The 144,179-nt window shown below is 42.4% G+C and overlaps 1 protein-coding gene and 1 pseudogene across 1 annotated transcript; both read right to left on the reverse strand.

The window, feature by feature from the left end:
• Window positions 1–25,466: 25,466 nt before the first annotated feature.
• On the reverse strand, window positions 25,467–26,395 carry LOC147890361 (putative oxidoreductase At4g09670). Its single transcript, XM_087390269.1, has one exon. The coding sequence runs from the start codon at window positions 26,393–26,395 to the stop codon at window positions 25,592–25,594; it is 804 nt and encodes a 267-aa protein (XP_087246395.1). The 3' UTR covers window positions 25,467–25,591.
• A 2,811-nt stretch (window positions 26,396–29,206) lies between these two features.
• On the reverse strand, window positions 29,207–64,526 carry LOC147890362 (putative oxidoreductase At4g09670; annotated as a pseudogene).
• Window positions 64,527–144,179: the final 79,653 nt, after the last annotated feature.

Raw genomic sequence — 144,179 nt, forward strand, 5'->3', positions numbered from 1 at the left:
CAAGGTGAAGGACTAGTGATACACTCGAAGGACTTTGATTTCAATTCTACTCATTGTGCGGTGATTGAGCTACTTGCTGCATCAGAGGTAATTAAAAGGGTGACATTCTTTGAAGGGTGGGATGTTCCCCAAGCTTGGGGGGAGATTTGGCGCATTTGCTTATTAATTCTTGTGGATAAGCTCGTCTTGAATGATTTCTTCTCGATCTCACTACAAAGGTTTCTAGTGGTAATGTTTCAACCAAGGAATCCCTTTGTACCTAATCAACCCTTTGTGCCTCATTTTGAGCTTCAAGTTGTAATTCTTTTTTGTCTAAAGATAAACTATTAACAAAGGATTGCAAGTTTATTTGGTGCTGAACGTCTTGCTCAAGTATTGAATTCTCCCCACCCTCTCCTTCTACCTATCTTGGACTACGGAAAAACTTGGGATATCCCAATTTTAGTCTTGGTGTGATGACATATTGGCTCCTTCAATTTGACGGAGCATACAAACCTTCGACCAAGGCTATTGGTGTGGGTGTGAAGCTCACTTCACCAGGGGGTGAGGTGTATTGTTATAGCAAGTCTCCACCAGTAAGTACTTGCAACCAAGCTAAGTACTTGGCACTCATTTTTGGGCTACAAAAGGTGCAAGAACATCCCATCAAGCAACTTAAGGTGCAAGGAGATTCTCAACTCGTGTGTGAACAAGTTAGTGGAAGGTGGAAGGTGCGGAGCGAAGGCTTGGTTCCATGACATCAACAAGCATTGGAACTTTGCCAACAATTTGAAGATGTAAAAATTCAGCATATCCCTTGAGCTCAAAATTTAGTTGCTGATTTCTTGGCACAAGAAGCTTGTACTTCAATCATGCATGAAGCGAGTAGAAGCATCGCCCCAACAAAGCCGCAAGCCACAAATGAGGGTGATCGTTTGTAAGGAATGCAAAGGTTGTGGTCATCATGAAACTAAGTGTTGTGCATATTTGATACGAGTTTACCGACTTTGGAACATCATCAGAAAGGTCCTTAAGGACATTGCTCAAAAGAAGGATGCCAGACCGCACACCTCTTGAAGAAATAGCATGACAACTACAAGAACTGAAAGAAGAAGCTGAAGGTGATGTGCAAGCTCTCTAACTATTGACATTTGTCATGGCATTCTTGTTTGCCTTGATGAACAACCTCATGCAGCGCCGTGTCTCTAACCCTCGCTTGTAAAGATGGATGCAATATCATGCCTCGACCAATAAGGGTTGGTCCTTTTAAGGTTGTCTATGAGCTATTCTATGTTGAAGATTCTTCCCGTGTAGTATTTCACAATACACCAGTCACACCCTACCCTGCCTATGTGTGCTTTGTGGATGTATCTTTACCTGATTTTCAATTCAAGCTACCTCTTTCCATTGTTTGCCAATAGATAAGCCTCATTTTGTCTCTCTCTTTTCCATTTTCCAAGCATTGCTGACATTCCCGTGTTTTGTGGTCGGGTTGAAGAAAATCCAAATGAGTATCTTGTGGCCTTCAAGCGTCGTTGTGTTTCTCTCAACTTTCTTACTGAAGATAGATGGTTGTTGGTTCTTCCCACATTTCTAGAGGGTTTGGCTCAAGTGTGGTATGAGAAGCAGGCCAAAGACGTTTGCCAAAGTTGGCCAAGGTTGACAGCACCCATGATTGAGTATTTTGGCAAAGAAGAGGAGCCAGAGAAGCAATCAAAAGGGGAGACAGTGTGTCAATATGTGGATCGAGCGACCGTGCTCCTAGACCGTTTAATTGCCACACAAGAGGACAATGACGGATCTTGAGCCGAAATGACTCAGCATGTGTTGGGCTACCTTGTAGCAGGAGCAAGTGATGAATTTCACCTCAAGCTTAAATGGGAGAATCCAGAAACCATGGTGCTAGCACAAGAGATGGCAACCATGGTGCTAGCACAAGAGATGGCTTAGAAGTTTGATAAAGTTTAGTCCAACCCCGATTCCTATACCCCGATTCAAAGAAGACGAGTGTCTCTCCACAACCGCCTCAACTCTGACAACAACAACCTAGGGGATCCAACTCAGGGGCATAGCCCCACCCCCCATCAAGGATGTATCCACCACCTCCACCTTAAATTTATGGTCCTCCCTCATATGCTTACACTCAACAAGGTGTATATCTGCACCCTCTGCCTGGAAGATTTTCCCAACCTCACCCATGAGCCCCCCTCCTTCCTACTCCCTCGGCCCCTCTTGCTAAAGAGGTCCCTCCTGCTAAAGAACCCGGAGTCGATGACCTAGCCAAGGCCTCGAATGATCTTTGGCTTGAGATGGTGGGCATCAAAAATCAAGCCAATCGCCCTCCAAGAGAACGTGCCAATGTTGTATGCTACGAGTGCCACCAAAAGGGTCATTATCGCACCGAATGTCCCAATATTCCAAGGGTGAATCTTCTAAGTGAATCAGGCTTCAAGGATTATGATGTAGAGGTCCTTGACCTAGGGAAGAGAAGTTGTACCACCTCAGACCCCTCTCAAACCATGGATCAGGCCACCCCAATAAGAAGGTCTCCTTCTTAGAGCCCTCAGATGCTAAGATGGCAGACCCACCAACAGAAAAGGCTAAAAGATCTCGCAGGAGTAAGTGGTCACCCTCAGATTTCCCTATAGGCTCAGGGCAAGAAGACTATTCGGTCACTCAAGACCTTGCTCATCGTTCTTTGAGCATCACGCTTCCTCAACTAATAGCATTAATCCCTAAGGTGAGACGTGACGCAGTAAGGGCTCTCAAGAAGGAAGAGCAAGAAAAAGGGAAAGGTACAAGAGATTTCTTCTATCTCTGAAGAAGTTGATTGGCACTGTCGCCCAATTGAGAGGGCCACCTGTAAGTGTAATGGAGCTGGATAAAGGGCTATAGCAGCAGCTCGAGATGAAAAGGTAGCAGGAGCAGGGATGAAAATGCCTCAAATCAACCTTGAACTCAGTGTAGAGCTGCAAGAGGCACCCTTGGAACAACCTCTAGACAAGTCGCGACTGGTAGGCACCTAGCGTAGAATCAGTTCGAAGTAATTTCTAGCAATGAAAGGCCTTGAACTAACCACGAAGAGCTGATATGGTCCACAAAAAACTGGAGCAAGGTCCTATCATAAAGAAGTTGAATTTGAAATGCACAAGGCATTCCTCGACTCGAATCAAGGTAGCCGATGGTCGATGACTCGCCACCCCAGGAGTCATTGAGGATTTGCCCATCACTGTTAATGGATTGACCACCACCATCGATTTCTATGTAGTGGACATTGAAGATATAGGCAGCGATACTCTAGAGACCGTGGTTGAGAAAGAGTGATGTAGTCAGCTATTGGAAGACACGACACATGTCTTTTGGTGCTTCAAAGGAGAAGATCCCAGTGCAACCTAGTGCCGCTGAACCAAAAAAAGAAGAGGACTAAGACAATGATACTCTCTCATCCTCAGTGTCTGAGTCAATGGAAGATTCAGATGGAGGGGAGGAGTTCTCAGAGGAAGAAGTTTACATGATGGAGGTGTCTCTGACACTACGAAAAAGGTAACAGCTAGTCCTCAACAGCTTGAATCTATGCTTTCCTCGGACCTCACTCCGAGTGAGAAAGATGAGTTCCTAGAAATGTTCAAAGATTTCCCTGACCTCTTTGCAACTAGCTACCACCACCTTCGCCATGTGACTGCCATAGAACACAAGATAGAGTTGAAGCCTAGTGGCTCAGAAGTATCAGAGATTAGGTGACAAAATATGAAGAGGGGAGAGGAGAAGAGTGGAGATGAGGAGAGAGGGAACAGCTAGAGAGCACACCACAAATGACTAATTGTACACTAGGCTTAGTTGAAAAAATAGAATATATACAAACCCATTTAGGGTTAGGGTTATGGGATCTAGCTGCCTGTAGTATCTATCATTGATTGTAGGCTTTTCTGAATCTTTAGTAAGTTTCAAACTCTATTCCATGGGAGTGATTGCAACCTTGCAATCTACCATATGAAACTTCTTCATGAGACTGTTAACATACTTGAGTTGACTCATGAATGTGCTATCTGAATCTCTCCAGAACTCAATGCCAAGACAATAGTGCATAAGTCCAAGATCTTTCATGTCAAACTCTACAGATAAGTCTTGTTTTAGTTTTCTGATGAAGCTATCCTTGCTTCCTATCACAATCAGATCATCTACGTACAAAAGTGCAATAGTAATGTCTTCCCCTTGAACTTTGTAGTAGAGAGTATGATTTGCATTGGACTTCATGTATCCCAAATCAGCAAAATACTTGTTGATTCTGCTGTACCAATTTCTAGGTGCTTGCTTTAAGCTGTAGAGGCTTTTCTTGAGATGGCAGACCTTATTCTCCTTTCCTGGTTCAACATAACCTGCTAGTTGTTGCATGTAGACTTCCTTGTCTAGATAACCATTGAGAAATGCATTCTTGACATCGAGCTGATACACATTCCATTTGCCGAGTGTCGCTAGTGGTATCAAAAATCGTATGGAAGCCATCTTCACTACTGCAACATAAGTCTCATCATAGTCCTGACCATATTGTTGTGCCAATCCTTTTGCAACTAGTCTGACTTTGTATCTCTGAATACTACCATCTGGATTGTACTTCACTTTGTATACCCATTTGTTTACTATGGCCTTCTTTCCTGGTGGAAGGTCGCATAATTCCCAAGTATTATTCTTATACAAAGCATCCATTTCTTCATTCATAGCAGTTTTCCATTCTGGCTTGTCTACTGTGTCTTTGAAATACACTGGCTCTTCTGTAGCCATGATGGTAGTCATAAGAGCATAGTTGGTGGTTTCCACCTGAATTGCTTTGCCTTTCTAAGCATATGTCAATCTGGCTGGTGGTCTGCTTTCCCTAGTAGACCGTCTAAGCTATTGTGGCTTTGCTTGGGGTGTTGCTGGCAATTCTTGCTCTTCTTCATCAACTTGTCTTGTAGATGACTGTGAAGTTGATGCTTCTATCTCCTGTGTAGGTGAGGCTTTCCATTCTGATTCCTCATCAAATATTACATCTCTGGAGATAATGACCTTGTAGTTGATGGGATCATACAATTTTATGCTTTGCTTTCTTCACTGTAGCTAACCATGATGCATTTGCATGACTTCGCATCCAACTTCCTGCAATGATCATCATGTATGTGGGCATATGCTATGCAACCAAATATGCAGAGATGCCCAATGTGTGGCTTGTGTCTAGTGAATGCTTCATAAGGAGTCATACCTTGTATCGGTTCGATAGGAAGCCGATTAAGCAAATAGTTTGCAATGGCTATTGCTTCTGCCCAATACTGATTCACAAGATGCTTTTCACTAAGCATTGCTCTAGCACTGTCTGCTAAAGTCCCATTCTTCCTTTCAGGTCTTGCAGCCTGCGGAGGAGTATCTGCACATGTGAATTGTCTTCATATGCCATAACTTCTGCAAAAGTTCATGAATGCTGAAGACATGTATTCACCTCCTCTATCTGATCTCATAACCTTGATCTTTCTGCCTGTTAGGTTTTCTACCATGGCTTTGAATTCTTGAAATCTGGGAAACACTTTAGATTTCTCTTTCAGAAAGTAGACCCAACAATATCTACTGTAGTCATCGATCAAGGTCAAGTAGTAAAGTGAACCATTGATGCTGCGAGTCTATCTAGGCATAACCCCATGCATCTGTATGTGTCAAATCAAGAATACCTCGTGCACAAGAGATACTTCTAACAAAGTTGGTTCGCTTTTGTTTGCCGAAGCAGCATGCTTCGTAAACTTTTCCAAGAAACTATAGCTTCGGAATCCCAATTGCCATATTCTGATTCCTGAGATCTAATAGGTACTTGAAGTTGGCATGACCATATCTCTTGTGCCATTTTACAGATAGTGGCATCTATTGCGGTTGAGCTGACATGGAATGCTTATCTGGTACTGTAGCTAGCATTCTGTATAAGCGTCCTTCCTTGACACCTTTTGCTACTAGCTGACATCTTTTGGATTTGCCTCTGATAGTGCATTCATCACCGTCGAAGATGACTTTGTAATTGTGTTGTGTCATTTGACCTACTAATAAAAGGTTCTTGCTTAGCTTCGGAACATAAAGCACATCTTTCACCAATCCTTTCGTACCAGTGAAATTGTTCATAGGGATAACACATGTCCCTTAAACCAGATTCGGTGTATTGTGTCTACTGTGTAGATGACATTTTTTTGCCCTTCTAATGGCTTCATTTCTGTGAACCATTCCTAATGATTTGTCATGTGAGATGATGCACCGCTGTTGATGTACCAAGGATCTTGTTCCACTTGGTTGACTTGATAGCTGAAGTCCTCTTTGGGATTGAAATCAGTGTCTGAGTACATTGTATCAGTTTGATGCATTTCCTCGCTTGCAAGAAACATATTACCATGTTCATTTGAATAACTGTGACTAGAATGTCCACCACGATGATTTCCTCTGTCTCAAAAATTCCCTCGGGATTGACCACCTTGTCTTACTGCTTCTTGTGGCAATCTCTTTCATAGTGTCCAAACTTATGACAGTAGTTGCACTGAATGTTTGATACATTGGTGGATGCATTCCCTCGTCCTCTTTGATTTTGTTGCTGATGATGACCACTTTTCTGATATGATCTACCTCTGCCTTTGCCTCTGTTTTTGCTTCTGTCTGAAGCTGTGAATGCCTGATCATTAGAATGACCTTTATGTGATTAAATTGCCTGAGTTTTGAGTTCTTTACCAAGTAGAACTGACTGAAGTTCTTCCAATGTCAGAATTTGTCGTTGGATGGCAATACTCTAGACTAGACTCTCGTATCCCTCTCCTAGTCCATTCAAAATGACTTGAACCATTTCTGGGGGGTTCATAGTCTCTCATGCTACTGCAAGTTGATTATTGTAGTCTTTTATCTAGAGTACATAAGCATGACCAGTTTCACTGCTGTTGCAGAAACTCTGGTTGATTTGGTTTCTCAGGGTGAGAATCTTGGATGTGTTCTTGGACTCGTAGAGAGGTGCGAACATATCCCATGCTTCTTTTGATGTCTTGATTGTGTTGAGCTGTCCTAGAATCACATTTGCACATTCTGCTTGATCAGATGATAGGTGTACTTGTCTTTCTTATCCCATTCTACCTAAGCTTAGGTGATGATAGGATTTGCTACTACTACGAAAATTGTTTGTGTAGCTATAGATGCCATTGTAGATCCCATTGCTGGTGCTATGACAATAGATGGAGTAGAGCTACTTGTGGCTGGATCATCCAATGGTCTAGGTGTAGACCCATCGACATACTCCCATTTGTCCTAAAATACAAGAATGGTCTCCATTTGGTATTTCCATGTACCGTAATTGGAGTTGTCTAACTTAGCAGATGCCTCTAGATTGAGGTTACTAGTTGTAGACATGGTGCAAGAGATGTACTCTCAAGTGTCGTGAAAATCTCAGTATGAATCAACTGCAAATACACTGACTATGCCAAGTGAAATCTCTGAACCGTCGGTGAAGATAGAATTGCAATATATAAAATTTAATCTGTATTACAAGGCTTGTGGCAATGATGCTGGGAATAGCCAAGAGGCTTTACAAGGCTGAAATGATGTGCACGATGCCATGAGATAGCCGAATAGGCTTTACAATGGTGGCATGTCTGTGTAAAATCAAATGCTATCTACCCATTGAAACAATTGGCAATGCCTCTGTACTCTCTAAAGTCTGCTCACTAAACTGATGAATGTAAGGTTTCAGGTAATGTAATGATGTGAAACCGTATGTGAGCGTATGGACTAACTCCATGTAGGTACTAGTCAGGAATTTCGAGCATGGCTTAGATTGGCAACTTGGGGAAATTCAAACCATCCCCTCTATGGCGATCTAGTCTACTCTGATCTAGATCTATACCAACAATCGATCGATGAAAGAACAGCAAATAATTCCTTTTCTTTTGTTCTTTTTAAGTGCTGGGTCAGATGCATCGATGTAGAGGCGAATGTGCATGAAAGAAGTGGTTTTATCAGCGAGGCTCAAATGTGAGTGTAACTTGTGCCAAAATGTGTGCGTGATGTAATGAGCACGTAGAGCACAAAAAAATGAGCGACTTTCCTTTTTGGACTGCCCTCAAATTCTTCTTGGACCAAGAGATACGACTTGATCTAGGTGGAGGGGCAAAAGGAGTGCAAATGGTGCTCAATGATGATGTGTCATTGTGGGTCACATGTAGTGATGATGTGGAGCTGTACCTAGTAAGAGGTGTGCCAATGGAGCCTGTGCTGAGGTGGTAGGAGTGGTCACATGAAGTGACTGTGTAGCACTGTGTGTGCCTGCAAAGGTCAGTGCTGACTAGACAGCTGAGGTGGTAGTGCTGAGGTGGCACAAATGATGATGTTAGTAGATGATGTGGCAATGATGATGTGGTAGATGATGTGGCACTGATGATGTGGTAGATGATGTGGTAGTGATGATGTGGTAATGACGTGGTAGAGGTGATGTGGTAGTGATGTGGTAGAGGTGACATTGTAGATGACGTGTCACTGGTGATGTGGTAGATGACGTGGACTGTTGACATGTCACTGATGATGTGGTAGTTGAGTTGGTAGGGTGAGGTGGTAGTGATGATGTGGCTACCACCGTGGTGGATGATGTGGCACTTGGAGATAAGGGTGCCACATGGTAGAGGATAAGATAGGTACACGTGGCACATCCGGGGTGCCTGATGACATGGCAATTGGATAAGATGTTCCACATGGCTAAACTCTGACCACCAACTAAGCTCAGGATTAGTTGTCAGCTAACCAAGGTAAGTGCTTATCTGCCACCTGGTAGATAAGATGATGTGGCACTCGAGCCACATGTCTCTAGGAGACACACTAGAATCTTTATGATTTCGACGAAATCTAAAAGGATTTCATTCTTGTGGATTTTCATCGATGGCTGATCCTCAGAAGAGCTCGTGGGAGCCATTGCGTGGAGACGTTGCTTTGGTAGCTTGGCGTTGAGGCGAGGCTAGGAGGTCGTAGATGCTGTGTGTAAGATGGGCTTAAAGTTGGAGCTGGTCGACCGGCAGGCTACATTGCCTGCGTGTTGGAGATGGCGCAACAGTGTGCGCTATTGCAGAAGGGACCTCGCAAGTCATTTGGATGGCTGGTCGCATATGGAGCTTGTCGTAGCTGGCAGGAGCTGGAGGTGCATTGGGGCCTTAGGCACTTGCTTGTTGGAGGAGGCGATGCTTGTAGCGAGAGCCAGTGGAGGAGTCGGGCTGGCTGTGAAGACTGGCTTAAGAGCCCGTAGCGTTGATGGAAGGAGTCGCATTGACCTCACTTGCAGATCTATGCTAGTCATCATAGGAAGCTGCAACCACCATGGGCTCATTGTGATGGCTGAAGCTTTGGGCTTTGTGGAGGTGCCAAGTTGGAGGCTGTCACCATTTGTGGAGAAGGCAACAAAGCATGATGGTCGTTGAAGCTTTGGATGGCAAGAGTTATGAGCTTGTGGTCATGGGTGGCACTGGCTGTGTGTTAAGGGAGCTTGTGAGCTCCTTCCTCAATAGAGACTCGGCCTCAACAGAGTCCTTCTAGATTACATGGAGCTCACTATTGCTATGGATGTTGTAGGAGCCGCCTCTCGCTCTGGTAGATGAGAGTTGCGAGCTCTATTGAAAACTACTCACCTTGTTGATGCAACATTAGGTCCTTCGGTTGAAGCTTTGACTTAGAGGGGACTTAGAGTTGAGGCTTTAGAATAGGATAGGAATTTGAAGATAGTCTGCCTCTGTCTTTATGCTAGTAGATGTCTCTCTTTCCCTCAAAAAGAAGAAATCTCTCTATCAATGAACTCTCACTGACGGAATAAACACAAGAAATCTCTCTCACACACAATGAAATCATGCACTAAGAAGAAGAATCTCTCTCTCTCTCTCAATGGACGGAAATTCCTCTCAAATGGATGGAAATTTCTCTATCACTCAATGGAAGTGAAAGAACACTCAATCTCTCGCTCCCTCAATCAATCACAGTCTCTCATATAGATCGCAATGCCTCAGCAGAAGGCAAGGGAGCTCTGATACCATGACAAAATATGAAGAGGGGAGAGGAGAAGAGTGGAGATGAGGAGAGAGGGCATAGCTAGAGAGCACACCACAAATGACTAACTATACACTAGATTTAGTTGAAAAAATAGAATATATACAAACCCATTAGCATTAGGGTTAGGGGATCTAACCCTTTCCTTTATAGCACTCTATAAGGTTAGTGCTATGCACATATGATCACATGATGGTGCTATGCACACATGATCACATGATGTTAAGCGTGAACTCTCAACATTAGGGCCCTTACAAATCGACGCTTTGCACTCAGAGTTGTAGAAGCTTGTAGAAGCTGGGTTTATTGTTCCGATTCACAATACTGAATGGGTTTCACCAGTGGTAGTCATCCCAAAGAAAAACAATAAGTGGTGGGTCAACATCGACTATAAGAAACTCAATGTGGCCACCAAGAGGGACCATCACCCTCTGCCCTTTCAAGACCTCATTCTTGAGAAGGTAAGTGGTTATGAGATGTATACTTTCTATGATGGTTACTCCGGGTTTTGTCAAATCAGAATTGCTGAAGAAGATGTGCTTAAAACCACATTTGCCACACCCTGGGGGACATTTGCATTCAAAGTAATGCCATTTGGCCTCACCAATGCTCCTGCTACCTTTCAAAGATTTATGCAGATGGTGTTTGCTCCATATTTGGGGGATTTCTTGGAGGTGTTTTTAGATGATTTCTGCATATTCTCAGCACATAAGGAGCACGTCACGAAGGTTAGGTTGGCCTTCCAAAGGGTCAACGATGTGAATGGTAGTCTCAACCCTGAGAAATGCACCATTGGAGCCACTCAAGGGAGGTTACTTGGACATATTGTCTCATCCGAGGGCTTCAAGCCTGACCCTGAGAAGGTAGAAGCTATCCTCAAGCTCTCCCCAGCAACAAGCAAATGTCAGGTACGCTCATTTGTCAATCTAGCAAGACACTATCGCCGCTTCATTGATCAATATGTTGCTTCGATGCAACCCATGACTATGCTATTAAAAGATGGGGTTGATTTCTCTTGGGATGAGGATTATGATCATGGGTTTGCACAAATCAAGAATGATCTGGCTTCAGAACCCATTCTACGCAATCCTGATTGGTCAAAGACTTTCTATATCAATCCTTGGTTTGGTGAGTACACTCGGGCGGGTATTCTTCTCCAGCAAGGGGAGGATCGGTTCATGTATCCTGTTCGATTTGCTTCTTGACAATTGCTCGAAACTGAACGACGCTACTCTGAAGCTGACAAGCTTGGTGTTCTGCATTGAGAAATTTAAGCATTATGTGGCTGGAAAGTCCTTCATTATACTCTCTAGCAATGGTCTTGTAAAGTGGGTTCTTCAATCACCAAATCCCATGGGTTGGTTGGCCAAATGGTTGGCAGTTCTACAAGAATATGAATTTTCTTTCAAAATTGTAAAAGGGGGTTGTTCCAACTTGAAGAATGCTTTGATTGATTTAGAGGAGTGCCTCGATGTAACCCTTGTAGCGGCCATAGAAGTTGGGGGATCCATGGTATGGTGGTATCTATAGGTTTCTGACCGCTTTCTCCTTTCCTCCAAAAAGTACTAGCTATGAGAGAAAGAAGATCCGTAGAGATAGTAGGTGCTACACTCTCTTTGATGGGGTGTTGTACCGTTAAGGCATAGATGGGGTGCTAAGACAGGCCATTGATGCAGATGAAGTACCTAAGGTATTGAAGCATTATCATGATGGTTTTTGTGGAGGCCACTATGCCGAATGACTATACATCTAAGAAGATTTTACATGCTGGGTACTATTGGCCGACCTTGTTCAAGGATGTCACTATGTATCGCAAAACTTGTGAGCCATGCCAATTCTTTGGTAGGAAGGATTTGTGTTCTGGGCAACATCACCTAGTGATGTCCATCCATCTGTTTTAGAAGTGGGGAATAGATTTTGTCGGGCCCCTACCCATGATTGCCTGCAAAAAGAAGTATCTTTTGGTAGCCACTCAGTATGTCACTAAGTGGGCTGAAGCTATCGCCCTCCCCGCTGCAAATGGTAAGGCAGTTTCAAATTTCATATTTGAACATATTTGCACAAGGTTTGGGACACCCTTGGAAATAGTATCTGCTGACAATGGGAGTCCATTCTTAAATGAAGCAATGGAGTTGCTCATGGATCACACGGGTATTGATCATCGCACTTCTAGCATCTATTATCCAGCATCCATGGGTCAAATGGAGCGAACCAATGGCCTCCTTTGTAAAACCATGGGAAAAATGGCCACAGGGAAGAGGAGCCAGTGGGATCAGGTCACTGAAGCCATGTGGGCTTACAACATCACTCATAAAACGTCTACAAGTCACACTCCTTTTGAGTTGATGTATGGTACGGAGGCAATTTTACCACTAGAGATAGAGATTCCGGCGTTGAGATTGGCACAAGAACAGAGGATGACAGAAGATGAACATGTAGAGGCCAGGTTGGTAGAACTTGAGAAGTTAGATGAAACCCGATGCCTTGCACTACACCAAACAGAGATCCAAAAAAATCGACAAAAGGCCCGCTTGGATGCTAAGATTCACAAGGGATGGGAAAGACACTTTGCTAAGGGGGATGTTGCGCTATGCTTTGATAATAGATTGGACCACCAAATGGATAAAAAGTTTGTTCCACTGTGGATTGGTTCATACAAAGTCATCAAGGAATGTAGCAATGGGTCTGTACAAGTTCAGGAGCTGCATGAACCATATGGCAAGAGGTGATCAACAAGCATTATCTCAAGCCCTTCTTTGTGCGTGATGGTCCCAGGCATGGAAATGGTGTGCATTCCCTGCCTAGGGGGGGGGGGCTGTTATGGATAAATGTGACCAAGGAAAAAGGCATAAATATGTGTGTGTGCTTGTATGTGTGGCAATAGTATAATAAAATATGGTGCGCATAGGACCTAGGGTTGAGGTGGCAGGGCATGACCATGTGCCACCCTTTCACGTAAGAGGACCCATAAGGTGTGTTGTACATAATCCATGGTAGTAATAATATAAAATGATAAGGTGGCATGGGTCCTCCATGTGCCACCTCTCCACCTAGGTAGTCCCATGCTGCTTTAGTGAGATATGGCCCAAGGACCATGGGAGAAGTAATATAAAATAGGTGGAGATGGATATTATATTGGATTATTCCCTCCATGTAGGATAGGCCCATGTGGTGGGGGTGTAGATAGTCCAAGAATGCAAGTTAAATAATGGGGAAAGTAGGATGAGGTGGCAAGATTCCTTGTGCCAACCCTCCACTTGTCCTCCTAGATGTTTGAACGTATTATAAAATTGGGAAGAGACCAAGGGAGTATCTTAGACTTGGGATATGGGGGTTGATATATGTGAAAAAATGAGGCCAAGTGTTGTCGCACACAATTGAGAGTGCATAACCACCTAGCCCACATGGGAGACTCGTCCACACGCACCATGCATGTGGGAGGATGCATTTATTGGGAGAGACCCCCTCACTTGGCTATAAAAAGAGGGGGCTATTCCTTGATGGGACACGCTCATTCTTGTAAAGCCACCTAGCTAGTACTTTGATAATTCCCCCCATCCTTCCTTTCAAATAAATCATGACCCTCTTCTCTTGATGTCTCCATCTCGACATTCCTCCCCCCATCATGTACATGCTCCTCTTTCCCTCTCCCTCTCCCCTTGTGCCATAGTCTCTCTCTTCATTCCTACCCCTCTTCATCCCTTTTCCCCACCCTTGTTAACGCTTCTCCCCTCACGTTCCCTTTTCCTCTATGGCCCTCGAGCATCGCCATGCCTAGCATCTAGCCTCTTGTCCTGATTTCTTTTCTAATTAATAGTGGTTGGAACAACATGTTGTTATAGTGTAATGAGAGTATAATAAATAGTTTAAAATAAGTGGTTAAAATCTTAAACCAAGCAATACACACACACACACACGTATATGTATACGTATCTCTCTCTCTCTCTCTCTCTATATATATATATATATATATATATATATATATAGAGAGAGAGAGAGAGAGAGAGAGAGATATTAGTGTTTCTTGCAATTAATCCTAAAACCAAGAAAAATTTATTTCGTTGTGCACCAATTTCTTGTGCACAGGGAACTATTTTAGTGTTGCTTGCAGTCAATCCTAAAACCAAGGAAAACATATTTCCTTATGCATGAATTTCTTGTGCAATGACTGCAACCAACAACAAGTGTGATAATAGTATTATTTATATCAAAGTTCAAACTCGAAAGAGATTGCACCCAACGAGTATAACAAGTTAGCCATTGCTGAGAGCAGAAGTTGAACAAAAGAGATTACATCCAAAGATAGTTTATAACAACTCAGCACTTGCTGAGAGCCTCATCAAGCTAAAATTGAACAAAAGAGATTAAATCTACATCCAAAGCCAGTTTATAACACCTAACAACTCAACAATTGTTGAGAGCCTCATCGAGAAAAACTTGAACTAAAGAGATTGCTTCTACATCCAAAGACAGTTTATAACAACTCAACAATTGTTAAGAGCATTCATCGAGCAAAAATTGAAAAAAGGAGATTAAATCTACATCCAAATACAATTAATAACAACTCAGCAATTGCTAAGAACCTCATTGAGCAAAATTCTCAACAAAAGAGATGATATCCGACACAAGTGTTTCCATAATAGTATTATATTAAAGTTGAAACAAAAGATTATATCCAATGAGGATAACCACTGAGCCATTGGCAAGAGAAATTTCATGTCACAGAAGTTGCTAGAGGACTAGATGCATTTTCGATACCAGCTAGCCTAAAAGATTACATTTGGCGAGGATAATCACTCAGCCATTGATAAGCGGTTATGAACCTCATTGAGCAAAAGTTGCAAAGAGGATTTTTGTACAACTTAGTATTGCCAAGAGCCACGATACATTATCGTTGAGCAAAAGTTGCAAAGAGGATTTTTGTACAACTTAGTATTGCCAAGAGCCACTATACATTATCTTATTCACAGGGGCTAGCTTGTTGCGTCCAAAGTTTTGGGGAGCCAATGACTATGCACAATTGCAGGAGTCAAAATCCAAGGATGAGATCTACAACAACATGAGAACAGTCTACCTTGAAAATCCTTAGCCCTTGTTAATGTCTCCAGGGAATCCGTAGAACACAACCACAAAGAGGCCAGTGGCATACATGCCATGCAAGGTGACAACCTGGAGATGTTGGGGGAATCGATTGAGACTACGAAGAATATGCACAAGAGCAAGAATTTCAATTTGTATCGAGTGTAACACAATGATCTTATATAAGATTGGGATCACATTGAATTGAGGGGGGTTAATATTGTTGGCTTCGGTTATTGCCATGGGAGGTGAAAAGAGTGGGTGAGCAGTGGAGCAGATGAGCAAGGGAGGGGATGAGTAGATGAGAAGTGGAGGAGGGAGCGTGGACCAAAGTAGTATAGTAGGGGTGGATGAGAGCAAAGTACCCAAATGGCATTCTAGATTTTTGGGGCCATAGTTAAATAGTAATAGAGGCACTCTACTTAATCATCGGCTCCATTGGAGAACCATCATAAGGCCTAAAAGAAGTCAAAGGCGAGCTACTTGAGGCATGCATCATCTTAGGACTAATGTGCTAAGGCTAAGAACCTATCAAATATAATGTGAGCCTTCATAATTGACACAAGATGAATAAATAAAACCAAATATGATTCGAGTACGAGACACAAGTATGCAAATTGGGACAATACACTAGTTGGATCAAACCATGTATGAAATAAGCCGGCAGTGATCGATCCGTTAAGGGGTACATCGAAGAAGTGCCAACATTTGGTACATGTGGGAGTACCATAACCGATACAATATCCCAAATATCATCCACGGAGCATGGATGCATGGTAAAACAAATTAGCACCATCCTCCTAATGCATCAAAAAGCATTAGGAGGGCCACCAAGAGAGGTGGCTCGAATGTCAATGATGAATGTGTAGAGCCAAAATCAGAGATAGCCGATGCGCCAAGAGCACACAATCAACCATGCACATATTTGATTCTAGATAATGATCATGCTCATATTTGAGCATCCCAAAACCATGGCAAAAACGTCATAATGCATGAAACATAGAGGTGGGTAGGGTGGAGGAAAGGGAGCACCATGGAGGGAGAGAGCCAAGATATTGTCATCTGAATCATCGGAAATACAAGGAACATTCACCCAAACCAAGGGACAGTGTGATGTGAGGCTAGGGGCATCCCAAATGTCTGAAAAAATATTGGCCAGATTGACTGCAGTGAGGTGCTTATCCTTTGGATCATAGTAGAGGTTGTCATCAATAGTAGAATAGGCAAGTGATGGATATGCAAGGTCAGGGGCACCTGAGGACATATCTTGGCTCTATTGGCCGATATGATCCCTCCATGAAATCTTGACCTTGATTGCGCCAGACCAATCCTCATGGAAAATATGACATATCTCTGAGCATACACCACCCTCTCTGACCTGAGGCTGCAGCTCCTCTTCCTTGGTCATGTTTTGTGTGTGCAACATCTCAAAATGTGTGGTAATGTGGCATCTAGCTGGCAAAGTGACTAAATAGAGCATCCTTGATCCACAAAAAGATATGCCTCACACTTGCATTTGTACCACTCAATTGTGTGTGCAACTGCCATGTTCAATTAACTCCATGGACTAACTAATACATCTCTCTCTCTCTCTCTCTCTCTCTCTCTCACACACACACACACACACACACACACACACACACACACACACACACACATACATTAGAACAATTCTCTCATGAACTTTGTAGAGACCTTGACATGAAGTAGGGTTTGATACACTAAAAGTTTCATAAGTATCCGACATCACTTGTATGATGGGACATACACATTTTCTCATTTTCAAGAATATGCATGGTGCATAATTGCTAAAAGATTGTGCACTAGTATTCTTATAGCATATATATGTGTGTCCGATGGTCATAAAACTTTGTAGAGACATCAAAATGAGTAATTGACTTATATTTTCAAAGTTTATAAGGATCGTACACATAATTACGGTGGAACATGCACATTTCCTCGATTTTTACCATGCATCGTGCATTATTCCCAAAAAAGTGTGCATCGGTATGCATGTATCATATCATACCAAATAGGTCCTTATACTTTAGAAATATCATAAGTATCAAACATGGCTTGTATGGTGGGACATGCATATTTCATGCATGATGCATAATTGCTTATACCATACCTCTATGTGTCCAATGGTCATGAAACGTTGCAAATACCTTCACATGAAATAGGACCACATAACCACAACGTTTCATAAACATTGGACATCATTTATATGGTAATACATGCACATTTCCTCATTTTCAACCATGCATGGTACATAATAACTGTAAAAAAATTGTGCATCTATATGCTTACACAATATCTCTTTGTGTCTAATGGTCATGAAACTTTGAAGAGAACTTAAAATTGGTAAGAAAATATAATCCCAAACTTTGAAACATACTCAAAATTCGTAACAACCTATAACCACAAAGTTTAATAAGGATTTGACATCACTCATATGATGGGACATGCATATTTTCTCCTTTTGACCATACACATTGCATAATTGCCAAAACGTCATGCATTGATATGCTTATACCGTAACTCTATATGTGTCCAATTGTTCATGAAAGTTTTCAAATCAATTATTAATACTCAAATTTTCAAAATATTGAACATCACTTGTATTCTAGGACAGTAGATTTTCTCATTTTCAACCATGGATGGTGCATAATTTCAAAAAATCATGAATTGGTGTACTTATACCATACATCTATGTGTCACATGGTCATAAAAGTTCTTAGAGGCATTCAAAGAATCATTACCTTACACTTTCAAATTCTCTCAAGGTTTAGACATCCCTTGTATTGTGTGGCATCCACATTTTCTCATTTTCGACCATGCCTGGTGAAAGGCTAACAAAAAATTGTGCATCGATATAATTATACTATATCTTATGTGTCTGATGATCATGAAACTTTGTAAAGACCTTAAATTTAAATGGTAAATTATGGGCAAAAAATTTTGTAAGCATCAATGTATGATGGCACAGGCACATTTTCTCATTTTCAACCATGCATGGTGCATAACTACCAAAAAATTGTGCATCATTATCTCTATGTGTATGATGGTCTTGAAACTTAAAATTTTTAAATACCTTTATATGAAATATTATTTTATACTTATAAGGATATAACATCATGGGACATGTATATCTTCTCATTTTTGACCATGTATGTTTTGTAAAGACACCTATACTCACACAAAATTTCATAAGGATCGACTATCACTTGATTATGGGAAATGAACATTTTATTATTTTCAAATATTCATGGTGCATAATAATCATATATCCCTATACTTCCAAGTTTCATAAGGACCAAAAACTCCTTCTATGGTGGGACATGTACATTTTTATTTTTCAACCATTCATGGTGCATAACTGAAAAATGTGCAAAAGTATGCTTATACCATATGTGTCTTATGCTCATGAAACTTTATAGAGACCTCCAAATGAAATATTCTTTTATTTTCGCAAAGTCTATATGCATATTTTCTCAATTTCTACCATTTATTATCCATAATTGCCAAATAATTATGCATCCATATGTTATACCATACCTCTGTGTGTCTGATGGTAGTGAAAGTCTATATAGACCTTATATTAGATAGTTGCATATAAATGCAAAGTTTCATGATCATTGGACATCACTTGTATTGTGGGACATGAACATTTCCATTTTAGGCCATACATGATACTACCAAAAAATTGTGCATTAGTACACTTATACATATGTCTATGTGTCTAATGGTCATGAAACTTTGCAAAGACCTTAGAACTAAATAATAACTAATACTCACAATGTTTCATAAGGACTGGACATCACTTGTATGGTGAAACATGCATATTTTCTCATTTTCATCAATGCATGGTGCATAATTCCATTTGGTATGCTCATATGTCACTATATCCAAACGATGCAATCCTATTTGCAAAGGATGAACATGGACTACAAAAGACACTTGAGTGCTTACACAAACCCCCTTATTTATATTCATAAATTTTCATGACGATCAAACATCAATTGTATGGTGGGACATGCACGTTTTCTCATTTCTGACCATCATCGTGTATAATTTCAAAAATTATGTTTTCGCTTATATTATATCTCTATGGGACTTATGATCATGAAATTTTGAATCAACCTTCGAATCAAATAATCCCTTATACTTTCAAAGTTTCATAAGAATCGTACATCCTTTTTTCTCATTTTCACCATGCATGTTGCTTAATTGCCAAAAAGTTGTGCATTTGTATTCTTATACTATACCTCTATGTGTCCAATCATTAAGCTTTGTAACGACTTCAAAATGAATAGGACCTTGTAATTGCAAAGATTCATAAGCAATCAAACATGAATGATATGATGCAATATCCACATTTCCTCATTTTTTACCATGAAAAATACATATTTGCCACAAAACTTGTGCATCAGTACTCTTATACCATATGTCTATGTGTCCAATGGTCAAGAGACATGCAAAGACCTTAAAATAAAATAGGTTATTATACTTGCAAAATTTCAAGAGCATCAAACATCATATAAAGACCTTCAAATGAAGTTTTTCCCCATAATCTTAGAGTCTCATAAGAATTGGACATGACTTGTACATTGGTACATGCACATTACCTCATTTTTTACTAGGAGTGGTGCATAATTATCGTCGATAATATGCTTATACCATACCTCTATGTGTCCAATGGTCATATTCAAATAGGCCCATATACTCATCACAAAGAGTCATAAAATTCAAACATCGATTGCATGGCAGGTCATGCACATTTTCTCACTTTTGACCATGCATGGTACATAATTGCCAAAATTATGCATCGATATGCTTATCCCATATCTCTATGTATCATACGGTTATGAAACTTTTCAAAGACATCAAAGTGGATAAGATCCCTTTAGTGAAAAAATTACATAAGGATCAGGCATCACTCAAATGATGACTAGCTCACTTGTTTTAGTCTTTGATGCTTTTCCCATAGGAAAGGGTATTTATCCTTTAGCTCATGCATGTGCTTTCACTCATGTCTTTACCTATCCATTTGATTATGTACTTTATGTAGCTGATTAGTATAGAATAAAGTTTGGATCTTGATCCTCTTCAATGCCAATTGTTGGCGGTGCATGTCCCTAAGTGTTGTAAAATAATAAGGTATGACAATCGGTGAATAGACATATGCATGCATGTTTCGTGAGACTATCTAGGATAAAAGAAGACAAGCACAACGTGCAAGCTCAAGTATGCTTTAACCTAGGTGCCATAGAACAACATAAAAGTGGATGCTTATGAAACTTTGTGACCACATGGAAATATTTCATATTAAAATCTTTGGAAAGTTTGATGACCATTGGACACATAAAGGCATGGTATAAGCGTACCATATTGTGAGTATATACAAATTACTCAACAAGGGTATGGGAGAAGTTTAATGACATCAAACACATTCCTCTATAGTATAAGCATGCGAATGCAAAGTTTCTTGACCAATGTACCATGACAAAAATGAGAAAATGTGCATGTCCCACCATACAAATGATGTTTAAATAGTATGAAACTTTTTTATTATTAGGGCCTATCGAATTTATTTTTTTTGAAAAGTTATCATGGGGATCAAACACATATTATATAAGCATATAGATGCAAATTTTAGCAATTGTGCACCATGCATAGTCAAAAAAACTTAGAAAATGTCCATGTTCCACCATCATACAAGTGAAGCCGATCCTTATGAAACTCTGCCAATATAAGTGGATATTTCATCTTGAGGTATTTTTAAAGAATCATGACCATACAGATGCACACTTTTTTTGGCATTTTTATAGACATAGGTATTTTTATAGACATAGGTATTTTTATAGACATAGGTATGGTGTAAGCATACAGATGCACACTTTTTTTGGGCAATCATGCACATTGATGGTTAAAAATTAAAAAAATTGCTAGTGAGGAGATTTAAATCTTTCAAACATGGTGTTGCTTAGTTGATTAATGAAGCAACTAAAATGGCATTCACAGTTATTCCAAATTGATTCGAGAGCCTCTCCTTTAAGAGAGACAAATTGTCTGACATTTCATTAAAGTTAGATTGCCCTGCTGATTCGGCTGTTGTCTGACATTCAGGCGATCAGCCACAATTTGCATCGCCGCTGACTTGAAGTTTGTACCTTGGTATAAGATGCTGAATTAGGAAATTAGCTACCTCATCTGCTAAAGCGGTCTTCAAGGGGTGTGCGATTGCCCTGTAACCATTTGTGGAAGACGGAAAAGGACCCATGAGATCATAAGCCACAAGCTCGAAGGGCCTGCTGACTGTTATGGACTGCATATCTCCAGAGGGTTTTGTTGTGGGACTCTTGAAAGCTTGGCACGAGAGACATGAGCGGAGATAGAGGTGAAGAGAATGCCTCATTTTAGGCCAGAAATTTTTTGTCTAGAGCTTATGGAGTACCTTCTGAAACCCAAGATGACCGCCAAACATGCCATCGTGAAAAGCATGGAAATATCTATCTCTGAATATTTCTGGAATGTAGAGACGAGGTTGGAAGGGCGCTTTGTGATAATAGATGAGATCATTTATAAGGCGGAAATGTAGAGGCGGAGTCGAGGAATTGAGCTTTAGAAACAGTGGGGAGATCCCTGGATCATCAGCCTGAGCCAGCTTGATATCATTCAGAGATGGAAGCATTGTATTCCTGGTTGGTACGGGCAGGGGCGTGCGTCTAGCCACTGGAGGATTCGCCTACTGAGCGGCTACGACTATCGAACGTGATAAGGCATCGGCTATTTGATTTTGTTCTTCTTTTCCAGAGAGCTACTTGATTTTGTTTCCCAGGCCTGTAGGAGATATTGAAAGAACAGTCTTGGAGAAATAGGATCCATCGAGCGAGTCGGCCCTATGCATGCTTCTTCTTGAGCAGACGCGTCAGTCTGTACTTCAAAAGTTGTACCATGTACATATGGGTGCAACTTAGAAATCGCCCACACAACTGCTAAGCACTCCAAATTAGTTGCTGTATACCGTTGCTGAGCATTCGACAAGGAGCGGCTAAGATAAATTAAGGGCCGCAATTCACCCTGAGTGTCGTATTGAAGGAGTACTGCCCCTAAACCATTGGTTGAAGCATCCGTGCGAATGATAAACGGTTTATGCAGATCCATCAGTGATGTGATTGATCGTTGACCAAAACTAACAAGCACAGTATTCAAAGAAGCACGGTGGTCAAACCAGCATAGTTTTTTGAACAAGCAAATGGTTAATCAAGCAATTTCAGGTCCAAAAGGAGAATGGGGCTTTTGTGAGGGACAATGTGGACAATGATGTTCTTGAGTGACTTTCATGGAGGAAGTCTTCAAGAGAATCACCGATGATATTCGAGGAGGAACTCTTAGAGAGAATCATGTCATTTGACTACTGTGGACCATACAGAATACACATCTCTCATATGTAATTGACAAAGTCACAGATGCTCCTATCTAGGATGGTTGGCTGTGACTACTTTTGCATGTATGATCTTTTTAAAGAGGTACAACAGAATCTTGAGGAGAAAAATCTCAAGCATCAAAAGCATGCTGATAAAAGAAAAAGTGGGGCAAACAATTTGAGCAAGGTGATCTCATACGGGTGTATATCAGCAAGGAAAAGTATCTCGATGGGGAGTACAACAAGTGAAAACTACACCATGTAGAGTATTGAAAATGATATGCACAAATGCGAGTAAGCTGGAAAATTCATCCCATATTGACGTGTTTCACTACCATGGGGAGAAAGAACTTACTAATGACCTGCAAGTTGGTCAAGCACATGAAGAAGAGAACCAACATGGCAGTCCTTCAACGAGCAAAGATAAATAGCCCTCAACATCAATGAATGTGCTTGAAGAGGATGAAGAAGATGAGGAGAAAAGATTACACACATGCACGCACGTGCTTGCACATGCATGAATAGGCACACACACGTAATTACATAAAGTACTTAATCAAAAGGATGGATAAAGACATCAATGAAGGCACTGGGATGTTCAAAGAGGAGTTGAAGGATAAAAAATAGCCTTTCCAATGGATAAAGCATCAAAGGAGAAAGAACGGAGCTAGGTTGAGAAAAACCAGATAGCTTGTTTGCAACAATCCATCTCCAATCAGGAGATTGGAATCTTTCAAACAAGGAGAGTTTGATGCAAGAGCATATATGCTCAAGGCAAGCACACTGGTGCTTGGTGGTAAACTAGAGATTAATGAAGCCACTAACCTCATGAAGAGGAAGAACATGTGGCATGCCCAGTTGTATCGTAGAAAAAAAGGACAGAGTTTATGTCTAGCATTTATCTATGGCGACAAGTGGCCCATCTGGAACTTCTTAGTCCTCTCTATATGTTTACCCTATAGAAAACTTGTTGATTTAACGTCGGAAATGTTACATGCAACCATAGGATAATAATTCAAAAATAGTCTTGATGGTGATGGAGCCTTGCATATACTTTTCAATGTAGAAACTAATAAAGAATGGCCCAACTCGATTTGTTCACCCACCCCTAACTTCCAGGAAATCGTAGGTACATGGGGTGCAAACCACACTAACAATACATAGTAACGATTATAAACTATCAAACAAAGGTGATTAAAGGACCCATGTAACACAGCACATGTGTATTATAAAAAGACAAAAGTTTTAAATTGATCTTGTGGAAACTTGAAGGGGGGTTGTGATGAGACTAAGTAGGTGGGATATAGAAGAGTTTGGGCAAGAAAAGGCCAGATATTATCATGTTACAGGAGATCAAATTGTGGGTAGGAGACACTTTTTATTTTAGAACGGATTCTCGAAATTACTAGGTCTTTTTGAACGCTATGAGGTTCATGTTGGGTTGCCCTTAAGGATGAACAGAACATGGAGCAGCAATGAACTTTATAGATATTAGGAAGGCATATGTTTTTCATTAGAGGTGGTTGTGAAGGATTGGAAAGGCATTTGTATTTCTATATATGCACCGAATGCTTCTAGGGAAAGGGCCTTGCAATTTTTTCTGTAAGGATGCCTTCAAGGATTGCGCTGCCGTATTGGGGGTGACTGGAATGAGGACAAATTCGATAGAAGAAAGGACCGACTGTAAGTACGGCAAGATGCTTGGTTGAATTGTTGATTGAATGTATAGGCTTTGAGGAAGAAGCTAGGTTAAAGAAGTTTGCATGCAACAACAGATAGACATGAGCATTTTCATTTATCCAGAATTGACAGATTTCAGGTTAAGGGTGGTTGATGGATAGTGGATGAGGGCATTGTTCAAGGATGAGACAACCATGAACACTTCTGTTTCTAATCACTTTCATAGTGTGCGTTTGTTCAGTTGTTTGTCATGTTTGAGATGGTTAATCACAAGACCTCCATTAAACTTAATGCTAGCCTACCAAAGAATGACAAATTCTGTGTGGGATTCATAAAACGTGGAAAGATGGGCAGAGTGGTCTTTCATTGTGAGAGAATTGTAGCATACACTACAGCCCAGGTGGCCTGTTAGATGAATTTTATAAACACTCTGGGTTACTCAAGGACGATTCATGTGATATGGTCAAAGTAGGCATGTTATTAAGGTCAGATGGTGGATGAGGCAAATGCTAGTCGGGGTAAAATTGGTTCCAAAGAAGCCAAATAGGCTTAAGACGAGTGATTGGTATTTACGAGGTGTTACATAAATCTATGGCCTCAAATCGAGAGTCGATTATGGTAGGGATTGACCTGGATACATGGACTGAATTATATGAGATTACATTCTCAAGGTATTATATGACATTTGGCTTGGGGAAGTCTTTGGGAATAGTGAGAGCTTCATTTTGTCACTGCATCTTCCATAGCTATGTGGAAGGAGATTTTTGCTAAGGTCAACTAGGTACTGGTATCCGTTGGGTTGCAGCCCAGTTATTGAGGTGATTAGGAGGATTTGAAAGACACATGAATGTTATAGAGCAGAAAATAATTTAGGGTAATGTTTTGTCCTTTTGTAACTTTAGTTTAACTTATTGTACCAAAGGCTGGTAAACAAGCTAATCAATTAGAGAAGCAAATTCTTTCCTAGAATCCTGTTAACTACTGATTGACTTTTTTGGCACTCACATATGATTATTTTTAGTCTATATATGTGTGTATACATGTATGCATGTATGTAGATACAATGTTTATGCTTCAGGAAATCCATGATAGTCTCTCTCTCTCTCTCTCTCTCTCTCTCTCTCTCTCTCTCTCTCTTTGACTGAATAATGTCCACTTCTTTTGGGATCAACTTGGGTAGGAGGGCACTCATGCATGTACACATCTATAAATAAGTACAAGTGAAGCTCTTGATAATGTACAGAAGTGACGAAGTGTCCATACTTAAATGCAACACCAGATGCGTATGCATTTATTGCTCATTGTTTGCTTGTTAAAGTCATTAAATGATCCAATACACACTGCAGTGTTGACCATTTCTTACCCTTCCAGTTTGACAGCTGTATATCCTGTCTCGATGGATAATTTAACAGCGTTGAGCAACTGCTGTGTTTTCTTGGCAATCATGGAGTATGAAGAATCTATGGTTTTAGTGCCATCCTTGATTCCCTTCACAAGGAAGGAAAAGTTTTGAATCATTAGGCATTCTTGAGGTAGGCTTGTGTGGGCTTGATGAGTAATAATGTTAACATTCCAGCTCGTGTCTAAAGGTCCAAACAGTGCATTCATACAAATCTTGAACTGTGCTACATCTTCTTCAAAGGGTACAACAAAGTCTTCCACCTCAAGGGTGCCTTTAGTCCCTTGTATTACTGATGACATTGCCATATTTTCCAAGAACGAGCAATGAAAAGTTGCTGTACGTCGATCGTTCCACAAGAAACAAGCACCACAGGCCATTATTACTCCTCCATTAAACCTTGCCCCAGGAAGGGCAGTGACACTCACTGGAAGCTCATAAGCAGTTGCCCAGAGAAAAGCTCGAGCACAATACCAACCCAGATCACCAAGCACTCCAAGCACATCGCGCTCAGGTTGCACACGTATGTCCTCCATGAAAATCGCCCACACAACTGCTAAGAACTCCAAATTAGTTGCTTTATACCGTTGCTGAGCATTCGACAAGGAGCAGCTAAGATAAATTATGGGCCGCAATTCATCCTGAGTGCCGTATTGAAGGAGTACTGCCCCTAAACCATTGGTTGAAGCATCCGTGCAAATGATAAACCGTTTATGCAGATCCATCAGTGATGTGATTGATCGTTGACCAAAACTAACAAGCATGGTATTCAAAGAAGCACCGTGGTCAAACCAGCATAGTTGTTTGAACAAGCACAATGGTTAATCAAGCAATTTCAGGTCCACAATGCAAAAGGAGAATGGGGCTTTTGTGAGGGACAATGGGGACAATGATGTTCTTGAGTGACTTTCATGGAGGAAGTCTTCAAGAGAATCACCGATGATATTCGAGGAGGAACTCTTAGAGAGAATCATGTCATTTGAGTACTGTGGACAATACAGAATACATATCTCTCAGATATAATTGACAAAGTCACGGATGGTCCTATCTAGGATGGTTGGCTGTGACTACTTTTGCATGTATGATCTTTTTAAAGAGGTACAACAGAATCTTGAGGAGAAAAATCTCAAGCATCAAAAGCATGCTGATAAAAGAAAAAGTGGGGCAAACAATTTGAGCAAGGTGATCTCATATGGGTGTACATCAGCAAGGAAAAGTATCTCGATGGGGAGTACAAGTGAAAACTACACCATGTAGAGTATTGAGAATGATATGCCCAAATGTGAGTAAGCTGGAAAATTCGTCCCATATTCAATGTAGCAGACGTGTTTCACTACCATGGGGAGAAAGAACTTAGTAATGACCTGCAAGTTGGTCAAGCACATGAAGAAGAGAACCAACATGGCAGTCCTTCAACAAGCAAAGATAAATAGCCCTCAACATCAATGAATGTGCTTGAAGAGGACGAAGAAGATGAGGAGAAAAGATTACATACATGCACGCATGTGCTTGCACATGCATGAATAGGCACACACACGTAATTACATAAAGTAATTAATCAATGAAGGCACTTGCATGTTAGTTTAAGGATTAAAAATAGCCTTTCCTATGGATAAAGCATCAAAGGAGAAAGAACGGAGCTAGGTTGAGAAAAACCAGATAGCTTGTTTGCAACAATCCATGTCCAATCAAGATATTGGAATCTTTCAAACAAGGAGAGTTTGTTGCAAGAGCATATATGCTCAAGGCAAGCACACTGGTGCTTGGTGGTAAACTAGAGATTAATGAAGCCACTAACCTCATGAAGAGGAAGGACATGTGGCATGCCCAGTTGTATCGTAGAAAAAAAGATGGACAGAGTTTATGTCTGGCATTTATCTTGATCTTGTGAAAACTTGAAGTGGGGTTGTGATGAGACTAAGTAGGTGGGATATAGAAGAGTTTGGGCGAGAAAAGGCCAGATATTATCGTGTTACAGGAGATCAAATTGTGGGTACGAGTTTAGATTAGATTCTCGAAATTACTAGGTCTTTCTGAACTCTACGAGGTTCATGTTGGGTTGCCCTTAAGGATGAACAGAACATGGAGCAGCAATGAACTTTATAGAGATTAGGAAGGCATATGTTTTTCATTAGAGGTGGTTGTGAGGGATTGGAAATGCATTTGTATTTCTATATATGCACCGAATGCTTCTAGGGAAAGGGCCACATTGCAATTTTTTCTGTAAGGATGCCTTCAAGGATTGCGCTGCCATATTGGGGGTGACTGGAATGAGGACAAATTCAATAGAAGAAAGGACCGACTGTAAGTCCGGCAAGATGCTTGGTTAAATTGTTGATGGAATGTATAGGCTTTGAGGAAGAAGCTAGGTTGAAGAAGTTGCATGCAACAACAGATAGACATGAGCATTTTTATTTTTCCAGAATTGACAGATTTCAGGTTAAGGGTGGTGGGTGGATTGTGGATGAGGGCATTGTTCAAGGATGAGACAATCATGATCACTTCTGTTTCTAATCACTTTCATAGTGTGCAGTTGTTCGCTTGTTTGTCTTGTTTGAGATGGTTAATCACAAGACCTCCATTAAACTTAATGCTAGCCTACCAAAGAATGACAAATTCTGTGTGGGAATCATAAAACGTGGAAAGATGGGCAGAGTGATCTTTCATTGTGAGAGAATTGTAGCATGCACTACAGCCCAGGTGGCCTGTTAGATGAATTTTATAAACACTTTGGTTACTCAAGGACGATTCATGTGATATGGTCAAAGTAGGCATGCTATTAAGGTGAGATGGCGGATGAGGCAAATGCTAGTCGGGGTAAAATTGGTTCCAAAGAAGCCAAATAGGCTTAAGACGAGTGATTGGTATTTACGAGGTGTTACATAAATCTATGGCCTCAAATCGAGAGTCGATTATGGTAGGGATTGCCCTGGATGCATGGACTGAATTATATGAGATTACATTCTCAAGGTATTATATGACATTTGGCTTGGGGAAGTCTTTGGGAATAGTGAGAGCTTCATTTTGTCACTGCGTCTTCCATAGCTATGTGGAAGGAGATTTTTGCTAAGGTCAACTAGGTACTGGTATCCGTTGGGTTGCAGCCCAGTTATTGAGGTGATTAGGAGGATTTGAAAGACACGTGAATGTTATAGAGCAGAAAATAATTTAGGGTAATGTTTTGTCCTTTTTGAACTTATTGTACCAAAGGCTGGTAAACAAGCTAATCAATTAGAGAAGCAAATTCTTTTTTAGAATCCTGTAACTACTGATTGACTTTTTTGGCACTCACATATGATTATTTTAAGTCTATATATGTGTGTATACATGTATGCATGTATGTAGATACAATGTTTATGCTTCAGGAAATCCATGATAGTCTCTCTCTCTCTCTCTCTCTCTCTTTGACTGAATAATTTCCACTTCTGTTGGGATCAACTTGGGTAGAAGGGCACTCATGCATGTACACATCTATAAATAAGTACAAGTGAAGCTCTTGATAATGTACAGAAGTGACGAAGTGTCCATACTTAAATGCAACACCAGATGCGTATGCATTTATTGCTCATTGTTTGCTTGTGAAAGTCATTAACTGATCCAATACACACTGCAGTGTTGACCATTTCTTACCCTTCCAGTTTGACAGCTGTATATCCTGTCTCGATGGATAATTTAACAGCGTTGAGCAACTGCTGTGTTTTCTTGGCAATCATGGAGTATGAAGAATCTGTGATTTTAGTGCCATCCTTGATTCCCTTCACAAGGAAGGAAAAGTTTTGAATCATTAGGCATTCTTGAGGTAGGCTTGTGTGGGCTTGATGAGTAATAATGTTAACATTCCAGCTTGTGTCTAAAGGTCCAAAATGTGCATTCGTACGAATCTTGAACTGTGCTACATCTTCTTCAAAGGGTACAACAAAGTCTTCCACCTCAAGGGTACCTTTAGTCCCCTGTAATACTAATGACATTTCCATATTTTCCAAGAATGAGCCAGGAAGGGCAGTGACACTCACTGGAAGCTCATAAGCAGTTGTCCAGAGAAAAGCTCGACCACAATACCAACCCAGATCACCAAGCACTTCAAGCGCATCGAGCTCAGGTTGCACACTTATGCCCTCTATGAAAAAGGATGGAGGCATTGAAATTTTAAAGGTGGAATGAATCTGAAACCATAGAAGCAGGAAAGCATTATAGACTTACACCAGTACCATTTCTACCAATCACCCCCCCCCCCCCCCGCCCCGCACCACCCACACACCCCTTCCTAGTCCACCCCAGAAACAGGTACGTCAGTGCAAATCGTTCTCCATGAATCATTCTGTTTAGGTATGTTATGTCAGACAATCCGCTTGACCTACAAGCAATTTCTGCTAAGGCCTGGAAGTACCCAGCTAGCCTAACTTTGGAGAAAGAAAACCCCAGGTTGATATGAACAGTGGTTAACATCAATATCAGCAATTAAATTTGTTTGTGGTATGGGTAGCCATTTACATTGTATGAGAAGCCATCGTAAAGGTATGAGCAGTCAAACATTAGCATGCATTAACAGTAAGTACTAGGCAAATTTAATGGTTCTCGTGGCAAAAAATCAACATTGACGATGTCCACCTACAGGGACCTTATCTTCTATATGCATTGCAGTTTAGACAAAAAACACATGAAATATTGAGGAAAAAGAGATTAACTCTTCTTGTGTGGATAGTTTGTACTACTGTATGGAAAGTTATCTTGTTTATTGCAGTCCAGCAAGTCAAGGACTTGGATAATTCCAAACAATCCCAAAGAAAGGACGACAGGTAGCAAGGATGATGTAGCTATAGCAGATATGGGCTGAGATGTAGACACTTGAGAACTAGATCACCTGTCTGTTAATAAGCACTCAAGCAAAAGAAAGAAGGCAATCAACCCTTATAAATGAAAAACATGTGTGGATTGTTAAGTCTTGGGTTCCATGCATGTTACACCTCAGATTCATCTCAAGTTCATACAGCCTAGAACCTTGATTTTCTCGTTTCAGTCAATGACCCTGCATCTCAGAGCTTCATCATCACGATTCTTCCTATGTAATTTCGGCACATTGTGTTGGACATGGAAGTGAGACAAGGCAAGAGAATGGAGCCGAAGCAAGCTGGAATCAAATTGCAGCAACACAAAAGAACTACAATTGTAACAAGCGAAGACTTGCTGTGCAAAAAGATAGATGAATATAAAAGGCAAACTCAAGCATGAGAGACACGAGACATTTGCCTAATAGTACACTGCTTTATTTGTACATGGTTGCCAAATCGGCATAGAAAACTGTGCTGAGGCCACTCCCCTAACTATGACATGCAGGAGATGGAACCATGCTGCGGAAATAGGACGCCCAAAGCTTGCACCGATGCTGGCTGGAAGCGTTGTTGGAGGCTGGGAGCTGAGTCCTGAACTGAGGAAGCTGAGTGAGTGAAAACGGGGCCAGAAGACCCCTTATATAGGGCTGGGAACCAGCCAACCTTGGGTCAGCACAACCGACTGGCTGGTTGGTTTTGGCCAACCAGGCTGCTGGCCCTTGCCTATAAAACCAGGCCCTTTTGGGCCAATTCAAGCAGGCTAGACAGCCAGTTGTCACTGCCACCTCCTATGCTGGCTGGAAGCGCTGCTAGAGGCTGGGAGCTGAGTCCTGAACTGAGGAAGCTGAGTGAGTAAAAAGGGGTGGCAGAAGGTCCCTTATATAGGCCGGGAACCAGCCAACCTTGGGCCAGCACAACCGACTGGCTGGTCGGTTTTGGCCGACCAGGCTGCTGGCCCTTGCCTATAAAACCAGGCCCTTTTGGGCCATTTCAAGCAGGCTAGAGAGCCAGTTGTCACTGCCACTTGGGCTTGACCTTGGTGCATGTGACAACAAGGCTAGGGTAGTCATACAGACAAAACCCTAGGACGGACCCTAACTGGAGTCAAAAGATGTGTGGTGACTAACTCACCCACAAACTCAATCTCTAACTGAGGTTACGGTTAAAAAACCTTAATAAAATGAAGTGTCCCTAGCCCTTATTACATAGCATTGGCGACTGCCTTCGGAAACATAAATATTTCTAACACCCCCCCGCAGTGATAGTGTCACAATGTAAAAGGTAAACATCAATCACCAAATGGATATAAGTTTAAAGCTTTGTGAAAAGCCTCAAACTTTGGACAAGTAATGCTTTGGTGTGGTGCCACATTTTGCTATGTAGGGCAAGAGACCAAGCTGATGTCCCGTGCATGTAGCTGCTCCCTGACATAATGATTATGAATTTCAATGTGTTTTGTATAAGCATGAAATACAAGATTCTGCACAATGCAATGGCACTATGGCCGTCAGCGAGAATTGTAGTAATTGCAAGCCTCTTGGGGCATTCAATGATGTGATGACCAGGATTTTTGCAATAATGGCACTTCCCTTTCTTGAAAGGCATTGTGGCATCCTTTTTATCTTTCCCACTCGCATGTCCAAAACCACTGCTAGAGGCATGCCTTGGCTGAACTTTCCTTTTGCCCTTATTTTTGGCTGAACAAGCATGCTCCCCACTACGAGAACATGAAGCCATATTCTTTCGCCTCTGCTCCTCCTACAAACAAGAGTGCTACCAACTCTTCAGAAGTGAGACACTTTTGATTCCCTCGCGTCGAAAGGTTGAGAGATGTCTGAAAAAAAAAGTTAAGACTCCAGCAAGAATTCAAAGTAGTGGTAACAAGCTGTGAGTCTAGAATGACCTTATCAATATTCAAGAGTTGCTTGCGCAAGTCTTGATCCTGGTGACATGGTCTTGCATAGAGTCACTCTCATGCATGCACACGATATCAAGCTCTCTGCTCAAATATGAGACTCCCGCCTCAGTACGAGCTTAATACATGTTTTCCAAAATATCCTTGGCAGCTTTAGAAGTCCAGCAGGACCTAACATGAGGGATAATAAACCTCTCCACATTTATGAAATCAAAGATAATGCTTGGGCATCATGTGTATTTCACCTCTTTTGCTCAAGAGTAAGACTTCCAGGTGCTTGCACTTGACCAACTAGAGCAAGGTGTTGTTGCCCTTGCTCTCCCCCCCCCCCCCCCCCGGCACCACCACTGCAACCCTGAACCCACTCTAGAGGTTTGGCTAACACAAACTGATCCGGCGAGATGGTAACGACAAGCTTCTTAGCCAAGTGAAAATCCCTCTGAATGGGCTTCATCACCCGTGACATAAACCCATAATTTTTTTGCAACCAAGAGATTCCGCATCATAAAACCCTAGAGAGAATAGTTGGTGCCATCCAAACTATTCTCTTGTGCAAGCATCTAAAAGACATCATTCAAATTCTACTATATGCCATTTCAGCAAAGTTCACGTGTTGTGAACGCTCTGCTCAAGCAATAGACATCACTTCCAAAGCCAATGCTTGGCAAAGGATGCACCTCAAACCTGCAAGAGAAGTCCCATGCTGGGATATGTACTGCAATCTCGGAATTCTCTCTCAAAAATCATGCAATGCTTGGCTCAACAAGGTATAAACCCTCTGACAGACAACCCTGTTCCGAACCAAACAACAAATCACAAAGCCCAATGTCCTCTCAAGGATGTAAACACGTGATGGGTGAAGATGGGAGCCGACCCGATGCGCAATGAAGGGTGGGAGTGGATTTTGGCTGTATGGTTCAACCAATATAGGCCAGGATTCGAGCCTGAAAATAGACCAGCAAGTGCCACAAACAAATAGAGTATAATGCACCCACCCAGTAATAGCCAGTCTAGGCCATGTATAGGACCAAAATAGGTCAGGCCTGGCACAGTATTAGGGATCCGCAATAGCCTCTTACTGGTTCAAATCCAGTAAATTAATAGACCAATCTGTGAAAGTGACTGAAAAAGACCAATCTCTATGAATGGAAGTTATAGATCAGTCTATGAATGGCAGTTACAGACTGGTCTGTGAGATGGCAATTACAAGAGCCTTCATGTCTATGAAAGGAGGCCTTTCCCCTCATTCAAATCCATCAGCTCCAGAAGTAGCAGCAACCTCCCTAGCAGCCAATGCGACAATACCATCAGCCTCAATGACATCAGTAGCAGAAACGCCTAGTGAAGCCTACAGCCCAGCAGTAGCAACAGGATCAGCCCTCTACAACAGCCCTAACAGTCCCTATAGCCCCTTTATGTCCCATCCTATCATGGGGTAAGTTTCCCTCTAGCCTCTCCAAACAGCCTGAATCATGTGCAGTCTTCTATAACCTCTGCAGGCCTAACCTTAGTAATACAGATAGTAGTTAGCATAACTATCCGTGCAACGATGATGTGACGCTTTGCATCAAGTGCTCTCTCTCTCTCTCTCTCTCTCTCTCACACACACACACACACACACACACACACACACACACACACACACGTCTCACTAATGCCTAGGCTTAACATAAACCTAGACCCAAACAATGGAGCCCTCAAGTAACCGCAAGTGTTGTCAAAGCCCTTTGATTCCCCGCTTCACCATAACAGAGCCTCTGGCTTCCATGATTATGCTTGACGTAACATTCCCTTCCCCTTAAGAATGGTTTATGTCCTCGAAAAAAAAATTGGGGACCTCCTCTGGAGATTGCTTACTCTTTCCCATGTTGAACTCTTTTCAGGTCTATCTTTCCACTTAACCAGACATTCTCTCCCTCTCTCTCTCTCTCTCTCTCTCTCACACACACACACACACACACTTTTTTTTTTTAGTGAAATCTTTTATTTCTATGTGGGAAACCCCAAAAAGAGGTAAAAACCCTCCAGTAAGTACAAAGAAAAAAATTTACAAGTAAAGCCTCAAAGGAAAACTCATGGGGCAGCCAAGTAAAAAGTTACAATATCAAACTGAAAGAGGATCAAACACAACATCCTCCAGTTGCAGATTGTTGCTTTGTAAAAATTGATGTAGTGAAGAAACTGCACCGTCAATAAAAACCACCTAGTTTTTGCCCTTGTGATTCTTCTTAATATAAGCTGGGAGCCTGAATTTTTGAATCACAGGGTCAAAAACCTGTTGCAACATAGGATGAAAAGACTCCAGAGAAAAAGAAACAGTTGCATCCTAAACAGAAAGAGACTCTGGCACAGTCTTCACAGGCATATGAACTGGATCAACATCTGTACTCTTTGAAGAAGAAGCGTCTGACAAAAGAGCTGCATCGGATAAATCATGACTCATCATGTTAGCTTCAGTCAGGGTATCACCCTGAGAGATAGCATGAACAACATCTTGTATAATCCCTGCTCTAAGAGGCACATACATATCCTGAGGAGAAAGAGGCTGATGGTGCTCAATAGGAGAGGGATCCTGAACTGCTTCAGGAACAAAAAGATCATCCTTGGATTTATCTACCTTCCTCCAATAGTGCTTCGGAGCAGTAAAAGAAGGCTTATCTAGTGAAGCCATAGCAGAGACCGGAGGAGAAGGTAGAGGAATCTTGATAGCTGAGGAAGGAGTGAGGAGTGGTCCTGGAAGCAAAAGGGCAAGCCCGTGCAAAATGACCAACCTGACGGCACCGATAACAAGCTGTAGAAAAAGATGTAAACTACAGCCGGATGCGCAAAGGATGAACAAATCCCAAATCAAGATCCAGAGAAGAAGGTACCAGCTGCATCATATCCCATAAAATACAGATGCGAACATCTCGAGTGGCCTGCAGAAACTCCTGTCTCGGAACATGTAGAGGCCTCCTTAAAAGCGCTGCAAGGGTAGGAAGATGCGGAAGAAGACGAATAGGCAGCGCTTTTAGAGTAATCCAAACTGGATAGTGAGTGAGAAGAGAAGCAGCCAGATCAAAAAGTGGATCCCAAGGCATCACATAAGCAAAGAAACCAGCCCTAGGAGCACCGGCACAGTTGACAAGGCTCTCCACCACCTTAGTCCAAGAACACATAGCATAATAAAAACCTTTGCCCAAAATAAGAAAGGAAGAAACAAGATCTGGGCCTACTGCAACTTCAGCCCAACGATGGAGCTGAGCTGCAGAAAGAATCCTGCCCATAAAATAGAGACAGATCCCAAACTGCTGAGCCTATCGAAGATGAGAGACTAAGAGGGCAGAATCCAAAGAGCAAACCATAGGAGAACCCAAGGAGAACCCAAGGAGGGAACATCTGTGACAGAGGCAGCACACAATTGTCGAAGAAGATTCAACTGGACGGAGGAAGAAGGACCATCCACCACATCGAGTTTTGCAGATTTGAATAAACGCCAAGCAAGCAGACCACCACGCTTCCGGCGAATAAAAACACGGGCAGGAGGATCAGGCACGGAAGGAGTAGAAGCAGAGAACACAAAGAACCCGTCTGTCGACGCAGCAGGGAGAAAGGAAGAGGATACATCAAGAAGAGGCGAGGATAAAGGGGGATGCTACTGGAATTGTACAGACTTGAAAGGCTGAGCAGGTACATGCTGTACTGACAGCAAAGGGGGCACAAAAGAAGAGGGTACAGTCGAAAATGGAACAACAGCTGTAGCAGACGAAAGCTGCACATCCATCCATACAGGCTGTACGGTCAGCCGTACAGAGGATAAAGGGGGCTGCTACTGGAATTGTACATACTTGAAAGGCTGAGCAGGTACATGCTGTACTGACAGCAAAGGGGGCACAAAGGAAGAGGGTACAGTCGAAAATGGAACAGTAGCTGCAGCAGACGAAAGCTGCACATCCGTCCGTACAGGCTGTATGGTCGGCTGTACAGCCTGTACGGACGGCCGTACGGCAGAGGCAAAAGGTGCAGGTAAGTGAGGCGGCTGCTGCAGAGCAGGTATGAACAGCAACGAAGGGAGTGTAGGGGGTGGTTGAGGCAAAACAAGGGTGCAGTCAGCAGGTACGGATGGTGAAGAAACCTGTACGGACAACCAAACCTGCACGAACTGAGACAGAGGATCTACAAAAGGAACCCTACTTTGTGGTCAAATCCAAGGAATTTCTCAAAGTCTTACACATGTAGAGATATATCTTTTTACACAAAGATACACCAGAGTCTACCCTTTGCCAATAGTGGGTACACATAGGAGTGTTAGAAAATGGAATCCCTACACAGAATATCCCGCAGTGGAAGACCAATATGACGGCCTAGGAATTACACACAGAGGTGTTTCACTTTGGAATCAAGCTTCGTAAACATGTGTGTACTTCACAACCAGTCGTGTGTGCAAGCCAACAAATAGACATACGAGGGCCTAGGAATTACACACGGAAGTGTTTCACTCTGGAATCAAGCTTCGTAAACATGTGTGTACTTCACAACCAATCATGTGTGTGCAAGCCAACAAATAGACTATGCATCGAGACAAATATAGAAGCAACACTTACATATTTTCGTTCGTCCTCAATTTGGACACAATACAATACCAAAATGTTCTCCTACTAGATGCCTAGAACCTCTAGATCTCTGAGCCCATGTGCTCCACTGAGCTTACGTAGACTCTCTGTCTAAAGGATCCCTTCCACCTTGCTCTTTGGAAAGCCAGCCTGTTGGGAATTGTGTGATCAAGGGCTTGTCCTATGATCATGTATGTGTAGCTATCATAGTCTATGACGTAAATGATGATGTAATGCAAAGGTCCCCACATGGGGAGGTGCCTTTGATTTAGGAGTCCCTATGATATAGGGATTGGTTTCCTTTGATGTAGGAGAGGTGCCTATGATTTAGGCCACCCTCTCTCTCTTTCTATAAAATGAGAGGCTTTCCTCTCAAATGAATAGAACACACAATCTTTTGCATTCAGTCGGTTCTCTTCATCTCTCCAGCCATGTTTATCTATGAGCCACCATAGCTTCCTATTCCTACATGTGGTATCAGAGCCTTGATTTCTTGTAGCCATGTTTTTCAGTTCTCTAGGATCTCCTTGTTGGCTTTGCAATCTACCTTGAGCTATTAGAGTCTCTACTGATTGCGCATTCTCATTTTGCCGTTGCTCAGACTGACTGGTGACTTCTTTGCCAATTGAATATTTCTTGCACTGTAGGCTATGGATTCAACCTCCACGTACTGTTCTCAGTGTTTTGCATACAATCTTCCATTGCACACGTACTGGTAATAAGCTGTGCTGAGTTTATTGTTGATTTGAGTATTGCTGCTGCTCACACTACTCAGACCCATAGAACAAAAGGTTGAAACTCTAGCGACATTACGGATGAAGACTAGCGACATGCTAATAGCACTACTTGCTCTTCATGCAACATTTGTCACACGTATGTTGGCTCGAACTCTCTGATTAGTTCTCCGCTGGAGTTTTTATTCATAGTCAGTGAGTTGTGTGCCGCCTCAGTCTATGAATACGGACCTGTACAAGCTGCTACCTCTAGGCCTACGTACTTCTCGGTAAATACATTGCCAGCTACTTCACTGTTCTAGAGTACACAGACGGAACATTTCTTCACGATATCATTTGATGTAGTCATAACCTGGCGCATCTATTTTTGGTCAAAGGTTTCTGTAATCTTTTTCTGGCTACTGAGTTTGGGAGAACTCTAACGATACATAAAAACAAGCATTGCGGCACTGCCCCGAAGAAGCAATGGTGTGTGGCTAAATCTGACGCAGCCGACGCTCAGCTCCAAGATATACTGAATTGGGCATGTCAACAGCCGGAGACAGATTGTACATCTATTCAACCAAACCATCCATAACAATTTGCTGCGTCTAGCTTCCTTTGCGATTAATAGCTACTACCAGAGCCAAGGGCGACACGATTCGGATTGCTATTTCAACGCGGGCGGGGTCGTTGTCTTCAAGGATCCAAGTTACGGATCGTGCGTGTACAATTACGCTTCTCCATAATTGATGTCGATTTACAGACGATGATGGGCTTGATTATTTGTTCGCATTCTTTTGAAAATAAAACTGGCACATCATCAACAAGAGCGCCAAGATGCAATAGCTTGGAAAAGTGACCATCGACACTCTTTGAAGAGAAGTCTCCCATAATTATGTTTATGTTTTATGTGCTTGAGTCGGGTTCTCTGCCCAGATTTCCCTTAATGTAACATGCAGCGGTAATCTGATTGCGTAATTCACAGCAAGACCTTTAAACCTTTAGCGAGGAATTAGCATTGTTTACCATAGAGAGAGGAAGGACATGAGGGTAGAGAGAGATAGATAGATAGATAGATAGATAGATTAACGTCTCTAAAAGGCCAAACGGCCTATGAGACTAAAACAGTTGATACATATGCTAGTGTTGTCTCATCAAAGAGAACAACAAAATAAATAAGCTGAAGGCTGAGAGCTACTAAAGGTACTTAAAGTCAAAGGGACTGCAAGTGACCCAAAACTAATGAAATACCAAGCAAGTATTTACTAAAAGTACCAATTGATCAGCACAGGTAGAAAGCTAATCAATAAAAAGGTTGCACTCTTCTTATGTCAAAAATCCCAATCATGGGCAGCTCTAGGATCTCATAACTCGGTGCCACACGTTTCCGGTGTTTGGCAATGATGGCATGGATCCAATGAAGATATGGGTGCCGAGCACGGGGTCTTGGGGGCCTGGGCCTCCGTGACCTGGATATGGCGATGGCTCGGTCCAAAATCACACCATTAGAGTGTGGCAATCTACCTGTGTGTGATAAGGTGGTGGTGGCGCCAGGGGTTTCTGATGGCGGGGAGGGCATAAAACTAGTTGAGGTGCTAGCAGTGAAGGAGTCTCTGAGTGTACTTTGCCTGGGTGGGGCTGGTCACGGCTGTCTATCTCCCAACAAAGTCTCTCTATGTTGCTTGAGCTTTGATAAAAACAAACCCAAGCATTTTTTATCTTCGTACTCCATCACCCTACGGAGTGGGCCAAATCCCTTTTTGAATAGACAGTGGTATCTTCCTCGGATTTCATAATATACCGTGCATCTACATACGTAATGCTCCTCTGTCTCCTCCTCCTGCTGGCATAACTGACATATCCGATTCTAAGGGGCTGTGTGGGTGTATCTCCCTGTCTCTATTCTCAACTGATGTGATGAGGTTCGAATTTGGCCAATAATACTACGTAGCCCATGAGATAGATGTGTGTCCATGTATGCTGGCCTGGCTATAAGTTCATCTGGAGATAAATGAAGAAAATGGCTCTGGTAGTGTGCCTCTTCTTCCCTAAGGGCTCAGGTGGTCTAGTCCAGGTTCTCTTAGTCTCCAACTTGACAATATCAGCTCTAATGATCTTGTTTCGGTCATGGCGAGACAGGTCTAACTTGGGACAATCCCATGTTTGACCCTCCTTTGCTAGCTGCCTGGATGATATCATAGCCAACCGTGCATATCTGGAGCCAGGTAGATCCCACAATCTATGTATGCAAGTTACTGCCTGGAATAGAGCCTCAGTCACTAGTGGAGCAGCTGCTAATTCAGCTCGTATTATCGGATGTGGTATAGATGACTTGCTGCAGATCATGTGGGCAATCAATGTCACTAATGGCCTTTCCAATCTCCTCCACTCAGTTGCACCCCCTACACTGGGGGCCCATATAGCTGCACCATAAAATAGTGTGGGCACCACGAATGTCTCAAACAACCATAATTTTATGCGTGGCTCTTGGAACTATACATGTGCACACTGTCTCTCTAGTGCCCCCAAAGCTGCATAGCCTCTATCCAATCTGGCATCAATCGCGGCTCTCAGTGAAAATTATGGACCAGAAAAGATCACCCCGAGGTACACATAAGATCGTACCTGCTCTACTGTCTCACCTTTGAAAGTGAACTGTTGTGCTGAGCACGTCACCCAAGCCTGTGTAGTATTAAATACCATCACCTTGGTTTTCCCAAGGTTTACTGTTAGATCCCTGTACCCACTGAGGGCCCCCTCCTCCAACCAGGGAGAATTTGCTTTATACTTGGAGAACTGAGAAATACAAAGAACACTCTTCGAGAGAGCACAGAAACACACTTCTGAAGAGCTCACTGTGCACACGTATAGTAGACCCAAAGACCTAAGAGGCAACGCTGACCGATACCGAGACCTTGATGCTGTCCACACTGACGATATAGGACACTTTTGCAAGGCAAGAGCGAGGCTTGTGCTGTCCACTGGAATGCAAGGTTATTGTGTAAGTGACAGAGTGAAAGCTAGGAGTGATAGATCCTATAAGAGAGTTGAGAGATGACTGAAATAAAAAGCTGAGAATGAGCTGTGTAAAACTGTAAAAGATAACTGAAAAGAGCTGCTGAAACAGACCCCAAACCTTACTCCGTTCACTGTCCCGACTCCTTGTCTGATGCACTGCGTGAACACCTTCCCAGAGGGGAGAACTGATGCCAAAGGCTGAGGCTGGTCAGAGGGCCACTGGGGGTGAGTGTCAGGCTGGTCAGAGGGGGCTGAGGAGGAGCTGTAGGAGGCTGAAGTGCTGGGAGAACTGAATGAGGAAAGAGGGCCCGCAGGCCCCCTATTTATAGGGCTTTTGGGGCTGGTTGGCTGGTCCTTTGGCCCCATAAAAGCAGCCCTAGGCCCCATAAATGGCAGCCTAGAGAGGGGTGCAAGGTAGCCTATAAAGGCAGCCCTTCCCTTGCCATTCTCTTCACTTGTTCTAGCCCTGAGGGGGCCCAGAAGGGCTCCTATCCTAGGCTGGACCTAAACCTATCCCCAAACCTAAGATGAAAACACTACCCTATGGTTCTCCAGTGGGTACTAGTGAACAAGGACTGATATTCTGACTTGACCTAAGGCTAAGAGACTGACTTATGTAGCTTGTTCCTGACTGCTGTCCCTAGACACAGCATACAACAAAATCTCCTATTAAGGAACTATTACGCACTTGTTGATGTAGCCAGTGTGTCACTTTGCACCTAAGTGCAGGGGTGCATGTGACAGACAAACTGTCGTTTGGAGTTAAAGTCTCTTTGTGAGAATCCCCTCTCTTTGTGTTTGTGAGGGAGATCTCTTTTGTGAGAACTCATACTCTTTTGGGCTTTTACATCAACTTTGTTTTGTGCATTCACTATTTTGTCAGGGATAAAGCTATTTGGATAGTATGTCACTTTATGGTTGAAGAAGAAAGGCAAGGTAAATCTGGTTGAAGAAAGAACTCTATCAGCAAATGAAGAAACAAATCTTGTGGTAGAAAAAGATTGGGTCTTTTAAGGTCCAACATCTTTGAAATGTTATCATCACTTGATCAATTTTGAGGTTCTCTGCCTGGAGTAGTACTCCAAAAAGAATGTTATGTGTTTTGTGTTTTGTCTTTTGTAAATCACCTCCGGTCACCATCTGATGTAGGCCATGTGATATGGTACCTCTTGTAGACATGAGAAACCAGGTCCACAGAAAGGCCTAAGATTTATCCTTGACCACCATGAGATGGCTTGTGAAACTATGTGACTAGATGTATCCTTGACATAGCAAGAGACAAACCCTTGAGGGGGGGTATGTTGGGAATTGTATGATCAAGGGCTTGTCCTTTGATCATGTATGTGTACACACTAAGTGCTATGATGTGTCTTAGTGTATGAAATAAGTGATAATGTAATGCAAAAGCTCCTACATGGGGAGGTGCCTTTGATTTAGGAGTCCCTACGATATAGAGATTGATTTCCTTTGATGTAGGAGAGGTGCCTATGATTTAGGCCACCCTCTCTTTCCTCTCAAATGAATAGAACACACAATCTTTCTTTTGGCTGACCTAGGGCTCTGTTTCAACTGACCAGGCGTCGGCCCCTTTCCATGTGTATATGAGCCTGGTCGGCTTGCTTGACAGCCCAACCAGGCCCCATTGAGCCACCTTGGCACTGTCTTACGCTGTCTAATGACAGGCCTCTCCTCTTGAATTGCCTGATCAATTGCATGATATGATCATGTGGCTGAGCATGTGGAATTTGAGAAGGCTGAGAGCTGCTAGAACCAAGTGGGGTTTGACCCTACAAAGTCTGAAGCAAGTGGGGTTTGACCCTACAAAATCTGACCTGAGTCTGCAGTAGACTTAAGGAGGGGGAGTGTTACGCTCTAGCCGAGGTAGCATGACCTCGGAAGAATCAGTCGACATTTCCCTTATAGGATCTATCTTTGTAATATATGTGTTTGCGCTTTATGTAAATGATCGGGAGGGATTAATGTCAAGGTCCTAGGTGAGGGCTGATAGCACCGGACTAGATAGATCTGAGACCAGGGGCCTAGTGCAAAGAATGTGCCTAGGGGCAAGGAATTAAATGCATCCCAAGAGAGGGGTGAACTGTTGCATTAGTAAGGCCCTATATGGATGACATATGGCATCTAGATCTATCTAGGGAATTGGGGTGTCAAAGCTTGTGAGAGAATGGAGAATTGGGTAATTACGTGATTTCAAAAATAGCTCTCTCTCTCTTGCTTTTGAGCTTTGGCAGTTTGGCTGGGTGGTTAAGATGGTGCTACTCCCGTGATCAGAAAACGTGGCTTGGAAGAGAAAGTCGTGATATTTGGTATCAGAGCTGAAGGTTGGAAGGAAGGGTGAATCGACGAACGGGCTGTTGGAGCGATCCAAGAGAGGGGTGAAAAGGGTCCGTCTGACGATCGCGTCAAATGGGTATTACGATTGCGTAAGCTGCACGGAGCGGGGTAGGAGAGGAAGCGAACGAAAAGTGCTGACGTGCGACGAAGCATAGCAGTTCGCCATTCTTTTACGTACGCGTCTGAAAAAGAAAGGTGCCTAGGCACTCGAGCGATCGCCTGGCGTAGAGCATGGACCGTGTCGCGATGCCTTTTGGGAATCTAACGGAAGACCTGGATGGGATACGCCGTTGATCCGACGAGGAGTCTAGTGCAGCCCTCCCACGATTGGCACAGTTGAGCGGACCTGACGGAGCGCAGCGGAAGCGTGGTATATTTGGTCTTCGGTCAACGCTGATAGGGCGACGCGCAGGCTGGAGAACAAGGATTGAATTTAGCTGGTTGCAGAACTCGAATTCCAGGGAGCTTCCTACCTATTTTCCCTTTTGGGTTTGGATCAAAATTCATAGACCAGGAAGGTTCTTTGTCATTTCTGTCGATTCTGTGTTTTTTTCCCTGGTTGGTTGCTGATACTCCGTTTGCGTGAAAAGCGACAAGTAAGCATAGAATTTAATGCTGTAGTAAGGACAGACTATGCTTGAGAATATGCCGGTGGGCTTCAGTCAGAGTAAAATGCAGTAGCTTCCCTAGTATAGGGAAAGGCGGGATTAAATGCATATGCCTGTGTCAGATACGTAATTAGTGTGCATGTCAGGTTGCAGGAGTTCCCTAGTATAGGGAATTGTGTTCAGAGTGTCAGTACCCTGAATTGTGTCAGCTTTTGATTACAGTGTTCTAGGGGTGTTTTTTTAAAAAAAAAAAAAAAAAAGAAACCCCAAAACAAAACGCCTACTGAACTAAATGGAAGCAGAAGAAGGGGCTTCCAGGAGGGACCCTGGTGAATCAGGAGTCCGGCCGACCCAGCAGGGATCGCGCCCAGTAGCTCATACCTTATCTGGCAGAATTGCATTGTTGGAGGATGCCTTACAACAGTTGTTAGCACAGCAATTACAAGCTAATGCAGGGCAGTCCGAACTTAGGAGAACACTCCAGAGTATGTCTGCCAGACCTTCTCGAGAGGAGAAGGGAAAGGCTCCAATGGAACCGGAGTCTAGTGTCCATACGGTCGAGCCTAGGAAGGCAAAAGTGCCAATTATTGCCAATTACAGACCGGAAAAGTATTCTGGTCGGATGAACGACCGTAGCTCCGATGTCATTGAGACATGGTTACACAAATGGGACGAGGCGTTCGCCATTTGTGAGATCAGAAATGACATCAAAAAGATCCGCGAGGCCACCCACATGTTTAGTGAGGCAGCGGATCGGTGGTGGATTAAGCAACAAAAGGATGGCATAGCATCCACTACCTGGGAGGGGTTTAAAAGAGAGTTCAGGAAACACTTCTTACCTCCTGACGAGGCATCCCGAGCTTGGGATCAATATAGGAACCTGCGTCAGAGAAATTTATCAGTGGCAGAATACACTGATAAGTTTCGAGAGAGTGTAATGAAGGTTGATGAACCCCTGCCTCAATCAATCCAAGTGAAAGATTTCATATTTGGATTGAATGACCGAATAAAAATGGAAGTTCGGGCTAAGTACGCGAACACGCTAGATGATGCAATAGCTATAGCCTTGAACTATGAGGATGCCAAGGGCAGCAAGCCAAGTGGGTTTGCACAGGTCGGAACCCAGTATGGGTATCCAAAGAAATCTGGGTTTAAGAAGAAGTGGACTAGTAAAGGGAGTGGTTCGCAGCCGAGTGGTCAAGCCAAGCAGGCGAGACCGGCTGAAACTCCTAAACCAAGTACCACCATTGGAGTGAAGAGAAAAGTAACTCCAATGGCAGCCCGGGCTTGGTCTAAGTCTCCCTTGAACCCGGAACAAAGGGAAAAAGCGAGGAGAGAAGGCTTATGCTTTGGTTGCCTTCAACCTCATCAGTGGAGAGATTGTCCACGTAATAAAGATCGTCGGATGGCTGAGATGGTGATCTCAGAGTGCGACGTGGAGATGCAGGGAAGTCCCAGAGCGGAAGAGATGCAGATTCAGCTAGCGGGATCTTCTCAGAGGTTAGTACCTTGTTTGTTTTGTGTGTCTGTTACTAAGTTAGTGACGAGTGCACCTGATAACATCCTATCTAAGCCCGCAGCAACGGGGTATACAGCCTTCAATGATACGGAGCTAATCAAAATGAAAGGGCAAGTGGCCAATCATGATGTCATTGTGTTGTTTGACTCAGCGTCAACTCACAATGTGATTAACTCCAAGCTCGTGAAGAGGCTGAAATTGAAAACAAGTCCATCTGACTATGCGTATACAGTCAGGATGGCTGATGGAAGTTCAACTGAAGTATGGGACCAAAGGGTTACCCAGTTGGAGCTTCAGATTCAGGACTATACTGAGAAGCTTGATTTTGAAATAACCAAGCTTGCTCATGCGGATATAGCCCTGGGAATGGCGTGGCATTCTAGGAAGAATCCAGCCATTGATTGGAAAAAGCACGTATATCAATTCAAGATGAATGATGTGCTTTATGTCTTGCGAGGTGGAAGAGATATACCTCAGGGACCGTTGGTTTCCGTGATGGAAATCAGAAAGGCTCAAGTAGAGTCTTTATACCTTTGCACAGCATCGGTAGAGTCGGTGGATGAGTCTTCGGCTAGCACTGATGTTATGCAAAGTGATGAGATGGCCAAGCTGGCTAATCTTATAACAGAGGAGTTCTCTGAATGTTTTAGGGATGAACTACCTTATGGGTTACCTCCAGAACGGAAAGTTCAGCATAAGATTGAACTGATCCCGGGGGCAGAACCTGTAAATAGACCTCCCTATAGAATGAGTTTTACTGAAGAAGCGGAGGTGCGTAGGCAACTGGAAGAATACCTCAAGTTGGGGCAGATTCAACCAAGTTTCTCACCTTTTGCTTCACCAGTGATATTAAAGAGGAAAAAGGATGATACGTTTCGCCTCTGTATAGATTACAGAGCATTAAATAATATCACTGTCAAGCACAGGTATCCGATGGCTCGGATTGATGATTTGCTAGATGCATTACATGGAGCCGTAATTTTCAGCAAGATAGATCTTAAGTGCGGCTATCATCAGATCCGGATTAGAGCCGAGGATGTGCATAAAACCGCTTTTAGAAGCAGGTTTGGTCATTATGAGTTTTTGGTAATGCCCTTCGGACTTACCAATGCTCCAGCGACTTTCGTCATGCTTATGAACGATTTACTACGACCGTATATCGGAAAGTTCGTAGTACATTTTATTGACGATATCTTGATATTCAGTAAAAGCATTACTGAGCATCGTGAACACTTAAGGATAGTGTTCAGTACTTTGAGGAAAGCCAGTCTATATGTGAATAAAAAGAAAACTATACTGTGTATGGTTAGGCTTGAGTATCTAGGGTTCATAATTACTCCACAAGGGGTAGAAATGGATCCGAAGAAAGTGGCTGCGATACTAACTTGGCCAATCCCTCAGAGTCTGACCGCGTTGCGATCATTCTTGGGATTTGTCCAGTTTTATAGAAGGCATATCAAAGGATATTCCGGAATAGTATCGCCATTGACTGATCTAACCTCAGGTAAAGTACCTTTTATTTGGGGACAGAATCAACAAGAAAGTTTTAACACCATAAAACAAGCTGTGGTCTCAGGACCGGTGTTAAAAATAGTTGATCCCCAGAAACCGTTGTTCCTAGAAACCGATGCAAGTGGCATTGCGGTAGGAGCAGTCCTCCTTCAAGAGGGAAGGCCAGTAGCCTTCGAAAGCAAGAAGCTTTCTCCCTCTCAAAGGAATTGGCCAACTCATGAATTGGAGTTGTATGCTGTTATCCATGCTTTGAAAACATGGAGGCATTATCTGTATGGTTCAGAGTTTTATGTGGATGTGGATCATGATACTCTGAAACATTTCTGTAAACAGCCTGACTTGAGGGGCCGCCAAGCTAGGTGGGCAGAGCTCATGCAGGAGTTTAATCTTACGATTCGGTACCGAAGAGGAAAAGACAATAAGGTAGCTGATGCGTTATCTCGCATTATGCACAACCTGAGTTTCACGGTATTAGAGAGCGCTCTAATGACCGAAATAAAAGAAACTCAGAAGGTGGACGAGTTTGTCCAGAGCTTATGGCCTAAGGCTCATGTGTTAAAACCCGGGGAAAATGAAAAGGATGACCTGGCATCCAGAAAAGGCCAAACTTATGCAAGATATACCATAAGGGATGGTATGCTAGTTAGAAATGGCAAGGTTGTAGTACCTGGTCAGAATGATCTCAGGCAGAGAGTCATTCGACAATGCCATGATAGCCCGTGTGCGGGACATCCAGGTGTCGAGAAGACGTATGATCTCGTGAAGCGAGACTTCTTTTGGCCAAAGATGAAAAAGCATATTCATGAATATGTGACACGGTGTTTCTCGTGTCAGGTAAGTAAGGCCGAGCGGGTGAAGCCACCCGGACTTTTACAACCCTTGGAAATACCACTAAGTAAGTGGGAGAGCATTTCCATGGATTTTATTGTAGGGTTACCTGCAACACAAGGAGGGTATAATTCTATCCTTGTGGTGGTTGATCGTCTAACCAAGATGGCTCACTTCATTCCGACTAGAGAGTCTGTTAGTGCCCCGCAAGTAGCGGATTTGTTTATTAGACATATTTTTCGTCTGCATGGATTGCCTAGATCCATAGTGTCAGACAGAGATGTCAGGTTTACCGGTCACTTTTGGACTGCGGTATTTGAGACACTAAGGACTGAGTTGGGAATGAGTAGTGGGGATCATCCTGAGACGGATGGTCAGACGGAGAGAGTCAACCAGACTTTAGAGGATATGCTGAGAGCATATGTGTCATTGAGGCAACATACATGGGACAAGTGGTTGCCATTGTTGGAGTTTGCCTACAATGACAGGAAACATTCATCTACTGGGTTCAGTCCGTTTGAGCTGAACTATGGTTATAGGCCAGCCAATCCAACTATAGTTGGAGTACCTCAGAAAGTGCCTAGTGCCGCGAACTTTGTAGTTCAGATGCGGGAGATGCTAGCACTTGCGAGAGCTAATATCCGCCAGGCTATGGATAGAGCCAAGGTGTATGCGGATGAAAATCGGTCTATAAGAGTATTTGAAGAAGGAGAAAAAGTTTTTCTCAGAATTCCTTCGCACTCGAAGTCGTTGACTTCAGGAGAGTGTGCTAAGTTATCACCTCGATACTGTGGGCCGTGGTTAATTCTGAAAAGAATAGGCAGTGTAGCCTATAAATTAGAATTGCCACAGGGGTGTAAGGTGCACCCGGTTTTTCATGTTTCACGCTTAAAGAAATTTTTACATACTGGTGACTCACTAATCGAAGGTGTGGTTTTGTTTCAGGAGATAGAGGATATTGCAAGGCGCAAACCAACAAGAATCCTGGACCGAGGAACAATGCAAATACGAAATCGGAAGATACCCACGGTGTTGGTTGCATGGCATGGTCAGCCTCTATCCGAAGCTACTTGGGAGTCCGTATATCAGTTGCGGAGAGTGTTCCCAGACTTTATCATCGAGGACGCTGATGTCTGAAGAGGGAAGGAATGTTACGCTCTAGCCGAGGTAGCATGACCTCGGAAGAATCAGTCGACATTTCCCTTATAGGATCTATCTTTGTAATATATGTGTTTGCGCTTTATGTAAATGATCGGGAGGGATTAATGTCAAGGTCCTAGGTGAGGGCTGATAGCACCGGACTAGATAGATCTGAGACCAGGGGCCTAGTGCAAAGAATGTGCCTAGGGGCAAGGAATTAAATGCATCCCAAGAGAGGGGTGAACTGTTGCATTAGTAAGGCCCTATATGGATGACATATGGCATCTAGATCTATCTAGGGAATTGGGGTGTCAAAGCTTGTGAGAGAATGGAGAATTGGGTAATTACGTGATTTCAAAAATAGCTCTCTCTCTCTTGCTTTTGAGCTTTGGCAGTTTGGCTGGGTGGTTAAGATGGTGCTACTCCCGTGATCAGAAAACGTGGCTTGGAAGAGAAAGTCGTGATAGGGAGCAAGGTATCAAACACATCTTTGGCATCCACATTAGGCTGTCTTTTGCAATCCAAGCAAGGTAAGGCTGCACAACCCGCAAAAATAACATCCATGCTGACGATAATCTTCCTTGTAGTGGGCTGAAACAACTTGTAACCTTTGCTGTTAGATTTAACCTATAATTTATGCCTCTGCTGAGAGGGCATATGAACAAATGCCAAAGATCCAAATACCCTCATGTGAGAAAGCACTGGCTTACGACCTGTCCATGCCTCATTAGGTGTAATTGCCTTCCAATGCAACGAGTAGGTGCCCTATTCAGCACCATAGTTTGCACACATGAGAGCATCTACCCAAAATCTATCAGGCATAGACTTGCCCTTAAGCATACAGACTGGCCATTTCCATTAAGGACTGGTTCTTCTGCTCTGCGACACCATTCTATTGCGGGGTGTAACGAGGAGTGCATTAATGGATGATGCCCTGGTCTGCCAAAAAATCAACAAACTCTTGAGGCATATACTCACCCCCCCATTTGTATGGAGGGTCAAGAGTTTACATCCACTCTTGTTTTCAGCCATGGCCAAAAAATTCCTAAAGCATGCAAAGACATCAGACTTGGCCCTGAGAGGATAGACCCATGTGTGTCTGGTATAGTCATCCACAAAAGTGACAAAATAATAGAAACCCCCAAGAGAAGTTGTTCGCATCGGACCACAAACATCACTGTGCACTAGCGCGACTTCTTGGATGCACCAAGGGTCTCATCTTTTGGGAATGAGAACCGATGCATTTTACCTAACAGGCAGCCCTCACAAATGTATTGCTTAGTGCATGCATCTTTGGAAGATCCAAAACCATGTCTTGTGAATGCATTTTAACCAGACTTTTATAATTGAGGTGCCCCAAGCTCTCATGCCATAAGTGTGTGTCTGAAATTACAGATTCTGCAGCATAGTTGAGTGCATCAGCTTCAATAACTAGCTATTTTTCATATGCATCTAGATGATGCCCTCTAGAAATAGTATCATTTAAGTACAATGCAGTTGCCATGCCAGTAGTCATAAGGGGCACAATGAATAGCATTAAAGACAACCTTGAAGCCATTGATAGAGATCCTCAACCTAGCCAATTCCTTTGATAGGATAAAAGGCATTGTTTGCACAAGTGACAATGCCCCTTTTGGGAGCATCACTCAAGGTCTAAAATAAATTCCTACAGCATCCAATGACGGATTATAATGGCATGTCACAACAAGGGCCCACTCATCATGAGCAAAATCTGCTTCCTCATTGCTGTGCACATGGGCTTATGACTGCAAGTCTCTACTATTGCTTCTTCTTCTCGAAAGCAATGCACTTCCGTGTCATGGCCTGGTTTCTTGCAGTAATTACAGCACTTCTACCCATCAGCGAGGAAAAAGAGGGTGAGGTGCCAGATGAAGGTTTGGGCTTGCTGTAATTTTCCCCCCATTTGCCTTTGCCTCAGTGATTTGGGCAAAGGCCTGAACTGCATGAATAAAAGCAGCCCGGTTTTGACGACTCTGCTCCTCCAGGAGTAGGAAAACAACTAGTGGTTGGGGTTATCCATGGCCAATAACCTCAATGTTGTATCAAATCCTTGGTATGAGTCAGGGAGCCCATCAAGTGTCATAGAAACTACTGTGCCTCTAAGACAATCTCACCCATATTAATAAGTTGCTCATGAAAGTCCTTGACTTTGGTGAGGTAGGCATCTATGATGCCCCTTCCTACATGTGTACACCGTCAAGTTGTTTCCTCAAAAAGGCAACTCTGGCCTCATTACGAACGTAATACAAAGGGGCCAAAGTATCTCATGCATCCTTAGCTATCTTGCAAGATATGATGTGAGAGATAATAAATCTCTTGCATGCAAATGCAATTAAGGCATGTGCTGGGCATCCCTAAGACCCAGTGGGCCTAATCTGTTGTAGGAGGATTTGGTGCAGCAACATTAGTACAGCCAGTCTTTGATCCAGATACAATACCCCAAAAAGTGTCGACCCCCAACACAACTATCTACAACTGCATTGCTTGAGAGACATCTCTAATCCGTACAGCGTACACCCCTCAATCAGACAGCTAGACTTGTACAGACGATGGGGCTAGTCGATGCTATATGATTGAAGCTGCCCGTTGTACGATTGACGAACTGAAAGCGTGACTATACAAATGAATCAACGACATGCTACCATACGGATGTATCACCACAACTCGTGTCAGGAAACGTAAACATGTCGATGATTGACAAGCAGCAACAACACAAGCCTATATGGACGATGACGATGTACAGACAAATCCAAATAGCGGCCGAGATCTATATGGACAATGATGTGCGACGATTGCGGTATTTGGCAGCACTTTGTACGGATGGAGCACAGAGCTGGTCAGAGCCAAGAGCAATGGGTAACTGATGCACAGGGAGGCAAGTTGGATTATGCAATCCTACTCTGATACCACTGTTGGGTGCAGGGAGCAATGGAATGGAGATGGAATGCAAGGAAGCAAACAACAGGCTGAGAAAACTCAAGTATACTTGCAAATGGATAATGAAGAAAGTACAAGAGTGGCCAATATATGGCCCCAGAGTCAATTAGTCAACTAAGGACTAAAAATGTCTTAAGTGAACTAGGTGTACTAAGACTAAATGTTCCAACCGGTAGGCCATACCAGGGCTAAGTGCTAACACCTTTGACATGTCCGTCGCCACTCTCCAGCCTGTTTGTTGGCCAAATCTCCCCGCCATGTAGTCGCTAGTCTGCCCCATGTAACCCGCCTTGGATCTAGGCTTGCTCTTGGTTTCATGCATCCGTACTAGCCTCCAAACGTTTCGTGCTCCTGCTTTCATGTAACCCACCTTGGATCTAGACCTGCTCCTGCTTTCATGCATCCGTACCAGCCTCCAAACATTTCGTGCTGCTGCCTATAGCATCCCGTACACAAGTGCCACATGTTCCAGCAGTTCTTGCAAGGTCTTGAGCTGATTGCAACCTATTCCATGCTGTCAATTCTGTGCAGATCGGCTCCAACCTATTCTTGGTAGACACGTGGCTATTCCATACAAATTCTGTCCTCCAATGCAGCTCCAAACTGCCAGGTAAGCTCTTGATTGTGCTGCCCACATGGCAACCCATGTGGCAGCCCCTTTTCATGTTTGTTGTGTGCGTATGCTGCCCACATGACAACCTATGTGGCATCTTTCTTTCCTGTTTATTTTGGCACATTTGTTGCCCAAGCCAATGTGTTGTCCATGTGGCAACCCCATGCTACCCTGGTCCCCCTCCCCCATGCTCTCCTCATATGGGGGCTCTCAACCGGGGAGGGGACCACCTAGTTTCCAACCCCTTTTCACCACACATTGTGGGCCAATATCAACCCGTCGATGTAGATAGATACTCCATCAGCTCCCATGACAAAGCCCTATGGAACAACTCGGAGTGGTTGTCCTCCATTGGTCTTTCAACCCATGGTTCTTGCTCCTCCATCTCTCCACAAATGAACCATCCAGGAAAACAGGCCTAATCCAAATAAACTTCAGAATACCTCGATCGTTAGCTCCCAATGATCTCTCAAATAAGTACCTCTCTAGCTTCAGCACACTCTGACCTCTTGTAAGTGTTCATGTCTCCACTGCTAAGGCTTCAACAAATCCGCCATCTCCCTTCTAATACCCTGCTTTTGAGCTATGGAGAAACACCTTCCTTCCAATCTCTCATCACGTGAGAAATGCAAAGTAAAAAATCTGCCCAAAAAAAAGATTTGGCTCTTCTTCATATTCAAACGACAGACTCTTCCTTTGTCGTGGATCATATTAAACAATATGTACGAGATAATGACGCAAGAATTCTCGAGCTTGAGACGAAGCTGTACGGCATGAGGATGGAGGAAGGGGATGTTAGAAATGACCCAATAGAGGGTACATGCAGCGGAAGACTTATAGTAATGCCCAGGAGCTCACACAGTGTGCGGTGTGGGTGTGGAATCACAAACTTCTTTACTTAATGTGCATAAAATAGGTGTGCAGACTCATCAATAGACAATGAACTAGCTAGATATAGAAGACAGGTCCCTGTTCCACTGCTCCAACCTGCTTGTGAATGGCTGCTCCAGAAGGTATGATGATCACAACACCTTGCTGCCCTAGAAGACAGCCAAGGTCCCAGCCCTTAGGGAACTCAGTCTGCAGCACTCCTTCAACTCTCCTTTACCTCCAAGATGAGGCCAAAGGGAATGCCTTCAGGCTGCTCCTATCTGCTCCACTTTCTGCTGGATGTTGGATTGAGGCCCGAGCCTCTCCTTTTATAGGCCCTGAGGCCTGGCAAAAATACCGACTGGTCAGCCCTATTTTGAACGACTCAGTCTGGCTGAAAACCGACCTGGTTGGCTGTCCCTACCAGCCCAACCAGGGCCCTATATAAGGGACTTCACTAGGCCCTTTGCAGCCTTTGTTCCATGCAGGGACCCAGCCCTCTTGACCAGCCTAACCAAAGCCTGGTTGGCTGGCTCAACCAGCCCCAACCAGCTCTACTGTTGGCCGACCTGTTTGCTGATCTGTCCCGCCATATTCCTGCGCCATCTTTAGGGTATGTTGCAGGCCATGTGCCTACCCACAGACCTTGCCAGATAGCTTGCCATGTAGGCACCTGTACACCGGGATACCCCGCCATGTCGTGCTGCTCCAAATATGTCTCTTCCAGGCCAGATCTATGCCATGTATGCATCGCCATCTGCCATGGTCTCGACGCCATGTGTTGCAGCCACTTTGATGCGTCCAGGTACTTTCCTTTTTCTCTCTTGGGCACATCTTGCCCTAGGTCTCCCTCCCCCACGCTCTCCTCATTTGGGGGCTTACAGATGGGGAGGTGACCTTTCCAACAGGGGATATGGTACAAGACCACGTCACTAAAATGAAGGTAGTCAGGAACAAACTCTCAACAACGACGGATTCAGCGAGGATGGCGAGGCTTCTAGTTGCCATGCTTCCCAGGAGCAACAAAAGCTTCTTCATGACAATGATTGCAGGGCAGAGCGTGGCACCAGTGACATTTAAGGAACTTGTGCCATTGCTTCTGGAGGAGAAAGCTCAAGAACTGAAGTACGAAGGATCTAGTCATGACAAGGCCTTTTATTCCAAGGACAAACACAAAGGCGAGGGCAAACTTGGCGATGGCAAGCCCAAGAAGAAGGATGTCAAACTTGAAAAGGATGAGAATATTTCGATGATGAGAATAAGAAGAAAAGGAAACATCAAAAGAAGTGCTTCTACTGTGATACGCTAGGACATTTTGCAAAGGATTGTAGAAAGAAGGTAGATCAGAAGAAGAAGAAAGACTTTGATCAGAATTCAGAGAGACAAAGAGTATGTCAGCACATGTGGTAACAGGAGAGCTTTTCTTGGTGACATTTCCATATGTTCCTAAGGTAAGGCTTGAAAACCCTAATGTAACAGTCAGGATGTTTGATATCGAGATGTGGTCAAAAGAAGAGTCAGAAACCTTTGCGAAGTTGAAGGACAACGTTGAGTGCTTGGATTGCTTCAGCTGCTTGGCTAGTAGCATTGACATGAGCGAGGATTCTTCAAAAGGATCTATGGATTTAGAGTAAGATAAGAGCTGTGAGATTGAAGGAGGTATTATAGAGTTATACAGTGTGGTTCATTGTTCCTCCATGATGAGGTGCATGGTTTGCTTTTAGAGCAAGCAAGGGGTGTTAGAAATGACCCAATAGAGGGTACACACGGTGGAAGACTGATAGAAATGCCCAGGAGCTCACATAGTGTGCGTTTGGGGTGTGGAATCACAAACTTCTTAACTTATGTACATAGATGTGCAAGCCAGTAAATATACAATGCTCAGAAACAAATATAGAAGCAACACTTTATATTTCCGTCCATCCACAAAGTAGGACAGGATACAATACCAAAAGGTTCTCCTACTAGATGCCAAGCACTTCTAGATCTCTGAGCCCGCGTGCTCCACCTCGAGCATATGTAGATTCTCTGTCTAGATCCCTTCCACCTTGCTGTCCGGAAGCCAGCCTAGGTGGGCTGACACTCTAGCTCAGTCTGCAGCTTCTCCTAGGTCACCTTGTCCTCTTGAATGTAGGCCTAAGGCTCCCCCTTTTCTGTTCCTGTCTGCTGTCCTGAGGGCTGCTCTAAGTGATGAATGAGTGAGGCCCAATGGCCTCTTTATATAGGCCCCAAGGGGGCTGGCAAAAACCGTCCTGGTAGGGGAATATGGGCCGACCAGACTGACCCTCCCTACCCGACTTTGTAGTCTGTAAACTGGCCTCCAGGCAGCCCTTGATTGGCCGACCTGGGGCGGCTCTTTTGGGCTGTGCTAGACCCTAAGGGCAGCCCATATAGGTCCCTACCCTTGGGTCCTTCTAGAGCTGGATGGCTGCAACTGTTCCGCCATCAACAGGCCCTTCTTGTAGGCACCCTTGCCCTGCCATGCTGCGCCATGTGCTCCTGCCCTCTGCTAGGCTCTCTCCAGCCACGTGTGCAGTGCCGTACTGAGCCATACTGCTGCTGACATCAGCACCATCTCTTCGCAGCACATAGCTTCTAGAAACCCTGCATAATCTGGCCTGCTCCAGTCATGGACAGTCATATGGCGATTCCGCCTTTGTTCTGCCCTCCAGAAGGTGCCTTCTCTTCCAGGTAAGTCCATGAATATGCTGCCCACATGGCAGCCTGTTTGCCGCCCATGTGGCAGCCCCTCTATGTGTCTTTTCCTTGCTGTGAGGTGTTGCTCATGTGGCAACCCCCTCTCCAAGCTTTTTCCTCTGGGCATCTCTTGTTGCCCTAGGTCTCCCTCCCCCATTCTCTCCTCATATGGGGGCTTATAGATGGGGAGGTGACTATTCCAACACCCCCTCTCACCGACACATCCAGGCCCAATGCCAACACGTCGATGGCGATGCTCCAGTAACTCCCTGGTCGTAGTCCTCTGGAACTTTTTGATGTCGAAATCTTTTCCTGGCTTTTCATCTAGTGGCTCCTGCTCCACCAGGTCTGGTTCTACTTCCGCACACCATCCTGGTACACAGGTCCATCTTTGGTAGCACCTCCTAGCACCACCATCTTCTGTCACAATCCTACCTTTGAACTCGAGCAATCCAACCGTCACGATCTTTCAGTTGTCCCCCTCATAGTGAGTGAACAACCTGGAGTCTTCTAGGCACCATGCTCTGAGGGTCTGTTTCAACTCGTCCTTCCTTTGGAAAGGTCTGCAACCAATGAATATTTCCAGATAACCTGGACCATGAACTCTCGCTAAGTTCTTAAGCACGTACTCTTCTGGCTTCAGTACTCTTTGTTCATCACCTTCTAGCAGTCTGCGTCCGAGATTTGAAGAAGCACCAATACTTTCCCTTCTGCCTTCGAAGAAGGCCAATTCCTTCCAATCTCGTATCACCTGAGACGCATGAAGAGCAGAGAGTCTCCACAACATGCTATAAAGGCTCAAATGCAAAATATCAAGTACATACCAGACTATTGTACTGCCTGCTTGCTTGCTCTAAAAGCAAACCATGTACCTCATCGAGGTACCCACCAAAAGTCTATGTAATCCTTTATTGTCCCCTTCTGAAGTACAGCATCCATCTGACCATGAGACCCTAGGGCCCTCCATGGAATCCACCCTCGTGTTAGTATCGACAGCCACACACATGGAAGGTACCAAGCGCTCCATGTTGTGCTTCACCTTCATAAAGGCATCTAACTCCTCGTCGACCCACATCTCTATGTCAGACATCCTTACTGTGGTTTCTTGGTCAACATATCTGACCTCGGTAACACTCGGTGATGTCACTAGGAACAACTCTTCGATTATCACATTTGCTTTGGCCTCTCCCTCTAAATCTGAGTCGGGCTCCTTTCTTTTGTTTTTCTGATCCGCCTTTTTCTTTCTACAGTCCTTTGCAAAATGTCATGGCGTATCACAGTAGAAGCACTTCTTCTTCTGCTTCCTCTTGGAAGTGTCTTCATCATTAGAGTCGTCTTTCTTGGACTTGCCACTGTTAGGCTTGCCCTTGCCTTTGCCAACGTAATCCTTCGCCAACAGCGCCTTGTCGGTGGAAGAACAGAGTCTGCCGTAGTCCCTATGATTAATGCAAGGGCATGGGCATCTCTGTCTTCCCAAGCTTCGAGCTCCTCTCTGTCTACTGCCATGAGTATCTTCCCTTTCTTGTCCACAATGTCCTCCGGCTTCGCCTCCACTCCCATTGTCAGCTTCCACAACTTCCGAGCCACTAAATGACTCCAGATCTTCACTTTCTAGATGGGGCAGTTGGTCCCATCTAGCTTCCCAGACTCTCCGAAGTTAGGGATAGTGAATGAGAGAAAACTGGGGGAGGAGGAAGGGAGAGCAGGGGCTGAAGAGGCTGTGGCGGTCGACATCTCTGGTGTTTATCCCACACAGCAAAGTCAACAAACTCAATTTTTAGTAGACTAGAACTTTGAACGCACCTGACTGAACCTGAGTCACCCTCCTTCTCGCAAGGGCACTGTCCTCCAGTCGTGGAAGTCGATTCCCAAGAGCTTTTGAATCAGGGTCATCCTTTAGCAAGGTCCTTGCCTTCAAGCTCCCACACGTGTGAGCCTCCTACTTGGGCTCTGATACCATGTTAGAAATGACCCAACAGAGGGTACACACAGCAGAAGACTGATAGTAATGCCCAGGAGCTCACACAGTGTGCATGTGGGGTGTGGAATCACCAGCTTCTAAACTTATGTGCAAAGATGTGCAAGCCAGTACATAGACAATGCTCAGAAACAAATATAAAAGCAACACTTTATATTTCCGTCCGTCCACAAAGCAGGACATGATACAATACCAAAAGGTTCTCCTACAAGATGTCAAGCACTTCTAGATCTCTGAGCCCGCGTGCTCCACCTCGAGCATATGTAGACTCGCTGTCTAGATCCCTTCCACCTTGCTGTCCGGAAGCCAGCCTAGGTGGGCCACCACTCTAGCTCAGTCTGCAGCTTCTCTTAGGTCACCTTGTCCTCCTGCATGTAGGCCTAAGGCTCCCCCTTTGCTGCTCCTGTTTGCTGTCCTGAGGGCTGCTCCAAGTGATGAATGAATGAGGCCCAATGGCCTCTTTATATAGGCCCCAAGGGGGCTGGCAAAAACCGACCTGGTAGGGGAATATGGGCCGACCAGACTGCCCCTCCCTACCTGACTTTGTAGTCTGTAAACCGACCTCCAGGCAGCCCTTGATTGGCCGACTTGGGGCGGATCTCTTGGGCTGCTGCAAGGCCCTAAGGGCAGCCCATATAGGGCCCTACCCTTGGGTCCTTCTAGGGCTGGATGGCTGCAACTGTTCCGCCATCAACAGGCCCTTCTTGCAGGCGCCCTTGCCCTGCCACGCTGCGCCATGTGCTCCTGCCCTCTGCCAGGCTCTCTCCAGCCACGTATGCAGCGCCGTACTGAGCCATTCTGCTGCTGACATCAGCACCATCTCTTCGCAGCACATAGCTTCTGGAAACCCTGCGCAATCTGGCCTGCTCCAGAAGGTGCCTTTGGCAATTCCGCCTTTGTTCTGCCCTCCAGAAGGTGCCTTCTTTTCCAGGTAGGTCTATGAATATGCTGCCCACATGGCAGCCCATTTGCTGCCCATGTGGCAGCCCCTCTATGTGTCTTTTCCTTGCTGTGAGGTGTTGCCCATGTGGCCACCCCCTCTCCAAGCTTTTTCCTCTGGGCATGTCTTGTTGCCCTAGGTCTCCCTCCCCCATGCTCTCCTCATATGGGGGCTTACAGATGGGGAGGTGACCATTCCAACAAGGGGATCATCTGGTATGTACATTCCTTGTGTAGTCATTTGAGCCTTAAGCAGTGGTGCCAATGATAATGGCCGGGGCTTCCACATCACGCGTCAGTGCCAACCAGTCCCTCACTACTAATGGATCCGCAGGTGTCGTAATCGCCGCCACCGCTGCGGTGGCCGGTGTAGTCACGCTGGGCTATTCCACTTCCATGGTAATCTCCCAGTCAACCTCAACACCAAATTTCTCTGAACTTTCATCTTTGATAATGGATAATTTGTTCCATCTAGCTTGCCCGTCTCCCCAAAATTAGGAATCGGATATCTCATGGCCAATTACAATGAGCTGAGAGAGATAGAGATAGAAAGGCATAAACCTGCCTAAATCCTGAGTCAGACTCCTTGCAAGGGAATTGGTCCTTCAAACGTAGAAGATGATTCTCTCAAGCTTTGAATCAACGTCGTCCTTCCCAAGGGTCCTTGCCTTCAAGCTCCCACCACTTGTGAACTTCTGCCAGAGCTCTAATACCATGAGTATAACAATGCAACGAATCCCATAGGGTAAAGGTTATGTACAGTGGCACATTTGGAATCCAAAACTTCTTCCCTTAATGTGTACTTACATAGATGTGCAACGAGTAAGTGGACAAAATGCACAAAAGAGATGTAGAACAAAAAAAATATATTTCCGTCCAAGATGGACACAATACAAAGTAGATGTACTACCCTCTACCAGTAGGAGTGCAGGCTAGATGTGGACCCCTGAAGACACAAAACACTGTTCCCCTACCTCTGTTGCACTTCCAAAACACTTGGCATTTGTGCTTCCTATGAGGTTATGTGGGCCTCATCACCGTGCCCTACAAACACACCTTCAGGCTGCTCCTCCCAGACAAACACAAGGCAGTGTTTGACTTGGAACTTTGACCTCCTTGCTGCTCTGAAACACAGCCACTGATAAGGCACAAGCTTCCCCTTTGATCCACCTTCTTAAAGCTCTATGGACAGCCAAGGATGAAGACACCATTGAGCTCTTTGATCTCTGCCAACAGCCACCTCCCTTGCTGCAAGAGAATGCTCCTATGAAAGACCTTGAGACAGGCTTTGTGCAGCACCAATCTGCTCATAGAATGGATGGTGAATAAGACTAAGAGGGCTCCCTTTTATAGAGCCCAGCGGGACCTGAAATAACCGACCCAAACAAAGCCGACACCTCGTCTATGGGACCGACCCTGTTGGTCTGTGGGTTCAAACCCACCTGTAGCCAATTGGCTGCCCTGTTGGTCCTGCCTGACCACGCGGCAGTCCACCAATGGCCCAGGCTCCTTTGCCTTGTCCTAGGACTGCTCTCGACCCTGTTTGCTTATCAGATCTACCTGCCATTTAGTCACCAGACTGCCCCATGTAACCAGACTTGGATCTGGACTTGCTCCTGCTTTCTTGCATCCGTACCAGCCTCCAAATGTTCCGTACAACTGCATGCACCAACCCGTATACACGCACCACGTGTTCCAGCAGTTCTTTCAAGGTCCAGGGCTGATTGCGATCTGTTCCATGCTGACAATCCTGCACAGATCTGCTCCAACGTATTCCTCATAGACACGTGGCTATTCTGTACCACTTCTGTCCTCCAAGGGAGCTCCAAACTGCCAAGTAAGCTCTTGATGTCGATATGGCAGCCCATGTGGCAGCCCTTTTCATGTTTGTTCTGTGTGAGTACACTGCCCACATGACAGCCTATGTGCTGCCCATGTGGCAGCCCTCTTTCTTGTTTGTTCTAGGTAAGTTTGCTGCCCACATGACAGCCAATGTGATGTCCGTGTGGCAGCCCCATCCTACCCTGGTCCACCTCCCCCATGCGCTACTCATATGGGGGCTCACAACTGGGGAGGTGACCACCTAATTCCCAACAACCCCACTCAAGTACCTAAACATGGGACCAATCAAATGCACATAATGCATATCGACCGAGCAACTATTAAAGAGGATGTTTACAGTAGCCTTGGGTGTGGTCCTATGTACATGAAAGAGTAAAAAAGATACAAGACAAGATGACAAACGAATAGGCCTAATAGGTTACGTGAGAAGGCCAACCAAACTTGAACTAGCCCTTTCAATAGAGCTGACTGCCACCAACCTCAGGGTGAAATTAGAATTAAAATCATAGTGTATTGATCCCCCAATTTTAAGTCAAGCAGATAAAGAGTAGTTAAAAATAAACTTCCTCACTATGAACCTGATGGGGTACGTGAATCCACGTGGCAAGCTGAGCTGGCATCCTGAGGTTGCAGCCATGACATGTGGCATGGGACACATGGCAGCCCATGAAGGGGCATAGGGCACATCGCAGCCTGTGGGGACATCTGGCGGACCATGCTTGTACTATGGCCCCACTCACACTACAAGAACTCTAGCCGCCATGCAGTATGCAACCCACCAAATTCCAAGGGGGGCCAGCCCACCATGCCAAAATGGGAATACTCTCTCCCCCTTCATTTGCACACATTTTTCTCACCCCTTACTCTCCTCCAGCCTCCTATAACAGTGCTTCTCCATGCAGTTCTGCCAAGCAACAGCTCTACTCCACGCGGCTGAGCAACAGCCATGCCTTGCAGTAGAGCTTCTCTATAGCTCATTCTCCATGCAGCTCTGCAGAGTCCCTCCTTGGAGCAGGCCTTTCCCCATGCAGTCCTACAGTAGTACCTGCTTGAAGAATCCCTTTTTCCCATGCAGTCCTGCAGCAGCACCTTCTTGGAGCAGCTCTTTCTCCACGAAGTTCTGCAGCAGCAACTTTTCTTCTTGCAGCAGCATCTCCTTCTACATCAGCTCCTCCTGCTACAGCCCCTTTCTTTGCAGAAACTCCTCCTACAGTAGCCCTTCTCCTAGAGAAGCTCTCCTGCACTAGCACTCCTTCAAGCTGTTTTCTCACACAGTGCTGCAGCAGAACACTCCCTCTGCAATCCTACTCTCTAGCATCAGCTATACCCAAAATTTGAGGCAAATCTGTAGCAGATTTACATTGTTTCTTTAATTGTACATAGCTTTTGATATTGCATCAGAGAACTAGAAGCACAGAGTTATGTGTTTTCAAAGCATTGGCTAAGTGTTCCTGATGTGTGCCAACAGTGGTAATAGTGCAGGCATCTTCCCTCACAATCGGAGAGGCCTCGGAGCCTTGAGCAGCCTCGCTATGCTACGTATTGCTATGTATATAGGCTTACTGCTCAACTTCCAACTTCAATTTCAAACCTTGAACATAGCTCCGGCTACAGTCTAAGTCCTTTCTAGTTTGATCTCAAGTTTGGAAGGTGTTAATAAGATTCACTTCAAACTTTGGTCTTGTATCTCATTCTAATAAAGAGCCTGGATAATGGGGTGGGCCCCCCTATCATGTGTTCATCTTTTCTCAAGCAATATTGTATATTTCAGCTTCTATCTTTTCAGATCCAAGCAATATTCCGTAATGTTATGAAAAGCAACCTTTCCCCTGCCCCTTTAAAGAGAGCACTCAAAGGTGTCAACCTTCCTCTTGGCGACCACATTTGGGCTTCCACTTCCACATGGATCTAATTACAACTATTGATATCCCAATCAGGGTTGCCTACGTTCGATGTACGGAATGTTCCATACATTCCGTTCTGTTCCGTACGGCCCGTACGGTCGACTGCTTTTTTAGAATTTTGGCCAATTAGGGTTTCCGTTTTCTTCAAGTTTGAGGCCAGCCTCTCCTCCAAACCTGCATATATACCTCTCTCACCCCTCCCCCTCTCCACCAAGCACTCTTCCCTCTCCATCTCCCTAGCCATCAAGCAGCCTGCTGCCCACATCTCCATATCCCTCTCCCGCCCTCTCCCTCTCCCTCTCCTTCTCCCTCTCCATCTCCCTCTCCCTCTTCCTCTCCCTCTCCATCTCCCCCTCCCCCTCCCTCTCCATCAAGCTCCCCCTCCATCTCCATCAAGCTCCCTCTTCATCCCCCTCGTCCATTTCTTCCCCATCACTTCTCCACCTCCATCAAGCTCCCTCTTCTTCAAGCTCTCTCTCCATCTCCCTCAGGCCTCTCCATCAATCTCTCCCTCCATCTCCATCTCCCTCTCCCTCTGCATCAAGCTCCCCCTCCATCTCCATCTCCCTCTCCCTCTCCATCAAGCTTCTCTCCATCTCCCATGGGCCTCTCCATCAAGCTCCCTCTGCATCTCTCTCTTTCTCCCTCTCCATCAAGCTCCTCTCCATCAGGCTAGGACCTAGGGCCTAGGCCCTAGGCTCTTGCATGTAGTAGTAAAGCTTTTTGTAAAACTTTTTGCATCTATATTAGACCTTGGTCCCCCTTTTTGTACTCACTATTTTATGTCACGAGTCACGACTCGCTACTATTTGTAATGATATATCTTCAGTCCTTTTAACATGAATCATGATATATCTTCGGTCCTTTTAAGTTTTTCAAATTGCGCCTATGCAACATGTAGAATGTTTGTGTTTCACTTTCAAGAATCAAGTCATGGACATGTTTGTGTTTCAACTTACTCTAAAACTCTAAAATATCTCTCTTTTTTTTTTGTATCGACCGTACCGTCGGACGTACACCTAAGATTTTTTAGTTCGTTTAGTACCGCACTAATATCGAACGTGATTGTACGTGTCAACCATGATCCCAATAAAGTCTCATAAAACATACGAGGAAAGCTCAAATCTCCATTCTCACATGATAGAAGCTATACTGTTTGGAAATAGGCTGATACAATACCACATTGGCCTCTGCTAAACTTGGGGAAAGGGGTATTCATTGAGGATGTCATTTGACATTTCAAAACGGGGGTTATACAAAAAAAAAAATTCCATATGAGAAATTACACTCACTATTTGAATAGACAATAGGTCAGACATTGAAAAGTAATTACTGCAGAACACTATTCAATTAAGCCTTCAAGGTTGCTGCAGTTGTGCAGACAATTGTAATCTCAATTGAAAATACAAATGCACATAATTGAAGGTGTCAATGAAATGCCACATGTCGGTGCACATAAACAAATATATGGCTCGTGCATACATAGGTTGCCCAAAAGGCAAAAGGGTGTGCTTGCAATAGAAATTCGAATTCAATTAACAATGTAAAGATTCAGCAAGATAACTGTTTCAATGCATAATCCTGCGATAACAATTTTGGAAAAACTTACCGCTACAAGCTCTCCAAACAAATCATGATTGTTCAAAATTTCTTTCATTCTGGCAGCTTGGGGATGATGTATCCACAGTGCACCATCCATCAATTGTACACCATGCTTTTTGCAAGCCAAAATCATTTTCTCAAGATGCTCTGTTGTTATTGCAGGCTTCTCTAGTAGCACATGTTTCTTTCTTTCTGTAGCTTTTAGCACCCACTCTAGATGAAGAGCTATAGGAAAAGGAATGTAAACTGCATCGACAGCTTCATTGTCCAGCACACTTTGGTAACTTCCACAAACCTTTGCTTCAGGAGGGAAATCATTGGCCCTGGTAAAACCTTGTGCCTTTTCTAAAGATCAACTCCCAATAGCAGACAAACAAACACCTGGTGTCATTAGAATCGCCCTTGACAATTTCCTAGCAATATTAGCACATCCTAGGATGCCAAACCTAACATAATCACCCATGACTTCGTCTTCCTTAACCCTCTTCTGGGATGTCAATGAGCTGGGATGACCTGAGACAGACAAATCATGCAACAAGTAAACTTTCAAATGTCAAACTAGTACTATTCCTATTCATTTGCCCTGTCAAAAGAAATAAGACATTACATAATAGCAGTCGCAAGCCTAAACTTTATAAAGGTACACAGCCAATGAAGGTTGTAGTCTTGAACACAATCTATTTAAATAAAGCCCACAAATTCCTAATAGTATATACTCATTGCATTAAGTTTCTGTTTCAGGTTCTTGACTCACTGTGATTCCATATAGAAGTTTTGCCAAATTTTTGCAACCAGTGTTGGAAAGGTCACCTCCCCATCTGTAAGCCCCCATATGAGGAGAGCATGGGGGAGGGAGACCTAGGGCAGTACCCAACAGGAAAAGAGAGAAAGGGGCTGCCACATAGACGGCATCATGGCTGGCATGTGGGCAGCACATCTAGGACTGTTAAGGGCAGGACACAGGGCCAGGAAAGTACGGAGCAGAAGCAAGACAGTCTGGGACAGATTGCAGAGGATCTAGGACATGGAGGCGCACTGTTTGCAGAGGCGCAGACATGGCAGGGAGTGCAGGCTCAGATCTGCAGCAAGGAATGTGACTGGCAGTGGGGAGGAGGAAGGCCTTTTATAGGCTGCATATTTGCCTTGAATGGAGGGCCAAAAGCCCTGGAAGTTTGGGCCATAAAAGGCCTGAATTGTGAGCCCTTTAAGGGCGGTTTTTCCCAAGCAGTCTGGTCGGTTTTCATACAGACTGGGTCGGTTTTTGTACAGACTGAGTCGGTTTTTTTGGCCAGGCCCTTGAGGGCTATATAAGGGGGCCATTCAGGCCTCATTTCACAATCATCTGGAGCAGCAATTCCACCAGCAGAAGGAGCAGCAGCAGGGCTATCTTTGGGCCTACAGTCAAGAGGAGAAAGTAGTACCTTGTGCTGCAGACTTAGCTTGCAGGAAGCTGCCCACCTAGACTGGTTTCTAGACAGCAAGGTGGAGAAGATCATTCTAGACGGAAAGTCTACTCACGCTCGAGGTGGAGCACGTGGACTCTAGTCTAGAGATAGCCAGCAGATAGGAGAAGGACTTTTGTGGTAAGATCAGAGGACCACACCATTGGTGGGACTCTGGATCTGTCTCTTTTGTATTGTGTCCATAGTTGTGGACGGAAATATATTATTTGGTGGTTTCTCTATTTGATTGGTTCATTGTCTATTGATGAGTCTGCACACCTATTGAATGCACATAAGTAAAGAAGTTTGTGATTCCACACCCACACCGCACACTGTGTGAGCTCCTGGGCATTACTATAAGTCTTCCGCTACGTGTACCCTTTGTTGGGTATTTTTCTAACATGGTATCAGAGCCCAAGTAGGAGGCTCACAGGTGTGGGAGCCTGAAGGCAGGGACCTTGCTGAAGGACGACCTTGATTCAGAAGCTCTAGGGAATCGACTTCCACGACTGGAGGATTGTGCCCTTGCAAGAAGGAGGGTGACTCAGGTTCAGTCAGGTGCGTTCAGAGTTCTGGGTTACTGCATTTGAGTTTGGTTGACTTTGCTGTGTGGTATATACAGCAGAGATGTCGACAGCCTCTTCAGCCCCTGCTATCCCTTCCTCCTCCTCTAGTTTTCTCTCTTTCACTATCCCTAACTTTGGAGAGTCTGGGAACCTGGACGGGACTAATTACCCGATCTGGAAAGTGAAGATCCGGAGTCATTTAGTGGCTCGGAAGTTGTGGAAGCTGACCACGGGAGAGGAGTCGAAGCCGGAAGACATGGTGGACACTAAAGGGAAGGTACTCATGGCAGTAGACAGAGAGGAGCTTGAAGCTTGGGAAGAAAGAGATGCCCATGCCCTGGCAATAATCATAGGGACTACGGCGGACTCTGTTCTTCCGCATATCCAGCTGGCCGAGACGTCAGTAGAGGCGTGGGCCACCCTGAAGGATCTGTACGAGACAGATAATACCTCCCGGATCGTGCTTCTTCAGCATCAACTCTACAATCTTGATATGGAAGAAGGCGATACGGTGCATGATCATCTGACGAAGGTCAAGGTGGTGCGGGATCAGTCAGCAGCGATTGGTCAGAAGACAAACTCATGCCATCTGGCCTTGATGGTACTGAAGAGATTGCCTCGGAGTTTCAAGAGCTTTGTTACAGCTGTGACAGCAGGACAGAGGACCAAACCTCTGACATTTGAGGAGTTGTGTCCCTTACTGCTACAAGAGGAAGCTCGGGAGAAGCTCTACAACGGGGACAAAGACGACAAGGCGATGCTGGTGAAGGATTCCGCAGGCAAGGGAAAGGGCAAGCCTAACAGTGGCAAGTCCAATAAAGATGATTCTGATGACGAGGGGACTTCGAAGAGGAAGCACAAGAAGAAGTGTTTCTATTGTGATACGCCCGGACATTTTGCAAAGGACTGCAGAAAGAAAAAGGCGGATCTGAAAAACAAGCAGGAGTCTGACCCAGATTCAGAGGGAAAGGCCAAAGCTAATGTGGTAATCGAAGAATTGTTCCTGGTGAGATCACCGAGTGTTACCGAGGTCAGGTATGTTGATCCCGAAATCACAGTAAGGATGTCTGACATAGAGAGTTGGGTCGACGAGGAGTCAGATGCCTTTGTGAAGGTGAAGGACAGTATGGAGTGCTTGGAACCTTCCAGGTGTGTAGCTGTTGACACTGACACGAGGGTGGATTCCATGGAAAGCCCTGGGGTCTCATGGTCAGATGGATGCTGGACTTTAGAAGGGGACAGTACAGGATTACACAGGATCTTAGCAGGTGCCTCATTGAGGTACAGGGTTTGCTTTCAGAGCGAACATTCAGGCAGTACAACAGTCTGGTATGTATTTGATATTCTGCATTTGAGCCTTTCTAGTATGCTGTGGAGAGATTCTGCTCTTCATTTGTCTCAGGTGATAAGAGATTGGAAGGACTTGGCCTTCTTCGAAGGCAGAAGGGGAAGTATGGGTGCTTCTTCAAATCTCGGACGCAGATTGCTAGAAGGTGGTGGACAAAGAGTACTGAAGCCAGAAGAGTACCTGCTTGAGAACTCAGCGAGAGTTCATGGTCCAGGTTATCTGGAAATATTCATTGGTTGCAGACCTTGCCAAAGGAAGGACGGGTTGAAACAGACCCTCAGAGCATGGTGTCTGGAAGACTCCAGGTTGTTCACTCATTATGAGGGGGACGACTGGAAGATCGTGACGGCTGGGTTGCTCAAGGTCAGAGGCGGGAATGCGACTAAAGGAGGTGGTACCAAGAGGTGCTACTAGAGATGGACCTGTATACCAGGATGGTGTGCGGAAGCAGAACCGGACCTGGTGGAGCAGGAGCCACTGGATGAAAAGCCAGGAAAAGATTTCGACACCGAAAGGTTCCAGAGGACTACGACCAGGGAGTTACTGGAGCATCTTCATCGACGTATTGGCATTGGGCTGAGATGTGTCGGTGAGAGGGGGTGTTGGAAAGGTCACCTCCCCATCTATAAGCCCCCATATGAGGAGAGCATGGGGGAGGGAGACCTAGGGCAGTACCCAACAGGAAAAGAGAGAAAGGGGCTGCCACATAGACAGCATCATGGCTGGCATGTGGGCAGCACATCTAGGACTGTTAAGGGCAGGACACAGGGCCAAGAAAGTACGGAGCAGAAGCAAGACAGTCTGGGACAGATTGCGGAGGATCTAGGACATGGAGGCGCACTGTTTGTAGAGGCGCAGACATGGCAGGGAGTGCAGGCTCAGATCTGCAGCAAGGAATGTGATTGGCAGTGGGGAGGAGGCAGGCCTTTTATAGGCTGCATATTTGCCTTGAATGGAGGGCCAAAAGCCCTGGAAGTTTGGGCCATAAAAGGCCTGAATTGTGAGCCCTTTAAGGGCAGTTTTTCCCAAGCAGTCTGGTCGGTTTTCATACAGACTGGGTCGGTTTTTGTACAGACTGAGTCGGTTTTTTTGGCCAGGCCCTTGAGGGCTATATAAGGGGGCCATTCAGGCCTCATTTCACAATCATCTGGAGCAGCAATTCCACCAGCAGAAGGAGCAGCAGCAGGGCTATCTTTGGGCCTACAGTCAGGAGGAGAAAGTAGTACCTTGTGCTGCAGACTTAGCTTGCAGGAAGCTGCCCACCTAGACTGGTTTCCAGACAGCAAGGTGGAGAAGATCATTCTAGATGGAAAGTCTACTCACGCTCGAGGTGGAGCACGCGGACTCTAGTCTAGAGATAGCCAGCAGATAGGAGGAGGACTTTTGTGGTAAGATCAGAGGACCACACCATTGGTGGGACTCTGGATCTGTCTCTTTTGTATTGTGTCCATAGTTGTGGACGGAAATATATTATTTGGTGGTTTCTCTATCCGATTGGTTCATTGTCTATTGATGAGTCTGCACACCTATTGAATGCACATAAGTAAAGAAGTTTGTGATTCCACACCCACACCGCACACTGTGTGAGCTCCTGGGCATTACTATAAGTCTTCCGCTACGTGTACCCTCTGTTGGGTATTTTTCTAACAACCAGTACATGGTGCAAAATATTCCAATTCCAGCCTCCAGGTCTCCTTATCCTTTATACAGGCTATGTATTGTTCCTACTTCTGAAGCTTGTACAACCTTCATGTTGCAGAACATAGCGTCTATTTACAGTCTGGTGAAGCTTCACTGTAAAAAGGAGCATCATCTTCATCACATAGACTATGTAGTTTGAACATATTGAAGTGTCATCTTCATCAATAGCAATGTGGAAAGAGTAGTTGTATGCATCTTCCATTGATGATAGTCATGGCTGGACGTACAGAGACAATATTTCTTTCAAAACTTGGTTACTTGTTTAGTCTTCATCAACATGGTTTCTGTTTTAGGTTCTTGAGAGCAGTCGTGCTATGTCCAAATATTCAAAGAGACAGCCAAAAAAGTGACTAGCACACGAGGGATACCTATTTGAGATGATGTTCTTTGGCAAACCATGGAGTACAAAAATGTGAGATATGAATAGCCATGCAATGTCCGCAGCTCAAGTGCTCTTATTGAAGTGTGCCATTTCAAACACCAATGGACAATTAGCATTATCTGAGCATTTACTCACTACCCTCAGAGCAGTATTTTTGGGTTTCTAGGGTCCATGCTACTCTCGGAAGTTGGGATGAGAGCAAGCTCAAAGGAGAAACTCTTCTGTGTTGCTTTGTAGATTTCAAGAAGGCATTTGATACAGTCCCGAGAGGTGGCCTATGGAAAAGAATGCAAGACCTCGGAGTCCCTTTGGCACTAAGGGTAGGCATCTCTCGCATATACGAGAAGGTATCATGCAGACTCAGGCAAGAACATGAACTGTCAACCGCCTTCCAAAGTAATATGGGGGTGAAACAAGGTTGCCCTCTTTCACCCACACTGTTTGGAATATGCATTGACAAGCTAGAAGAACTGATTAATGAATTTGCAGCAGAAGAAGGGATACAAGAGCCCAAGCTTCGGCTATGGACTCACTCCACAGGTGTACAAAAGTAAAGATAATAGAACATGCTCATATCTGGAACAATACTTGGAAAGTTATACAAACCAAAATGTACAACATGCTTCACAACTTGTTTCTATTTTGGCCCCCCTTTTTCTTAGCCACCTAACGTCATTCCAGCTTTTTCTCCTTCTTTTTCCTCTTTCCTATTGAGATTCCCTTCACGGAACACCACTAGAACGTGGTTCAACTTGTTCCTTAAATTTTCATTGCTTTTTTAGTGATTGGTTGGGACCATGTCATCTCCACCATTTTCTCCTTGTATTTCTCTTCTTTCTATTTCGGACAAGCCCAACGAATGCCCTAGAATCTCTCTCTCTCTCTCTCTCTCTCTGCCCCCCAAGGACGATAATAAAATTCTACTTCTACTTCTCTCTCTCTCTCATCACAAGGCGATTTGATTAGGCTCATCGCGACTCTCTCTCTCTCTCTCTCATCACAAGGTGATTTGATTAGGCTCGTCGCAACATGAAGTCCCAATTCTTGTTCGGTTTCTAGGTTGCATTATGTTCCATTTGCATGGCTGAAGTGGTAGGTTGGGGCTTTTAGTTTGTAAATTTTATTACATGTTGCCTCGATAGTGTGGTTGCTTCCATGGCTGTTTTCTTTGTAAAGGTTAGCAATACTTTTTGCCATTAAATCCACATTTTGTTGCAGAAGATGTATTAAATGCGACTCTTCATCTCTTATCCAAATGTTGTATGGTCTTTTCCCAGGTTTCGATGTGAGTGGCATAATTGTGGTCATTTATTAACAATACCCTTTTTTGTTCATGGTTCAAGCTCTTCAATTCCATTGCTTGAGTAAGCGAGTGGCCATCATATAGGACAAAAAAAAGAATGATGGAAAAGTTGATGCAATGTGTGAAGGCAACTGAAGACCAAGGGAGGGTAGCAAGTGGAATTCTGAAGCGCAAATAGTGCATTGTTGTCTGATGTAACATTTTGAAGTTCATGTTGGGGCGGCACTTTTGTTTTTCTTGAAACCATGTGTTCATAACCATTGTCAATGGCATTACTTCGGAGCATCTCAAACATCATGTTGTAAGTGTATGCTAGGTAGAGAGATATCAAACAAGAGAGCAAGGTGGTTTTGTTTGGTTTTTTATTGTTGAATTCTTTATTCCATTTGACATTGTACGAGTCCATCAATTGTGGAATCCATTGAGAAGGACAAATATTTTATGTCTTATGTCATGAAGAGTGACAAGGTTATGTCCTTACAATTGTTTTTGTGTGTATTGACAATGCATTGCTTTTGGATGCTCTATGCGTTGGCTCAAAAAATTGCTTGCATATGCGAGCTTGAAGTCCTTAAGTACAGAAATTGATTTTGTTAATATTTAGATTAGGAATATGTGTGAATGCACGACAAATAGGGATGCAATGTATCACATAACTTTTGTATGTACATTTTCATAGATCAGAATGTTTACAATTGAAGTAACCTCATGGGGTTGGTTTGGACTGTACATTGCATTTACAAGGGTGAGCATATATATAAGAACAAGAAATTGAACAGTAGAGCACAACCACAACAATACTAAAAGGAGAGAAAATAACATGTGCAACTGGCAAGCTATTCACAATGAGTAGCTGCACGAGAAGAACCTCCCAACTAGGCAGTATTTGCAAATGGGATCACAAACTGCAAACGATCAATAGTGAACTTTCCTGTGGGCCTCTTCCCCAGCATCATGGATCATATCGAGAGAATGCTTTGATTGTGGAATTCTAAGATTGGACCATGATGGCTACGAACCTTATCTACATAGGGGACACGAACTTGTACAACAACTTGGGTGGCATCACGCAAGACAACAAAACCTTTTGGAGGAGGCACTTGAGAACTACTTTGGATACCACCGCAACTACAACAGTAGTATGATTGCACAGGAGAGAGAGAGAGAGAGAGAGAGAGAGAGAGAGAGAGAGGAGAGAAGAGAGGGATAGGCCCTTACAGTGTTATTTTTTGTATATTGACAATACATGGCTTTTGGATGTATATGCTTTCGCGTAGAAACTGCTTGCATATGTGAACTTGAACATATTATGTGTGAATACACTACAAATAGGGATGCAATGTATCACACAACCTTTGTACATAGATTTTCATAGATCAAAATATTTATAATCGAAGTACCCTCATGGGGTTGGTTTGGGCTATACATTGCATTTACAAGGCCAAGCATATGTACAAGAGTAAGAAATTGAGTAGTAGAACACAACCACAATAACACTCAAAGGAAAGCAAACAACATGGGCAACCGGTGAGGTATCCACAAGGGCTAGCTACATGAGAAGAACTTCCCAACTAGGCGGTCTTTGCAAATGAGGTCATGAACCTTGAACTATTTACAGTAACTTCTCTTGTGGGCCTCTTCTTAAGCAAAATGGATCATGTTGCGACAATGCTTTGATTGTGGAATTCTAGGAATGGACAATGAAGGCCAAGAACCTCATCTACATGAGGACCACAAACTTGTATAGCAACTTGGGTGGCATCACGCAGGACAACACAACCTTTTAGAGAAGGCACTTGAGAAACACTATGGATACCATCGCAACTATAGCAGTATGGTTGCAAAGGGTCTCGGCTCTCTCGAGTGCCACCGCATGTCTCACAATGATGCTCAACAAGAGGATTGTTGAGATTGATAAAGTGTAGCATGCCATGTACCTACAAGAAAAGGAGAGAAGATTGTTATATTATTGGGTGGTTAGAGTGAAGAAGTCCATCACTAGGTAGGCATGATGTGCCTTCTTCCCATATCCTAATTGAGAGACTTGGCGTGTGAATGCATCATGCAATGTGGCTTGAAGATTTCCTTCAGGTACTGCGCCCCGAGATAATGAAATCAAATACTCCCAGTGAATGCCTTGCGCTCATATATGAAATATTTTTTGTGATGTACATTACGATGCCTTCATCAACAAACTCCTCCACCAAGCATGCAAGTTTTTGTCTAACGTTAATGTAACAGGTAGAGATTAAATCCAAAAATCTACCTGTTAGTAGAAATATAGCATCATTGAGAATATAGTCAGAACTTCCAAAAGAGGATATATCAACTTAGAATTCATTACAACATAGATATCCAATCAAGTCAAGCAACTGCATATTCCTTGTATTATATATGTTTCTGTCACTACAACATATAGAAAATAGACATAGAACTGGACAAAACACAGTTTGACAAGAAGTAGCATATCCGCATTCGGAATCCTTCACCACACATATATGAGATGAACATCTAACTTTCTTCATATGGCAGTTTCTTACTAACTTGCATATGCACCTCATCAGCGGTTGCACAACCACCTCCTCTTAAGGTTTTTTATATATCCTATATTATTGTTGAAGATAAAGAGTTTATAAGTGTGTTCGGGCTATATCCCCCCACACTGGCATACCCGGTGGAACAATCATTTTTGTCCCACAAAAATTATTGAGACTCGAATCCAATTATTTATCTAGTATAGTAGATCCAGTACGATCATCTACTGAAATTGAATTGGTTAGAATCACTTGATGATTAGGATTATGATCTTCATGTTGAACTCTTATGAATTGCTCTTCGAACTAGTCTTCGACTTGTTCTTTAAACTGCTCCTGTATATTCTGCACAGGTTTCTTTGGAACAATGCTTGTTGCATCATCATCTTTCTTTTTTACCGTATTGAATATCTGCTCAGAACGACGAGTAAACAACAATGCACCCTCATTCCCTCCAGTTAAATCATGGACAACCTTAAAGGCTTGAAGCATCTCTTCTAGTTGCACGAAATCCTCTTGAAACTCTCCTTTCAGCTCCACTCCACTGCTCTCTTGATTACTTGTTTCTGGAGCCATGTCTTCGGGTACCTACACAGACAACAATTTAGAAAAAATCTCAGCTGGATTAGGATTCTGAATTGTTGTTGATGTTGTTTGAGACTTCTCCTAAAAGCGCAACAGTTGTTGTAACTCTTGAATCACATTTTCCTATTCCTGAACTTTATCTTTCAATATATTTGCTGTATACTCCTCTAAAGCAAAAGCTTCATAAGGCCGCTGAGCTAAAATAAACAATCTTTCTTTTAAGTTATCCCAAGCACCTTGAGATATCACCACCAATTCAGTCTTTAGACTCTCCATTGTATCTGCTAACATAAACACTCCTTCCACCTCTGTTTTATCTGAAATATCCTTTAACTACTGCTCCAAAATTTTCAATGAATCTAGCCTTGCCTATAACCACAAATTATCAGTTTGCACCTTTGTGTTCCATTTAGATACCACCTCTAAAACATTAAAAAAATGATCTTGCATTTCTTTTAACCACTTAGTGACAATAGGTAAACATGCTTGCTACTTTTCTATCTGCTGCATCAACTTCTGCTGATCACTTTCTTTTTGTTCTTTATAAGCCTGAAAGCTTTTCTGTAATTGTGTTAGGTCTTGCTTGACCTTCTGCATCTCAGTACCCTCTTGGACTTGTTGCAACAACCTGCGATTTTCTTCTTGTAAACCAAAAACATCAGTTACAACTTGTCGCTAAGCTGCCTACATTTGACTCCCATAACTTCATAAAATTTCAATTGCATGATTAAATTGCTCATATGAAACATTAGACAAAGAATTATTACTGACAATTGGTGTGTCCACTTCATCTGCACCATCTACATTCTGTTCTTGAGACATAGCCAATTTTTTCTTTAAATCCATGACTGCTCCCTTTCTTACTAAAATCTTCGACTTCATGACTGAATGATCCTTATGAAGCACCTTTTCCTTGCTAACAATTGGTGTAATCCACAAAGCCGAGGATAGTGACTTACCAGTCACCATCTCAACTGATTGTTGATAAGTATATCTTGCCTGCACCAAATCATCAATCGTGTCATTGACAATGTCATCCGCATCCCCAAACAACTACTTTCCCTTCTGCTTCCGAGATGAAGTCCGCTCCTTTTTCGGAGTAACATGATTGAATAGAGTTGTCACATAAGGAGTAATCCTTGAAAACTAGTTTTGAGTGCGAGCTTGTTTCCTAGAAATCTCCTACAAAAGCTTTGTGCACAATAACGTGGCCCATGACACTTTCTCCCCTTGCTCTGCAACCACCAGATAGGCATAATTCTCCTTCGCCATGTAATCATTTCGGACTAACAGAACAACTCGTTCCACAAACCAAGCCAGCTGTTGCTTTCTGATAGGATCACACACTTTGCTTATCATGTAAGAATTCTTGGATGAATAGGGATTTCCAAATTCTGCCATCAACACATCATCAGAGCATATGTCTAGCTGAACCTCTGCCTCATAATATGGTAAATGAAAAACTACAGCCACTAACTCCAGCGTGATTCTGACCCCCATAGAAATTTCCCGTGCTATATGCTTTAAAATCTGAAACTGACTTAACACTTGGGGGTTATCCTTCCACAATTCCCATGGTAAACATGCAAACTTGTACAGTTTGATCTTCTTTAGCCATGCCTTGTTCAATGTCAGATTCAAAAATACCTTAGATTGTTTAAACACTGGCGGACTATCTACCATCTATTGCTTCTTTGGTGACTTATCAGATTCTGTCTCTGAATCTTCTGAAACATCTTGCAGGTCAACTTCCGGCACCTTCACCTTCGTCTTCGTCCACTTACTGCGTCGCACCGGTGCCACCTTTGACTTTGGAGCCATTTGGTCACTCGTTGCTATCGACAGCAAATCAAGCTCGGGACAAGATCTTGGTAGCTTCCCTTCATTGTGAAGATTAGCACCCACAATGGACATCCTCCAACTGATATTAGCTTGAAAAATACTTCGAACAAAAGTCACAACACGCTGATACTATAAGGGACAAAAATAGCTCAACTCCACACATGTCAACTCGAATTGAAGTGAATTCTTTTAGTGACAAGATGTTACCAACAGTAATCGAGTCGACGAACCGACCATATCGACCGTCGCATCAGTCTCCAACCTTGGGCATGCAAAATCACCACCGGCATGCTTGAAATATTGCCAATAGTACGGACAATACTGCTAATGCACTCAGAACTTCGGAACTTCGAAACATGCATCAAAACTCTGCATTCGGATCCCACATCACTTCGGAACTTCGGATCTTCGGACCTATAAACAGTCACCACATACAACCTTGCCACCATCCTCTGTACCACTGAGACCTCTACCACAACCTCCAAAGAAAGTGTTGGAGCATGATATGGTTTTAACTGATACCCATTGACTGGTTTTGGAACTGCATTCCCATACATATCCTCTAATTTGAATGTTCCCTCTCCCAAGACCTCAACAATCTTGTAGGGACCATCATATCTTAACTTCAGTTTGCCGGGACGAGGGCCTAGTTTAGAATTGAACATCAACACCAGATCTCCCTTTCGGAACACCTTAAGTTTGATATTTCATGCTTGCCTCTACCTCTGGATCACATCCGATATGTATGAACTAACAACCCGATCTTCTTCCAACTTCAACAACTACTGACTCCTATGATCAACTGACTCCTCGGGAGATAATCTGCATTCAATCGCTATTCGAAGACTTGGTACAATGAACTCCATCGAGACTACAGCTTCACACCCATACACCAGACGAAACGGTGTCATTCTAGTAGTTACCTTGTATGCTGTCCAGAATGCCCACAACGCCGAATGTAACTTCTGGTCCCAATTGATTCTATTCTCTAAAACTGTTCTCCTAAGGATTTTCTTGAATGTCTTATTTGAATTTTCAGCTTGACCATTAGCTTGTGGATAATACGTAATTGATTTCTTATGCACAATCATATGTAAGCTTGTTAGCTTCTTCATCACTTTATCTATAAAATGAACTCCCTGATCAGATACTATCTCAATTGGACAGCCAAATTTAGTCATAATATTATAATAGAGGAACTTAGCTGTGCTTGTAGCTGTATTATCCTCAAAGCAATGGCCTCCACCCACTTTGTACAGTAATCAGTAGCCACTAGAATATACTTGTTTCCAGTATACCTGGCAGGAGGTTTAATAGGACCCATAAAATCAAGTCCCCATTTTTGGAAAAGACCTAAATGTAGTACAAGTTGATGTAGAATTCTATCTGCACCTGTTGGTCTTCCATCTCACTGACAAGGTAAACAAGTCTTGGCAAATTCATGAGCATCCTTCAAGACTTTAGGCAACCACAAACCTGCCTGGAGTATCTTTTTCCTAGTAATGTCACCCGAATAGTGACCTCCGAACTTCCAGCATGTGCTTCCATCAAAACGGATTTTCTTTCATAATCTGGAACATACCTCCGGATCACCTGATCAATGCCTCTTTTGTACAACACTCCAGCTATCACCAGAAACAGTTTACTCTATAGCACAAATTTCTTTCTCTAGTCTCGGGACAATGACTGAGGTACCACCCCATCTATAAAAAACAAGAGCATTCTATCATACCAATCCTGCCCTTCCTCCATGTTGATAGAAAATAAATGCGCATTAGGTAAATCATCTTGAACTCCCAAAGGTTCTTCACCATTCTTTAATTGGCTTAAATAATCTGCAACAACATGCTATTTACACGGTGTATGAACAATGTCATAATCATATTCTTGAAGCAATAATATCCATCTAGCTAATCAGCCAGACAATTGTGGTTTGTTCACCAAATAAATGAGAGCCTGATGATCCACATGTAGCACCACTTTATTTCCCAACAGATAATGTCAAAATTTCTGGAGAGCATATACCATTCCCAATGCTTCTCTCTGAGTCACACTATAATTTTTCTCTGCTTTTGTCAATATCCTGCTTGCATAGTATATGGGCTGAAACCAACCTTTAACAAATTGTTGCATCAACACGGCTCCAATAGCCACATCTGAAGCATCTACAAAAATGTGAAATGGCAACTTCCAATCAGGTGGTTTAGGAATAGGTGCTACAACTAACATTTTCACTAACAAAATGAAAGCCCTCTATTGTTGTTCCTCCCATGTAAACAATTCTCCCTTCTTGGTATGCTTTGTCAACGGTACACAAACATGAGAGAGAGACCATAAAAATTTGTCGTGCCATTTAATATGCCCAACAAAGCGTGATAGCTGCTTCAAAGTTCTCGATGTAGGGGCCTTCTGAATGACTTCCACCTTTCGTTGGTCTATGGCCATACCTTCTTCTGAAATTATATGTCCCAACAAGACACCCCTTTTAACAGCAAAAGCACACCTCTGGATTTAAGCTAAGGCGTACAATTTTGCATCTTTCAAGGCATAATCTCAGATGCTACAAATGCTCATTCTTTTTTCAAACACATAAAAATCATCAATAAAAACTATGATAAAAGTAGTGAAGTAAGGAGCAAAAACTTCCTGGATCTATTTCTGAAATGTGGGAGGTGCATTCTTAAGACCAAAAGGCATAACATTACTAGCAAAAACTCCCCACTCTGTGATGAAAGCTATCTTGTCTCTGTCCTCCAGAGCCATCCTTATTTGGTTGTAGCCACTAAAACCATCAAGGAAACTATACATCTCATGACCAACCACATCATCAAGCATTGTGTCACAAAAAGGCAATGGAAAAGGGTTTGTTATTATTACTGCATTTAATTTTCTGTAATCAACACATACTCTAAGCTTACCATTCTTCTTAGGTACTATGACTATAGGTGAAAGCCAAGTTACCTTATCCACTGGGTAAATGAACCCCACCTTGAGTAGCTTATCAATTTCCTCCTTCACCCTCTGAGCATAGTTTGGATTCATTCTATATCTTTGCTGAACCACTGGGACATCATCTTTTTTCAAATTAATTCTATGTTGGCAAAAAGATGAATCAACCCCTTTCATATCCGTGTAATGCCAAGCAAACACATCCTTGAATTCCAATAACAATTTATGTAAAGATTCATAAAAAGTTGCATCTAACAAAGCACTAACATGCACCAGCTTTGGATCTTGTTTCTGTTCCAAGGTTCATCTCAGTTAAATCATCCTCCTGTACTCTTGCACACTTCCTTAAGTGATCCTCAAATGTTGTTTTAGCTTCAACGATTGCTTGAATATCTGTTTTAATATATACTTCCTCCTTCTCATCATCAACATCCCACTGGTCTGCATAAACTCCATCTAACTTCTTTTCTTTACCTTCTTCTTGGGCTTCCTTCAGACTAGAACTGTCGAAAATCGGAACTGCAAACATCTCCATTGCTGGAAAACTGCATACTTCAAGCCTCTTGTATTGATCGAGAATACTTAGCACATCCACTTCAAAAATTGGCACAAGATATGGATTTCTTTTGAGGAACCATTCCTCCTCATCATCTTCCACTTCGGCCACCATGTTAATGCCTTCAACTGTCAAGGGCTGAATCCTTTTCGGTATGCTCCTTGTTGGAACCATTGCCATTTTAAATTTCTTCTTTCCCATTCTGATGGTCACCCTATCAGCCCCCCAATCTTGCTTGATCTTGGCTACCTGAAACCGCGGCCTGCCAAAGGGCATAGAATAAGATTGCTCATCTCCCTCCAATCTGAGGACAACAAAGCTGACCATAAACGTCAATCCACAAACTCCAATATGCTAATTCCTCAGAATTCCCAGAGGTTGGACCCTCCTTTGGTCTGCCATCTTCACTTGAAAAGGGGCTAGTTCTAATTCATTGAGATAGAATTTCCTATAAAGGTCTTTGGACAAAATGTTCACACCCGACCCTCCATCTAACAAGACTTCTGGTATCATCTATGCCTTATATTCCACCTAAATAAGTGGTACAGTATAGTCCACATCCTCAATTTGTGCTGCATTAACAGCTGGGTCAACTTTCAAAGATTCTCCCTCTTTCATTTTTTCCTTAACCATTAGGCTCCGCATGGACAACTTAGTCAATAATTGTGTTTTGAATTCTGGTACAGGATTAAGAAGTTGGTCCAATGTGATATTGATCTTAGCCTTGAGCAAGCTATGAAACAATTCTTCTTGTTCCCCTGTAATTGCATTTTTTGGTTCTTTAAGTATGCCGGTCCCCGACTGTGGGCCTCTTTGCAAGCCCCTTTCTTTTTTGGTATACTTACAATCTGGCCTTCATCTTGCATATCGAATTCCTCAGGTTGTGCTATGCTCCCTTTGTTGTCACCCTGATCTTCCTTTGGTTTCTACTCAATCACTGCTAGCTTTGCACGTTGAGGTTGGACTCTTTTCTCTACTGGTTGTAATGCTTCATCAATCTTTACTTCGATAGATATGGGCTGTGTGGTGTCTCTGTCAATGCCCACTTAACCTTTTTGTCTGCATTTACCTTATCCAAAGCTTGAAGAACCTCATGTCGAACTTTCTTTTGCTCATCCCAATCAATTGGGTGCTTGTGTTTGTCTACCTTCGGGATTGGTCACTTAGACCTTGTTACAGCCAGTGCTGCAGGATCACTTCATCCCTCAAACATGTCACTCTCCTGTTTGCACCCTGAACAATCACATAAAATGGCTAGTATCGGCTCAATAACCTTTTTCTCTTGTGCTACTGTCTACTTCACCATCACAGGTCCTTCCTCTACCTCATTCTGCTCGAGTTGTATGATCACAGCATTGGCTTGGGCTAGTGGTGGACAAGGCGGATTTTGCATTTATGATCGAGTTTGGTACTGAACAATCGGGATGCCTCTCATTGTGGTGTTTACACCAGAGTTCACATCCTGGAACTTGCCCGTATCTAGCTTTTCCACAATATGTGTAGTTCTATGCATCATTACTTGTATTGGCTTGTCGAGGATTATTTCCCCAATTCTGATATGGTGGTCTCCTTGTCTGGTTAGCATTATCATTCACCCCTACTTGATTGGTTGCAGGTGGTTGTGTTGCTGCTCCAACAGCTTGCATATGAGGAGGGAACCGCCCCCTATAATTCGAATTGTACCAGCAATCGGCACTATCATGATTTTTTTTGAAACAAAACTCACATTGAGCTTTCTTAGATGAACCAGCTTTGATAGCCCCATACTTTTCAAATGCTTTTTAATCTTTTTCTCTAACTTCTCATCCCCTGAGGAAGCTTTTGCCTTTTTCTTTGACTTTGGAACTCCCCTTGTACTTTACCTTCTTGGATTCCTTTCTTTTTCTCTTGGACTTCATGTCCTCATCATCCGAAGCATCCGAATCGTCCTCATTGGACTCAGATTCCGTATCATCATCCTCACTATCCGTGTCAGAGTCTTCATCTGAATCTGTATCCGAATTTGAATCCCCTGCATCCTTCTTTTTACCCTTCTTTGACTTTCTTTTGGTCATGCCAAATCTTCGTTTTGCACGCTGTACGGCTACTACCATGTTGTCAAAGTCGTTGGCTCTTGCCAATGTATCCCTTCCCACAACAACACTTCTCAATTCCTTATTTAACACCTTACATAAATAATCCCCCAATTGTAGTCGAGGTCTCTGAACCGGTGGCTAGCCTCTGGTTCAAATTTTGGAACTTCTGGGCATAGTCTTCTACCAACAGATCCTTCTGTTTCAATTGTCAAAGCTTCTTGAGTATTGCTTCTAGTGTTTTCTCCTGTCTGAACCTTGACAAAAAAGCTTGCTTTAAAGCATTGTAATCCTAAAAGTGATTCATACCATATTGAATGAACCAACTCATGGCCTTGCCTACCAAGGTGGCTGCCAATTGTTCCTTCTTGACCGCATCGCCAAGCTGACCTTCGAAACCACTTGCTACCCATCGGGTCTCAAATTGCCCAATGTGACTATCAGGGTCTTGTTTTGACTTGCCACTGAATTTAGCAGAGTGGAATCTAGGGTTCTGGATGTTGATTGCTGGGTTGATTGGAACCGCTGGTTTTACTCTCCTTGGGCGGGGTTTGCTCAGGAGTGGGTCAAACAACTGCCTCTGTGCTCCTACATACAGCCCAAATGCTATGTGGTACCCATAAGTTGCCTGAATGAAGGTTTTTGATGGAGACCACGTAAGATTTTCTACATTAACTGCATCCTGGTATTCTGAACTTCCGTCGAAACTAGTGGAAGGGCCGATGCTGTGTTACCGAGAATCCAATCTTCATCCTCCGAACTCGGGGCAGTTTCATTAGCTGGATTTTGGATGGTTCTCCTACCTCTTCCGGTGTTTCAACCATCTCGTCAAGACCTTCTTCATTTGTATCAATATGACCCCTTCCACGGGCCCTTGTAGAGTGATACGCCGAGGAGATGACTCTGTTTCCTCTGTGTCTAACCTCCGCTACTCCTATCTCCATGAACATTCTGTGAGATTACTCGACTCCTCCTTTTCGTCTGCAGATTGAATTGTCTACACCAGCCTCAATGCTCCCCGACATTTCCATCCATGATTTCTCCTTCAATGATTCCTTGCCTCCTCTGCTGCAAATCTCGGATTAGTTCCCACACATTCTCAATGATCACTTGAAGTACTTCACAATTCCCACCATTCACAGTTGCCTGATGGAGGTTCCTTAGCACCTGGAGAGCATGGTAGAGAATCTGAATTCCTACTTGTAGGTATTGAACGTTCTCATTCCTTAGATTGGAATTGTGTGTGCGCATTCTACCACATGTGCTCCATTTTTGCAGCATTCGCACGGAGGAGCCATATGCTCTGTCGTTTCATTTTCACAATCCAAGTGCCTAATTGCTTTGCAAGGTCCGATTGTTTGTAGGCACGGATTGTTTTGACTCAACCGATTTGATCAAGAGATGTTTCAAGATTCGATTCATTCATTCTGATTGTCCATTCCGTTGCGGGTAGAACATCTGTAGATTATGCAGCTTTGACATCGTGACTGCCTTCGTTGTCTTTCAACTCCTTTGCCACATCCGATCAAAGTACCCAATTTGTTTGCAGGATCACCAGTGTAATAGGTAGAGATTAAATCCAGAAATCTACCTGTTAGTAGAAATATAGCATCATCGAGAATACAATCAGAACTACCGAAAGAGAATATATCAACTCATAATTCATTACAACATAGATATTCGTTCAAGTCAAGCAACTGCATATTCCTTGTATTATAAAATGTTTCTGTCACTACAACATATAGAAAATAGACATAGAACTGGACAAAAAATAGTTCGATAAGAAGTAGCATATCTACATTTGGAATCCTTCACCACACACATATGAGCCGAACATCTAACTTTCTGCATATGGCAGTTTCTTACTAACTTGCATACGTGCTTCATCAACGGTTACCTCCTATTAAGGTTTTTTATATATCCCATATTATTGCTGAAGATAAAGAGTTTATAAGTGTGTTTGGGCTATATCCACCCACAATTAAAACGTTTCGAAGAAATGTGCTGAGGCATTAAGTATTTGATTGTCATCGTTGTGACATCCTCGGGTTTGGACCATCTGTGACAATGATTTGATAGGTGGGTGTCCCATCAAGGTCCACTTTCACAATGACAAGGGCTAATGTGTCAATAATTGATGTGAATGACGCTCTCAATTTTTCAATTTGATTGGTTGCCCAAGGTGCATAACGTCATATGATGTTATCTGAAACAAAGGATATGACACAATCAAACGGTTCGTCTTTCAGAATTGTTGTTATTGTGTCAATACGCAAAGAAAAAGAAGATGTACCTCCCTCATTGGAACCTTACTTGCTAATGGTCAGGCCCTCTATAGCTTGGAAATCCAAAACATATGTGTGCGGGACATGTTGTGTGATTCTCTCTGAGCATGCATAATCAGTTAGGTCAATACACATGTATATAGGATACGAAACAATTTTTGCTTTGAAGGTTTCCTACTTTGCCAAGGCCTTCCCTTCAAAAGTGAAGGGATGTGATACAAACTCTGATAATTCACCTATTGATAGTACTGACAGAGCATTTGGATTTACAGGATTCATGTTGGTGAGCACATTTACTCGACTAGGTCCACTTTTATCATTCACAACAACCATATTTTTTGTTTGATGTGCAAGCTCCAAATTGGTGTTGCAAAAACTTTTTCTAGGTTGCGCCCCAACATTTGAACTACCTGAAAGATGTCATTGTTATTCTTGTGAGGAATATTTAAATACCTTCGATAACTTATTTAAATGTGCTTTTTAAAATATTGTATCTTAAAGTGAAATCCTATCTTCCTTGACCAAGTGCTTTTAAAATTGCACTGTATTCAAAGAAAAAATAATGTGCTATCTTTGGAAGCATTTGAATTAAGATGATTTTCATTTTGCAACTACGCATGTTCTCACTTTTTTAATGATCTAGTGTAAAATGTGGACATATGCCAATAACTGCTTGCACTTCAAGTTCCTTGTGCATCGAGAAAAAATGTCTTCATTGTTGTGCCATCCCTCTTTAACTAAATGCAAATACAAATAAAGAAAACATGACTTCTGTTGAGGGCACCCACACAACAGATGCTGTAATTTGGAAATACTCACGATGGTGTACATAGCTGAAGCTCAGACGTTAAATGTATCCTGATGGTTGAGCTTCTCAATGAGAACCTTGTAAAGAAGTGTGAAGCAATAGAGGTAAAGCAAGGCGGTCGAACCAGGAGGTATAAAAGAAAGACAAGAAAATGAGAAAGACAGTGACCAACGGAAAGCCAAGTGGTTGAACCAAGAACTACAGGGTGTGAAAGAGGATGGAGATTTTTGTCGCTACAGACTAAATGATCGTGCCAGTCACGTATACAGAGGAGAGAACGTATATTTCTCTGAGAAGAATTAGGAAGTACCATGAGAACAGAGACCTTAGTCAAACTCCCCACTACTAATATCCATAGATTCTTCGGAGCCTATTGATCCATCTTTAGAAATCGCCTGCTCCGCTCATGACAAGCAACAAATACACGCAAAAAACAACAGGTAGAAAATTCCATGGATGGACGATGCATAGAATCATCATTTTACAAGCAACCCAATGACTCCCGTTTTGGACATCCGATGGCGATACGCATTCCTTCCACTTTTCTCCTCCCATCATAAGCCATCCTTTCCTTGGCAAAGGCAAATGACTTGGTCCTCCTCATTCACCGACAACCATGCCTTTCCTTGGCAAGCCGACTGTCTCTGGAGCAGTGTAGAAGCCCCAAAAGGCATGGACACGTGAGCGTCTTGCCCAAATGCATGCTTCGCTCGCGGAATCCTACTTTTCTATCAGTAGTCATTCGCCTCTTGCAATTAACCTTACATAATATTATTACAAGAAGCTCCATTGATTCAACATTCAAATGCATGATTTAAGACAACTGCAAGGAAAATTCTTCGGAACCCAAACCTGGCTTATCAAGAGTTGCAAACCAGCGCTATTTGAATAAGCTTCTGATGTGAGAATGGCTCTGAGTTATTCTCAGTTCCCAAAGATGCGACATGAGGAAAGTGTTGAGATATTATGAAGATGAAGACGCTTTGCATAAGAGGGGTTTCACGCTCATGCATGACGCCCCTAAAATCCACGCTTGAAAGCTTTTCGAGAAAATAGGTTCGTAAGAGGGCGGACTTCTTTGGTTTACATAACAAGGTGAATGATATTTAATCATTTCGTAAGGCTTGCCCAAGATCGAAAAAGCAAAAAAGAATATAGTGGAGATGGTGTGTAGGAAGACTACGGAAGATAAAGGAGAGAGAGAGAGTGGGGGGGGGGGGGAGAGAGAAATATATATATAGAGAGAGAAAAAGATGGAGGATTTCAAGGGAAAGATAAAATTCATGACTTTTACAAAAAGAAAATTCTGAATTTTGTTTCTTACAGAAGCGAGCCTCCACTTAGACCTACCCAGAGGGCAGGCCAATAATTGCTCTTGAAAAGTTGGTTCACAAGAGGATAGACATCTTTGGTGTATAGAACAAACAGTCATAGGGTGCCAAGTGCACTACCCTTGAGCAAGAAAAAATAGGTTTTCTTGCTCACATTTCTCGAAAGGGTGAGACGGGGCAAGAAGGGAGAGGATAGGGAGACAAGGGGCGAGGTAGGACTGGAGAGATGGCTGAAAGAAAGCTTTTATTTTTATTTTTTTTTGCGAGAACAAAGGTGTTAAATTACTAAAATAATACAAATTTACAAGAATGAGCTTAAGTCAAAAGTGATTGTCAGCAAGAAGCCTTGCTGCAATGTGAAGAGAATCATGATGTCTACCAAAGTAAAAGAGAGCATCCAAACACTATTGCCTCAAACAGGAGTGAAAATCCGTTGGCAATGGGATCTTGTGAAAAATCAAGGAGTTTCTAACTTCGATAATCCTTGTATCACTGTCGCTCTCACCAAATGCCAACTCATTAACTGATACTCAGTCATCCCACATGTCACCAAACATGGCAGTCTTCACACAACGACCTGAAAATTAGCTGTATCAACGAAGAGCAAATCATTTTCCAAACTCCTTTAGCTGTAAAGCAAGCCCATAAAAGATGAAAATGACTCTCCAACTACACCTTACAGAATGGTAGAAAGGCGAGATGTCCCGACTCCATTTGGCAAGCCTGTCCTTTGTGGGCATCTTACAAACCAAAACTCTCCATAGCAAGAAATTAAGATAGGCTGAAAGAGTAGAAGACTAGACTCGCCATAGCCGATGTGCCCATACCTAGTAAGAATCATGGTGTGTGAATTGCAACCATGCCAACCTAGAAGCAAGAGGAATGTCAGTTACAGTGGGCAAAGTAGAATCTTTACAGGACAATCGTGAAAGTTTCTTCCCATAAGCATTAGCCCAGCCTCACAAATTAGCAGCCCAATGCAAAAGAGGGCTGGTAGGCCATTCATCCACAAGTCTTCCCAGGGGGGAAGAAACAAATCCGAGCTCTGCTGGCAAAAGCCGAAAGCACAATGCAATGTCAAAAAGTGATAAGAATTGTGCTTTCCAGTGATCTTATATAGAGCTCCATATTGTTAGAGCTTTATTGTGAATGTGTAAAGAGACTCTTGGCTTTAGCTGAATAGGTGTGATGCCATTTCAATACGACCACCGATTAACCCAAACATTGAGGCCTAAAGATCTATCCCCATACCACCGAACATTCTTCCAACCAGACAGAATCTGTCACAACATTACGCCAAACTAGTAAGAGCTATTGGAAAATGCTAGAGTGAGGGACCTGGACTTGTTGGAAAGGAGATAGTAAAATTTACTGCCAACTCAATTGGCCCCCCTTGAAACCAAGGACTCCCACTTTCTCGAGCAAGAAATGACAGATAATCTCCCAAGGTTGCATAGAATGCAACTTGCAGACCCAGCGAGCACATAGATTATTACATTTAGCTTTAAAAGGTTCAAGACCCAAACCCCCTTTGGCCTTAGGCATTTGAACAAAAGCATGCCATTGGCCCTACTAAAGGAAATCTGCAGCCCATTGTTCCACATGCAAGAAACCTTGCTTCAAAAATGGTAAAACCGTAGAGAGAATGTGACACTTATTATACACCCTGCTTTTACACCAATCGAGACATTGTCTCATGGACTATCCAATCCCTACAAGGCAGCTCAAGAAATGCAGAATTTTGCCTGCTTGAACTACCAAGAACCCGTACTGCGCTTGATCTAATCAGATTGTGCCAATCCATCAAAAACATTCCTTGCTGATAACAATTCGAATATTTTACTTGCTTCTCAAGAGTATCAGGATCTAATGCTAAAGCTTTATGCTGAGTTTGCTTAAAAGTTTTTAGTTTTTTAGAAGGGATCCAACAAAGCTTTAGGGGAGAAAACTCTCTTTTGTAATGTTAAATTCACTAGACATCCGCTTTCGGCAAAAATGGCATGTTTCTAGTTTCTATATCCTACCCCTACTAGGGAAACGCTAATAAATGTTGCGCCTTTTTTTTCAGTGAAATCACTAAACCATCTTCTATGGGGTCCGTGTTCAAATCATGGCTAGGCGACGTGAACTGGTTTGGGTCCCATGGTGACGGATGCTCACTTGGGCACTGCGGATTGGCCACTCAAAAATTCCCATTTTCCTATTTTTGACTCAGACTCCACATTATCTTTCTAGATAGGGTGGGCAGATGAGTGGGAAGGATGAAGAGTGGACATGCTTTTATTGGAGGGGACACCGTTTGTCGATTTGTGGGTAGATGAGTGTGAACCCCCATAAATTCTCACTAGTATGTGCGTTACTGGGGCACAACATCATTGTACCCAGTTTTTGGAAGCAACGGCAAAACCATGTGCATTTACACATTCTTATGTCACCATCACACCTTCAAGATTTGTCAAAAGCTTCTCCAAAGCATGCACTGACATGGCAAGGGTGGTCATGTGATAGTGCATGGGAGTGGTGGGCCAAGAGTGGGAGCATGTTGGGAAAGGCTTGTGGGGGAAGGCTCAAGAGGGTGCCACATGGCAAGCCCTTTGCACCACTTCTTGTGTTGTTTCTTTGTTTTTTTAAAACCTCATTTTCAAGAGCTTTGTGAAGGTGACACATGTAGACAGAAGCGTTGAGTTCTAGAGGGAGAACAATTCCAATTACATATTAGAATAGATTGTTGTATCACATTTGTTTTCCCACGCTCCCCAAAAACCCAGCCTTATATCAAAAGGTGCATATTCCATGCATTCCCATGAAGAGCTCCTTCTTCCTAACCTACAAAGAAAAATGGTGCAATAAATGTTAAAGGCAAGGAAACACTAAGGATGAATGTTGAGCTAAGCACTACAACACCTATAAAAAACGCACCAATTCATAGATTCAATTTATTTTGGTAATGAGAATCACACCAAAGTTGAGTCCAAATTCTGGCAAGGGAATCTAAAGACGCTCAAGAACAATGTGGGAAGGGGAGAAGTTAATCCTAACTACCAAGCCATTTTTATAGAAGTGTCTAGCTTGATAGAAGTAAATGTAGTTACTAGGTCGTAGGGTCCTATCACTAGTTCTAAGAAGGGACCACTAACCAAAGATATCAATTGGAAGGCATAGAAGTAGGTCATGTTTAAAATCACTAGAGAAATTGAAGGAGAAGGTGTGCAGAGTTTGCAAATCCATGTGTCAACAACACTTGACTTGGGAGAAGCTTCAACAAGCAAGCTCAATTTGAGTTGAGTGCCACTAAGTACCCGAGACCAAACGTGATGAACTCTTGGGAAATGTTTCGTGCTACAAAGGTTAGCATTGAAATGATGGAATTGCTTTAGATTTCCTCATTGAGAATTCTTCTTGTAGCAAATCCAAACTAAATAGTAGGCCACCAAGGGACCATACCCATCATCATTGAGATTGAGGACCAAAACATGTATCGAGTAATTGTCAATGGTGGCTTGGATCTTGCATGTACAAGGATTAATCTTAGGCCTTTGTGTGGACCTAGTTTCTCATGTTGCAAGAGGTACCATGGAGGCAAACACATATCACATGGCCTACATCATATGGTGACCAGAGGTGATTTACAAAGACTATAAGAACTAAAAGACATAACCATAACATTCTTTTTGGAGTACTACTCCAGGCAGAGAACCTCAAAATTGACTACATGTCCAAGTGATGACAAAAGGTCAAAGAGTTTGGATTTTAGAAGGTTCAATCTTTATCTTCAGAAGGAGATTCCAAATCTGAAATATAATGTACATAATTATCTCCCAAAGCTAATTCAATAATTGCATAGGATTTCTCTAGCCTTTTAGCATCTGCTAGTGTTGTTTAAGTAGAGTCACTTGCCTTCCCCTTTCCTTTGGTTGTGGTGGATTCACCCTCTTCTGATGACTTCCCACAAATTCTCCTTCATAAGCACAGATTTAATTTTCATTTGCTAAGTAGGGAAGCCTTGGCCATTGAATTTGTCTATTTTAAAGGTAGCCATGAGAGGGTCTTACCTTTATGATAAGGCAGTGTCTTCTCTCTTACAAATGGCTATAAATTTCAACCATACAAGTGCATATTGCAAGGCATGAAATCAGAGAATCCTAGTCTTTTTGCATCAGAATAACAATATGGCTTTGTCTTCACAAGCTTTGTCACTTTTCTATTGACATATCTAGGTGCTTCCTTCTTCTTCTTCCCTTTTGCTTTCACAAATTATTGTTCACATTCTTCTATCCAGATTAAATTCACCAGTAGCTTATAGAGGGGTCTTGAAATCATGGCATACCTGAGTATGAACCTTCTATAGTACCTAGCATGTCCCATTAATACTTGGTCACCCTTAGCATTTTGAGGGGGGAAAAGCTCCATGATGATCTTGATTTTGTCTATGTCGGTAGCAATCCCATGTCAAGAGACTATGTGTCCCAAGACTAATCCAATTGTGACCAAGAATTGACATTTGAGAGGTTTAAAGAGATTCCATACTCCTGCATTTCTTTAGTACATCTTCATGGCATTTTAAGTGATGCTTTTTGCATGAGTGTATGCATAAGTCATTGAGGAATACTTGTAGGAACCTGTTGGAAAAATCCTTGAAGGCGGTGACATGACCCTTTTAAAAGTGGATAGAGCATTGCATAAGCCAAATGGTGTCTCTTTATGAAAAGATGCCCCATTTTGTAGCAAAGGATGTCTTCGTCTGAATCCTGAAGTGCAATTTGTACTTGATTGTACTGACTAAACCCCTCCAAGAAGCTGTATAGTTCTTACCTTGCTACCCATTCCAAAAATGTCTTTGGCAATGGTAGGGGGCAGTGATCTTTGATTGTGGCTACATTAACGTTGTATGAGTCACACATATTCTCATCTTCTTGTTTTTCTTTGGTACAATTACGATTGGTGCACCCAATTGGTGTGCTCAATCTCATAAATGAAACCAACATCCAATAAATTTTGTAGTTCTTCATAGACATGGGTGCCATACTTTGGATTTTTCCTATAGGGTCCACATACCTGGGACATAACTTAGGCTTGGATCCTTCTCTAATTGGTATGGTGTGTACTTCAACTTGAGGGGAGATCCCTTTCATGTCCTTATAGGACCAAGCCATGCAATACCTATATTCCATGAGCAACACTTTTATAGTGAGTTGCTCGCCAATGTACACAAGCCTTTCCTCTTCTCCTTCCAAGGCAAGATTTGATTTTTTTGTCTTGGTTTGGTCCCTCATAAATTGACATTTCCCCTAGTCCTTTTGTTTCCTTGATCTTTGATTCCCTGATTGGTCTAGGCATGGCTATTGTTGTGTTTCCCCTTGTATAATTTTTGAAATAGTGAGGTACTTACCTAAGGCTTTCATAGCATTGTGAGGTGCTAGCCTGACTATTTCTAACTCCTTGTTGTGGAGGAGTCTTGATCTATTGAATCAATACCCACTTGCTTTTCCATTTTGTGTGTACTATCTAGCTCAGTCTTGATCCCATGTTAGGTTTGAACTTATGGAACTTCTAGTTTGGGAGATGGGCATTGGATTCTCAATGGGCATTTTGTTTTCAAAGAGTGGTTCTTGTGTCATGCATACACCCTCAAGGCCCTTTGGGTCCCATTGTAATTTTGGTGGTTCCTGCACTTGGGTGGGATTGGTTAAGTATAATTCCACCACTCTATCTTGCATCCTTTCAAACTCATTGAAGTGTTCCACCTTAGCCTTCTGGTGTTCCACACCCTCTTTCTTCTTCGTTAACCGTTTGCTATTTGTTTTTGCTTGAGGGTCTAACTTGGGATATTCTATTACCATTAATGCATGAAGGATTCCGAAGTCATTATCAAAGATTTGACCTTCTAATGTAGCATTCTCTACTTCTATTTTAGATCCCAATCAAAATCTTCACCATAGCCTTCAATGATGGCCTCTCTGAGATCACTATCCCAATCTTTATCCACCATGAAGATAGGTACATCCATTGCCTCTAATTCTTCATCCCAAATTGGTGGTTCTACCTGTATCATTTTGTGCATCCACATCTGGCAACACTGGATGTGTTGTTTTTGTAGTTGTCGATTATGGCTAATGCCTATATCCAAATTGTTGATGTCACTTTTGCTATCATCTTCTATGGGTTTGAGTTCAAGTGATGCATGACTGTGGATGTGGTGGAAGAAGTGTCATCAATATTCTTGGGTATAGTGGGCTTGATTTCCCCAATTCCCAGGTTGATTTTCATAAGATTATCTTGATTCTAGATTGTGATCCTATATGTACCCCAATCGTGGAGTATTGATGCCTCCCAAAGCCATGGTCCTCCCAATAATATTTGGTTTTCAGTCAATCCTTGGGGAACATTTGTATTGTGAATTGTACAGTGAACTTGACTCCCACAATTTTTGTTGGTACATTGTAAACAATTCCCAGTGTCTTCATTTAAGCGTGGTAGGTCAGGTGTACATTGAATGTGGCCTTCCCCATTGGTGGGAGGCCCCATTCTTCATAGAGGTCCTTTACGAGAATGTTGACACCTGCCCCACCGTCCATTGTTGCAAGGTGTTGGCCGAAGGCTTTATGCTCCAATGGGATAATTACATTATTTATGTCATCCCTAGCTCCAAATTTCACTATGATAGCCTTTTCTTCCTCTTCAGGTCGTGGGAAACACTATGTTGATTCTATACAACCCTTGAAACTTTTCCACATGGTTGGATGATTTTTCAATAAGGTTCCAATTGGCATCATGACAGGGCAAGTGATTAAGCTGGCTAAGGCGGCTCCATCTAGTTGGGGATGAGTTGCATGTAGATTCGTTACTCTTGGGTTGGTGGTGGCTTCAATTACCATGTCAATGCTATCAAGTATTAGTTCCTTGCCCTTGAGTATTGTTCTTTGGTCTGCCTTGAATTTTTCATGTTCATGTCTTACCAATTCTTGATGGCTTGATACCGAGCTTTCTCCACTTTGGCATTAGGGTAGACTTCCTTTGCTTCTTGAAGAGAACTTGGGGCATATGTACTTGGAAATGCCTCCCTTTGTTTCAAGACTGGCAAGGCTTATGTGGCCTTTGGGATTTTTTCTTTCTGAAAAAAAATTAGTTTTTATCGTGCTGCTTCCTTCTACTTCCTTGTTATCACTAGTACCGGTTGGGATGGGCAATACTTAGTGTTGCCACACTATGACTCTAAATGCCAATGATTCCAAGGGGTACATCTCGCTTTGCCTCATGGGGTGGGTGAGGTTTTTTCTCTAAATGGGCAATCCATGCATGCTTGCCCAACTCCACAATCTCTACACACATGTTGGAAAGTACTTGGGCTACCTTTGTGCCCTAAGGGCACTCAACAATCCAATGGTTTTCTCCACATCCAAAACTCTTGATAGGTGCTCGATATATGGTTGGTCTTACTTGATTGGCATACATTGGAATGAGTCCTTTTTCTTCATTCATGTAGTATATGGGGTATTCTGTTTCATAGTCATATTGTGATTCTAGTTCTTCAGGTTGGAGTTGTTGCACTAGAACTACTGGAGCAAGGTTGGGAGCTCAAGGATACTACAAAGGATTGTGTAGCATCATAAATACGCACAGATGCTACAGGAAATAATAGACAAATGATACGCATAACATCCATGAGAATGGAATACAAATATATAAGAGAATGATAGAACACTGAAGAATACTATATTCCAGAGCAATAGCTCGCACAACATTTGTGTACACAATGACCTAGGAATGCTAGTAATAGCATGCGTACAGAACCATCTGATGGTTAGAGAAGCAGCCATTGAAGACTACAACTGCTTGGAGATCTGAACCATCAACCCTTGCGGCTAACCTACCCTCACACACCCCTCTAGGTCACTACTGCTAACCCGCATGGTTATGCAATAGCACATGGCACTCACGGTGGACTGTATGAACCACACATGCACATTCCTGGACTGAAGTCAGATGCCTTACACGGTGCAAAGTGTACGTGCAACAATCATTTTAGGCATAGCCTTAGCAGAGCACCGGGTGTGGTAAGTTAAATCTCACGCTTCACTCAGTACACAAAAATTACAAAGCATCTCATTCCAAAAAACATTTAGAAAAACATCCTCTTTGTAGTCGCAATGCCTGTTTGAATGTCCTTTTTTTATTTCTTCTTCCTATCCAAAAGCATCCTCGCATTTCGGACATCTTCGATGTTGCCTGTCCAAAAGCAACCATTATAGTGACGTATGCGCTTAGCTGCACAACGACACTTTATTCTACAAGGCCCTTTTGCAGCCATCGTCATAGTTCTACTCTTCATCCGAACTAGAAATGTAGTGTACAGGTGCAACAATGCTACCCACCTTGCTCAGTCCCACATCACTGCTCTCAGGTAACTCTGTCTGCCACTATGTCATTGCTCCACTCAAACCAACAACCACAATCGTCTTCAATCTTTGATCTTGCTCCAGATCCATAAGCCATTCTAATGGATGAGGCTTAGATCTATCCACTAGCTGTTGTTCATACCACTGTTCTATGGGTAATACTTCATCTATCCATGCACTTGGTAGTAATTGTTGTTGCCATCATTCCTGTGCCGTCGCAGGTCTTGGAATCACCATTGACTCATAGGATGGGGGAAAAAAGGTGTGTGCTTATTATAATACTTCCCCAGAAACTTATCTGCCTCTTTCCACCAAGGAGGATGAGGAGGTAATGACAAATTGAAAGAATGGGCACACAATTCCAACCACAGACAAAGTGAATGCCTCTATCAGTTTAGTGCATCTATTCTTTTGCTATTGCAGAGAATGACTTCCACAATGCCTTCTGCTAGGTCTTCATATTTGGCTTGCCAATCCTCTTCAATCTGCAGTGACTCTGCAGCCACTCCTTTTCCCTTATCTGCACCACCGCCACCAAAAGAAGTGCTAGACCCTTTTGATCCAAAACTAGTCAGCACTTGCAGATCCTGTTGCTAACCAGAACCCGCACCATCTCCATCCATCTTGGGTTGTTGTTCGTGCGGAACCACGATAGGTCTGCAGAACAACGGCCACACTCCATCTTGCCACCTGCCTATCCCATTTTGCCTGCACATCAACTTGAAGAGCTTCTAGGAGTGAGCCCATCTACTCCATATTAACACTCACATTCCCCAAAAAAGCTCACAAATACTTCGCCAGCGCATCGGTAGTACATCAGCGTAGCAACTCATGCTCAATGCTTGACACATACTCTGCATGCAACTGCTGTGTGGCCTCTGAATGTGCTTTCGCCACTTGAACTCTGGCTTCAAGGACTATCATTTGGTCCTCCAGTTGCCACACCCGCTCCCACTGACCTCATAGAGACTCATTTTCAATGCGCAACTACGTGACTTCCGCCTCCAAACTGGTCATTCTAGCAGATTCTCTCCTCGCAGCAATTTGTGAAGCTATCCATGCGAGCAAATGCGAACAAAACTGCAGCTGCACATGCATAGGCTACATCCAAGAATTGAACCTAGTAGAAGACTCTGAGATCACCGTTACACTTCTACTACCAACACCCTCGTCACATCAAAGACCGCCACTAATGTTGTAGTAGTCACCGTAGTCGTTGTTGCACTCTGTTGAAGCCGCTCCATCCACCGCTGCATAAGGGAACCTCCCACCACCGGAGTACTACCCTGGGATCACCACTGTAGTGGACACTGGAGTCACCATCACCTGCTCTGCCATGACTGGTAATGCCACAGGTGTAGACACCGCAATTTGCATCGTCGCCACCCCACTGGTGGAAACACCCCTCACACCACTAATATGTGAAGGAGTTGAGAGTGCAAGGGGAGATACCACCCCCTGGCTAAAGCGAGGCTTCTTCCTTCATTGTTTCATAGCCACTCCACCAGAAGATCCCTCAGCTTCATCCTGTGCAAGCCCCTTAGGTGCAAGAGTGAGCACCAAGGCAGTCGACTGTCGAGGGACTATAGACTCCAGATGTATGGGAAACAAAATCTCCAAGACCTGCCCAATCTTGGAATTCACTGCTTGCTTCTTATCCACATGAGTTCCACCCATAAAGCCTTTGCATGAATCCACTCCTTCAGGATTCGAGCCCATGGCACCACCCTCTCCTCAGCAACCGCTATCATCCTTTGAGTCCGAGGAGTGATGGTGTACATTTTGACCTACAAGAATAGTGGCTCCAGTATCCAACGATATAGGTCCCTCATCTGAGCATCTGAACACCCACTCAGCTTGTATTCGCCCCTAGTAAGAGCTCCAAACTCCACCTCCATCACTGCCGATGTACACGTTGGTTGTGCGATCATCCCTCCATTCATAGGCAAAAAGAGACACTGATGAATCAATTGTACTGTCAGCTCTCGATGCTCATCCAAGAACTCCACAACATATCCTACTACCAAGTGCTGGCAAAGCGCCGATGCCGATGGATGAGTAGCCACCCTTTGCTAATCAATACTGCTGAAACTTCAAATCCGTAGCCGCTAGAGATGAGCATCAATCGATTGGGAATCAATATACACCAACGAAAGAAGAGGAAGAAATTGAGCATGAGCCATCCCCATGGCGAGGCAAAGGAGAAAAAAAGAGAGAACAATGAATGTCGATGAGAGCTAAAAGGCAAATGCACTCAAGAGAACTGCAAGTGCGATGAAGAGCAAGTGGCAAGCATTTGGTACATGCAAACAATGGCTCAAGAGTTGTAATTTAGATTGCCAATATCCCGCCCTTATGATAGTGAGTTGCATGGCGGCTAGGCTAGGACCTCGTAGAAGACTGCTGCATTCCGTGAACCCTTCTGCCATGTGTCCTCATGCGATAGCTCGGTCGCCTCGACCTCAACCCAAGAAATCTGTGCCTCATTAGAGATGGGGAATGGGCATTGAAGACTATCATCATGATGGTATGGACAAAGCCAAAACCCATTAACTGGATGTGGAAATACGTGCCCTTGCAAATCCGCAAGATAAAATGATTTCGATCCGCAATCATGAAAGACCCAAAATGGACCCGACCATCGCAATTTCAACTTCCTCGGGATTTTACCAAGGCGAGTGTTGAATAGAAGAACTAGTTGCCCGCACTCAAAAGATTTCTTCTTGTAAGCAAAATCCACCCTCCTCCGCTTGCGCCCTCCGCTTGCGCTGTGCTTGAACCTCCAAGGTGAGATAATAGCTCTCCAGCTGCAAATCATCCAACTGGTCTAGAACATCCAACCGGAATACCAGAGTCTTGCAGAAGAAGCCTGTCCTCCACTGCAATCCTCAGACTCAGAACAATATGCTCGATCGACATGATTGCTTCCAATCCAAATGCCAATTTAAAAGGAGTCAACCCTATGGCCACCTTGAATGATGTGCGATACGCTCATAGAGCTACCAGTAACTTCTCATCCCAATCCGTGCGGTGCTCATTCACCAGTAGCGACATGATCCTCTTGAAAGTATGATTGGTAGACTCTGCCAATCCATTCGCTTGCGGATAATAGGGGGAATACTTCTTGTGAATCACCATATATAAAGAATTCATCTCCTTGATGACTTTGTTGACAAAGTGAGTCCCACTGTTAGTGACAATCTCAATCGGACACTCGAACCAAGTAAACACATCGTGGTATAGACACCTTAAGACCGATTTTGCAGTGTTGTCCTGTAAGGCCCAAGCTTCCACCCATTTGGTGCAATAATCAATAGCTACCAGAGTGTAGCAATTCCTTGTGCGAGCAGCTGTGGGCTTGAATGGACCCATGAAATCTAGGCACGGGTGATTATGCTAATCTCTGGGCACACTAGCAGATCATCATCAACAATGTGTACCATCAAAGTGTTGGGCATTTTCCTGGACATTTTTTGCTGCTCTACGTGAAGCCGATCCCATTCCTGAGCCTCCAGGCATTCGTTTCGCCAATGGCCTTCACCCAAGCAAAATAGACAGGATTTTGGTCGATTCTGACCATGACCCCTGCCTCCATGTCCACGTCCGTGGCCATGGCTGCCTCTGCCTCATTGGAATGTCTATTGCTGAGACTGGAACGCTTGCTATTATGGCTCTTCTTACACAAAAGACGTAGCCGCATCTTGCTACTGACCAACTGCTCTTTGGCCATGCCCATTGTAGTGCCATCCCACCGTGTTGTGTGTATTAGTCAAGCAAATTGTGCACCAATTCGCATTAAGAGCACACTTGACTGCGGAGTGATTAGGATTGCGGCAATGAGTACACCATATCCCCTTCAAGCCTTTAGGTACAGATCCTTCTCCGGAAGCCACTGGTGTGCCCTTACCCCCTTTAGAGGCTCTCCAAGTCTTCATCTCTTCTTCCAAGTCGGAATCCTCTGAACTGGTACCTTCAGACCTTCCATCCAAACTGGTCGCATCCAAATCTTCCTTGCTGTCATCTAACTTCTTTGATTTGGACATTTTCTTCTTGGATTTGCTCTTCTCAAATTTGCGGTTCCTAGATATCCTCCCATGCAATAATTCCCCCACTCATACTGCTCGTGCCATGATCGCCATGAGCATTGTTTGTGTCCAATCCGCTGTGGCCAACACCATCCGCAAATCTCGTGATAGCCCTGAAATGAAGTAGTCATTGAGTACCTCCTGAGCAAGGCTTTGAGCCATAGGCACACATTGCAAGAGTAAATTGAATTTGGACACATAACCTTCCACATCCTGATCGCCTTGCTCCAAGCTACACAATCTCTCCAGAGTTTGCGAAATTGTTTTTTCTTGATGAAACTGCCTTAAGAATGCATTGCGGGCCGCATCATATGTGGCGAAATGGTTCACTGCGTACTCTGTCAACCATCGTGCTGCTTTACCCGATAAGGTTGACTCAAAAACTGCCTCTTGTTGGAGCAGTCTCACAACTCTCGAATTGTTGATCCCATACACCTTTTCGAACATCCGGACATGCACATCGGGGTCGTCTGACTTTTCCCCCAGAAACTTGGCATATTGATGTTACCTGCCACAATCGCAGGAGCTGCCGCAGCCATCACAGTGTGTCCAACGTTTCGTGCTCCTCTAGATGGCCTTCCTTGACTAAAGAGATTGCGAGAAGTTGTCGAAACCACGATTGGAGATGAAGATGCACTCAACACCCATCATGCATCAATCGAGGCCCGTACCCGAAACTTTGGCAGTGAAATTGACTGTGCAGGTGGACTTTGATGCCGATTGACCCCTCTCAGAGCTTCTTGTGGACTGCCATCTCCATGCTCAAGATCAATGTTGTGCCGCCACAATCGCATCGTCAGTGTCAAGAGATCAGGAGGTCCTTTCGAGCGTGTGCACATGCATGCCTATTGGGAAGATAACAACCACAAAATGCACTGCCACGATCATCGGATGAATTTCTGCACTCGCTCAACCGTAAGCAGGGTGCTAGGGGTCAGATCACATTCGATAGAGTTTCTATTGAAACCCATGGATGTACCTCCTCATCTCAGCAATCTCCTCCCGAATCTCCTCCGGAGTGAGTGCAACTGCGTGCAAACCTCCATGTGAAGTGCCTCCGCAATGACGGCAAGGAGCAAATGCCATGAGCCCTCAATTTCTTGATCGCAAATTCCTTGCATGATGGTAAGAATGTGCATCGTGATCACCAATGTGTAGCATCATAAATACGTGTAGACTTTATAGGAAATAATAGACAAATGATACACGTAACATTCATGATAATGAAATACAGATATACAAGAGAATGACAGAACGCTGAACAATACTGTATTCCGGAGCAATAGGTCACACAAAATCTGTGTACACAATGACCGAATGCTATTAATAGCATGCGTACAGAATCGTGTGATGGTTAGTGAAGCAGCCGTTGAAGACTACAACCACTTGGAGATCCGAACCGTCAACCCTTGCGGCTAACCTACCCTCAGACACCTAGCCACGTGAGCTATCAAATGCTTGTTATCATGAGCTTGCTGGGATAGTGGGGAGTTTGGAATATCCATGATATGGAGGTTAATGAGTAGTGGGGAGTTTAAAATATCCGTTACATGGGGGTTAATGACTAGGGATGTTTGTAGGTTTTGTTGCCCCATGGGCAGGTTTTTGGTTGTAAGGTCTTTTTGTGGGCCTGACCACCCATTCAATGTAGGCAGATTGTGTTTGTGCATCAAGGGATTGGCACCTTTTTTTACAAATTGAAATTGTATTTAAATGTGTGGAGTTATCTTTTAATGCATGTTTTTAGTTAGATTTACTTCCAAGTCTATGTTGCCTTAAGAAATCCCAAATCAACTTTGCATAAACTGAACATCTTGAATACTCCACAATATTGTATTTAAATGTGTGGAGTTATCTTTTAATGTATGTTTTGTCATATTTATTTCCAAGTCTATGTTGCCTTCAGAACTCCCAAATCAACTTTGCATAAACTGAACATCTTGAACGCTCCACAATATTGGACAAAAATTGCTTAGTTTTAGTTATTGTCCTAAAAAAACAAGGTGAATGATATTCTTATCATTCAAAAGGCCTCTTTGAAAAGAGATATGGTGAATCCGGGGTACAAACCAAGCATAGGGATAGAGAGATAGGGAATAGAGGGATTATATAGATATATTAACATGGACAAAATTAGGTCCCAAGGAGTCAATCAATTTCGACAAGATCAACTTACACGGCTAGAGGAAGAGAAACTACAAAGTCGATATGCAACACTGCTGGTTCAGGCATGCAAACATGCATTGCATGTTGACGTGTTGCCTACATGCCAATAATAGTGCATCAAAGGGTGGGCTTCAACCTTCCTTCCATAAGTTCCTTAAGGTTAAATGGTGGCCACATCATTTGCATGTCATTAGGTTACGATCTATGAACTTATCGATTATCGTACTCGGGTTAATTTTTATATGCTTTTTCAATGTTGTTATAATGTCCACATGTCACAAGGTTAATGTTTAAACACATATCAAACACAAAGTTAATTATATTATCACTTAAGGTTTAGAGTACTAGCAAGCATTGCAACATATTAAGAAAGACATTCGTATTTCTGCTGCTAGTCTTCTCATCAGCAATCACCTCCTCTAAGAGTATTCTGCTTCTTGTGTACATCTCCTTATAGCGCAGCAAGTAACTCTCCATTTTGATCTGCACATCCCTTGGGACTGCGGCAATATTGCCAGCATGCAATCTAAGTATACCACTCCTTGTGTACATCTCCTTGGAGTGCAGCAAGTAACTCATCCAATTATTCCATATTGATCCGCACATCCTCGAGATTGTGGATCTATGGAGAATCATGCAGAGTCGCTCTGGAGCATTGTTCCATACCATAAAGGACCAGATACGAGTGCGGGTGGTGGGGATTGTAGGAGTTTTTGAAGTGGATGCGGTCAGTTTTGCGGCTATACACATGGTAGATATTGGTTGAAAAATCTCACCAAAATTTTTAGAGTGCCCTAAAAAATCATGACAAAAATCTCACCAAAAGATTTTCCCCATGTGTGTCACTCTGCTAGGTATATGCTATAGTTATATCCATGTCAATGAATTGCATTGCTTTGTTTTCATTGAGGACTATATTGGCTAGATAATACTGGATCTCTTCCTCTGTGGGCGATCATATCCTACTGATGTTCAAGAATTCAATATATGTTGGATCTTTAAGGTGTCACCTTAATGTGCGGAGGAAGGAAAAGATTGTAATTGCCTAGAAACCTAAGTTAATATAAAGTAATGTGATTTTTGACAATACTTAGTCTGTCCAACTGTGCATTTGTGGATTAGGGGGAATTGTGCCATATCCCTGAATAGGAGCATCTTCTTTTTTTGAAATGGCTACATGATTGTCTAATTGTAAGTTTTGCATAGATATTTGATGACCATGTTCAACATTTGGCATGCCATCATTCAAATTTCATCAATTATTATGAAAATTTTGTTTTTCAACACACTTGTCTATACAAGTATGGATGCATGGGATGTCTCATGCTTCTATGGTAGAGCAAGCTAATGATGGACAATAGTTGCTAAGAAACTAATCACGATGCAGCGACTCCTGTTGTTGCAATTAGAACAATCATTTATGTTTTATGTATTTATAAGTAATATACTTGATCATAAATGTTTCCTAGAACTTGGAGTACCACAAATTACATGTAAGCCTATAAGAGATCTAATAGCCTTATTATAAACCTATTGCTACTCCAATGACAATGTACAATTTTCAAAGTTCTTGGACTCATTCATCATTTGCAAGATTGAGATGCAAGTCCTATTAAACATTTCTAGATCTACATTGAGATCAGATGCCATGCAATTGTTTTCACATGCAACAGGCTCTTTTACAAAATCATGTTTGTTAGGTTGATGCTAATTCTAATCAATTAGTATGTGCAATGGCCAATGATCGATTTGATGCTTTCTTTTATTTGAAAAAAAGCCTTACCTTTGGGTGATTTGGGAGGCAAACACTTCTATTGTCTACATTCCAAATAATATACTTCTCTCTCTCTCTCTCTCTCTCTCTCTCTCTCTCTCTCTCTCTCTCTCTCTCTCTCTCTCTCTCTCTCTCTATGTGCACATGAGTGTGCACATGCACACAATGACATCAACCTGTATACAGAGGATGAGCAAAGTCATAGGATCTTCATGTAAAGGTACATGCAACAAATAAATGGCTCAATGAGAGGCCAAATTTTCATTTCATGGCACTATGACACCTATTTAAATAAGTCATGGAGTACAAAGTGCCATTAGCTATGAAAGAGCAGAACAAAGTTTTGCTAGCAACAAAAGAAGAGAAGCAAGCAAAACATTGAATGAAACACTAGAAAAACCATATCATGCCATCCTTTCAATGAATTTTATTGCAATATTGTTCACCAAAGTAGCCATACCAAGCAAATATAACAAAGAGTTAGCAAAAAAAGGAAATCTAAAGATAATATGCAAAGTTAAGCTAAAGCTAGTGCCATAGTGCCACTTGTTGAAAATCGATATTTCCAATGAAGTAGATCATAATGTTACTCAACAAAGTAGCAAATACTTGAGACACGTGAAGCAGTAATCCTATGCAGTATTATCACCAGTCTCCACAAATCTTGGTCTTTCCATTTTCCTTGCATCCTGCATCCATTCTACATGACTTGTCATGTGGTTTGACGCACCTGAGTCGACATACCACACATCATTGCTTTCTTCTGCACTTGTCACAGAATTGGTCATGTGCTGCACCATAAACAGATGCTCATTTTTGTCATCACCCTGTCTACTAGAGGATGCATAATTGCCTTGCTGCAATTTTCCACTCATGATATCATTATGCTTTTTATAGCAGTCCTTAACCATATGACCCATTTTACCATAGTAGTGGCATTCAATATTGCTGTTTGCATTTTGGCCTCTTTGCCATCCACCACGACCTCTTTGGCTCCCCCTGCCTCTAAAGTTACCACGTCCTCCTCCATAGGACTGGTTTTCTTGAATTTGCTACATATTCTAATTTCTGCCACGGCCTCCAAATCAGCCTGCTCTACCTCTGCCTCTACCTCTTCCAGCATTTGAGTAGAAGACAGCTTCTTTTGAAGTTCCTCTTCAAGAAGATGCACCACCATTTCTCTGCTCTTCAGAAATTAGAAGAGCAATCAACTCCTCAAAATCAGGAAATTTCTCACGGATGGCAATGGATGTCTGAAATTGTGCATAATCCTTTCCTAGACCATTCAAGGTCACATAAACTAAATCATCATCTTCCACTGGAGACCCAATAGAAGTAAGTGCATTTGCAATCTTCTTCACCTTCATGTGGTAGTCATTGATGCTCATATTTTCTCTCTACACATTATGCAACTCCTGCTTGAGCTACATTTTCCTGGCTTGCATATTTGTGCTATATATTTTTGTTAAAGTATCCCATGCCTCCTTTAGTGTGCTTGCATCTTGAATATGCACAATCATAGAATCTGAAATACTGATAGATAGCCAGTACATAACTTTTATGTCTCTCTCATGCCAACCTTTAAATGCCTGCAACTCCTGTTGATTGGGAACATTAGGAATAACTGGTTCTTGTTCAGCTCTAGTAATGAACTCCCAATAGCCTTTTCCCTTAAGGAAATTTGTCATTCTAAACTTCCATGCTTGGAAGTTGTTCTTGTTAAGCTTTTCAGTGACAATCTGTGAAAGAGCATTAGACGCCATTACAGAACACTGCAAAATATTTTGTCACTGCAAAATATTTTGTCACTGCAAAATATTTTGTCACTACAAAAAAACACAATATTTTGTCACTACAAAAAAACACAACTTCTACCTCACAAGGGCAAATCTGTAAAACTGACGAAAGTGGTATTTGACCACACAGTCACTTCCTAGTGACGATTATGCATCAACAGGCAATAAGAATGATTCTATCACTCCCAATATCTCTTCGCATAGGAATACGATGTAATTTCTATGATAACTTCTCACCGACTTGCAGAACAGTGGTCGCACAGCAAAAACAAGGCACTTTCCTGAGTGCTTGCGGAAAACTTCCGCCACCAAAACGGGCCCTAAAATGGCCTCAAATCAAAAAAATAATTTCACCCCGCAACATATACTGTCCTCTCGCCACACTGCGAAGGGCGTCCCAATCTGAGACAGTGCACTCTTGCACTTTTCAGCTGTGCTACCTGTAGAGATTTGCTCCCAAACTCGAAAAAAATTGGAAAGCAACACTGATCCTCTTACTAGGAAACCACAAACTTGGTTTGCTTTCTTGAGCTCCTTACCACGAACCGAGCTTTGATACCATGTGAAGAGAGTGGGAGAGAAGGAAGGAGTCTCACTTGCGGCTTTCTCACATACACAATGGGGAATATACACACAAGTGGAGGCTGAAAATAGTTTTCCTCTTCTTAGTTGTGAAAGCCAAAAGAACTCTAAGTACAAAAGAATAGGTGAACCCTATATGTGGGTCTCAAACCAAACTCAGCTAACTAAGGTGGCATACTAACTAAGCCACTAACTAGAGTACATAAAGATAGCTGTCATCCAGCTATTATTCATGGGCGGTGTACCAACCGCATCTGCAGCTATAACAAGTCGGTGACATAAATGCACAATGGTCACCCTGGCATATCACGAGTGGAGCTCGATATCTCAACATTATACATGTCACCTTTCGAGGTGAGGAAAATCCCTATGCTTTCCTACCTCTCTATCTTTTCTACTCTTTTGTTCCTAGTATTTACGATTCTCATGGGCCGCTACGATTCCAAGGTGACTTTTAACAACATTCACGAGTGCATTGCACTATTTACAAGAGTTCATAAGAGGGCACAAAATGTGACAATGTTAACCCAAGCAGGTAACATGCCCCCCTTCCTGCTGTTGATCCATCCCTAGATTAAGAGTGGAATCTTAATCTTCTTGGGTCTATTTATGGATTTTGATGTCCTTGACCAGACAACCGCACCGATACACTCCCATACTTGTGGATCCAACCTATTCTCTGCCCAATACTTGTTCCAGCAATCAACATAGGCATCTGCATCATTGAGCCCCTTTCTCTTAACTGAGGGTGCCCAATATTGAATTAATAATTTCTTGAAGTTAGGAGATGAAGCATCCATCTCGACACTTGATATGGTAACCCCAAGCCATATGGGGTATATAGGGTCTGATGGCCTCACCAAGACAAAGTCATCGTGCTTAACATCACGGGGGATTCACTAGTAGCAATAAGGAGACATCACCTGCGTGCAATAAATATATGAAAATTTCCCTTATCTACCTCCCATTTACGGGACCTTACCTTATAAAATGTACCTTCCTTCCGTTATATAACTCCCCTCCCTTACATTCACATGGTACCATACGATAAACCCTAGTGGACCCCCCAGGTGTAACATCCAACATTGGTCTAAACTCTTCCCTTAGCTTACCTTTTAGAGGCCCGCAAGAGTGATCATTCCATTCCTCATAGCCGCCAAAGATGGAAGTGCAGCCTCTTCCAAAAGATGTAAGCAAGCGATCCAAATGTCGTTTAGAATTTTCCTTGCTTTAACTTTTTGAAGGTGGCTTCTACTACATATGCCCTCACATACCCCATGTAGAAGTTTATAGATACATATGCCAAAGTTCTAGTTCCTACAATCATGGCTTCCATACACTTTTTCAGGTTGTTGATTAGTCTACTTTGAGATATCCTGAAAGAGCTCTGATAGTAAAAAAGCAACATTTAAATATATGTCATGAACTAGTCTTTGATCTAGATGAGGGTACCTCCTATAGGAAAATGGCACGTATGTACCTCCACGTACCTGCCCATCACATCAGAATATTTGAGGAAATGCATAACACACATTTCTGGGAGCCCCATTTTCCATTTTGTTGGATCTTGCAATGACTCCTCTACCGCCATTCAATTGTCAAAGTGTATTTTGGATTCCTCACACACTCTTAATGTAGGGATGGATCAACAGCAGGAAGGGGGGCATGTTACCTGCTTGGGTTAACATTGTCACATTTTGTGCCCTCTTATGAACTCTTGTAAATAAGTGCAATGCACTCGTGAATGTTGTTAAAAGTCACCTTGGAATCGTAGCGGCCCATGAGAATCGTAAATACTAGGAACAAAAGAGTAGAAAAGATAGAGAGGTAGGAAAGCATAGGGATTTTCCTCACCTCGAAAGGTGACATGTATAACGTTGAGATATCGACCTCCACTCGTGATATGCCAGGGTGACCGTTGTGCATTTATGTCACCGACTTGTTCGCAGATGCGGTTGGTACACCGCCCATGAATAATAGCTGGATGACAGCTATCTTTATGTACTCTAGTTAGTGGCTCAGTTAGTATGCCACCTTAGTTAGCTGAGTTTGGTTTGAGACCCACATATAGGGTTCACCTATTCTTTTGTACTTAGAGTTCTTTTGGCTTTTACAACTAAGAAGAGTAAAACTATTTTTAGCCTCCACCTTTGTGTATATTCCTCCATTGTGTATGTGAGAAAGCTGCAAGTGAGACTCCTTCCTTCTCTCCCACGCTCTTTACATGGTATCAGAGCTCAAGAAAGCAAACCAAGTTTGCGGTCTCCTAGTAAGAGGATCAGTGTTGCTTTCCTTTTTTTTTGAGTTTGGGAGCAAATCTCTACAGGAGCACAGCCGAAAAGTGCAAGAGAGCACTGGGGACGCCCTTCGCGGTGTGGTGAAAGGGTAGTATATGCTACGGGTGCAAGGAGATAGCTACACCTATGGAGGTAAATGCGAGGCTGTCTATGGAGGACGCCTCACCACCAACAGACATCAGGAGGTACAAGAAGTTGGTTAGCAATCTCATCTATCTGTGCAACACCAGACCAAACATCAGTTTTGCTGTTGGTGTTTTGAGCAGGTTCTCCAATAAGCCCCGAGAGAATCATTGGAATGTAGGGATGCGGGTGCTTAGGTATGTGAAGGGCACTCTTGATTATGGCATCACTTATGGTACATGCACTTCCTTGGCTAGCCATTTTTGTTGAGATATCGAGTTCCACTCGTGATATGCCAGGGTGACCGTTGTGCATTTATGTCACTAACATGTTAGCTACAGATGCGGTTGGTACACCGCCCATGAATAATAGCTGGATGACAACTATCTTTATGTACTCTAGTTAGTGGCTCAGTTTGAATGCACTAAGCCAAGTATTTCTCACAAGGCACAACATGTGTCCATCACTATGGGAGAGTGCAATAGCATAATGTAGTAGCATGGAGTTCATCATTGTATCCATGGATGACTTCAACGTCATGTGGGGAAAACTTGGCTATAGGGTAACAATGCCCTTGTTGACCCAAAAGTGGAGTAGCTCCTCTTTGTCAACGATGGAAGATGATAAATGGTACATTGTTTAAAGAACAACAAACACATAGGTCATGCAACTAAGTTGTTGATAATGCTATAGTTGCAGTGTGCATCCTAGAAGGTGGGAAAAACCTTGATGGCTATTGTGTGGGAGCTACTAAAGATGAAAGAGTGGTTAAATATTTAACCTAACCCTCTAAACCTACCAAAATTCGAGGTGCTTTCATGTATTCATGTCAGAGGCACTGCTGAGCATGTTGACTCTAAAGCATGAGATCAATCACAAGGTAGAGGTGTACTTACTAGCAAAGAAACCCTACAGGTAAACATAGGAGGAGAACTTGGAGCTCAAGAGGTAGCTTGAGGAGCTTTACAACCCTTCAAGTCAATATATGGGGCACAGATGGGGCAATTCTATTTAGCAAAATAGGGTGTGTTTCACTTCAAGGTGTTGCTTGAGCCATAGGTTACATGTAATAGAACTTAAATCCAACCTATGATGAGGAGCAATAAAACCACTTTCTCGAATGAAGAAAAATTTCTTGATTTGAGCAAGAGTTTATGTTGCACCCCAACATATTGTTCTCACAATAGGTTCAACTTGGGGGAAGAGCCAATTTGGGTGCAACAAAACCTCTTGTTCAAATCTTATAATTTTTAAAAATTATAGCATGAAATTTAGGATTGTGTAAAACATATTGTAAGAATTCAAAATTTTTCTCAATTTAGTACCAAAAATCAAGGTTTGGTGGATTTAATGCTAAATGTTTTAAAGAATTTCACAATCTCAATGAGGATGAGATGAAATACAGTCAACTTCAAATTCAACACAAGAAATAACAATTTTTACAATAAAAACAAGACAAGATTGCATCGTTATAACTCACATATATGCATTAAAGACCATTCAAGAAAATTCATTTCCTTACATGCATGTGGTTGAAATGGAACTTAGGAATGAGTCCCCTAGTGGTGCATGGGGGAAGGTAGAAATGAGAACCAAACGATGGACAATTGATAAAAAAGCCATAATATTTATTCTTAGAAAAAAATGTAAAGATGTTTATCATGATAATCCAAAAATCAATATATTGTATAAGATGAATTCATAGATATGCCTTGAAGTAAAGGTGATGGGAACTCTTCACATGCTTCATATATTCCAAACTTCACCAGGATAATCAATATAATATAAATAGGAAATTAAGAATTATTAAATAGAAGATGATACCTAGATGCTATTATTAAATTGGCTCGTCGATTAGCCAAGCATGAAATGATGTGGCAAAAGTGTTGTGGAAGAGTTTAAATGTGTTAATGTTCATAAAGAAAGATTCAAGATTCTTCCTTTCCCAAAGATGGCATAAATTTACTAAATCATATGCCAAGGGATAGAAAGTCCAAAGAATGTTGGATATATATATATATATATATATATATATATATATATCTTCTCTTATATTCATGCCTATTGCATGCCTCATTCTTATTTAAATATTATTCATTTATATTTTTTATATAAATAATATTATTTTAATAATTTACCAAAAAGATGTTGGAAGAAGAGTATTAATCATTCGCATCATTTAATAATACTTTTAATTGGTGTATGATTTTGGTATATATTATCATTGTAATCTTTTAAAGATGTATTTTTTAATTGTAACTTGGCTTACTTATGTCTGAATATATTTGTGCATGTTGTTATTTTAACATTTTTAAAATATCTCAAATTCACCTTGAAGCATGATTTGTGTATCTCTTATCAGACGATGATGATTGCTAGAGATGATAAAGTCATCAACATAGAATACAATGAGCATGATAAGATCATCTTGTACTAGTGTGTAGAGGTTGACATCTCAAGAAATTTAAGTGAGTCCAATAGTGGTGAATATCTGATAAATCCTATGACACCAAGCTTAGGGACCTACTTGAACCATACAAGAGCTTCTTCACAACAAAAAGGTAAGAAAATATAGATAGCTAGCTACCAAAGGATGTTGTGGACATATGCCCACACAAGTCAAAGTGAACAAGCTCTAAGGGTGTCGTCTTTATTTCTAGCAGCTTTATGGAAAGGGCTCTTGTCATTTCTTACCCTCAAGGTAAGTTGTGCCAATAGAAGAATGTGGGGAAAGCTTGGAAAGTCTTGTTACCTTATTCTTTTGCTGCAACTCCACTAATGTGGTGGGTGGTACATTCCCAAAATGCTTGTGTCACAACATACTCAATGAATTTTGAATAAGAGAAAAGAATGCACTATTTAAGATAGAATACTATCCTTGATCCCTCGAGCGACAATGACATTTCTTTTGTCTATTTCTTAGTAAAACCGACTCATCATCAAACTCCACCTTTATGTTGTTCCTAGCAGAGATTGAAAGCAACTTCTTTGCAACAATTGGCACATACAAAACATTAGATGGAGTTTTACGCACACCGTGATGACTAGAGAAAAGAATAGCGTCCCTCCCTTTTAGTGAACATTTCAAGCCATGGCCAATGGGCAATAGCGAACTCACAAGGCACTCGTTCAAGTTAAGATAAACAATACAATACAACAACTATGAACATCCATAAATACAAAGTAACGGTAAGCTGGTAATGAAGCATCAAGGGGGGTAGACACAAAATTAAAAAAGATGCCCCTACTACAATCTTAGATTTCAACAAGGGTCTACAAAATATAATGAGGCTTCTCTTGATATTGAGAAAATTCATATAATATAATATATTAAAAGCTATATATGTATATATATTATCATCTAAAGTAACAAGGGCCCTTACATTAGACATGAATCTTAAGGGGTTATGCTTGGCGCACCCACTAGTCTACATTGCACAAAATGAAGAGGATGTGAGATCTAGACTATAGCATAGGAGACGATAAACATGATGCCAATGAGCATGATGCCGATGAGCTTCTCCCTTGAAGACTTGAAAGCTGCAGGAATCAACTTTTGGGTAAGATACTAAGGAGTTTCATCAAGTAGTTTCACATAATATGAAGCATGAAGGGCTCATCCCTTGTGGAGCTCCATGAGAGCTTGCAAGAGCCATACTTGATTCACGAAGATCTACCATCTCAATGTCATGCATGCTTGAGTGTCCTCTTGTTGTTATGCTTGGATCGCTCAAGGAAGTATCCCAAAGCAAACACCTGTTGTCTTGAAGACTCTCATCCTCACCTTGTAACATTTCTAAATGCATGTAGCCCACATCATCAGAGTTGATATCTACCTCTAGCCATAATCTTTGTAACTCTCTCCACACCTCCTTCATAGTGGGTCTCTCCCTTGCCTGGGTTGCTAAGCACCTTACTGCCAACCTCCCCATACTCAAAACTGATTCCTTCACAACTTTTGAATTGTAAGCCTCCATAAGAACTGGATCAAGTAGCCCCTATAAATCCCCATTGTTGATGTGGGGTACTGCCATGTTTCGGAGGCTAGCATCCTTGCAACTTCTACTAAAATCGACGGCAGGTTGGGCAGAGATGAGCTCTAAAAGCACAATGCCAAAGTTGTAAACATCGCTTTTGTCATTGATTTGGAAGCTAGTGTAATATTCAGGATCAATGTATTCGATAGTGCCCTAGATGGCCGCAGTTGAGATGTGAGTAGCCCCCAGAGGAGCCAACTTGGAGATTTCAAAATCTGCTACCTTAATATTTAGGTCTTCATCTAGGAGAATGTTTGTAGTTTTGATGCCCCTATGATAGATTGGAGGATTGGCTGCTGAATAAAGATAGGCCAGAGATCTGCTGTTTGAAGAGCGATGGGAAGGCGCTGCCTCTAACTCAATGCGGCTTGCCCCTTCTTCGCTTGAAGATGCTCTAGAAGCGTTCCATTCGAGATGAATTCGAAGACAAGCAATGCAACCTTGTTCTGTAAGCAACATCCCAAGAGCTTTACAAGGTGGTGATGATTCACTTGCGAAAGGATCCTTACCTAATTTAGAAATTGTTGTTTGTCTTGTGGTGATCCTGTGTGCTTGCTCTTTTTAACGGCCACTGCCATTCCATCACTGAGTTTACCTCTGTAGACCATTCCAAAGCCTCCCACTCCTATCTGGCAACTCTCAACGAAGTTGGCCGTGGCTTTTTGAAGCTCCTGAAGAGGCATCAATATGGCGACGTCTTTGTTCATGAGTGTTTGTATCAAATCCACATCTTGCCGATGCTTTCTCGAATACACGCTCCATCGCCATCCAAGGAGTAAATAGCTCCCAACGGATACAAAGAGAGATGTAGCAACAACTGACAAGAGCAGCCCCAATCGTATATGACTTGCGTTGTTGCTAATGAGGGGACAAGGCTGAAGACGCGGCCACCACAAAGTTCAGGATTGTGAGAAAAGGAGTCGAAATTCCAAAGATTGGGAGGTAGTGGAGCAGGATGTTGCCCAGAGAGACTGTTGTAAGAGACAACGAGATATGTCAAGTTTAGTAGAACCTTGAAGCCAGCAGAAACGTGCCTGCTGAGTCGATTGTGAAGAGGTTAGGCGGCAATTCTCGCTCCAGATTGGTGTTGCTCAGATCCAAGACTTCCAAGTAGCGAAAACATGTCAGGTTGAGTCTCTAAGGTAGGGTGAGGCCCGATTGTTGCCCACCAAGAGCAGAGCCACGAATGTAATGTTTTGGAGAAGAAGTTGCAAAGGATTGGGGTATTTCGCTGTGCTTGTCATGCTGAGGGGGTTGTAACTAAGGTCTAGGCTCAAAGGCACAAAAGTCGAAAACCAATTATTATTATATTGGCATGTTACATCAAGCATTCCGGCAATGTCACCACTAAACATATTGCCTACGAGTTGAACGTGTGTTGCGCCTGCGCAATAGATGTCCAGTAGCTGCTGAATATCGCCGGAGAGATGGTTGTTTTGAACCCACAGCTGCCCGATGCAGGGGGCCTTCCAGCTGGTTGTGGCTCAGGTCGAGGGTGACAACTGAGAAATTAAGGCTGTCCTCTGGAAGCCTTTCAACTAGGAGATTATTCGAAAGATTCAGATAACCACACAGGCTCCCAGGCTGTAGTAGTGCGGCACGAATGCTGCCATTGAGCCGATTTCAACCACTTACCGTTTCTTTTAAAGCAAATGGCCCTAAAAATCATATTTCTTAGGGTCAAGACAGTACCATTTTGCCAATGTTGACATGCCTCAACCACTCACACATTCTTTTAAATTGAAGGGCCCTAAGGGTCAAGAGAGCACCATTTTGCCAATGTCAACACGCCTCAAGTTTCAACCACTCACTTTCTTTTAAAGTGAATGGCCCTAAAGATCATATTTCCTAGGGTCAAGACAATACCATTTTGCCAATGTTGACATGTCAATCACTCACCCATTCTTTTAAAATGAATGGCCTAACGGTCATATGGTATGGTGGTCAAGAGATTACCAGTTTGCCAATGTCGACACGCCTCCAGTTTCAACCACTCACTTTCTTTTAAAGTGAATGGCCCTAAAGATCATATTTCCTAGGGTCAAGAGAGCACCATTTTGCCAATGTCGACACGCCTCAACTATTCACCCTTTCTTTTAAAGTGAATGGCCCTTAAGTATTATTTTGTGGATATTTTCATTAGAATTACCATAAGTATATGCATATACACCGATACAATACCAATGCATATACGAATAGAAGGATCAATGGCATATTGTGATGCTAATACAAATGAAAAAAGAACCTACCATTTTTTGATGTAGCCGTGGTTATACTAGCACATTAAGACCGACCCTAAAACTACCAATTTTATCAATGTTTCTACTCTTAGAAAAAGGGCCTTTTGTCCACAAATGATGTCAATATTTCAAAAAAAAACCATTATTATCTTATAATAAAGAAGGAAAAATCTTTAATATCAATACAAACTAGAGAAACAAGACACTTCTTGCTTTAGTATAATTTAAACAACTAAAATAAAAAATGTTGATCATATGTTTTAATAACTCCTAGATATCCTACACATAAGAAAGCATCGCATTCTTGATTATGTTTTAGATCTAATCATTTTGACTAGATACTACCAGCTTGCTATTTCTTTTTGACATACCATCGTAGGTTTTAGGATCTATCAAACCTACCTAGAGATAAAGCAGTGTTACATAGATTTTCTTTGAGAAGACTTTGGACATACATGTCCACCTCTTAAATGGTTAACTTTCATATTACATTCCTTATGTGAAAATTTTCTATCTACCTTTGCAATCACCCATATCTATTCTTTTCAGCATTACTGGTTTAGAAATGAAGCTTATAGGATCCAACATGACACCCTTGCATGATCTCAAATGGTTGTTACAGTTGTGCTAGATTACAAAGTTACCTTCAAAATACTCTCTAAAGGCTATATGATGCATGTGACATATGTAGACATATCTGTGCATGTGTGTACACATTATGAGTTTTAAATCACCATCTAGTTGGCCAATAGAGATGAATACGTAGATAAATATGTAACCAACCTTAAGACTATCAATTTTTCATTTGATACAATAAGTTACCTTCACTAGAGACAAGACCTTACCTCTAGCTAAGGATCTCTTCATTTCTTGAGACGGTTATATTTAGACAATTTATTTTTCTAATATGGAGGCTAGTGTTTGAGATTGATTAGTGAACCTCCTTTGTTTCCACTTGGAACAAACTTTGATATTTTCAATTCATTATTCATGGGTCTTTGCACATATGCAATGCCGGTATATAAACTCTTTAGTGATTTAGAATTTGGAATTTACAAAACCATAGTAGGTCCATGAGTTCTTAAAACACATGAGTAGCTACAACTTTTAGGCTAAATGAATCGATAAAATATCTCTTGGGACTTGATTCTTCTTACAAGTCTATCCATATAATTATGTACAATAATCGTGAAATTTGTAATTGTATTTATTTTGATAAGGATTCCCTTAGCGCTATTTTTATTTCAATGTATTAATTGTTGGTCATAATTATGAATTTCTTACTCTCCATTCTTTGAAAACTACATACCTAATTTAATATATTCTACTATTCTTTACTATCATAACTAGCTACAGAGTCAATTCAAGCATGGAGAATGGGCATGTACATTCAATAAAATTTTCTCAATAAGCAAGATATATTCAATCATTTAATAAGAAAGAATACACAATAACACAAAATTGATACTAAAATCAAACTCAACTTTTTTATAATGTCTATAAAATAAGTTTGGAACAGCAACTATCTTACATGGAACATCCACACCTTTTCATTGAAATATTCAAGCAAGCATTGAAAGGGTTCCAAAAAAATTATCCTTTCAATCTTGTACAAAAGGGAAACTTTATTACTTCTCAAACATTATCCAAAGGGGTAGACCACAAAGGAAAAATACATGTGGAACTTTTAGGGCTGACTTATCTATGACTTTTTCATAGATAAGTCAGCCCTAAAGGTTGGATCTATGACTTATCTATGACTTATCTATGAAGGTTGGATCAAGGAAGTTTTAAAACTAGAATATGACTTTTTCATAGCCACCATTTTCAATCCAAATCTGAAAACTAATCACTACATCAAAGGTAATCTCAAAACCCATCATGGCTAGAGCTAGCAAAAAGATGCATGTTTTCCCCTCATATTGCTACAATCACCATCTCTTATATCCTTTGACACTTCCTCGACATTTCATATGGGAGGATTTGCTATAGATGTGCACCCAAATCAAGACTATAGCCTTTGCCTCTTGCCAAATTTGTATGCTTGTAAAGAGTAATTGCAATCTTATGTGATTTGCACCATGCTAAGGGAACAAGGTGGAAGAGACCCAACACAAAGTGTAGCATTGTGAGAAAATAAGGTAGTATGCTTAATAGTTGGTAGGTAGTGGAGTAGGATTTTTCCAGAGAGATTGTTGTTAGAGAAAATAAGGTAGTATTCTTAACGGTTAGCAGGTAGTGGAGTAGGAATTTGCCTAAAGAGATTGTTGTTAGAGATATCAGGTGTGTCAAGATGAGCATTTTAGTGAATCTAGCAAGAAGAGACTCAATCGATTATCAAGTAATTTAAAGACAATGACAAAAGGTAAGATAATCATGAAGAGCAGGGTCAGTAATTTCACTTCCAAATCAATGTACTTAGATTATTGTCTATGAGCCAAGGTTCTTGGAGTGGAGACTTTTGGAACAAAATGTTGGAAGGACTAATGTGTTTGATGTACTTCACATTTTCAATATTCATTGATTTTCATTTGGAGTGTTTCCTTAAATAGTCACCTCCAATCTATTTATTGTTTTTCAAAGAAAGAAGGTTGAATTCATATACAACTAGTTCAACTAATAAAGATGAACAAAAAGAGCTAAGAGCAAGACAAAAATCATATCATACATTAGTTATAGACTGAGAGTCTTTGGAATCAGCTTTGAAGTCTCTAATCAAAGCCATAGTGGAGCTTAGATGGCAATCTAGAGAGATACTAGGTGAAGAGCTACTAGCTAGAAGATGTGATCTGATCTGAACTAATCTGATACAATGGACTGGGAGGTCGCCTCTTTATAGCTATGAGGGCGGTAGTCAGATCAACGTAGTCGATGGAACTGACTGGTCAACCTAGTCGGTGAAGCCGACTAGTCAACCTAGTCGATGGAACCGACTAGTGACTAGTCGTCCATGGAATATTCAAGGAATATTCACTATACCATCGCCTCGAGGGGTCTTGCCCCCGAACCCCCACCAAGGGGGCCAGCTGGCCCCCAGACATCAGCAAGAGTAAGGGGCTCCCACACAATCAAGACAATGTGCCTTGTTGCGCTACCAGCTTACCTACCCTACCTAGCCCATAGTTTAGGCTCACATAGATCACCTTTCTACCATCAACGGTCTCATTGATAGACCTCATCTAACATGCAAGTCAAGATCCCAAGTCAAGATCCATCTAGTGTCCCAGGCTCACACATGGCTTCTCCTCATATGGGGGCCTTACAACTTGAGCACCTTGGACCACTAGTGGTTGCCAGGAGGGTGGGGCATTGAGCATATCTAGCACCCCCCCTCAATGTCCACCCATAGGTGAACTACCTTCTCGGCCCAATGTCGAGTCTCTGAAGATGACCCTGAAGCTGATCCTTCCTGAGTGCCTTGGTGAAGATATCTGCTCCATTTTTAAACTTTGTTGGATAGTAGACCAATTCCACTATCTCGCGTCCACGATCAAATCATGCACATAGTGATACTGAATCTCTATATGTTTTTTGCGTGCATGAAACACTGGATTTTTAGCAATGGCCATGCAACTTCAATTGTCGCACCTCAGCACAGTTGCCTCATCCTCTTGCACTCCCATGTGCCATAAGATCCTCCTCAAGCACACTGCTTCACAAGCAACAAAACATGCTGCCTTTTGTACTCAGCCTCGGTAGAAGACAATGCCACTGTTGGTTGTTTCTTACTGATCCAAGAGAAGATACCTGAACCTAAAGAGAAATAATATTCAAAAACTAATTTCCTAGAATCAACATCTCCAGCCCAATCTCAGTCACAATGACCAGCCAAGGAAGTGCCCGTACCATAGGTGATGCCATAATCAAGAGTGCCCTTCACATACCTAAGCACCCGCATCCCTGCATTCCAATGGTTCTCTCAGGGCTTATTGGAGAACCTACTCAAAACGCCAACAGCAAAACTGATGTCCGGTTTGGTGTTGCACATATAGATGAGACTGCCGACCAACTTCCTGTACCTCCTGATGTCTGCTGGTGGTGAGGCATCCTCCATAGACAGCATCGCATTTACCTCCATATGTGTAGCTATCTCCTTACACTTGGACATACCAAATGCTTTCAAGATCTCCCTTACATATTTCTGCTGAGAGACGAAGATCTTGCCTGGCTCTTGCCAAACTTCAATCCCGAAACAATAGTGCATCAAGTCATCTCAAACTCGGTGCTCTAGTCTACTGGATCATGTCTTCATAGTCACTTGTAATAAGGAGATCATCCACATATAGAACAATAATAGCAGATTTTCCACCTTTCCTATACACATACAAGTTAGCATCTAAGGCACATCTTTTGAAGTTTAATTTATGAAAGAATTTGTCTATTTATTGGTACCATGTTCTTGGGCCGTGTTTCAGCCCGTACAGAGCCCGTACAGAGCCTTTTTCAGCTTACGTACCTTGTTCTTAGTATGGGGGCCTCAGATTCAGGTGGATGAGCCACATACACCTCCTCCTTGAGGTCACCATTCAAGAATGCTGATTTAACATCCACTTGATAAATTGGCCACTTTTTATGATCCGCCACGATAGTACTGTGCAAATAGTGGTCATTTTGGCAGTCAGAGCAAAAGATTTTTGAAAATCAAACCCTTCAGCCTGCAAAAATCCTTGTGCGACCAATCTGGCTTTGTACTTTTCCAAAGTCCCATCAGCCTTGTACTTTACCTTCCAAACCCACTTGGTGCCAATAACCTTTCTATCAGCTGGTCAATCTACCAGCTCCCAAGTTTCATTCTTCATGATGCTGTCATATTCTACTTGTATAGCATTTTTCCAATCTCAGTCTACAAGTTCTTCTTCCAAACTTGCAAGCTCCTTTACTTCTGCAATAATTTTAGCCATCAAGGCCATATTGACTATGTGAGCAGAAGCCCTCCTTTGCTCCTTGATTCTCTGAGACCGCCTTGGTCCATTTGCATGCTGCTCAACAAACATAGGCATGTGCTTATCATGGTTGTAGAGCTGCCTTACCCATTGCAGCAATGGCTTTTCCAATGGTGTAACAACAGGTTGGTGACTTATACCTTCATCATGTGATATTTCCTCCTCCTTTATAGTTCCTGGGATAGGTCCATAGTGAATTACCTCTTCGCTTGATGATAAAGTGGAAGAGCTCTTCTCTACCTCCACTGCATGTGGCTGCTCCCTGAACACCACATCGCGGCTCACTATGATCTTCTTTGCCTCTTGGTCATAAAACTTATAGGCTTTCTTCTCATCACAATAGCCTAAGAAGATACATTTGGTGCTTTTTGGTTGTAGCTTATTTCTCTCTTTGTCTAGTACATGCGCATAGCATTCACACCCAAACATCCTGAAGTGGGAGACAGATGGCTTCTTACCACTGTAAGCCTCATGTGGTGTTTTACCTTTGAGTGCCTTTGTATAGCTACGATTAAGGATGTCAACGGCAGTATTGATAGCCTCAGCCCAAAAGTGGTTTGGCAGTCTAGCACCTTTAAACATACACCTCCCCATCTCCATGGTAGTCTGCATTCGGCATTCAACAACCGAATTTTGCTGAAATGTATGTGGTGTAATCGTTTGTCACTTGATCCCTTTGCTCTTGCAAAAATCTCCAAACTCTGTAGAAACAAACTCACCACCACCATCCGATCTGATTTGCTTCACTTCTCTCCCTATTTCATTTTCAACAAGCTATAGCCATTCTTTCAATTTACCAAAAGCTTGAGCCTTTTCATGAAGAAAGGACACCCACATCTTCCTACTATAATCATCGACAATCAATAAAAAATAGGAAGATCCCCCCAAGACCTGTGTAGGCATCTTACTGCACAAGTCAACATGCACCAACTCTAGAGGAGCATTTGCTCTATTCATGCTTTCTTGTGGGAATGCCTTTCTCTGTTGCTTGCCCATCATGCAAGCTACACACGGTTCTTTGATTTCTCTGACTGTAGGTAAGTGAGCAACCATACCTTGCTTCTACATCTCCTTCAGCACTGCAAATCCCATGTGGCTGAATCTTTCATGCCAAAGTCTGCTTGTGCCCACTCCAACGGTGGATGTAAGAGCACTTAGCTCATACAAGTTGTTCCTCCTTACTCCTATGCCAACAAGATTTCCAGCACTATCCAAAATTTTTGCTCCTGTCTTGTTGAACCTCACCTCATGGTCAAGGTCAGTTATGGAAGCAACTGATAGCAAATTTCTCTTGATTTGTGGAACATACAACACATTAGATAGTTTCTTAACATCTCCATTTACAGAAACAAATGAAACCGTACCTGTACCCTCAATAGGGCATTTGCATTATTTCCAACCGTCATGGTGATGGGTTCCTATAGAGGCTGCATGGAACAATATAGATCTTCTTGCAGGTCATGTGAAGGGAGGCACCACTATCCAACACCCATGAATCAGTGGTTAAAGCTTCTTGAACTGAGGAATACTCTTCCTCAATGGCCAGAAATAGATCCAACTCTGCTTCCACTGTGTTAGCTGTCTCTTTCCCCTTGTCCGTCTTCTTTAGGGTACCATTCTTTTCATCTACTTTCTTGGCCTTGGCAATCTGCAGGCCCTTCTTCTTGTCGTAGAAGCATTCTCCCTAAAACTTCTTCTTGTTGCCCTTCTTCTTTTTGTCACCATTAGTAGAGGACTCACCTTTGGTGGAGAAACCACCTTTGCCTTTCATAGTGGCAGAGAATGCAGCATCCCCATTGCTGCCTCCATCTCGAGCTTTAAGCCTTAATTCCTCCTCCATAAGTAAAGCTCAGAATTCCTCAAATGACAATAGTTGGGGTCTCACTTGAGTGTTAAGCACTATTACAGGTTCATCAAACCTTGGTTGACATATCCAGAGACACCGTCAAGCTAGCTCTTCGATAGTATTTTGTATCCTAGCACTAGCCATATGGTCATGCAGATTTTTGATTTAGGTTATGAACACCTCTGCTGTCTCTCCTTCATTAAACTTCTCAGCTGCGAGCTGATTCTCCAAGTTTTGGATCCTTGTCTGATTTCGCGTCTCATACTGACTCTTCAATATGTTCCAAGCCATAGTTGCCTTAGATTTATGCTGAATCAAGGTCAAAACACTATCAATAGTACTTGTAACCAGGGCACACAGAGCATCTGCATTCTTGCATTTCCAAGCTCATAGAAGGTCGACATTAGGAGGTATCGTACTCCCCGGATTTGCTGGGTCGAGGGTCCCGTGTGGTTCTGGGTCAGCAGTCTCCAGTACTGTCTCCAGAAGCTCATATGAATCCAGAATGTTGAGATATCGAGCTCCACTCGTGATATGCCAGGGTGACCGTTGTGCATTTATGTCACCGACTTGTTAGCTGCAGATGCGGTTGGTACACCGCCCACGAATAATAGTTGGATGATAACTATCCTTATCTACTCTAGTTTGTGGCTCAGTTAGTATGCCACCTTAGTTAGTTGAGTTTGGTTTGAGACCCACATATAGGGTTCTTCTATTTCTTTGTACTAGAGTTCTTTTGGCTTTCACAACTAAGAAGAGGAAAACTGTTTTCAGCCTCCACCTGTGTGTATTCCCCCATTGTGTAAGTGAGAAAGCCGCAAGTGAGACTCCTTCCCTCTCTCCCACTATCTTCACATGGTATCAGAGCCTTGTTCGTCGTAAGGAGCTCAAGAAAGCAAACCAAGTTCACGGTGTCCTGGTAAGAGGACCAGTGTTGCTTTCCTATTTCGAGTTTGGGAGCAAATCTCTGCAGGTAGCACAGCCAGAAGTGCAAGAGTGCACTGTCTCAGATTGAGACGCCCTTCGCGGTGTGACGTTATTTTTCTGATTCGAGGCCATTTTGAGGCCCTTTTTAAAGGCGGAAGTTCTTTGCAGGCACTCTGAAAAAGGCCTGTTTTTGGTGTGCGACCACTGCTCGGCTGGTCAGTGAAAAGTTACCGTAGAAATTGCATCGTAGCCTATGTGCAGAGATATTGGGAGTTGCAGAATCATGCTTGTTGCCTGTTGATGCAAAATCGTCACTACGAAGTGACTGTGTGGTCAAATACCACTTTCGTTAGTTTTGCAGATCTGCCCGTGTGAGGCAAAAGGTGTGTTTTTTCACAGTGACAAAATATTTTGCAATGTTCTGTAATGGCGTCTGATTCTCTTTCACAGATTGTCATTGAAAAGCTTGACAAGAACAACTTCCAAGCATGGAAGTTTAGAATGACGAATTTCCTTATGGGAAAAGGCTATTGGGAGTTCATTATAGGAAATGAAGAAGAACCAATTCTTCCTAATGTTCCCAATCAACAGGAAATGCAGGCATTTAAAGGATGGCAAGAGAGAGCCAGAAAAGTTATGTACTGGCTGTCTATCAGTATTTCGGATTCTATGATTGTGCATATTCAGGATGCAAGTACGCCAAAGGAGGCATGGGATACTTTGGCAAAAATTTACAGCACAAATACGCAAGCCAAGAAAATGCAACTCAAACAAGAGTTGCACAATGTGCAGAGAGAAAATTTGAGCATAAATGACTACCACATGAAGGTGAAGAAAATTGCAGATGCACTTGCTTCCATTGGGTCGCCAGTGGAAGATGATGATCTAGTTTCTGTGACCTTGAATGGTCTAGGAAAGGAATATGCACAGTTCCGGACATCCATTGCCGTCCGTGAAAAATTTCTTGATTTTGAAGAGTTGTTTGCTCTTCTAATTTTTGAAGAGCAGAGAAATGGGGGTGCATCTTCTTCAGGAGGAACTTCAAAAGAAACTATCTTCTACTCAAATGTTGGAAGAGGTAGAGGCAGAGGAAGAGGGGGCCGATCTGCAAGCCGTGGTAGAAATCAGAATATGCAGCAAACTCAAGAAAACCAGTCCTATGGAGGAGGACATGGTAACTCTAGAGGCAGGGGGAGCCAAAGAGGCCGTGGTGGATGGCAGAGAGGCCAAAATGCAAATAACAATTTTGAATGCTACTACTGTGGTAAAATGGGTCATATGGCTAAGGACTGCTACAAAAAGCAGAATGACATTATGAATGGAAAATTGCAGCAAGGCAATTATGCATCTTCTAGTAGACAGGGTGATGATAGAAATGAGCATCTATTTGCGGTGCAGCACATGACCAATTCTATGACAAGTGCAGAAGAATGAAATGATGTGTGGTATGTTGACTCAGGTGCGTCAAACCACATGATAGGTCATGCGGAATGGATGCAGGATGCAAGGAAAATGAAAAAACCAGGATTTGTGGAGACTGGTGATGATACTGCACATCCTATTGTGCAGGTTGGTAAAGTTCCTTTGTCTATGCAGGATGGGAAAAAGAAATACCTGTCTGATTTATTTCATGTCCCGAACATCACCAAGAACCTGGTTTCTATTGGTCAAATGGTTGAGCAGGGCTTGCAGGTCAAATTTAATCCTCCTGGATGCTTTGTTGAGGATATGAAAAATAACGGTCGCTTGATAGCAAAAGGAAAGGAGAAGGGCAGGATGTTTACGTTGGATGCGGACATGCCTGAATTGAGTGCAGCAATGTTTGCACATGGGACCGATGTAGTTGCAGATATTGATATCTGGCATAAACGCATTGGTCATGTTAATATACAGTGACTTAAATCAATGCAAGCCCAAAATATTGTTTCAGGATTGCCAAAATTCAAGGTTGTAGAAATGCATAAGGTTTGTGAAGCCTGTCAATTTGGAAAACAGGCAAGGAAACCATTTCCTAGGCATGTTCAAGAGAGTAAAAAGCCATTGGAATTAATCCACTCTGATGTGTGGACTACTAAAGCTACATCTATTGGAGGCTACCACTATTTTGTCACTTTCATTGATGACTTCAACAGAAAAGTTTGGGTGTATTTTATGAAAAAAAAAAGTGAAGTGTTTGGGCATTTCAAAGCTTTTAAAGCTATGGTTGAAAAAGAAACAGGCCTGCAAATAAAATGCCTAAGGTCAGATGGAGGGGGGAGAGTACCTCTCAAATGAGTTTGCAAGGTTCTCGCAGGAGCATGGCATAAAGCAGCAATATTCATGCAGTCATACCCCATAGCAAAATGGACTTGTAGAAAGGAAAAATAGGCATATTGGAGAGGTATCTCGGGCCATGCTAAATGAAAAAAATCTACCAGATTATTATTGGGCTGAAGCAGTTGCTATAGCAGTTTACATAATGAACAGGACTCCCACTCCAGCAATACATGGCATGATGCCAGAGGAGATGTATACTGGTAGGAAACCAGACATTTCTCATTTGAAAATTTTTGGTTGCATTGCCTATGTTCATGTGCCAGACGAGTTGAGGTCCAAGTTGGATCCAAAAGCTGAGAAGTGCATCTTTATTGGTTATTGTCTGCAGCAGAAAGGGTATAGATGCTATAACCCTTCTTCTCGTAAGTTTACAGTGAGTAGAGATGTTGTTTTTGATGAGATGAGTAGCTGGTATAAACAAGTAAATGTGATGATTGATGTAGATGCACAAAATGGTAATACTGCACAGAATTCACAGCAGCAATCACAAAATATCAGTGGACCTGTAGTGTCCTCTAGCAGTGGTTTACATACTTCGCCATGGACAGGCAGATTGAGATCAGGAGAATCTCCTCAAAGCAATGCAGATAGTGGTATGCAAGTATCACAAAAAGGAAAAGAGAAGGTAGATCAGCCCATGTTTGATGTGAATGCAGGTCACTCTAATGTGGATGGTGAATCCAGTGGCTCAGAATAGAGCATTGATGATGAGTTGGGTATTCCTTCTGTTGTTACACCTAGAGTAAGGAAGACCAGGGATGTTTTGAGAGCACCTGGAAGTGAGCCTATTTTGTGTAGGTCTACCAGAGCTAGGTATCCTGTGGATAGGCTGAAATATGATGGATTTACAGCCATTCACTATGCCTATATGGTCAAAGTGATACAGGAACCAGAACCTACTTCTTTTGAGCAAGCAATGGGAAATGAAAAATGGGAAAAAGCCATGGATGAAGAAATGGATGCCTTGGAAGCAAATGCTACATGGGAATTGGTGCCTTTGCCTAAAGACAAGAATGCAATTGGCTGTAAGTGGGTCTATAAGATCAAGCACAATGCAGATGGTTCTGTGAATAGATACAAGGCTGTCAAGGCGTATGCACAGACATATGGCATTGATTATGAAGAAACATTCAATCCGGTTGCAAGGATGGCAACTGTAAGAGTAGTCATTGCTATGGCTGCATCAAAGGGATGGTCTTTACATCAGATGGATGTAAAGAATGCCTTCTTGCATGGTGATTTGCAAGAAGAGGTCTTTATGGAGCAGCCACCAGGTTATGTTCATGCTATTCATCCTGAGTTTGTTTGCAGGTTGAAGAAAGCCTTGTATGGCTTGAAGCAAGCACCTAGAGCATGGTCTGACAAGATAGGACAGTATCTTGTCACTATTGGCTTTCAGATTTCCAAGGCAGATTTCTCACTCTGTGTGAGAAAAACAGAGAAAGGTATTATGCTGCTTGTCATTTATGTTGATGATTTGATCATCACAGGTGATAGTGATGAAGATATCCTTTATGTGAACATGCTATTAAAGCAGAAGTTTGAGATAAAGGATTTGGGAGAGCTGCGTTATTTCTTGGGCATTGAGGTGATTAGATCACCGAGTGGGATACAGCTCTTGCAGAGGCAGTATGGATTGGACATGCTATCCAAATATGGGATGACAAGCTGTAAGCCTATTTCAATTCCTTTGGAGTAGAATGTGAAGCTGAGCACAGATGCAGGTGAGCTTCTGGAAGACCCTACTATGTACAGACGCATAGTAGGAAGTTTGATTTATATGACTATTACCAGGCCAGATCTAAGCTATGCTGTTGGATTGGTAAGTCAGTTTATGCAAACCGCATTTGGATGCGGCTAGACACATACTCAAGTATGTGAAGTCCACATTGCAGTATGGACTATTTTATGAGGCTGGGGTTCAGATACAGTTGCATGGATACACTGATGCTGATTGGGCTGGTAGTATTTCTGATAGACGATCTACCAGTGGATACGTGTTCTCTTTTGGGAGTGCTGCAGTCACCTGGAGTAGTAGTTGCCTTGTCAAGCACAGAGGCTGAGTATAGGGGTGCAGTAATGCCTGGTTGCATAAGCTACTTTATGATATGCATCAGATGGGCTAGTTGTCATTTATTGTGACAACATGAGTAGTATACACTTGGCAAACAACCCAGTCTATCATGTTAGAACAAAGCACATTGAGGTGCAATATCACTATGTGCGGGAGAAGGTTTTACTAGGTCTTATTGATCTAGTTTATGTCAGCATAGAGGATCAGGTAGCTGACATATTCACGAAGGCATTGGGCGCAGAGAAGCTGCGCAAGTTCAGAGACCTGCTTGGTGTGCAAGAATTGGGATTGAGCTCGAGGGGGAGTGTTGAGATATCGAGTTACACTCGTGATATGCCAGGGTGACCGTTGTGCATTTGTGTCACCGACTTGTTAGTTGCAGATGCAGTTGGTACACCGCCCATGAATAATAGCTGGATGACAGCTATCCTTATCTACTCTAGTTTGTGGCTCAGTTAGTATGCCACCTTAGTTAGTTGAGTTTGGTTTGAGACCCACATATAGGGTTCTTCTATTTCTTTGTACTAGAGTTCTTTTGGCTTTCACAACTAAGAAGAGAAAAACTGTTTTCAGCCTCCACTTGTGTGTATTCCCCCATTGTGTAAGTGAGAAAGCTGCAAGTGAGACTCCTTCCCTCTCTCCCACTATCTTCACACAGAATAGTAGTAATTTTAAACTTCCATAGAGTGTAGTTGGTACCATCTAGCAGTGAAGGCTGGTGGGCAAAGCCTCAATACCTGGATTGTTGGTGCAGTTGGTGCAGCTGCAGCTGTTGAACTCGAGATGCTTCCTGTTGCCATCACTTTTTATGTTGTTGAAGCCCTCGCCTCTCTTCTACTCTTCGATCCTTAGAGCCACCTGGGCTTTGATACCATGTTAAATTACATGACGTAGCAGAACAAAAACTGAACAAAGAATAGAGAGTACACAGCAAACTGGAGACGAACAAACTTTTCCTTCAATAATGATGTAGTACAGATGATGGCTCCGTCCACCCGTGCACTCCCACAGTGGAGCTTAGATGGCGATCTAGGCAGATACTAGGTGAAGAGCTACTAGCTAGAAGATCTGATCTAATACAATGGACTGGGGAGGTCACCTCTTTATAGCTATGAGGGCAGTAGTTGGATCAACATAGTTGGTGGAACTGACCAGTCAACCTAGTCAATGAAGCTGACTAGTCAACCTAGTCAGTGGAACCCCTAGTCGTCCATGGAATATTCAAGGAATATTCCCTATACTATCGCCTCGGGGGCCCTCAACAAGAGTAAGGGGCTCCCACACAATCAAGACGATGTGCCTCATTGTGCTACCACCTTACCTACCCCGTAGGTTAGACTCACATAGTTCACCTTTCTACCATCAACGGTCTCATTCATAAACCTCATCTAACATGCAAGTCAGGATCCATCCAGTGTCCCGGGCTCACACATGGCTTCTCCTCATATGGGGGCCTTACAACTTGAGCACCTTGGACCATTGGTGGTTACTAGGAGGGTGGGGCATTGAGCATATCTAATAGGTAAGGCTCCATCTTGGCCAATATTAAACTCCAAGTCTTCCCATTCAAATCTTGGTAAAGCTTTGTTGATTTTCTCATGAGTCTCTTCATAAGAGTCTTCTACTATGTACCAATTGTTAGGTAAACCTCCAATGATCCTGAGCATTCTTGACTTGCACAATCTATTAGCTTGCTCTTTAACTTCCTTCTGTAGTTGAGTAGACATTTGTGCATCGAAGGAGCTTTTTACCTCTCCTTTGAGCTTCTCTTGATTCTCTCCTTGAGGATGTCATGCATCTCGTCCATTTGACTAAAGACAGCTTCATCATTCAAAGCTGCAATGGGACTTGCCTTTTCCAATTTGCTCTCAGCCACTTTTACTCTCTCTTCTAGCTCCTAGAACTTTTGCTTCATCTCATTGTTCTCCTTGTGCTTCATCTCTCTTCTAGCTCCTAAAACTTGTGCTTCATCTCATTGTTCTCATTTTTTAGAAGGATAACTTGTTATTGTAGAAGAAGAATTACCTCATTTTTCCTAGTGCTAGGAAAAGGTGAAGCTACTATTGGTAGCACCTGCTTCTCTGGTTTCATGTCTCCCATAAAAGAAAACAATCTATCAGTAACCCCTCTACTTGCAACTTCCACCACAACCAAATGGCACCAATTTTGAGTTCAACCTGAAGGAAAAAAATGTAGCTTATATTCCAAAGAATAAACTTTATTTTTACTTCAAAGTGATTTGAGCAAACCTCAAAAAGTTATTGTTGATACTTTGACTATGTAGAAACAAGTTTGAAGCAATGACTTTGAGCAGAATGGTGACCAGAGAGGAGCCTCCTAGAGATCAAACTGAGTGAGATTGACTTGAATATAACTCCAAGCTGAATTCTAATCCCCTAGGCTAGGCCATGAAGTTCAGCCCAGCCAAGAGTGGGGAAAAAGCATTGAGAGGGGGATGAGAGGAGCAGAGGAGCCTATTCCTAGCTTGCTTCTGCTCCTCCAATCAATAATGACCCACACAACTCTAAATTTGGGTATATTTGCTATACCACATGTGTCAACTCCACACAAATATGGCCTAGTAAATCTAAAAAGTCAAAAAATCCATAAATTTCTAACCTCCACTCCATAGTTATCTATTAAACTCCTATGTAGATCATCTCCACACCTTTTTTAAGTTTTTCATAGTGAATACATATTGCATGGAATTTCTAATCATGAATTCAAAAGTCCCTTTAATTCAACATGTAAACATGGTGTAAAGATGGACCATTTGTTTAGAAGGACGAGGTTGGTGTAGCCATTTTTTGTGAATTTTTCGAGGGATATATTGCATATGGATAACTTGATCAATTTGTAACTTATGAATTACTTAATGGAATATGACAAACTTGGTGTTTAAACTAATCTACATATTTTGAAATTGAATGTGAGATCAAAACATTACATGATTGGTGTCTTGAAAACTATTGCAAATAATATTATGCCTATGATGTATATAGACTATAATGCATATCCAATATATTTTAAGAACATCAAATAATTATTCTACACATATATGAAAGCAAATTTTCACTTAAAAGTGCATTCCTTGAGCTTCTAAAGTACAAAAGGAGGCAACAAATTGAGACTATTTGCTATGCTTTACGAGGTTTCCAATATGTGGCACTGCAATTGTGCACATAGAGGGCAAGCTCAATAAATCTTTTATATTTGGTTGGAAAGGTAATGTTTTCAAAAAAATGTGCCCCATACTTATGGAGCTTCTGATGGTGGTCTGAATACATTGATCTTTGGTGATATTTGTAGCTTAATTCACCTGTAAATGGATGCAATAGGAAAAACTCAATCCGTACATGTGCAATGCTCTTTGAATAAATCCAATAGTATTTATCATATTTCATTGGTTCTTTTTTGAAATTGGTTTCTTGCAATGGGGCCCATAATAGCATGTCAAAAGGTTCCTCCATTTCTTAATACACAACATCAAACCCGCTAGAAGCCATTTCTTTTATAGTCATTTTGGGCCTCTTTGTGCATGTTTAGGGTGCACAAGTTAGTGATGTGTATAGTTGGAGGGAAAAAACATCTAGCCACCAAGATGTCATAATATTTGAGATCTCCTACACTTGCATTCAAAATTTCACTTCTCTTGCACCAATAAATTACACGTTGCACACTCATGTCCCATCTATGGCATGTCCCTTTTAGGCTTTTTGCTTTTTTTCAAAAATCATTTTTCTTTTTCGTATCTTGCCTCAATATCTTGTTGTGTGGGTCTCGACAGTGACTCAAGTTTCATGGGGATGTTTAAGAGATGCCGATGGAGCCTCCACTCCAAGCTACTCCTTGTGAGAGCAATGCAAGGCACAAGCCGTCCCCGCAAGTGTCACTCAAGCGGCCTCCAGATTGTTGCAATGTGTTTCCATGTGAGAAAGAGGGCAGGGGGAGAGGGGAGAAGAAAGGGGAGAAGGGAGGGAGAAGGAGAAGGGAAGAGGAGGGTGAAGGGGGATGGACTGCAAAACACAAGGGCACTACAATGGAAATAAGAGAACACCCAAAAGACTCTCTTGGAAGAGAAGAGGGGGCTTGTATTCAAACTGGTGCAAACAACAATGAAGACCAAAGTCAACACTTTGGCCTCACCTTTTGAAGGGAGGGCCAACCCTTTTCCTTTTAGCACTCTCCTTCTCTTTACAATCAAAGGCTCTTGGGCCTGTAGGGTGCTAAGGCATATTGCTATTCTTTCCATCTCTCCCTACTAGTGGAAATAGCACTTGTGTTAATCATATTAGAGTGCTTGGGACAAGCTTGGCATTAGGAGGTGTTCCTAATGTCCCCCAAATAGCGCTTGTGTTAGCCTCACACCTCCAAGGCTTAGGTGATTTGGGGCTCAAACTCCCTAAGCGCCCTCACGCCTTAAGTCATTTGGGGTTCAAAACCTGTGTATTAGGCTCAAAACCTAGAGTGGCGAAGCTTAACTTCCACGAGACACTTAATAGCAGCTTGCAGTAGCGAGAACATACAACCTGTGCACGTTGCCTGGATGCTTTGGCCTCAGGATATTTGGGGATCAAACTCCCTGAGTTTGAGCTATACTCCTTCCATGGCTATTTACTTATTCTTACAGTTTCTTTTAAATGAATATTTCATATTCTTTTAATAGAGCGTGATTGAATAACAATTAATATATTGCATGCTTGAACGTGTTTTCTAAAGGATGTGTTGGTTTTTATAAAATGTGTATTGTAGTATGTTTCTATTGTATACTCAAATTAGTTTTTTTGCATTTTGTTTTTGGCAACTTCAAAAGCATGGTGCGTGGCAAGATTTGGTCTTCATTAGCAGCCAAGGCCTTTGCAACATAAAAAGTGGGAATGTACACTTTCTTTTCTTTAGGCTAATGTATTTCAATGGGAGCTTAAAGGGATGCATCCCTTCAAATATGGCCCTACTAATCAAATACCCCTATAAGTGCAAAAAATCTTCTTGGCTCAAAGATCTAGCACAGTGGGGCACTACTCAGCACCAGTGTTGACTTAACACTACCCAAGGTATTGGAGGGAGCTTGAATACTTTTGCAAAATGCCATTTGTTGAGGCAGACATATAAATTGTTGGTGGAGAGGCTATGTTCTACAACATTATATACCTTGAGCAGCTTCTCTACTACCTTAGCATCCCAACCCTCTTACTAGGGTAGATTCACATATGCATATAGGTCATTTCTCTTTAGCATCTATTTAGTAGTCTTTAGCATCAGAAGAAGGAGGGGTGATGAGGCCATATCCAAAGCTAGGGTGGATACAATGGAAATGTGGTGGACATAGAGGGTGATGGATGATTGCAAACAAGGACAAGGGCACAAAAGGCTTAAACAGTTGAAAAACACATTATGAAGTTTTACACAAAAGACTTTGAGATGCTCTTTGAAATTGTAGGCAACAACTTTGGTAGAGATGCACTCTTCTAGTTATTGCTACATGTGACACCTCAACTAGAGAAATATCTGTGTCCATCCCATGGTCACTCTTAGTTTAGTCAATATTACGGGACTCTTGACCACTTGGTATTTCTCCATCTAATTTTGGACTACACATTGTGACCAAACAAGTCAATGCCTAATATGGCTTTATTGGCTTCCATTAAATGACTTAATAATTACTCGATCCCTACAAATTTGCTAGCTAAACCGTAACATTACTATAACACACAAGGTGCAGATGGGGTGTTGCAATAGTAATGGGTTGTGTTCCATGCTACTTCCACCCCATCTGCACCTTGGTGACACAATTGTCACCAATCAAACTATACTTTCAAACCTTCAATGCCAACTACTTACATTTATCTTTGGGGTGATGCTTAGGAAGGTCCCTTGTGATAGATACTGTAGCATCTCATCATATTGATTTCTATGAAATCCACAACAACCAAATGAGCATCTTGTAGATCATTACTGACTCCTTTGACTTCACATGAAACTTGTAATTGAGACAAATAATTTTCCCCTTCATGTGATTTTCTTAGTTTGTGAATAGTTCTAAAACTGAACTCCTATAATAACATCAGCCACCTAACCAAACTGAACTCCTACAATAACATCAGCCATCTTTATTTATATATATATATATATATTTAAACATCACCCATCTAACCAAACTTCCTTGGATTAGTGATTTATTAATTAATTAAAGGATAATGATTAACATAGAAGATGAATGGATTTTTGAGCAAAAACTTTTGCACAATGTACACCAGCCAAGACCTTCATGCTCGATCATGCTATAATTACACTTTGGTGCCAGGGGAATTTTGTGGAGGCATATTTTTGGGGAAACTCTCTATAGATTTTTGTAACTCCATGCAAACAAATCTTTACATTGGGTTTTTTTTTTTTGGACAACTTGGAGTTGACCATCCACCAAATGAGCATTTACCACTATTGGTTGTGGCTCCTTAGTCATGCCGAGTTTGAGTTTTTGAATTGAATCTTAACTAAGTGCTCTATACCAAGTCGAGTAATTGTGAGTTTTGGATCAACTATCTCATGTTATCCAATCACATCCTTAGTGAAGTGAGGGTACAAGTCATGTTGTTCTGCTGACTTCTCTTCATTTATCTTCTACTTGAGATCGTGAACAGTTTACCACTTGGAATATCTCAATCTCTCCAACAAGAAAAGTTTTCATTTCCATCAGCCGAGATTCAACATCCTACAGATATTGGTCTTTCACTTCAAGTTCTTTGGGTTGACAGCTGCTCAACATCTTACTTGGGTTGGTAGGGATTTGTACCTCTATATCTCCACTCTTAATAGTCATTACCTCATTTGTTGGGATATTTGTGATCAAGGGCTGGCTCTAAGGTGCATTTGTGCATTTAGTAGTAGTCACATGTTTGTGTGTGTGTGTAGTGAAGCACACTTAGTACTATCTAGGACCATGACACAAGTAATGATGCAGTAGAAGGCATCCTCTTAAGGAGGTGCCAATGATTTAGGAAGTCCCTATGATGTAGGGCTAAATGCCTTTGAGGCAGGAAAGGTGCCTATGATCTAGGACACCCTCTCTCCCACTCTATAAATGAGAGGTTTCTCTCTCACCGTCAATGGAACACACTTTGGCTTCTTCTCGTGTTCTTCTCTCTTGTCATGATGCATCTCTTCTCTCCCACTAGAGCTTAAGGTTCTAGAAAACCCTTTAGCCCCCTAGTTTTCCGCACTATCATCTTCTTCCTCTCACTTCTACCTCCTTCTCTCCATTTTGCCTCTTTTTTGGAGATTTTTGTAAGAGCTTGTTCTCCCTCTGTAGTGTGCCATGACTCAAACCCTTTGAATTATAGTTCCACCTTAGTATGACGCACCTCCACCTTAGAGAGTTTCCCAACATTTGCCCTCTACATCCCATATCAACACAAACTTTGCCTGACAAACTTTATAATTCTCCTTCTATAGCAAAAATTTCAACCTGCCCTTTGAGCACAGGTTGGACAATGTTGCAAGCTATCTCCTTATGAATTTTTAGACCAAATGGTTGCTAGAGTGAGGAGAATTTAAAGAAAAACCAGTGAAACTTCTTCATCTTGTCTATGGCAACTTGACAGCCAATTGCACCCATCCTTTGGTGTAGACCTTGGCTACTATACAAGATTTATTTCTACTTCAAAGTCCCTTTAATTTTTGCTTCCATCAATGCAAATTTTGGTCTCCAAGATTACTACTATTTCTGGTTCATATTCTTGATAGTTTGGGAAATGGATGCTTGATGCAAGTTCAAATATGTTGAGGATACTTTATTTACAGTAAATTTTTAGATTGGTTATGATTGTTTACAATGCCTAGCTCTTGTTGCTCTTCTAATGCTTCATATGTGAAAGCAAAAGGGAAGAAGAAGAAAGAAGCACCTAGATATGTCAATAGAAAAGTGACAAAGCTTGTGAAGACAAAGCTATTATTCTTATATAAAAAGACTAGGATTCTCTGATTTCATTGCTTGCATTATGCACTTGTATGGTTGAAATTTATAGCCATTTGTAAGAGAGTAGACACTGCCTTATCATAAAGGTAAGACCCTCTCATGGCTATCTTTAAAATAGACAAATTCAATGGCCAAGGCTTCCATACTTGGCAAATAAAAATTAAATTTGTGCTTATGAAGGAGAATTTGTGGGATTTAGTCAAGCTAGGGAATCAGTCATTAGAAGATGGTGAATCCACCACAACCAAAGGAAAGGGGAAAGCAATTGACTCTACTTAAACAACACTAGAAGATGCTAAAAGGATAGAGAAATCCTATGGAATTATTTCATTAGGTTTGGGAGATGATTTTGTGCATTATATTTCAGAGTTGGAATTTCCTTCTGAAGATAAAGATTGAACCTTCTAAAGTCCAACCTCTTTGACCTTTTGTCATCACTTGGTCATGTAGTCAATTTTGAGGTTCTTTGCCTAGAGTAGTACTCCAAAAAGAATGTTATGGTTATGTGTTTTAGTTCTTATAGTCTTTGTAAATCACCTCTACTCACCATGTGATGTAGGCCTTGTGATATGTGTCTGCCTCCATGGTACCTCTTGCAACATGAGAAACTAGGTCCATACAAAGGCCTAAGATTAATCCTTGTACATGCAAGAGAGATAACCATTTGGGGGGGTTTTATCTCATTTTTGTAAACCTTGACCCTTGGGCACCCTTGCTAGCATGAGATCCTAGCCATTGATTTATCCTTGACCACCATGAGATGGCTTGTGAAACTATGTGACTAGATGTATCCTTGACATAGCATGAGGCAAACCTTGAGGGGGGGTATGTTGGGATATTTGTGATAAAGGGCTTACTCTAAGGTGCATAGTACTATCTAGGACCATGACACAAGTGATGATGTAGTAGAAGGAGTCCTCTTAAGGAGGCACCAATGATTTACGAAGCCCTATGATGTAGGCGTGATTGCCTTTGAGGTAGGAGAGGTGCCTATGAGCTAGGACACCCTCTCTCCCACTCTATAAATGAGAAGTTTCTCTCTCACCATCAATGGAACACACTTTTGGCTTGTTCTCGTGTTCTCATCTCTTGTCATGATGCATCTCTTTTCTCCCACCACTCCCCAACATCATTATTCCAATCATGCAGTAATTTACCACTTTTCAACCATGGTCTACCCATTAGCAATGGGTAGGAATTTTCTTCCATCGGGATAATAATTAAATTGACTTTATAATGTACTCCTTCAATAGTGATTACAACATCTAAAAGCATACCTATTGGCTCATTGGTCCAACTAGCATATTCGAAATGGAGAAGGCCTAAGATTTTAAGATTTAGATGCTTCACAATAGCATTTGAGATAATGTTGGATCCACGCCACCATTGACAATTACTCCATAAATGTTTTAGTCCTCAATCTTAATTATGATGGGTATGGTCACAAGAGACTCTACTCCCTTGGTGGCATACTGTTTAGTTTGGATTTGCTACAAGAAGAATTCTCTATGAGGAAATATAAAGCAATTCGATCATTTCAATGCTAACCTTTGTAGCACGAAACATTTCCCAAGAGTTGATCACTTTTGGGCTCGAGTACTTAGTGGCACTCAACTCAAATTGAGCTTGCTTGTTGAAGCTTCTCCCAAGTCTAGTGTTGCTGACACATGGATTTGTCGGCTCTGCACAATTTTCCCTTCAATTTCTCTAGTGATTTTAAACATGACCTACTTCTATTCCTTCCAATTGATATCTTTGGTCAGTGGTCCCTTCTTAGAACTAGTGATAGGACCCTATGACCTAGTAACTACATTTACTTCTATTAAGCTAGACACTTCTATCAAAATGGCTCGGTAGTTAGGATTAACTTCTCCCCTTTCCACATTGTTCTTGAGCATCTTTAGATTCTCTTGCTAGAATTTGGACTCAACTTTGGTGTGATTCTTATTACCAAAATAAATTGAATCTATGATCGTCCTTGATTTTTGCCTTTATCACTCTCACCTTTTCCTTTGCCTTGTTTGGATCTTGATGGATGTCCAACTTTAGGCTTAGCTTCTAGCATCACTTGATGAACATCTGCAGTGCATTTTTTATTATACCAACACTTAGAATCATCATGACCATGTTTTTTATAGGTGTTGTAGTGCTTAGCTCAACATTCATCCTTAGTGTTTCCTTGCCTTTAACATTTATTGTACGATTTTTCTTTGTAGGTTAGGAAGAAGGAGCTCTTTATTGCATGCATGGAATGTGCACCTTTTGATATAAGGTTGGGTTTTTGGGGAGCGTGGGAAAACAAATGTGATACAACAATCTAATCTAATATCCAATTGGAATTGTTCTCTCTCTAGAACTCAACGCTTTTGTCTACACGTGTCACCTTCACAAAGCTCCTGAAATGAGGTTTAAAAAAAACAAAGAAACAAGACAAGAAGTGGTGTGAAGGGCTTGCCATGTGGCACCCTCTCCACAAAAACTGGGTACAATGATGTTGTGCCCCAGCAACGCACATACTAGTGAAAATTTACAGGGGTTTGCACTCATCCACCCACAAATTGACAAACAGTGTCCCCTCCAATAAAAGCGTGTCCGCTCTTTATTCTTCACACTCATCTGCCTGCCCTGTCTAGAAAGCCCAAGTGAGCATCCGTTGTTGAGATATCGAGGTCCACTTGTGATATGCCAGGGTGACCGTTGTGCATTTATGTCACCAACTTGTTAGCTGCAGATGCGGTTGGTACACCGCCCATGAATAATAGCTGGATGATAGCTATCCTTATCTACTCTAGTTCATGGCTCAGTTAGTATGTGACTTTAGTTAGCTAAGTTTGGTTTGAGACCCACATATAGGGTTCTTCTATTTCTTTGTACTAGAGTTCTTTTGGCTTTCACAACTAAGAAGAGGAAAACTGTTTTCAGCCTCTACCTTTGTGTGTATTCCCCCATTGTGTATGTGAGAAAGCCGTAAGTGAGACTCCTTCCTTCTCTTCCACTATCTTCACATGGTATCAGAGCTTGGTTCGTGGTAAGGAGCTCAAGAAAGCAAACCAAGTTTGTGGTGTCCTGATAAGAGGACCAGTGTTGCTTTCCTTTTTTGAGTTTGGGAGCAAATCTCTACAGGTAGCACAGCCGGAAGTGCAAGAGTGCACTGTTGCAGATTGAGACACCCTTTGTGGTGTGGCGAGAGGGCATTATATGCTGCGGGGGAGGGCAAAGCCCATGATGAATTTATTTTTCTTATTCTAGGCCATTTTGGGGCCTGTTTTGAAGGCAGAAGTTCTTCGTGGGCACTCAGAAAAGGCCTTGGTTTTGCTGTGCGACCACTGCTCTATAGGTCGATGAAAAGTTAACGCAGAAATTGCATTGTATGCCTATGCGCACAGATATTGGGAGTTACAAAATCATCATTATTGCTTGTTGATGCAAAATCGTCACTAGGAAGTGATTGTGTGGTCAAATACCACTTTCGTCAGTTTTGTAGATTTGCCTGTGTGAGGCAGAAGCTGTGTTTTTTTCTGCAGTAACATAAATTTTTGCATCGTTTTGTAATGGCGTTTGATTCTCTTTCACAAATTGTCACTGAAAAGCTTGACAAGAACAACTTCCAAGCATGGAAGTTTAGAATGACGAATTTCCTTATGGGAAAAGGCTTATTGGGAGTTCATTATAGGAAATAAAGAAGAACCAATTCTTCCTAATGTTCCCAATCAACAGAAAATGCAGGCATTTAAAGGATGGCATGAGAGAGCTAGAAAAGTTATGTACTGGCTGTCTATTAGTATTTTGGATTCTATGATTCTGCATATTCAGGATGCAAGTACACCAAAGGAGGCATGGGATACTTTGGCAAAAATGTACAGCACAAATATGCAAGCCAGGAAAATGCAGCTCAAGCAGGAGTTGCACAATGTGCAGAGAGAAAATATGAGCATCAATGACTACCACATGAAGGTAAAGAAAATTACAGATGCACTTGCTTCCATTGGGTCGCTAGTGGAAGATGATAATTTGGTTTCTGTGACCTTGAATGGTCTAGGAAAGGATTATGCACAATTCCAGACATCCATTGCCGTTCGTGAAAAATTTCCTGATTTTGAGGAGTTGTTTGCTCTTCTAATTTCTAAAGAGCAGAGAAATGGTGGTGCATCTTCTTCAGGAGGAACTTCAAAATAAACTGTCTTCTACTCAAATGTTGGAAGAGGTAGAGGCAGAGGTAGAGGAGGCCAATCTAGACGCCATGGTAAAAATCAAAATATGCAGCAAACTCAAGAAAACCAGTCCTATGGAGGAGGACGTGGTAACTCTAGAGGCAGGGGGAGCCAAAGAGGCTGTGGTGGATGGTAGAGAGGTCAAAATGCAAACAGCAATGTTGAATGCTACTATTGTGGTAAAATCGGTCATATGGCTAAAGACTGCTACAAAAAGTAGAATGACATCATGAATGGAAAATTGCAGCAAGGGAATTATGCATCTTCTAGTAGACAAGGTGATGACAGAAATGAGCATCTATTTATGGTGCAGCACATGACCAATTCTATGACAAGTGCAGAAGAAAGCAATGATGTGTGGTATGTTGACTCAGGTGCATCAAACCACATGACTGGTCATGCAGAATGGATGCAAGATGCAAGGAAAATGGAAAGACCAGGATTTGTCGAGACTGGTGATTATATTGCACATCCTATTGTGCAAATTGGTAAAATTCCTTTGTCTATGCAGGATGGGAAAAAGAAATACCTGTTTGTTGTATTTCATGTCCCACACATCACCAAGAACCTGGTTTTTGTTGGTCAAATGGTTGAGCAAGCCTTGCAGGTCAGATTTAATCCTCATGGATGCTTTGTTGAGGATATGAAAAATAATGGTCGCTTGATAGCAAAAGGCAAGAAGAAGGGCAGGATGTTTATGTTGGATGCAGACATGCCTGAATTGAGTGTAGCAATGTTTGCACATGGGACCGGTGTAGTTGCAGATATTGATATTTGGCATAAACGCATTGGTCATGTTAATGTACAGCGACTTAAATCAATGCAGGCCCAAAATATTATTGCAAGATTGCCTAAATTCAAGGTTTCAAAAATGCATAAGGTATGTGATGCCTGTCAATTTGGAAAACAGGCAAGGAAACCATTTCCTAGACATGTTCAAGAGAGTAAGAAGCCGTTGGATTTAATCCACTCTGATGTGTGGACTACTAAAGCTGCATCTGTTGGAGGCTATCATTATTTTGTCACTTTTATTGATGACTACAGCAGAAAAGTTTGGGTGCATTTTATGAAAAAGAAAAGTGAAGTGTTTGGGCATTTCAAAGCTTTTAAAGCTATGGTTGAAAAAGAAACAGGCCTACAAATAAAATGCCTAAGGTCAGATGGAGGGGGAAGAGTACCTCTCAAATGAGTTTGCAAGGTTCCTGCAGGAGCATGGCATAAAGCAGCAATATTCATGCAGTCATACCCCACAGCAAAATGGACTTGCAGAAAGGAAAAACAGGCATATAGGAGAGGTATCTCGGGCCATGCTAAATGAAAAAAATCTACCAGATTATTATTGGGCTGAAGTAGTTGCTACAGTAGTTTACATAATGAACAGGACTCCCACTGCAACAATACATGGCATGATGCCAGAGGAGATGTATACTGTTAGGAAACCAGACATTTCTCATTTGAAAATTTTGGGTTGCATTGCCTATGTTCATGTGCCAGACGAGTTGAGGTCCAAGTTGGATCCAAAAGCTGAGAAGTGCACCTTTATTGGTTATTCTCTGCAGCAAAAAGGGTATAGATGCTATAACCCTTCTTCTCGTAAGTTTACAGTGAGCAGAGATGTTGTTTTTTATGAGATGAGTAGCTGGTATAAACAAGTAAATGTGATGATTGATGTAGATGCACAAAATGGTAATGCTGCATAGAATTCACAGCAGCAATCACAAAATATCAGTGGACCTGCAGTGTCCTCTAACAGTGGTTTACATACTTCACCATGGACAGGCAGATTGAGATCAGGAGAATCTCCTCAAAGCAATGTAGATAGTGGTATGCAGGTATCATGAAAAGGAAAAGAGAAGGTAGATCAGCCCATGTTTGATGTGAATGCAGGTCACTCTTATGTGGATGGTGAATCCAGTGGCTCAAAACAGTGCATTGATGATGAGTTGGGTATTCCTTCTGTTGTTACACCTGCAGTAAGGAAGACAAGGGATGTTTTGAGAGCACCTAGAAGTGAGCCTATTTTGCGCAGGTCTACCAAAGCTAGGTATCCTGTGGATAGGCTGAAATATGATGGATATACAGCCATTCACTATGCCTATATGGTCAAAGTGATACAGGAACCAGAACCCACTTCTTTTGAGCAAACCATGGGAAAAGAAATATGGGAGAAAGCCATGGATGAAGAAATGGATGCCTTGGAAGCAAATGCTACATGGGAATTGGTGCCTTTGCCTAAAGACAAGAATGCAATTGGCTGTAAGTGGGCATTGAGGTGCGTTATTTCTTGGGCATTGAGGTGATTAGATCACCAAGTGGGATACAGCTCTTGCAGAGGCAGTATGGATTGGACATGTTGTCCAAATATGGGATGACATGCTGTAAGCCTATTTTAGTTCCTTTGGAGGAGAATGTGAAGCTGAGCACAGATGCACGTGAGCTTCTGGAAGACCCTACTATGTACAGACGCATAGTAGGAAGTTATATTTATATGACTATTACCAGCTATGCTGTTGGATTGGTAAGTCAGTTTATGCAGGCTCCAAGGAAACCGCATTTGGATGCGGCTAGACACATACTCAGGTATGTGAAGTCCACATTGCAGTATGGACTATTTTATGAGGCTGGGGTTCAGATACAGTTGCATGGATACACTGATGCTGATTGGGCTGGTAGTATTTCTCATAGACGATCTACCAGTGGATATGTGTTCTCTTTTGGGAGTGTTGTAGTCACTTGGAGCAGCAAGAAACAGCCTACAGTTGCCTTGTCAAGTAGAGAGGCTGAGTACAGGGGTGCAGCAATGGCTGCATGTGAGGTAGCTTGGTTGCATAAGCTACTTTATGATATGCATCAGTCTACAGATGGGCCAGTTGTCATTTATTGTGACAACATGAGCAGTATACACTTGGCAAATAACCCAATCTATCATGCTAGAACAAAGCACATTGAGGTTGGTACCGACTTGTTAGCTGTAGATGCAGCTGGTACACCGCCCATGAATAATAGCTGGATGATAGCTATCCTTATCTACTCTAGTTCGTGGTTTAGTTAGTATGCCACTTTAGTTAGCTAAGTTAGGTTTGAGACCCACATATGGGGTTCTTCTATTTCTTTGTACTAGAGTTCTTTTGGCTTTCACAACTAAGAAGAGGAAAACAGTTTTCAGCCTCCACCTTTGTGTGTATTCCCCCATTGTGTATGTGAGAAAGCCGCAAGTGAGACTCCTTCCTTCTCTCCCACTATCTTCACATCCGTCACCATGGGACTCAAACCAGTCGGTGTCGCCTCGCCATGATTTGAACATGGACCCCATGGAAGATGGTTTAGTGATTTCAGTGAAAAAAAAAGGTGCAACATTTATTAGCATTTCCCTACCAGGGGTAGGCTATAGAAACCAGAAACATGTCGTTTCTACCTAAAGCAGATGTCTAGTGAATTTAACATTACAAAAGGGAGTTTTCTCCCTTAAAGCTTCGTTGGATCCCTTCTAAAAAACTAAAAACTTAGGCAAACTCAGCATAAAGCTTTAGCATTAGGTCCTGTTTCTCTTGAGAAGCAAGTAAAATATTCAAATTGTTATCAGCACAAAATGTTTTTGGATGGATTGGTGCAATCTGATTGGATTGAGCAATACGAGTTCTTGGCAGTTCAAACGAGCAAAGTTTTGCATTACTTGGGCTGCCTTGTAGGGGTTGGATAGTCTATGAGACAATGTCTCGATTTGTGTAAAATTAGGGTGTATAATTGTTGCGATATCGAGCTCCACTCGTGATATGCCAGGGTGACCGTTGTGCATTTATGTCACCGACTTGTTAGCTGCAGATGCGGTTGGTACACCCCCATGAATAATAGTTGGATGACAGCTATCCTTATGTACTCTAATTCGTGGCTCAGTTAGTATGCCACCTTAGTTAGCTAAGTTTGGTTTGAGACCCACATATAGGGTTCTTCTATTTCTTTGTACTAGAGTTCTTTTGGCTTTCACAACTAAGAAGAGGAAAACTATTTTCAGCCTCCACCTTTGTGTGTATTCCCCCATTGTGTATGTGAGAAAGCCACAAGTCAGACTCCTTCCTTCTCTCCCATTATCTTCACATGGTATTAGAGCCTGATTTGTGGTAAGGAGCTCAAGAAAGCAAACGAAGTTTGCGGTGTTCTAGTAAGAGGAACAGTGTTGCTTTCCTTTTTCGAGTTTGGGAGCAAATCTCTATAGGTAGAATAGCTGGAAAGTGCAAGAGTGCATTGTCTCAGATTGAGACGCCCTTCATAGTGTGGCAAGAGGGCAATATATGCTGCGGGCGAGAGCAAAGCCCTCAGTAACTTTATTTTTCCGATTCAAGGCCATTTTGGGGCCCATTTTAAAGGCAGAAGTTCTCCACAAGCACTGAGAAAAAGGCCCTATTTTTGTTGTGCGACCACTACTCTATAGGTCGGTGAAAAGTTGCGCAAAAATTGCATCGTATGCCTGTGCACAGAGATACTGGGAGTTACAGAATCATCCTTATTGCCTATTGATGTAAAATCGTCACTAGGAAGTGGCTGTGTGGTCAAATACCACTTTTGTCAGTTTTGCAGATTTGCCCTTGTGAGGCAAAAGCTGTGTTTTTTACAGTGATAGAATATTTTGCAGTGTTCTATAATGGCATCTAATTCTCTTTCACAGATTGTCACTGAAAAGCTTGACAAGAACAACTTCCAAGCATGGAACTTTAGAATGACGAATTTTCTTATGGGAAAAGGCTATTGGGAGTTCATTATAGGAAATAAAGAAGAACCAGTTCCTCCTAATGTTCCCAATCAACAGGAAATGCAGGCATTTAAAGGATGGCATGAGAGAGCCAAAAATTTTATGTAGTGGCTGTCTATCAGTATTTTAGACTCTATGATTGTGCATATTCAGGATGCGAGTATGCCAAAGGAGGCATGGGATACTTTGGCAAAAATGTACATCACAAATACGCAAGCCAGGAAAATGCAGCTCAAGCAGAGTTGCACAATGTGCAGAGAGAAAATATGAGCATCAATGACTACCACATGAAGGTGAAAAAAATTACAGATGCACTTGCTTCCATTGGGTCGCCAGTGGAAGATGATGATTTAGTTTTTGTGACCTTGAATGGTCTAGGAAAGGATTATGCATAGTTCCGAACATCCATTGCCATTCGTGAAAAATTTCCTGATTTTGAGGAGTTGTTTGCTCTTCTAATTTTTAAAGAGCAGAGAAATGGTGGTGCATCTTCTTCAGGAGGAACTTCAAAAGAAACTGTCTTCTACTCAAATGTTGGAAGAGGTAGAGGCAGAGGTAGAGCAAGCCGATCTGGAGGCCATGGTAGAAATCAAAATATGCAGCAAACTTAAGAAAACTAGTCCTATGGAGGAGGACGTGGTAACTCTAAAGGATGGGGGAGCCAAAGAGGTCGTGGTGGATGGCAGATAGGCCAAAATGCAAACAACAATGTTGAATGCTACTATTGTGGTAAAATGGGTCATATGGCTAAAGACTGCTACAAAAAGCAGAATGACATTATGAATGGAAAATTGCAGCAAGGCAATTATGCATCTTCTAGTAGATAGGGTGATGACAGAAATGAGCATCTATTTATGGTGCAGCACATGATCAATTCTGTGACAAAAGAAAAAGAAAGAAATGATGTGTGGTATGTTGACTCAGGTGCATCAAACCACATGACAGGTCATGCAGAATGGATGCAGGATGCAAGGAAAATGGATAGCAGGATTTGTGGAGACTGGTGATGAAACTGCACATCCTATTGTGCAGATTGGTAAAATTCCTTTGTCTATGCAGGATGGGAAAAATGAATACCTGTCTGATGTATTTCATGTCCCGAATATCACCAAGAACCTAGTTTCTGTTAATCAAATGGTTGACTAGGGCTTACAGGTCAGATTTAATCCTCATGGATGCTTTGTTGAGGATATGAAAAATAACGGTCGCTTGATAGCAAAAGGAAAGAAGAAGGGTAGGATGTTTACGTTGGATGCGGACATGCCTGAATTGAGTGTAGCAATGTTTGCACATGGGACCGGTGTAGTTGCAGATATTGATATCTGGCATAAACGCATTGTTCATGCTAATATACAGCGACATAAATCAATGCAAGCCCATAACATTGTTGCAGGATTGCCAAAATTCAAGGTTTCAGAAATGCATAAGGTATGTGAAGCCTGTCAATTTGGAAAACAGGCAAGGAAACCATTTCCTAGACATGTTCAAGAGAGTAAGAAGCCATTGGAATTAATCCACTCTGATGTGTGGACTACTAAAGCTGCATCTGTTGGAGGCTATCATTATTTTGTCACTTTTATTGATGACTACAGCAGAAAAGTTTGGGTGCATTTTATGAAAAAGAAAAGTGAAGTGTTTGGGCATTTCAAAGCTTTTAAAGCTATGGTTGAAAAAGAAATAGGCCTGCAAATAAAATGCCTAAGGTCAGATGGAGGGGGAGAGTACCTCTCAAATGAGTTTGCAAGGTTCTTGCAAGAGCATGGAATAAAGCAGCAATATTCATGCAGTCATACCCCACAACAAAATGGACTTGTAGAAAGGAAAAACAGGCATATTGGAGAGGTATCTCGGGCCATGCTAAATGAAAAAGGCCTATC

This window comes from Dipteris shenzhenensis, chromosome 19 (genome assembly GCF_047967505.1).
Source record: "Dipteris shenzhenensis isolate YYH24624 ecotype China chromosome 19, Dip_SZ_1.0, whole genome shotgun sequence".
Taxonomy (NCBI): Eukaryota; Viridiplantae; Streptophyta; class Polypodiopsida; order Gleicheniales; family Dipteridaceae; genus Dipteris; species Dipteris shenzhenensis.

Bases quoted from the DNA above. Each gene is read 5' to 3' on its own strand.
- LOC147890361 (XM_087390269.1), bottom strand. From the start codon at position 26,395: ATGCTTGTTAGTTTTGGTCAACGATCAATCACATCACTGATGGATCTG.